This window comes from Brienomyrus brachyistius, unplaced genomic scaffold (genome assembly GCF_023856365.1).
Source record: "Brienomyrus brachyistius isolate T26 unplaced genomic scaffold, BBRACH_0.4 scaffold277, whole genome shotgun sequence".
NCBI classification, from domain to species: Eukaryota; Metazoa; Chordata; class Actinopteri; order Osteoglossiformes; family Mormyridae; genus Brienomyrus; species Brienomyrus brachyistius.
In genome coordinates, this window is record NW_026042552.1 from 3,970 (window position 1) to 146,222 (window position 142,253).

The 142,253-nt window shown below is 41.4% G+C and overlaps 12 protein-coding genes and 1 long non-coding RNA gene across 20 annotated transcripts in view; 4 read left to right on the forward strand and 9 right to left on the reverse strand.

Annotated features, from left to right (window-relative positions):
- Window positions 1–1,510: 1,510 nt before the first annotated feature.
- On the reverse strand, window positions 1,511–4,682 carry LOC125728401 (5-hydroxytryptamine receptor 7-like). Its single transcript, XM_049005406.1, has 2 exons — window positions 3,936–4,682; window positions 1,511–3,571 (listed from the first exon to the last, which is right to left on the reverse strand). The coding sequence occupies exons 1-2, from the start codon at window positions 4,451–4,453 to the stop codon at window positions 2,818–2,820; spliced, it is 1,272 nt and encodes a 423-aa protein (XP_048861363.1). The 5' UTR covers window positions 4,454–4,682; the 3' UTR covers window positions 1,511–2,817.
- Window positions 4,683–7,485: 2,803 nt separating this feature from the next.
- LOC125728398 (pantothenate kinase 1) lies at window positions 7,486–21,513 on the forward strand. 2 transcript variants are annotated; one of them, XM_049005402.1, is made up of 7 exons: window positions 7,486–8,008; window positions 12,898–13,250; window positions 13,512–13,765; window positions 15,220–15,396; window positions 15,514–15,637; window positions 16,881–17,006; window positions 18,546–21,513. In XM_049005402.1, exons 1-7 carry the CDS (start codon window positions 7,747–7,749, stop codon window positions 18,603–18,605), a joined length of 1,356 nt encoding a protein of 451 aa, XP_048861359.1. In that variant the 5' UTR covers window positions 7,486–7,746; the 3' UTR covers window positions 18,606–21,513. The 2 variants fall into 2 exon arrangements, with proteins under 2 accessions (XP_048861359.1, XP_048861360.1); XM_049005403.1 differs by lacking the exon at window positions 7,486–8,008 and adding an exon at window positions 8,324–8,868.
- A 2,099-nt stretch (window positions 21,514–23,612) lies between these two features.
- LOC125728396 (monocarboxylate transporter 12-B-like) lies at window positions 23,613–36,947 on the forward strand. 4 transcript variants are annotated; one of them, XM_049005398.1, is made up of 9 exons: window positions 23,613–23,906; window positions 24,250–26,136; window positions 26,227–26,448; window positions 28,146–28,361; window positions 30,840–30,943; window positions 32,860–33,003; window positions 33,090–33,654; window positions 34,176–34,435; window positions 35,526–36,947. In XM_049005398.1, exons 4-9 carry the CDS (start codon window positions 28,252–28,254, stop codon window positions 35,699–35,701), a joined length of 1,359 nt encoding a protein of 452 aa, XP_048861355.1. In that variant the 5' UTR covers window positions 23,613–23,906; window positions 24,250–26,136; window positions 26,227–26,448; window positions 28,146–28,251; the 3' UTR covers window positions 35,702–36,947. The 4 variants fall into 4 exon arrangements, with proteins under 4 accessions (XP_048861355.1, XP_048861356.1, XP_048861353.1 ...); XM_049005399.1 differs by having other exon boundaries at window positions 24,250–25,876; XM_049005396.1 differs by having other exon boundaries at window positions 24,250–26,448.
- A 175-nt stretch (window positions 36,948–37,122) lies between these two features.
- On the reverse strand, window positions 37,123–52,912 carry LOC125728393 (interferon-induced protein with tetratricopeptide repeats 1B-like). 2 transcript variants are annotated; one of them, XM_049005392.1, is made up of 2 exons: window positions 52,815–52,912; window positions 37,123–39,822 (listed from the first exon to the last, which is right to left on the reverse strand). In XM_049005392.1, exons 1-2 carry the CDS (start codon window positions 52,817–52,819, stop codon window positions 38,391–38,393), a joined length of 1,437 nt encoding a protein of 478 aa, XP_048861349.1. In that variant the 5' UTR covers window positions 52,820–52,912; the 3' UTR covers window positions 37,123–38,390. The 2 variants fall into 2 exon arrangements, with proteins under 2 accessions (XP_048861349.1, XP_048861348.1); XM_049005391.1 differs by lacking the exon at window positions 52,815–52,912 and adding an exon at window positions 41,029–41,560.
- LOC125728391 (interferon-induced protein with tetratricopeptide repeats 1B-like) lies at window positions 37,123–56,278 on the reverse strand. Of its 2 annotated transcripts, XM_049005389.1 has the most exons (4): window positions 56,132–56,278; window positions 55,545–55,899; window positions 49,900–51,002; window positions 37,123–38,367 (listed from the first exon to the last, which is right to left on the reverse strand). In XM_049005389.1, the coding sequence occupies exons 1-3, from the start codon at window positions 56,134–56,136 to the stop codon at window positions 49,923–49,925; spliced, it is 1,440 nt and encodes a 479-aa protein (XP_048861346.1). In that variant the 5' UTR covers window positions 56,137–56,278; the 3' UTR covers window positions 37,123–38,367; window positions 49,900–49,922. The 2 variants fall into 2 exon arrangements, with proteins under 2 accessions (XP_048861346.1, XP_048861344.1); XM_049005387.1 differs by lacking the exons at window positions 37,123–38,367; window positions 49,900–51,002 and adding an exon at window positions 42,491–44,796.
- A 4,035-nt stretch (window positions 56,279–60,313) lies between these two features.
- Window positions 60,314–62,181, reverse strand: LOC125728400 (interferon-induced protein with tetratricopeptide repeats 1B-like). The gene is made up of 2 exons (XM_049005404.1): window positions 62,074–62,181; window positions 60,314–61,748 (listed from the first exon to the last, which is right to left on the reverse strand). Exons 1-2 carry the CDS (start codon window positions 62,076–62,078, stop codon window positions 60,314–60,316), a joined length of 1,440 nt encoding a protein of 479 aa, XP_048861361.1. The 5' UTR covers window positions 62,079–62,181.
- Window positions 62,182–65,666: 3,485 nt separating this feature from the next.
- Window positions 65,667–72,875, reverse strand: LOC125728402 (interferon-induced protein with tetratricopeptide repeats 1B-like). The gene is made up of 4 exons (XM_049005407.1): window positions 72,729–72,875; window positions 72,142–72,496; window positions 67,362–67,599; window positions 65,667–65,680 (listed from the first exon to the last, which is right to left on the reverse strand). The coding sequence occupies exons 1-4, from the start codon at window positions 72,731–72,733 to the stop codon at window positions 65,667–65,669; spliced, it is 612 nt and encodes a 203-aa protein (XP_048861364.1). The 5' UTR covers window positions 72,734–72,875.
- A 10,260-nt stretch (window positions 72,876–83,135) lies between these two features.
- LOC125728394 (interferon-induced protein with tetratricopeptide repeats 1B-like) lies at window positions 83,136–95,724 on the reverse strand. Of its 2 annotated transcripts, XM_049005393.1 has the most exons (3): window positions 95,579–95,724; window positions 94,991–95,345; window positions 83,136–84,212 (listed from the first exon to the last, which is right to left on the reverse strand). In XM_049005393.1, the coding sequence occupies exons 1-3, from the start codon at window positions 95,581–95,583 to the stop codon at window positions 83,136–83,138; spliced, it is 1,437 nt and encodes a 478-aa protein (XP_048861350.1). In that variant the 5' UTR covers window positions 95,584–95,724. The 2 variants fall into 2 exon arrangements, with proteins under 2 accessions (XP_048861350.1, XP_048861351.1); XM_049005394.1 differs by lacking the exon at window positions 83,136–84,212 and having other exon boundaries at window positions 93,145–95,345; window positions 95,579–95,598.
- Window positions 84,224–100,487, forward strand: LOC125728399 (uncharacterized). The gene is made up of 3 exons (XR_007389056.1): window positions 84,224–84,433; window positions 95,212–95,251; window positions 100,421–100,487. It is a non-coding gene; the product is annotated as an uncharacterized LOC125728399 (long non-coding RNA).
- Window positions 93,084–101,790, reverse strand: LOC125728392 (interferon-induced protein with tetratricopeptide repeats 1B-like). The gene is made up of 4 exons (XM_049005390.1): window positions 101,060–101,790; window positions 100,841–100,923; window positions 99,057–100,514; window positions 93,084–93,911 (listed from the first exon to the last, which is right to left on the reverse strand). Exons 2-3 carry the CDS (start codon window positions 100,843–100,845, stop codon window positions 99,080–99,082), a joined length of 1,440 nt encoding a protein of 479 aa, XP_048861347.1. The 5' UTR covers window positions 100,846–100,923; window positions 101,060–101,790; the 3' UTR covers window positions 93,084–93,911; window positions 99,057–99,079.
- A 1,671-nt stretch (window positions 101,791–103,461) lies between these two features.
- On the reverse strand, window positions 103,462–106,018 carry LOC125728395 (interferon-induced protein with tetratricopeptide repeats 5-like). The gene is made up of 2 exons (XM_049005395.1): window positions 105,891–106,018; window positions 103,462–105,597 (listed from the first exon to the last, which is right to left on the reverse strand). The coding sequence occupies exon 2, from the start codon at window positions 105,585–105,587 to the stop codon at window positions 104,166–104,168; it is 1,422 nt and encodes a 473-aa protein (XP_048861352.1). The 5' UTR covers window positions 105,588–105,597; window positions 105,891–106,018; the 3' UTR covers window positions 103,462–104,165.
- A 1,239-nt stretch (window positions 106,019–107,257) lies between these two features.
- On the forward strand, window positions 107,258–108,362 carry LOC125728397 (cholesterol 25-hydroxylase-like protein). The gene has a single exon (XM_049005401.1). The coding sequence runs from the start codon at window positions 107,314–107,316 to the stop codon at window positions 108,064–108,066; it is 753 nt and encodes a 250-aa protein (XP_048861358.1). The 5' UTR covers window positions 107,258–107,313; the 3' UTR covers window positions 108,067–108,362.
- A 24,950-nt stretch (window positions 108,363–133,312) lies between these two features.
- LOC125728407 (tumor necrosis factor receptor superfamily member 6-like) overlaps window positions 133,313–142,253 on the reverse strand; it is an 11,062-nt gene continuing 2,121 nt past the window's right edge. The window contains exons 4-9 of the mRNA XM_049005416.1: window positions 142,081–142,192; window positions 137,654–137,721; window positions 136,735–136,839; window positions 136,596–136,618; window positions 135,544–135,562; window positions 133,313–135,320 (exon numbers count right to left, since the gene is read on the reverse strand). Of these exons, the coding sequence (XP_048861373.1) occupies window positions 134,995–135,320; window positions 135,544–135,562; window positions 136,596–136,618; window positions 136,735–136,839; window positions 137,654–137,721; window positions 142,081–142,192 (653 nt within the window). The 3' untranslated portion in view covers window positions 133,313–134,994. The remainder of the gene's footprint in view (window positions 135,321–135,543; window positions 135,563–136,595; window positions 136,619–136,734; window positions 136,840–137,653; window positions 137,722–142,080; window positions 142,193–142,253) is intronic.

The window sequence follows — 142,253 nt, forward strand, 5'->3', positions numbered from 1 at the left end:
TACATCGATACCTTTGCTGCTGTTTCTGCTGCACTCTCTGTGTCCTTGCGGCCCATTTCATTTACTCCGCCTGTCCCTATTGCCTCTCCTCATAAATCTGCAAAGCCCTCGGCTAAACGGCCGAATAAGGCTGCCCACTCCCCATATCAGACCTTCATATCGATGTAATTTTTGTCTCGATGGGCGTTTGCCATCAGGACTGTATGAAATACTTAAACACAGTGAAGTTCATGTGCAGGGGTGTGTGGCATGAATCTTGGCAATTATACTATAACTTTATGGAGACCCAGGTAGTTTGTCTGTCAGAATCGTTTCGCTAGGGGCTATCACCTTATCCTCTGCATCCCATAGGTTCTCTGAGGATTCTCTAGGTTGTCCACGGCAACACAAACTCAGACAGCCCATTATTTTTAATGCTCTTGCGAGCATGATTGGTGTGCAGTGTCATATTACTTAGCAATTTAGCTGCCACTTTTGCTGAAATGAACTTGCACTTTTGCATAGCTGTGTGTCTGCAGTGGTGCATCGTTTAGGTTATGTAGCTGGCTCACGGTGTAAAAGAGTGTATTAAATTCATCCAGGTTCACCGATGCACTCCTTGTTTTTGATGTGATGCTGTTGACAGTCTTACCTTTCCCGAACGCCACACTATTACTGTTCATTCTGCAGGACTGAACTTTGAGTATCGCTACGATAAGCACGAGGCATCGTTCCCCAAGGTCACGGAATGTGTTTGAAAAGGTTATTTAGCATGCATGCTTCACGCCTTGTTCTCTGCGTATGCTCCAGGCTGGCGTTCATCTTTCAGGTTTTGGACCCGCTGGAGGTGGTACCAATAGGCCTGGTTACGACCACCAGCAGCAACTGCTCTTGACAAATTGCAGGCCATCTGTTGGCTTGTGCTATACTGGAAAATAAAAGACACCTGGCAGCTCCCTTCCCGCGCCTCCTCCCTTCCCGCGCCTCCTCCCTTCCTGCACCTCCTCCTGTCTTCCTCACAGCTGGAAGACAGTTAATGTTCTCTTTCTAATTATAAAGCCGTTCTGCGTCCTCACTGGTCCTGTCAGTGGTGTGGATTGCCATGCCTCCTGGCGTACCGGACCATAGGTCACAGAGAAAAGACAGCACTGTCCTTCTGAATATCACCGTTACTTGATTCTGATTGCTCACCATGATGTTTGGTGCCGTTTATGTAAATTTATTTCTTATGGGCCTATTGAAGATTTGTGTTCTCATTCCCACAAAATATCAGCTGTCTGCTGGAACATTAAACCAAATATTTTGTTTGTTGCGGCTCCTAAGCTGGTGTAACATGTAATGTGCTGAAGTATTTATATCCATAACCGTTAAAAGAAGTTCACGGTTGTTGTTAATTCCAATCATTTCTCTCCGAACACCATTTGTATTGGATGACAGCTACCATAAGGGGGCGACGAGTATTAACTTCTCTTTTTGAAAAAATGCATAGGAACGACAATAAAGACACACACAAAACAGACTTCAGCTCACCTCACAGTTTATTTTGTTTAAACGTTCGTCGCGCGAATGCCAGGCAAGCGAAATACCTATTCTGGTGTCTATATACACTGACAGATAGCTGTGGCACAAACTGTAGCACTGATGCTAACCTTTTACAGTCACTTAAGCTGTGCCTTAAAATAAATGCTTATTGCCGCCTTGTGCAATTACGGCAATAAATCCTATCTGACACCACGAAAGTAAAGGGTTCTGAGAGCTGCTTGTCCTTTTCCCGCAATAATATTAACAACACTTTTTGTGATTACAGATATTATTGTTATCGGTATTACCAATAAGAACGTGAATGAAATTCAACTCGGCAACAAGAAGTTTCCAAGGAAACCGTAAAACACCCATTTAAATTCATGATCTATCCACATATACAGCACACTACATTATGATTTCTAACAACTATTATTTTTTTGAAGAATACATCCCAGTAATAATTAGATTATGTGCTTTTGAAGCAGACAGAGGAAACACTCTATATTAAAACCTCGGGACCTGTACAAATGAATCAGACTAGCTTAGACAAATTTGTTGTCCCAATTTCTACAATATACTCAATAGTTTTAAGGGTATATATACTGAATATGGTACGTATATCATGTAAACAACACATCTCCTTTGCAGAAGGTATAATATTTCCCTTCTTTTTCTAGTTGCCTTTGAGAGAATAATTCCACAGCTCAATGTTAAATTATAGTTGATATGCTATTTCAGATACTTGCGTGCTAGCAAACCATACTCATAATTAATGAGTATTAATCTACCAATATTTAAAAGGATCGTCTGGTATCTGGATATCATTGCATACTTTACAGAGGATAGCAAGAATATTTTCTAAAAATGTACAAATAGTAAATAAATTTAAGTCTGGTGCTTTAATCCGGGGAGGGTTATGTTTTACACAAATTAATTGTAGGGATACATTTCTCTTTGCAATCTATATTGATTTCTTATTGAAAATTAAACGTTAATGACCCACCAAATAGGATGTGTAAAGTTATTTAATATAGTTTAATAAGATATTTAATATTAAAAGTATTTTTTTCCGTCTGAGAATTAGATTTATTTGTTAAAAACTAAAAAAAATCACAATGTAATTATCCACGACAGCTATCTACAAATCCGTTGTCCCATATCGCCAAAAATATCCAATATACCGAGTATATAATATAATTGGTTACCAATGCGCAATTACAAATGATACAATTCAGTTCTTCCGTTGGCTGAGGTTACAGGTCTGAACAGTGTAACAGTTTCTGTACTTCGATTAGCCGCTTACAGACGCGCGACCTAAAGCATGGAGTCGTTTCGTTCTGCAAGTTTGAGGGCCTCCTGCATGCTGGCGGCGGACAGCTTGCGGTTGATGTTCCTGTACCTGCAGCGGAGCAGATTACGGTAGGTGGTCCTCAGGTCGCGGTTGAAGAAGGCATAGATGAAGGGGTTGATCAGCGAGTTGGCGTAGCCCAGCCACAGCAACGTACGTTCCACCCACAAGGGGACGCAGCTGCACCGCACCCCGCAGATAAACGGACGGGCGGTGGACAGCACGAAGAAGGGAAGCCAGCAGACGCTAAACGCCCCCACTACAATGCCCAAAGTTGTGGCAGCCTTCTGCTCCCTCTTGAAGACCGAGATGTTCCTCCGGTCGGCGCGCAGGAGCTGCGAGAAGCTTGAGCACTCCTCGGCCTCCTTGTGCAGCTTCAGGGCGGCCGAGACGCAGTCCACGCTGTCCTCTTCCTCCGGCCGAGGGAATCCGGCGATGTTGTGCTTGGCTGCGCTCACCTTGGCCGCCCTGTATATTCTGTGGTACATGATCAGCATCACCGACATGGGGATGTAGAAAGCCACGGCGGTGGAATAGATGGTGTAGCCAACGTCCTGGCTGATCAGACACACTTTGTTATCATTTACATTCTGCGCCCAGCCGAATAAAGGTGGTAGAGTGATCGAGGCGGACAAGAGCCAGACAGACAGGATTATTTTGGCCATACACCTGCCGCTCTGTCTCATTGGGTATGTTAAGGGCTTTGTTATGCCAAGGTACCTGTGATACGAAGGAGAGACAGAGAAAGAGAAAAAACATCTGGATGTCAGGTGTCCTCATATAAAGTCCTTGACTTCGAAAAAATGGTGAAATACGTACATCTTGGGGTATAACCACCAGCATTATTAATAATAGTTATAATTATCAGCGCAATTAATATTGCACGTTGCCGTTAGCATCCAAAATGCAATGTTAGTCGCCTTTAGACACGCGCATCTCCTGCCGGACGTATCCTGCCTTGTGCCCGGGGGTCCACGCGATAGGCTCCAGGCTCTCCGCTACCGTACAATGAATATGTTATGGGACATAAATGAATGGTGGTGTGGGTCGATGGATTTAGAGGAGCACGTAAAGGTGCACTTACCTGTCTATGCTTATTACACAGAGCGTCAGGATGGAGGCAGTGCAGCACATGACATCCATGGCAATGAAAACGTTGCAGAAGAACTTGCCAAAAATCCACTGTCCGCCAATAAGGTCCGTAATGCTGACAAAGGGCATCACGGCCAGCGCCACCGAGAGGTCCGCCACGGCTAAAGAGACTATCAGATAATTAGATGGCTGCCGCAGCTTTTTGACAAAACACACCGAAATAACCACCAGCAAATTCCCACAGATAGTGAGAACGGTAAGCATGGTTAGTATTACCCCAATGAGCACTTTTTCCATGTTGCCGTGGCTCAGGATCTGCTCCCCACACCTCGTGTCATTCTCCACCATGCTGGAAGTTGGCAAAGTCGCGGGTGTCGTCTGCGCAGCCGGCAGGCGCGCGTGCACCGTCCCCGAGATCATGTCGTCAGTGCGAAGTTCCTTAACTCTCTCTTCTGCCATGTACGACCTCGTGTTAACGACGAGAAAACTGCCATTGAAATCGACGAACATGGTTTTACGCCGCGGTCCATTAAGAGTAGGCTTTTGCCCTCAAGACCCAGAAATGCCAAGTTAGAATCCCCATTAAGCTTGGAATTCTTTGCATGAGGAAATAGGATAGCAGTTTCTCAGTTATCTATTTTAAAAAGCAATGCTCCAGATCAGCGGAAAGAGTAATACAGCAGAAGATGCTGAAGAGGAGCGATGCGCTGCGAAGCACTGGCGCGCTGCTGCCTCCCCAGACAAACAGCACTTGAGGCGAAGTGATCAGACCGAAGTAAAAGGAGCGTCACACACAATCTATGACGTCATGACCAGATTCAGCATAAGATCAAGTTCATAACAAATTCAAACTGAGCGCCATGGCATAAAACCATATTTAATGTTTTTTTGGATCCCCCTAAGTGTCAAGTTCAATACAAGACATATATTTTCTAGCATTCTTTACATTTTATAGTTTTCAACATTAATAATGTTTCATAACAACTAGTAACTTGAGCCTGAACGCTACAAACGAACTCATATAACGCTAACTAAGACTCATTATTTTTAGCTGTTACGTCTGTCGGGAGCTTGATAAACACTTTTTTTATAAGGCACAGCTTAACTGCTTAGTCAGTTTGACAAATGGGCAATTGGTGGCACTGACGCATTGTTGTGCGACTATAATCGAATGATGCTCTATTGCCATCTTGCGGTTACTTTGTAAAGGAAGCGTAAGAAAATGTGTTGTTCTTAGCTACTGTCATATTTTAGGAACCTATTTAAGACGGACGATTACTAATCAAATTAGTATCAAATTATATCAGGAACGTTACTAGCAGCGAAAAGCTCGTTTTGAAATCGTCAGTGAAACACTGTCGCGACGTGTCTAAGTTTTGGAATAGGCCTACCTATTCATTTCATATTTATATTATTTTAATTTGGTAATTGCGTGTTACAAGTGGGTCATGCCACTTCTTCGAAGCAATATTTAGCAATGCGAGATGTGTTCACATTAAATCAGGTTCATTCTGTGAGGTCAGGCATGCTATTTTTTTTAAATGTAGCTAGATTTCTGTGGCCAATTTATAAATCATCTTACACCACGTCTTCTTGTTGTATCAGTGCACTGTTGGCCTATGTGGGTGTTAGTATCAGTATTAATGCCGAACAAACGCTTTGAATTGTAGCGATGAATATAGAATTCCATGTCAGTACTCCAAGAAGGATGTATTTACTTGAAATACATTTTTGTGAGAAGCTGTATGGATTTATAACCCATCTTTTGATTACTGAGAACAAGCCATAAAATCCAAGCATAAAAAGTTAAACTCTACACAATTACAGTCACCGAATGAGCGCATAATCAGCACGCAGGCACCTGACCAGTGAGAAACACCTATATTGCTTGTCGTAATACCTTTACCACGAAGGACTAGAAGTGTTTTGTGCAGTGAGGTATGACCGTACTGTATGTCAGCAGACTACTTCACACGTGTGTCTGATGGCTCGCTGAACTAGATGCTTTTTCGATTATGTAAACTCTAAGAATAATCACCTATAAAGAATCTTGATTAATGATCGTGTCAGTGTGCTTGCAGTTATTCCCGCGTGTTTTTCCACTGAAGTCGACTTCAGTCTTGACAGGTCCTCTTTTTATTCAGTGTACATCTGACTTCTTTGAGATTCCATTTAGGCTTCCTATGAAGTGGAGGTTGACTCTGACTATATTCCCTGGCTCCTTCCACGAATTTCACTCGATTTACAGGCTTGACAGTTTGGAATTTCTGCACAGAACACTGACATCATGAAATTGCTATTCTTCAAACTTATGTCATTGCATATACATGCGTTAAACAACCGGAAAAGTTCATAAACACTTGATCAGTAAAGTCTGATGCAGCATAGCTGTCTACAAGAGACTGCAAAATACTAATCTATAATACAGTAGTCTATATGATAGTATGAAACAGTATGGCTTATATTTAGGACTAAACTGGCAGTAGTAGATTTGTTTATTTGACAGAAACATTCAATTCTGCCTTCATCCTGACGCTCTGTGTAATAACTTTCATTTCAGATCATGTGAGCACGGTAAATATTTTACAATGGTGAAAATAACGTTCGTCAGCACAAAAAGAGAAACGAAGCACATTTTACTCTGGCATATTTTTAGTTATTTTTCTTCAAGTTACAAATGTGCCACACCAAGATTTTAAACTTGACAACGATGTCAACTGCTAAGAAGAAAACGGTAAAGCGCCCTGGTAAAGCAACATGTTATGAAATCCCCCTTTCTTCGGGCAGATGTGCTGCAATCGGCCCCTGGTGTCATAACACACCAATTCCTATTAATTGGCGGCCCTTATGATGACTCTGTGTTTCCATTATGTTGCGCAGACTTTGAGAAATGAGGAATTCAGAACTTGAGTAATTTAGTTTTCTTATTATCAACAATAATATATTATTTATTATTAATTATTATGGCGCATCAGAAGGAGTTATACCCATATTCTCTGTAGCCTACTGCTTGTAATAGGTTCCAGTTCCGACCCTACGACCATAATGGATGGATGGATATTGGAACTATTCTTTGTCTTTAAGGATTGCCTATTGTCTATTGAAGGTTAAATTGTTCAAATACGACACCCGTCTTGTCTAATAACTTCCGAGCAGGTCTATACGGTTTACACTGTGTATTCAGGTATTTTATATTAGGCATTTAATGGTATATATGCATACATATATCAACCTATGTATATACATTTTGTAATGAAATAGATTTTGTAAATAGAAAGAGTGAAGCCGTCCTCCAGGGTTTTTTATTTTATTTTTATCATATTTGCCCATGGCAATGAGGTGCATAATTTGTTTAATGAAGAACTCCGTGACATTTCGTTTTTATTAAATGTAATATTGTATACATAGGTGTCAAGTACAAATATTAACAATTAAACAGGAAATGTTGTATTGCGCCGGGAGAGGAGCGCGTTCGTTCCTTGCTCTCCCCTTGAGTGCCGAATGGGGGTGGAGAGTCAGGAATCGTGACGTAGGGTGCCGGCTGTTTAACAGGAAAGAGTGGAGGAGTGTGAAAGGGGAAAATGACCGACAGTGACCTCAATCAAGAGCTTTAGCAATTCTCTATTCACATTTTTTTTAATGAAGCTACGACTAAGTGCGTGTTCCAGTTAGGGTGGATATACGTGTTTTGCAAGCAGCTTCCGTAGCACAGCTCGGGGGAGTTTGCGGATCATCGACAGGCAAAATCGGCTCTCCCCCTTTTTTTCTTACTGAAATAGCTCGCCTCGCTTAGACTGCCAGATATGGATCAAGGCAAGTCAGTTGCGGATCAGAAAAGCGCCGGTTTCTGTTTTACCAACGGGCTACAAAATGGGTTTTGCGCACCGCAACTAAGTAATGGGAGCGTCGGCGGTCATGGATCAAGCGGCGGCGGCGGCACCAGCGGCAACCATAGTGGCATTGAAAATTTCCACCATCTTCACCAGGATCCGCAGAATAATGGGTCCCCTGCTAAAAGGTGCAGGCTGCGAAGGAGAATGGACTCGGGGAAGAAGAACAGACCGCGTAAGTATTTCCTCCAGCTTTTATTTCCCCAAGGAAAGCGATTAAAGGCGATAACTTGCCGGGGACGGACAGGCCGTCCTTTTCAGCGGCGCACAGCTGGTCTATAATAAGATGTCCCGTCTCTTGCTCTTTGGAAGATACGCGCTGTATGTACGAAACGTGTGTTATGTTATGTTGCTGCTATTTCAACATCTTGCATGGAAATTTAAAAAGCGTCACTTGGTTTTCGTTTTGTCTAAGTGTACCACTGGTGGATCTGTCTATAAATGACTAATTCGGGCACCTCCAATCCATCCAAGTATGAACGGACGCGTAAATGCCGGCACTTTCACCAACGTGCTTTTTAAATCGCAGTGGGTGCAAATCGATGCGATCATCAAGGCGCTGGTTATTTCACTGAGTTAGATCGCACGACATTATAGCCGCTTATAAGCTGGTCGCTTTAACTGTAAGGAAAGGCACCTCCTCCTCTTGTGTTGTGATGAAATGCTGGAGGTAATTCGCAGTCCCGTTTCATTGGGCGCCTCCCAGTCAGGAGGTTGTGCCGAGAGCGCTGCTGATACGAAGGCCGGGCCTCCTCAGCCAACGACGGGCCGGCATTTGCGGGCAGGGCCGGCACATAAAACTGCGGGGAATGCGCTCCCCCCCTCGCCCCCCATGCTAAGAAGCAGAAAGTTTTCTTACACCGGCAATACAGGGAAGCTAGCATCGAGCTCCAGTAACTTCACAGCACATATAAATTTAAGGAATAAATAGTGCGTTGAATTGGCTTGAATTGAATTAATTCCAAAGACAAGTCTCGTGTCAATTTTGCATACACCTGAACATCACTATGAAGCTTAAGGGTATTAAGAAGCCAGGTAAGGGTCTTTCAGTTAAGTGTGAGCGTCTTTCTACACGTCTGTCTTTCAGGCAAAATCTGACTGTCGTATTTATTTGAGATCTTTCAGCTGTATTGTGTTTCAGACTCACAATTTTTTCTTTTATTTGTCCTTTGCCTTAGTCTACGAAATGAGTTTTCTCTGAGAAGCATGCAAGGTTTGCAGTTCACTGTTCACAGGGGTGCTCTAAATTTTTATTTTTTATTTTTTGCGTCCAGCTGTAGTCCTTCAGTCACAGTTCACGTTAAACGCTTATCAGTGTCAAAGTGCCAAAGCCCAGGGGGAGGAGTTCAGGATGTTAATCTGTATTGCTTTATTGGTTAGCTACCAGGACAAGGAAGGGCATTTCTGTTTATCGTTTTATGAATCTGCCATCCCATTTTGCGACTGTTTATAATGCAAAATATAATGTAGCAACATTGGGTGTAGTCCATTGGGGAGATTGTTCACAGCATCTATCATGGATTTCCCTTGAGTGCGTTTTGGGGGAACGATTTACCTGAGAAATGTCCAGTGGGTGCTTGGACCATAATGTTGTTGTGATACGTTAAGTACCTGTCCACATTCAGCTGAGCAAATTTGTTTAGTTTGCAAGACCATCTCTGTTAATTATTGACATTGGCTGCAAAAAGTGTTGTAAATTTCCCTATCGTATCAGTGTAGGGTATATTTTAAGTTAGAGGATATTGATCAGATTGCTCTAAGTTATACAGCTCTTTCTCCTAATCAGCTGGCTGTCCATCACAGATAAATCACGACAGCAGTAACGAAATGAACTTAATAGTGACTGAAATCTCCTCTTCAATAGGTACACAAATAATTCCCCTATAATCAAATTAGGCTCAAGTGGCATGTTAAGTGTTAAATGTCCTTCGGCCTGCAGTATCATAAAATATGGCTTTGACCTCCATAAATAATTACGTGTACAGCTACAGTGCAGACCACATTAATACAAAGATAATTATTATTAAACATTTTTGTTGTATGTCTGATAGGGTCATCGTTTATTGATATTCATCTCAAACCACAATTTAGTGTTTGTGGGTTTTAATAGCCTTATTGAATTTGGACATCAATTTCTCTTTCTATATGCCAGTATTTCCCTGCATACCCCCCTCGGTTAGTGTTTGCTTTTACATCCAATAATGGGTTAGTTTTCGAGGTAGTAGGTGTGTGTGCTCTTTCCGTGACTTACGCACTGCTCACTTGCTCCCCCTGTGGCCGCTGCGCACTTTGCGCGATGAGCCTCGTGGAAGGAAAGTAAACACACCTTTCACCTACATGAGCTGCTTGTCATGGTGTCCTTAAGGGGCATCGCAGGGTCCAGGGCAGTCAGACGGTCACATGAGGAAGCCATGTAATCTTGCTAGTGGTCCGTTGACAGGAGGTGTGCGATTCTCTCATCTCTGCTTGTTTGTCTGATATTTTTGATCTGCCAGTGTATTTGAATTCATCATGTGTCCCCACAAATATTTTGGGCTTGTAATACCCAGAGGTGGATAATGCAGGTCCAGAAAGTACAAGTCCAGACCAAAATTTTGTTTCAATCCATCAGTTGAGTATCTCTGACTGTGACTCTCTACACTGAACTGGTTGGTTGAAACAAAATTTTGGTCTGGATCTTTACTCTCAACCTCTCTTGATACCCGTGCTACTAGATATTTGGTAAATTTATTCAATATTGACTGCCTATGCTTTTCTCTTATGCCACCTGTGGAAAAAAAATCATGATTGGTTTCATTGCAACAGCTGATGTTTTAAATATTAGTTATGTAAGATTTTATGAACATGGTGTCAGTTAATGTTTAATTTCTTATGGTATGAGGCACGAAGTGTCAAATGTCACAACAAAGGACAGACAAAGATGAATGTGAGGTTCAAAGGTCAGGGGTGTCGCTTCTTACGGCAATATTCATCACGGACTGCAGATATCGCTGGCACTGCAATTTGAGGTTAGCCAAGGCTGAAGTAATAATTGAGTAAGCATACAGTTTTACATGTCTGTGTTATCCGATACCTTCACAGGTCTGCTTTGTGAGGTAGTATTTTCCTATGTTTATTTACATTTATAATTTATTTTTATTTAGCAGATGCTTCTGTCCAAAGGAATGTACCTGTGAGGCATATAGTACGTTACACACACATGGGCTGTCAAGGAAGTAATTGGGCATAAGTGCGGCTAGGCTGAGCTTCCAATGAAGCTGTTATCAGTGACTGAGATTGAATTTTGCTTCCTCTCTGCCCCCTGGACACGCCCATCCCAATTCTCGACTCCGCCCACGCTGTGGTCCTACTGTTACACTTTAAAAAAAATTTTTTTTTACACATCTGCTCTCTCCCGGACGCCACAATGCCTGCATTTTGTCTTTGTTCCTCCGACTCCTTTTGTTAACCCTGTCTCCACTGTCATCGCCCAAATTAAGTCCTTGTTCCTTCCTCCATCACCGTGTGACGTGGCTGCATTTATTGTGCAATCCAAGCGTCATGCCCACCTTCCGATAAATGACAAGACGAGGCGGTAATAGACTGCAACACTACGGGAATGCTTTAATTGTGTATAAATGGTTGTGGGAAAAAAAACATGGGGCAGGGCCCATGGACAGAGCCATGAGGTACAGAAAAATGGTGGAGACTTAGGACTCGCTGGTCTGAAATACTGCAAACAGAGCCGGAGAACGGGAGACAGGTGGAAAATATGAGCACTGATAATTCTTGTAACCCGACTCCATCCCAAGCTAGGCGATTGGCTCTAAACCTTTCTGCTGGTGGCTGTGGTTTTCTGCTTTTACATGGATGTTACGGATCAATACATGGTCTTAGGTGCTAATGATGATGAAATTTGGAATTGACACAGATGCGGTGAAAATCAGAATGCAGAGAATTAGTTTCCTCAGCATGCGGCACTGGTGTGCTGGGACTATCCTTAACCGAGGAGCTGGTTCGTAACCAAATTTAACAGTTTTATCTTGGATGTGACCAGTTTTAGTTGCTGTGTGTATAAATATATCCCGTGCAAATGCTAGGTGGTTTACGCCAATGAAGTCTGCCCTGTTCCCTGTGACGAGCTTTCTGTAATTCCTCTGTCAGGTTGGCCCTTATTCACTATGGTCCTCATTTAGGATTTTAGATATGCTGTTTTTTTTCCACTTCAGAAAAATCAAAGTAGCTTTTTTTCTGCTCTGGTGTTCTGGCTGGTTCTCCACTCGGTGTTCAGTGTGGGCTGGGCGTTCTTTATAAGGCCAATGGTGTTTGTTACACATCGCAAATAGCCACATTCCATCTAAGTGCAGCTAGACAGTTTGTGAATCTTCTGGTTTGATGGCCGACTGCCTTCATAACTATTTTTTTTATGACATGCCCCAGTTGCAGAGAACCTGCCTTTATAACAGGCGACATATCTAAAATATCACTTGGCCTGCTATACAGTAATTTGATTTTTTTTTTTCAGTCCGCATCTTTTTGTTTCATCATCTATATATCCAAATTTGTGTTACTATGTGCCGTTTGTTTATTGTCACTGTGTGAGAATTTATCAGTACATGTAGTAAGGTTTAGTTTTTTTTTTTTATTAAATTTGACTTTCTATGCAGACATTTTGCTTTACCATCGTTTCCATGACAACCACAGCCCCCAGGTGCAGAGCCGGTTCCGGCAAACGCGAGCTGATTCCTCATCATGCTCTGCTCGTCCGCTCGGTCTGCAGAACCACTGGACGTTCACTAAACCCGCCTCGTATTTAGACGTTTCTGTACGGGCAAGATGAGGACCATCGAGTGGCTTCTCCTGGCATGTTCGACGAGCGATGGGCTCCTTTTGTGGCCATCTTAATCGGGGTTCATGGATGAATGCGTGCTGATATCGCGCAGAAAATTAAATGCAGCATTATGATATTGCGAGGCGTCGTCTGGTCGGATTTTGAAAAATCAGTGGAGGGGAACGAAATAGGATTCTGCAGCATAGATTGAATTCTTCATTCGTTTGAGTGGTTAAATTGACTCTACGCTGCAGCCTTTCCATGGTTTGGGATGGACATCGGTGGGACCCTGGTCAAGCTGGTGTACTTCGAGCCCAAGGACATCACGGCGGAGGAGGAGAAGGAGGAGGTGGAGAACTTGAAGAGCATCCGGAAGTACCTGACGTACAACACAGCCTACGGCAACACGGGCATCCGCGACGTCCACCTGGAGCTGAAAGACCTGGCCATGTGTGGCCGGAAGGGCAACTTGCACTTCATCCGCTTCCCTACGCAGGCCATGCACCGCTTCATCCAGATGGGCCGGGACAAGAACTTCTCCAGCCTGCACACCACGCTGTGTGCTACCGGCGGCGGGGCCTACAAGTTCGAGGAGGACTTCAGAATGGTGCGTGCAGACGGTGGTTCTTCTGGGTGGTGCGGGTGGGAGGAAGATGGCGATTTTCTTCTGCCTACATTGTTGGGTTGGTGGTGAAGGGGCCGAGGGTTGGGTTACATGTTCCACTGGATGACTGTTGGTGTACCCCATCTCCTTGTATCACTTTAAATGTTTTAAATGAGGCAGAGTAAAGGGCAGCCCTTTGCTGAAGAGGACCCCCTTGCCTGTGTTAATATTTTTTCCCCTTTTCCCTCCTTTGTGCCTTTGCAGATGGCTGACCTGCAGCTCCTGAAACTGGATGAGCTCGACTGCCTCATCCAGGGCCTCTTGTATGTTGACTCGGTCGGGTTCAACGGCCATCCGGAGTGTTACTTCTTTGAAAACCCGTCAGACCCGGAGAACTGCGTCAAGAGGCCATGCAGCCTGGACAACCCCTTCCCTATGCTGCTGGTGAACATTGGATCTGGGGTCAGCATACTGGCGGTCTATTCCAAGGACGACTACAAACGGGTCACTGGGACCAGGCAGGTGCATCGTCCTTATTGCTCGAGTCACACGTGTTTACGCGAATTGCGTGTCACAGAAGTCTTTTAACTGAGAAAATATGATGATCCCCCTTTCATTGATAATGACTAATGGCGATATGACTGTTCCTAGGATAAAAAAAATAATAAATAGAAATACGTTTGTACAGATTGTTCGGTTGTTCAGTGCAGTTCTCAATCCTGTCTGAATCACTTGTTCTAGGGCTTTTCAAGTGGCTTAGCCAAATCTCAGCTCTAATCAGAGCTCTGTCATTTGCCAGCTGTGTTCATGAACCCCCTGGTGGCAAAACATTGGAAGTGCAAATTGCTTGGGTTGTTTTCACGGTCTGCTACAATATGGCTTAACTGACCTATCAGATGCCTGCGAGTTGGTGGTTGCCAGAGTAGAATCGCTGTGTTCCGCCAATCAGATATTAACTATTCCTCATAATGACTGGTGATTCGCTATACAGTTAAAAAATAAAACAGCAGTTACAGAGCTGTGGATTGAAGGAAAAAAATTTGTTGAAAGCACATGGGATTATGGTGCAAGAAGTGATATTTTTTAACAATTAAATCTTCACATATGTCAAACATTTGACGCATACAGTTAATTTGTATTATAATTGCTCCAGCGTTAATTGAAACCTTACTAATCAAATATAATCAATTGTAAAAAATGTAATTTCTACTATTGATTGTTCTCAATATAATTAAGCATACGTAACCCACATGGTATAATACTCTTACATAATATGATAGTCTGGTAAGGAATAGTCCATATTGCTGACTTGTTATAGCCTAGTTCTCTTCCAATCTTACTCTCACTATGTTATTTCAAGTTTGTCTAAGGTAATCACTTTCCTTTTTTCATTCACCATTGTGGCATCACTCTTCCTAGACATAGTTAAGTGGGCAAATATTTTTTATATAAAAAAATGTTTTATTTGAACTAGACTTAATAAACACACGTGCTTTCAACGCACTGACTGTGCGTGTTAACCAAGGAGGTTTGTGTAAGTTCCGCCTCCTGTTACGCAGTTAAATATATCGATCGGGAGTTTTTGGGATTGTTTGAATTTGAACTTGAATTTTTTTTACCGCATACATATAAGGATCGTCGTAATTTATTTAACTGTGTTAAACAAAACTGTGTTAAGGGACACTTGTGATAATGCAGCGTTGGTGGGAAAGCGCACAGACGTATGATAACAGTAAAGTTTAACAAATTTTTTATATATATATATATATATATATATATATTTTTTTTAGTGTGATGTCTGACCAGTTGATCTAGTCTTGAATAATAGATAATGTTTTTAATGGCAGCCAATGCTTGAGGTGGATGATGTCATTTGAGTTGAGCTTCTACCTGCAGGTCTGAACACGAACCGATATAAACGCCAAGTTAGCGGATCTCTATGGTCTGATTTTTTCCCCTCCTGCTCCGCCAGCCTGGGGGGTGGGACGTTCCTCGGCCTGTGCTGCTTGCTGACTGGCTGCGAGACGTTCGAGGAAGCCCTGGAGATGGCGGCCAAGGGGGACAGCACTAATGTGGACAAGCTGGTGAAAGACATCTACGGAGGAGACTATGAGCGCTTCGGGTTGCAAGGGTCAGCGGTGGCATCCAGGTGAGGGCCGTTCAGCCTGTTCCCCATTTCATCTCTGGTCAGCGGCTCGCATATAACTAGCCACGTAATACTCAGCATTTCTCAATCATCTTCCTGCTTTTTTTTCTTCTTCTACAGCTTTGGCCACATGATGAGCAAAGAGAAAAGAGACACCATCAGTAAAGAAGACCTTGCCAGAGCCACCCTGGTCACCATCACCAACAACATTGGCTCCATCGCTCGCATGTGTGCTGTGAATGAGGTAATGAAATGCCTTTATATGTGTGGTGAAAATCCTGCAGATGTTCTTAGAACGTCTGTGAGCTTCGACTTGTGAGAGATGGGTGATGGGCATTTTGGCTGGAGTTGGAGATATTCATTAAAAAAAAAAATAGGAAGCATATTTTGCATTTGTTTAAATGTGAGAACTGATCAATTCTGGTCAAATATCGATTTACGCAGCATCTTTGCATGCTTAAAGAATATTTTTTTTCACTTGGAAATGAAGTATTATGAACCAAAATGAATGTACATGAAGCCGACCATACCTGTCTGGAGTTCTTATAGGCTCCACTGCCGGATAGTCGATAATTTCCTGATACTTGAATGTTTGTCTTGGAAAAAATACTGAATAACAATTTCTTTCACTTATTTTAATCCTTTTATACACGCAAACTATTGTACTGCTATTTTAACATGATGCAATATTGGATATTCAATATAACACGAGAAATTGCGAGATAAACAGTAGTGGAAGATATGGAAGGACTTCTGACGCGCTGCTCCGTATTTTAGAATTCCGCTTATTACTCGAATGTCACATATGAGAGCTTATACTGTACTTTGGGTGGGGAGACGCAAGCAGCTCTGTGGTTCATCCAAATTCTGTGTGCTTTGAGCTTCTTTACAGTGTTGCCTTGTGGCATGGTGATCAAGCAGCATTGTACAGGGCTACCAGAGCGCTCAGGACGACACTTGTAAACACTTGGAAGCCGTGTTCACGTGACATTTGAGGAGGCTGCAAATGATGGCCTTGGATAAATGTTCAATGTCCGTGAATATCTTTAAAAAATTACCCTTGAAAGTGGCAACCGCTAACATCAGAACCTTTGTTCCTTGCATCGTGGTCCAGGAATTGCTTTACATTTAACAACTTAGTTTTTCCTTGGGCGAATATCATCAACTTGATGTTGGGCTGTTAGATAAACCACTTGTATAAGGCCTTAGAGCTTTTTTCCTTTCTGCTTGAAGTCTCTGTACTATTTTAGAATTAAAATTTAGATTTTGAACTGAGGAATGATTTCTTTATGACGTGAACTACCCACGTGCGTAACGCTAATCACCGATTGTGTCTCAGTTATAGATCTTTAACTTTTGATGTGTGGTCAACCAGTGCAGTTAAACACTCCACAGTTAGGTGGCAGCAGAACAGTTCTTGGCACTGAAGTGACCTGAAGGCATTCTCTGAAGGTATTCTCCGGTCACATTTTCTCCATCCCTTCTAGAAAATTGACAGGATCGTTTTCGTTGGGAACTTCCTCCGGATAAATATGGTGTCGACAAAGCTGCTGGCCTACGCCATGGACTTTTGGTCAAAAGGACAACTCAAAGCCCTGTTTTTGGAACACGAGGTAAAGATAGGGCTATATGAGTCTGTTTTTATGCATATGCTTACTGGGGTTGGACAAAATAACAGAAACACACTGTAAAAAGGCACTTTAACCTTGTAGTTGCCTTTGTAATTGTGATTGTTACTTCAAAGTGCATTATATTAGTTTGAATATCAATAAGCAGTATGTCAGTTATGAAATGCACAATAATCGGCTTCAAAGCAGAATGATACCTCCAGGCCCTGACATGGATGGATGATGCAGCTGATAACATTCCAAGAATTCCAAATAGTTACGCCAGAATTATGAAATGCATCAAGGCGAATAGTCACAAAAATGACGACATTTCATGTCAGGTGCGGAGAAACCGCATCACCGAAGGGGAGCAAGGTAGTTGCTAAGCATCATAGAAAAAATTTGGCACAACTGACTCCGGATCTCCGTGACCCAGTCTCAATAACAGTATGTTGTGAACTTCAAAACGGATGGCAGAACTTCCTTTTGGGAGCCCCATCTACCCAAAGCCAGTGTATACAGATGCGTACCCCAATGTAACGAGCGCAAAACCAGTGTTAGCCGATAAAGGACGGCCATCTCACGATAGTCATGCCAGCGATGGAATAAGGAGGCCATTTTATAGAACCAGGTGCTCCTTGTGTTGCAAACACTATTCTCTCGTGATGGTCCCATATTCCAAGAAAATAATGCCCCCATACATTCTGCTAAACACATTGTGGTTTCATGAACAAGCATGAAGTCAGACTTCCCTGTCCTCCCCATTAACCAGACCTAAACATCATTGAACCCTCGTGGAATTTATAGACACAAAGTAGATCTCCTCTAATTTCATCTCTGAAAGAACCAAAGACTTTTCTTCTCGAATATTGCCCCAACATTTCATCACATGCAGGTCAGGACATGTATGACAGCATTCCAAGAAGGACTGTGTCTTTTCTGTAGGCCGAAAGTGCCCCCGCTCACATTCTTCTTATTCTTCCTTGATATTACCATTTTTAAGGTGTTTCTGTTATTACTATCCAACCCCTATATATATATATATATATATATATATATATATATATATATATATATATATATATATAAGATGGTTCTCATACTGAGATATAACTAAAGGGCCTGATTATCTGTGTCAGGTGGTAGCTCCCCAGGAGCAGAATTGGGCAGCCCTGGTCTAGGTTAATGTTTCGGGTTAAGTGTACAATTGTTCATATAAATCACAGGTCTCAAACTGCAGTCCTGGAGGGCCGGAGTCCTGCGTAGCTTAGCTCTTTCCCTGTTCCACCACAAATGATTCAGCTGAAGAGCTGTCTAGTAATTGGCACTAGGAGTTGCAAGGAGTTGAATCAGGTGTGTTAAATGAGGGGAAACCCAAAAATGTGCAGGGCTCCGGCCCCCCAGGACTGGAGTTTGAGACTCCTGATATAAATGCATGCATATGTCATGTGAAGATGGTTATTCACCAAGACCATCACGTCTTTACATGGGTGTATGTGAGATAGTGATGTGGAACCAGTGTTTTGTGCTCTTCGTTGTCCGTAGGGGTACTTTGGGGCTGTTGGTGCCTTCCTGGAACTGCTGAAGCTGACTGATGATTTGTGAGGGAAAACGAGGAACCTGCCTCATCCGAGAAGCTGCTGCACGGCTTTGAAGAAAAGCCAGCATATGAAATTTCAAAAAGCCATTTTAATAATTTAACGAGTGTAAATAGTTTCGATTTATTTTTTTTTCCTCTCTCCTCTTGTTTCCTTGCTCCCTTAAGATTTTTATAAACTAATTTAAAAACACCGATGCAGTCAGGAGACGAGTTGGATCTCGGACATCACACTTTCCTGGTACTGTGTGTAAATATGTATTTTTAGAATGTGTGCCAAAGCCGAACTCTGACCTTCTGTTTGTTTATATTTTGGTTATATTTGATTGTGGTAGATTTAAAAACTGTGAGGACCTATATCAAGAAAATGGACCTATAGTTCCCTAGCTCTGTGACACTATTCTCCTTGCTTTTACTCTGTCCCTCAAGAGGTGTGATGAGATTAATTGATCTCCTGTTAGAGAAATGCCTCAAAAGTAGCTGTGACGAAAAGCAATAATTTAATTTCCTGTAATTTGCTCGAACGTAGTCCACATTAGTCCTTTAGTGTCTGTGCATTGTCCCCCCCCCCCAAACACCCAAGGAAGAATGTCCTGGTCATATGGAAGGTGGAACTAAACTAGACGCTTAATGTTCAGTTTTTGTTCCCTCTCAAAGTTCAGATAGTTCAGTCTCATCCCACATGCCCAGTGAGAGTAAGGTGCAGATCTTCTACCAGGGGTGTCCACATAGCGTATCACTAACTTTGCCAAAAAGGGGTCCGTTTTCTTCTTTCTTCTGAGGTGTACTTTTTAATCAAAGTGTGAATCTTTTTTTTTTTTCCCCCTTTATGATGTTGTTTTTTTTTTCCTTTGTGACAAGTACCCCCCAGGAGATTTTATTCAGACCTTTTTGGTTGATTTTCATGACATTTCATGATAGTATCTCGGTTTCAAGTGAAACTAAAAAGTTGGCTTGTGAACTACGCTCACCTGCCTTGTTCTTGTGACCTTTCCTCATCACCTGAACTAGTGAGTCCGACTGACATCCTTCACGTTACTGTACAGAGCATTTTGTTCTTTGCATAGCTGGTGGTTTCCAGCTGTAACCAAGAGGGGAAGGTCGATCGCTCGCAAATCGGCACCTTTGCCATTTTAGATGCGCCGTTGGACATTAGCCACGGGAAGGTTGTCATTTCGAGAAGAAAAACATTGACTGTATGGAGCTCGAAAGTAGGATTTGAGCAAGTGTGTTGATTAGGGGTCGGGAAGGTTTTAATGCACTGGAACTGGAGGATTCTGGTAAGGTGTTGGAAATACATGTAGTATGGAAATCGCCTGAATTAGATTGCTGGGTTTAATGTACGTTGACTTTTTTCATTAATTTCTCTTAGCGTTTATGTACACCACGGTTCAGCTGCCTTTTTTGATTCTTGGAATCCGCAACGATATATATTATTTCACACAAAAACCTCAGAATGCTGCCGATTGCCTTGATTAACAAAAAAGATGTTGCATTTTCTTCCTGACTTTAGGAATGGATGCATTAGTAATTTCACTGTCAACTGCGTTATACTTTGTGTGGCTTTACGACTTGAGTTGAATTTGTCGGTGTGTCCTCGCATAGGCACAGCGTACTTGGCCATCTGTAATACCAAACCGAGATTACGGTGAATTACAGTTTTGGTCGTGTCTGTGTAGGTGAACTGCTGTCGTCTAGCCTGACTGTAGTTCCGATACCCTCGTTTAAAGCAGTGAGTCTAAAAGGTCTGCTGCCTACACTCACTGCATTGTAAAAATATTTTGCACATAACACTAACGTCAGTGTTTTTCCAATTAAACTCTCACAAATTGCAGCTTTTAAAAGTCATCTTTTTAAAGAAGAGAGATTAGGCAAGTTTATGCAGAAAATAAAAGTATTATACTGATTGAATGGAAATTTGATCCCCCCCCCCAAGAACTATACATGGATTTGTGTTTGTAGTTTGTCGTTATATCTGTTTGCCTTGACTGCTTACAGCTTTGATGTGTGTGTTTTTGGCCTTACTCTAAGGTAAACAAAACACCTCTGGGAAGTTCAAAGAACAGTAATAAGCAGAGCTAACTGCATTATGCTTTATTTATTTTTTATTTTATATACAGCCCAGCCTTCTCTTGAGTTTTTAAACCAACGAGCAGCTACTCAGCCAGATATCTTGAAGACTTTGTATGTTACTGTCAGTGTGGCATAGACTTTTAACCCTAGTGTTCAAGCAGCCCTGGGACTAATGCATTCTATACATTTTGCAATGCGTTGGAACCTCCGCAGTGATGCTGGGGGCCCGTCCTGAGGTGGTTCATGGAAGAAACATCCAAACTGCAAGCCCATGACTTATCAATAAAACAAACTTGGGTTTGTTTAATCGTCAGAGGATAAAACACAGCATGAACTTTTTATTATTTTTTTTTTTTGTAAAGGCCGACAGCCTTGCCTGTATGCCGAGTGCCAGTACAGAGAAATTAAAAACCGCCATTCCGGAGTAGGTTTAAGCTGATTTTCCATTTTACGCAGTTGTCTTTGTCCTTATCGTTTTGAATCCCTGCACTTAGTGACGATGTCACTGTGAGCAGATGCGACCGGCATCCTCTGCATTTCTGTCTTCAAGCAGTAATCTTGCCTAGGTTACCTAAGCTATTAAGTTCTTTAGTCACGTTGTACTTCACAACACAATTGCTAATGCTCCTGGCTCACCTATTTCAAGATGCGTGGAAAATAACATGGAATACGAAGCAAAATGGCACACAACGGTCAAAGGACCAGATTAAACAAAGACCTTAAATTAAACATCATTTCCCCACTAAACCTTAACGACGTGTTTTGGGTGTGAACCGAATGGCTCTCACTTTATTTCTGTGTGAGTAGTTTTTTTTTTTTTTTATTATTATTATTATTATTATTATTCAGGTCTTTTTTTTTTGGGGGGGGGGGGGGGGGGGGGGGGGGGGGGTTGGTTTGTTGTGGTGGTGTTTTCATTCCTCGCCCTTTTGCATTTTTTAATTTAACATCTGGATGCCACCAAAAGAACGGCTAAGAAAAGTAGAGATGGAAAGAAGTAAACAGCTGATGCTGAAATAATGGCAGACATTACAAAATTGTCTTTGAAATCTCTTTGCAAACGGAGCCACTGATATGCTTGTCTGTGACATTTGTACATGGTAGTTAATTTCCTGTAAAACTGGAGAGGAAGTGAATATTATTGGCCTTTGTCTTTGGGGGACCATTGACATTCTAACTATTTTGCATAGTGTTTGTTTTTTTTTTTTGATTTTTCAGGGTTGCCTTGTTGCTTAATTTTTTTTCATGACTCGTCTGATGGAAGCGCTAACCAGTAAGGCGGCGCGTATAGCTGAATCCTACTAACAGTGTTTCATTCCTGTATTTTACGCAATGGCTTACTGGTTAATGTTAATTCGGGTACCTAAATACACTGGTGACGCTTTGTATCTTTATAGCATTGGAGTAACAGGGTGTGTTAATTTTAACAATGGACTATTCTATGTTTATAAAGTTAATATAATTGTACTTTTATGGGGGAAATGGCTGGCGGACGAGCTTAAAATGATTTCGGCGTGCTTTTGAAATTTGCTTTTGCAGTTTTCATTCCTGATTTGCTCGGGGCACAGTTGAATTGAACAGATTGAAGCTTGAACCAGTCTCTGTCCGTATCAGGACACCTCGGCTCAGTCCTGTGTCGGTTAGTAGGAGCTCCGCAGCATCCAGTATGGAAGGGATGATCGGGAACGCGGTCTAACACCACAAATTTAGCTATTCTTGCTATGCAGTTACCTTTCTAACAGATTTTCAGTGTTTTCCTATGCTGGACATTTGATTTCTTTCTGTATTAGTTGGAATTTGTAAATATTAAATGTGAATTTATGCAAAAAATGTGTTTGTTTTTCTCCCTCTGTGCACTAAATATTTAAACACTGTGACACTGTACAAGAACAGGCCTTGCAATACAGGAGTTCTTGAAACTCTCTCTCTGTCCCCCCACCCCCCCCCCCCCCCCTCAGCAGAACCCTAGTGCACTGTGCCAGTAAATTACCTCTCCCTATATATGCAGAAAGCATTACCAAGGCAGGCAAACGGCAATAGTAACAGATTAACAGCTGCTAGATTTACCAAAGTACCATTATCAGTCTCTCTGCAGATCACTTTTCGTAGTTCGAGTTGTTGTACATAAATGTGAACGTGTGTATAATTACAGGAGCAGACAATGGAGATAAGCTGTTTTCCGAATCTACGGCAATGGAGCTGGACTCGGACAGAAGCTCGGTCTGGATTCTGTCCCCATTCAAACATCTCTCTCTAATACACGACCTACGAGCTCCCTGTCAGACGGCCCAGGTTAAATGGCACACAAGCGTATCTTGTTCTTCAAGCATAATTTAAAAAATAATGTATGAAGAATTTAGGGATCCCTTTGGCAACACTTCTAATATCCGTGTAATTTACTTAATGTACAATTTTACTCTTCAACAATGTATTAGCCATAGGGTTAATGCTGTCCGAAAATAAACCCCCACTTCCTTGGCGGTGTTTGTTTTAATATTGTAGCCACTCATCCAAAGAGTGACATTTCTTTCAGGCTGTTTGACACCAGCCTGTCACTGGCTTCCCTTTCTGTCCTCAGGCTCCTGCTGTCTGGCCGGATTTCCAAACCTCTGTCTTGCTTTATGATCTCAGACGGTTAAACTGAGTAGCCAGGGTTTATAACGATGTTTTCATTCAGACTGGATCTGTGAGATTCCCAGACAAGGGAAGGGAAATTCAAGCGAAATACGCTAGGAAGTTGATGAATTAGCAGCAAAACATAAAGGGTCTCTACGTGAGTAATCCTATCATAGACGTAAATACGGAACAATTATTGGTATAAAACCCAGCCCATTGCAGCAAAGTACTAGTAGTACTTAAATGTACTGAACACAAATCTAAACAGGCCTATGCGTTTGACACAGACACACACAAATCGGTATAAACACACTGAAAATCGCTGATAGGCGACTCGAAAACTAACGTAGTCGGCATTGGAGGCAACTTCTGTTACACCACAGAACCAGCTTCCTCGTCGCTTTCGACGTCTTAAAATTGGGAGGGGTGATATACAACCGTGCATGAGGCTCCCCCTGGGACCTCTGTACTTTGTTTTACATGTTGGGCTGAAGATAATGGACTTCTGCTGAGACAGATAAATGTTTTATATATATATATATATATGTATGATCCTAATGTAAGAATACGGAATTCAAATGTCGATCGAAGGGAGGCAAAAGCCTGCTACTCCGCAAAAAGTAAGTTTCGCCGGTTTTTTTAAATGTCTTGATTTATAATCAAATTGATTTACAATTAAATTGTAATTTGCATTTTCTTCATGTACTTTCATCAGTGTAGCTTTAAAATAATTACTGATTTGCAAGAAAATAGTAAAATCACCATTCAAATAATTTAATACTTCTCCATTTTAGACAATTAAATAATGCAAAACGACACTTAGTAATATTTACCACTTATAGTTTAGTATAAATATCTTAATGTTTATTAGGTAGACCAACCTGTACTTAGCGTTTGGTTAGGGAACAAAAAAATAAATAAAAAGACAATTCTTAACAGATGTTTTTTTTTTTTTACTTTCAGAACAACACTGCACGTCGAATAACAATCCAAATTATAACATTATAACATACATTTCTACCATTATTTTCACTAAATATTTAGATTAATGAAATGTTTTTTTCATTTTGCTTTCTTGTGTGACTTGTTGACTGCAGTTTGTTTTGGGAGGAGGGGTGCAAAGAACGATGGATAAGTTGTGACGAAACTCGTGTAAAAACTGAAACATGCACATTTAAAACACTTTGACTCAGCGATTTTTACAGGACGAGCTTCGTGTGCATGTTGGTAATACATGTAGCATAAGAGGAAAACCCACATCAGAAATATCCACGTACACGTGTGCATTTGGTGTGTCTGGCCTTTTTAAGACAGCTTTTAGTAACTATTACTTAATAAATTGTTTAGAACTAACATGGTCTAACGTGAACGAGCAGCGTGCACATTTAACTCTTTAATTCATTAATTTCAAAACGCTTGCAATGCAGACTAGCTGTGTAGTGTAAAGACTGACGACGTATTTGGATGAAAGTTTAATTTTTTGCATAGAATAAAACACAACACATGGGAGAAAAAGTATTACAGTTTAGCGAACTCGAAGTACTGTTAACTATCTCATTTAGTCCGGAAATAAATGACACTTTAAATAAAGTTGAATTCTTCAGTATAAATCATACTGTGGCAATATATAGCCTCTGGAATAAATAGTTGCAGTGGGTGGTGTTTAACTGTTATAACATCAACCAAGTTTTTTTTTCTTCACGCATTCAGGTAGTCATCAGTTCCGAATGAAATAAGTGCATTTAAGTACTATTGTTTTATATCACTAGCTATTATACTGTTTTATATTGCAAGTCTTATTTTTTAAACACTAATCATTTCGTGGTCGCCATACATTTTCCATGCATTATTATCATACTATTACTTATTTCAGCAAAAAAAGTTCCTAAACTAAATGTGAACACCTGATTCTGTAAACGTTTTAAAGTGCGGTATCTTTGATGCTTCCATGAAAAAAGCGAACTCTGCTTATAAATGAAATATCTATTTTTTTTTTTTTTACCAAATATGAATAGCTGGAAAACGGTCATTCGTAGCCGGTGATGTTTTTGTTGGACTCCCAGTGTTTATCATACGGCCGGATTACGTAACGCTGTGTTTACCGAAGACGCATCAAAGACGGACTCCGGCGATTCCCGGCTCAGCTTTCCTGCCGTGAAACAATGCAGAAGTGGCCTTACTGCTCCAGGCATGTGGTGGCCGACGGTGCAGCAGCTGGATCTGAGGAATTGCCGCGTCCTGTTGCATTTCCCAACCGGATGGACAGCAGTAGTATTAGGAAACCGAATGCATTGAACTGCAGGCAAAACTCTCCCTTTTCTATATACGGGAGGTCTCTGAAAATTAAGCCATGTGCATTCAGTGTGGTGGCACTTTCGTAACAGTGTTAATATTGCATTGAAATGAAAGATGGCGCTAATCGTCGAAACTTAAACAAAATAGCTGTGTTGGGCGCACCATAAGCATGTACGGGTCGCGGAAACCTTTACCGTATTTGACTGGTCAGCGCAAGACAAGTGGTTCGACAGAAAAGAAAAAGCACACACGCGATAGGGGTTCATTTCCAGTCAAAGGCCGGGCCGGGAGAAAGGTGGGGGAAGGGCATTGTGGGAAACAGGGCACTGGGGAGGGAACGAGAAAAAAAGCCCTAGTGGTTGAACTGGTCCTTCCGCTTCCTTTGCGTTGTGACACCAAGAGGGGAGCAACTGGCCCTCTTTCGTCATTTCAGGTGGAGGAGAGGAAAGGTGGAGCCAAGAGCGGACTAATCTGAACACCAACAAAGGCATCCTCTGACCTTTTCTAAATTATGTTTTATGCCTTTGAAGTAAAAAAAAAAAAATGATGTAGACAGTTGAGTATTCGATGTTAACAATTTATTTTAATGCAACTAAAATATCTGTATTTACATTTTTTTTCTTTGTTGTTTTGTTATGATGACAGAGCATTTGTATGTGATTGGGACCTGCTGGATTTTTCATACACTTTCCCAAAAGTAAGGCTTGAATGGAGAGACACACACGTGCGTCTGTTTTTCGATGGGGTCCCAGAGGTCAAGCAAAGGAGTTAAAGTGTAACACCTGAGGTCCCTGGACACTCCTCTTAGAAACGATCTCCACCCCAAACCTCTAACATTACATTTCATCCCCTACTAAGTTATTTCAGGTAAGTCTGCCATTGTAAGAGCTCTGTTTATGATGTAGAGAAAATATGATACTTTATTTAAATAGTAACTCTACTGAACAATTTGCTCATTTTAGACATAAATTATCGTGTTTGTGTGTGTATGTATGTTTGCATATTTGTGTGTGTGTGTGTGTGTGTGTGCGCTTTAAACTTTGTATGATTGTGTTGAGAAAGATGCTGTATAATGATGAATTGAACATGACTGGAATTAATTGGACTTGCTAATCTATTATTATTCTTATCTTCAAATATTTATTTCCCTAATATTCCAGCATTCTGTTTTTCAGAACGTATACTGTGTACTTTTTAAATAGCTTGTACCAGGTTTACTTTTTTGCACTGTGTACTCTCTGTTTCGCACAATATGTTCATCAATGATCTACGCTGTATGGACAAAAGTATTGGGACACGCCTCTTAATCACTGAATTCAGGTGTTTCATTCAGATCCACTGCCATAGGTGTATAAAATCAAGCACCTCGCCATGCAGTCAGGGTTACAAATATTTGTGAAAGATTAGGTCATTCTGAAGAGCTCAGTGAACTCATGTGTGGTGCTGTCATAGGATGCCACCTTTGCATTAAGTCAGTCAGTGAAATTCCTTCTGTGCTAGATATTCCACAGTCAGCTGTAAGTGGTATTACTGCAAAGTGGAAGCGTTTGGGAACAACAGAAACTCAGCCATGAAGTGACAGACCACATACAGTAACAGAGCAGGGTCACTGAGTGCTGAGCTGCATATTATGTAAAAGTGGCCAACGCTCTGTTGACTCAATAACTGCAGGGTTCCAAACTTCCTCTGGCATTAACACCAGCATGAAAACCGTGCACCGGGGGCTTCATGGGGTGGGGGCTTCATGAAATGGGCTTCCAAGGCCCATGCAGTGGTGTAAAGCACGCCACCACTGGACACTGTAGCAGTGAAAACATGATCTGTGGAGGGAGGAATCATGTTTCTCTGTCTGGCAGTCTGATGGATGGGTCTGGGTTTGGCAGATGTGAGCAGAACTTTACCTGCCTGACTGCATTGTGCCAACTGTAAAGTTTGGTAGGGGAGGGATAATGGTGTGGGGGTGTTTTTCAGGGGGTGGGCTGGACCCCTTAGTTCCAGTGAAGGGAATTCTTAATGCTTCAGGATACTAAGATATTTTGGGCAATTCCAACTTTGTGGGCCCAGCTTGAGGAAGGTCCTTTTCTGATCCAGCATGACTGTGCCCCAGTGCACAAAACAAGGTCCATAAAGACATGGTTGGATGAGTTTGGTGTGGAAGAACCTGACTGGCCTGTACAGAGCCCTGACCTCAACCCCATCACACACCTTTGTGATGAACTAGAATGCAGATTGCAAGCCAGGCCTTCATGTCCAACATCAGTGCCTGACTTCACAAATTCGTCTACTGGACGAATGGGCAAAAATTCCCACAGACACACTCCATAATCTTGTGGAAAGTCTTCCCAGAAGAGTGGCAACTGTTATAGCTTGATGTCTATTAATTTAGAATGGAATGTCATAAAATTATCTGTGTGTGAAATGGCCTGGTGTCTCAATACTTTTCTCCATATAGTGTACCTACTTCCTTTTGTATGCCCATGAACTTCCCCTGAGTGTGAATAGAACTTACCTTAATCTCGATCTTAACCTTAAGTGATCACCCCTCTGCTCTTGTCCTGACACAGAGGAAGGTTTTTCCATGTCTGACAGTCTGCAGTGAGGGGCGTCCTACTGAGTGAAATTGAAACCCAAGGCTGGGGAGAGATTAGAGAGGCGTGTACACAGGCCCCCATGGCTCAGGGGGGTAGGGGGGCTGGAGCTGCCCCCCCCGACGGAGGTTGGGGCTGGATGATCGTGGCTGGCTGTTTCGTCGTCACCGTCTGCACCCGGGCCGTCACCAGGTAAACCGGAATGGCAGCCAGTGCTGGAGTGTTGGGAACAGCAAAGGAAAATGACCTGCTCTTTGGTCCTGTTTAGCTGGCTCAACACCCCATTTAGCAATATTTAGCTTATTTTGCCTTATTCTTAGGAAAAAGCTAATACATTAGCGCCTCGATGAAACTGGATAAAAAAAAAAAAAAGTTTTTTGGAAAATCTGCTGTAACGCATGTATTCAGTAAATGTCCTGTGTTTTTATAATGTCTTGCTCATAATCTTCTTTAAGAATTTTGTAGTATGTAGTGGAAGTGAGGCTCCAATTAACAAATCGACGAGTTCGACAAGTTCGCATTGGCCTGATCACCTTGCGGTTCAGGTTAAACCGGTAAAGAGTTAAACCTCACTGGGTGTTCCTCTTGAATACCAGTAACGCCGCCTTTCTCTCTTTCCTCTGGGTAAACTGCAATATTCATCAAAATGTGATGTGAAAAATGCAAACGAGTCACGGAATCCTTGATCATTGCCAGGCTAGGTATTGTGGTTAGTATTGGGGAAGTTACTCACAAAACACTGAGGTGGAAAGTTCAGGTCCAGAAAGTACAAATCCAGACCAAGTTTTTGTTACAACCAACCAGTTGAGGATTCTGTGACTGTGACTCTTTATGCTCAACTGGTTGGTTGTAACAAAAACTTGGTCTGGATTTGTACTTTCTGGACCTGAACTTTCCACGTCTGTCTTTAATCGATTACTGTTGTGAGTAACTTCCTGAATACTGCATGTGGTCTTAGGGAGTTGGGGGGGAGGGGAGTGTTCGCTGACGACACTGTTATCCCTTCCAGACTGGTTTTACATTCCTCCCTGTAATGTCCTTGCTGAACTGGCTCGATCAGCATTTCCTTATCTGCAAGCTCATCATTTCTTTATTATTGATTATTATAAATTATGTACATTATATATTATTATCACCCTGCGATGGGCCTGCCCCCCATCCTGGGTTGTTCCCTACCTCGTGCCCATTGCTTCCGGGATAGGCTCCAGACCCCCCGCGACCCAGTAGGATAAGCAGTTCGGAAGATGGATGGATGGATATATTATTATCATTTAGTTATATAATTATATGTATATTAACGTGTAATATTTTATTTTAATAACTCTCTTATTGGGAATGGTGGGGAGCATGTAGCTCAACAGGCTTAGCCTCTCTGCCGATGATTGGAAGGTTGCTGGTTTGAAGCTGCCCTCAGCAGAACAGTCATGTCTGCGGGCCCTTGAGCAAGGCCCTTAGCCCCCAGCTCCATGGACACCACTGCAGGGGGTCGCTCCTCACTGCCAGCCTATTTTTCACCTGTATGCATCTGTGTAACATGGAGAGCGAGATGGGGTAGGCAAAAATCTCATTTAATATTTTAAACATTTACAGAATAATTAACTTTTATATTTATATTCATTATACATCCATCCATCCATCCATTTTCCAAACCACTTATCCTACTGGGTCGCGGGGGGTCCGGAGCCTATCCCAGAAGCAATGGGCACGAGGCAGGGAACAACCCAGGATGGGGGGCCAGCCCATATAATAATCCGTGATTAATAATAAGTAATGATTCATATAGTATAGTTACCAGCTTATGTTTCACACCGTCATAGAGGTATGTGTAAATCCGTGCCTTCTATTTTTTCCATATTTAAATGACCTAATAATGCAAGTAGGTTTGGCTGTTTTGTGGTTTACACATTATACACCCTTGCCAATGTATGTCTGCTTTAGGTGTCATTATATTTGTATTAGGTTTGTAAAACTTACCCTCCGTATTAAACCACAAGCCCTAGGCGAAGCCCTCGGTGTCCGGTTGCATTCCTCGATCATCTGGCTGATGCTCTGAAAAGATCGGTTCCTTGAGTCCCCATTATCCTGCAGAAGCACTGAAGCACGCCCTGTCTTCTTGAGCACGAGGCCTTGGGCGATTACGTTGCAGAGGCCCTGGCCTGGAGAATGCCGGTTGCGTTTGCTTGGCGGGAGGTTCACAGATAACTTCTCCAGCGGCCCACGCCCATCCCTGCTGTTTGCTTTCCGGTCAGGGATTTGTAACCAAAGAGATTTGAGGGTTTGACTTGCGAACCGGGCCGCGTGACCTCGGTCGCCCCTCATGGAGATCGCTGTGTGTTTGTACAGATGCTGGCCCATTCTTTTCAAGGTTCAAGCCCCCCCACGCACACTGGCCCCTGGTAATACATAACATAGGCCTCCCTACTGTATTGCTCTTGAATGATGATGTTCCGGTCGGATTGGTGTAATCCCTCGCTGATCCCAAACCTGTGATATCACCATGTGATACTGAATCATGTCAGATGCAGTAATGCAGTCCAGGATTGGGCACCATGGCTGCACGGTTTCTGCATATCACTGAAGTGCATTCATTCGTTTTCTTTATCATTTGGGTTGAATCACGCTCCGAGCCGCAGAGAGCATGAACAAACTTGTGTCTTTCTGTTTCTTTAGATGTATCTCCATCTTTTTTGTGGAGTTTCAGATGCACTTTGGGCATGACTATGCCGGCACTGCATGGATTCATTCGCTGGTGGACTGCACCACTATGCTTTGTGGTAAGAGTTCCTTAGGCTTGCCTCATCAAATCTGCGATTTTATTACCCCTTCCATGTATCTCTCACATAAGCCGAACATAAATTAACTGTGATCTCCATGTACTCTGAAATGTAAGATCAGGGGAAGCCAGTTGGGAACCCAATGGTTTTGTGGCTGATATCAAAACATGTAGGTATTCCACTCCACGTAGTTGTATGTAGTCATGGAGTCTGCAATATAAGGACTGTTTACACATAAATAGTATCAGTTGTATCTATTGAAATTCATAAGTGGAAAGTTCAGGTTCAGAAAGTACAAATCCTAACTAAGGTTTTGTTTCAACCAATCACTTGAGTCCTCTGTGACTGTGACTCTTTATGCTCAACTGGTTGGTTGAAACAAAATCTTGGTCTGAGCCTGGACTTTCCTGTCCTGCCTAAATTTATCATGTATGTCTCCTAAATGTTCTGGGGTGGCATGTTGGGTAAGCGGGTTAGCTTTGTTGAATTTAATCTGCCGTATTATTCCTGCATATTTGCATGGGCCTATCACACAATCCAGGACTTACTGTTAATGATTAATAATTGTGTTATAATAATACTATTAATGTTAATAATTAGTGAATGAAAGTCTATTGGCTTTTCTGTCCCAGGCTTCCCTTGCCTTGTACCAAAATGGGTGTCTCCCTGTGAGTGTTGTCTTGACAGTAACTCCCTATGGGGTTAATGTTGCATAGGCTCTGAATCTTGTATAGCTTGCTGTAGATTTCCCAGGACCCCAAGTTAGGTGATTAGCGGCCTTTGCGACATCCCTGTGTCATGTGTGAGTTTTGCGCCCTGTTTAAAGCAGTGCGGGGAAATGCTATCAAGCGCTCAAACTCTGCTTTTCATTGCGTTTCTGTCAACCCTGTTTGTGTGGCAGTTTTCAGAACTCCTGTTTGTGGACCTGGTGTTGGTTTACGAATAGATTTATCCTGAAGAACACAGTTCTAGCCTTCATGGTATCCATAAAGCTGAAAGTCACAAGACGGCCTCTTCAGGCTGGGACTGACTATAGATTGAGCAGAATGTTGTGGACTTTACTTCATCTACCAGAATCCTATTGATATTTTACATCCTGGATGATGCATTAACCTTCTGTCCAAAAATGTCACTAATCTGCCTGTATTGACAGAATTCTTTCTGCAAATAAGTATAATGTTCACTGCACAACACATGCCATATGTTCTGTTTAAATTGTAGCCCATAGGTAAAGAAAGTGGATCTTTAAACTGTTTACTATGTAACTCTGAAGTGCCGAGGCCACAAAAAAATGTCAGACTAGAGAAACCAGTAAATGGTTTCAGGGGTGAGATGTAAGAATGTACTACAGTACCAAATTACGTAAGACGCATTTTGCTGAAAGATGCAAAGTTATATATAACATATAATAAGTCCAAATAATATTTAATGGGTATTTAATTATACATGACACCAAAAAGTACAGCTTATGACATTTTGTATCGTTCTTCCATAACATCTTATGTCCCAGGGGACATGGACGGGACACAGGACAGACGACACCCTGGACAGAATGCAGATTTACGACTTTCTTAAGAGAGGGGATAGATAATTAGTTTTACCATTTCAGTTACATCTCATAATTATGTTGTCATGTATGTCATATATGTTTTTAGCCATTAGTTCAAAAGTTATTATAAGTGCATTAAAAGTACTGTTATGTTTTACAAAATTTTGAATAAGATTTCCTGTTACAATATATCATAAATATGTAATATGACATACTTTAATTGCATAGCTGTGTCTTTAATATAATTGTAAATGTCCATGTAAACTGTGCTTTTATGATCATGGTTCCGACAGCTCACCTTGTATGGTCCGTGTGACAGATACATTGTATGTCCATCTCCAGTGCTTGTGATTTACTGTCCTGGCAGCTCCGCTTGGCAGCTTCATTGGGAACCGGCTGTCCTTCCGCATCACGGTGATCCTGGGAGGCTTCTTGGCTTCCACCGGGCTGGTCATGAGCTCCTTTGCCACCAGCCTCGAGTACCTTTACCTCTCCCTTGGCATCCTCACAGGTAGTACACACTACCCCTGCTTTCTTTGAGTTCCCCGATATGACCACTTGAGGTTGCCGTTAATGTGCAAAGGTTTCTGTCTGCAGGTGTTGGGTTTGCCCTCTGTTACACGCCAGCCATCGCTATGGTTGGCGTCTATTTCCACGAAAGGAAGGCGTTGGCATACGGGATCGCCATGTCCGGCAGTGGGATCGGGACTTTCATCCTGGCCCCAGCAGTACAGCTCCTGATAGAGCACTTCTCTTGGCGTGGGGCGCTCCTGATCGCCGGGGGGTTTGTCTCCAACCTGTGCGTCTGCGGGGCCTTGCTGAGACCTCTCACCTCCGCGGCGGGGGTCGAGAACGGGTCCGTGGTGGCGGAGTCCGAGGCAAGGGACAGGGCGGTGACTGCGAGATGCTGCGATGACCAGGAGCACCATCGTTGCTGCTTCCGGCCCATGCAGGAATACCGATTCCTGCTCATGCCCAGCTTTGTGGTCCTGGCCACATCTTTCCTCCTCCTCGCCAGTGGCTGTAGCCTGCCCTTCGTCTATCTGGTGCCTTATGCTCTGGATGTAGGTGTCGGCCACCAGCAGGCTGCCCTCCTGATGTCCATCCTGGGGGTCATCGACATTGTGGGCAATGTCACCTTCGGCTGGCTTACTGACAGAAGGTACCGGGGCCAGAGCTGGTGCAGCCTTGTGTAATTCTGGAACCATTTGTGGGGAATACATGCAGGACTGTGTAGTCAAAGAAAATCTTAGAAATAATCATAGAAAATTGGAATTAAGTGTATATTTGCTCAGAAACCAGTAGTTAAAGCTCAACAGTTCAGCAGGCTTGTTATCTTACAAAGGTTGTAATTCAAACTTGCACATGCACTGTCAGAAAAACGTTACAGCTGTAGTACGCTTTTGTTCCCCAAGGTACAAACAACATTACTGTTCCCCAATGGTACAAACAACATTGCTGTTCCCCAATGGTACAAAAATGCTCCTCAGAGTCCATTTCTGCACCTTTAAAGGTACATTTACCTACAGCTAAGGGTACAATTAGCAGACCTTTGAGGGTACAGCCCTAGTGATAAGTAATTGTACCCTCAGAGGAACAAATTGCAACTTTTTTCTGACAGTCTGATACCTAATGAAATCCAGCTAGCTAATTGGGTAACGTGTGTCCCCGCCCTCCACTCAGGTGCCTGAGGAAGCACCGCAGTGTGTGCTACATGCTAGCCGTCGGCTTGGAGGGCTTATGTTGCCTCTTTGCTCCTCTGTTGCGGAGCTTCCAGCTGCTAGTGCCGTTTGCGGTGCTCTACGGTTACTTCGATGGGGCTTATGTGGCCCTCATTCCAGTGGTGACGTCGGATGCCGTGGGCACGGCCCACCTCTCCTCTGCCTTGGGAGTCGTGTACTTCCTCCACGCCGTGCCATACCTGGTCAGCCCGCCCATCGGAGGTATGTTCCAACGGCCCTTCACACTCACCGGTGAAGACATGTGGCATTGCCTCTTAGCCATGGACCAGTTCTAAAAATACAACCCTGGGCTAAAGTCTCAGGCAGTCAAAGAAAATGATGCTTAAATGATCTTTCTGTAGGTACAAAGTGTGTCAGCTTAGACATTTCAAAACCTCTCACCTTAATTGGATAATCAATAATTAGTCATTTATCTAATTTTATTAATTTAATTAAGTGAGCTAGGTAGTGAAATTTAACAAATGTATGGATTGCTTGTGGTGCCCCTGAGGAGAGGTTTGGGATATCAGTAACGTTTTGGAGAACAGATGAAATCCTCTTTAATCTTTATTGGCAGTGCTAATTCGCATATGTTCAGATAAATACTTTGTAACGTTTTCCTTTGGCTACCAAAGATTTTTGCACATTGCTGTGTATTAGGGCACGATATGCAATTTAATCGCAATTCTACGGCACATGCACAATATTCACCAGGGCTATAGGTAATGGGTGTGACATTTGTTCAGATTTGTCATGTTTATTTACACCCACAATTTGGTAATCAGATTAATGTACACCTAAGATATTAATGAGATGCACATTGTGACACCGAAAAGCTAGTAATCTACATGAATTCAGGGTATCTTTATGTTTATTAAATTATGCTAGCAGAGCACGCCACATGCTACTGTTTTGGTAAATCACAGAAGCAATAAGTACTGAAGAAACGGTGAAGAAACGGACAGTTCAGCAGCCACGACATCTTTTAAAAGTAAAGATGTTTGTGGTGTGGCGGTACTTTTTGCTGTTGTGCAGTTTTTGCGTTTACTAAAGAAAAAGGCACGCCAAATACAGATTACTAATTTTTGGGTGTCATGATACACCTCTCTTTAATATTTTAGGCGCACAAATAATCTGCTTATCAAATTGTGGGCGTAAGTGAAATTCCGTGTAATCGCGATGTGATATCATGCAGCTGTACTATGTATTTTTCTAAGTCTCCCATCCTCACTTCATGAATGTGCGTTCTGTAAGACAGGCCTGCTGCTGTACAGCACGTGCCCAGCGCTGATAGCTTCTGCTTTCATGGCAGGTTGGCTCGTCGACCGCACCGGCTCTTACACGGCCACCTTCTTCCTCAGCGGCTTCGCTCTCATCTGCAGCTCCCTGCTGCTCGGCGTAGCCGCCATGGTTCACAGTTGCCGGGGACGGCGGAAGCACAGTGTCCACACCAACCCCAAGCTGCACAGCTTGGTCAACAGCCATTGATTGTTCGGACTCCCAAGGTGGAACCGAAGCTCACTCCTCTCCCTGGTTGTTCTACATTGCAGTCTTTGTGCAACACCAAAAGCCTACTGTATATGTACAATAAAAATACGAAAGACATTGCGGACCTCTCCTAATGTGTTTTTTTGGCCTGCTTTTGTGCGTGGCCTCAAAGATTCTGCCTTTCCGGCCTTTCTGTCATTTGGATTACTTTCTTTGTCACATTCCCTCACGTTATCTCGAGAACAATATTCAAACTGGCTTTCTATTTGGGAGAAATTCATTAGGGTATCTGTGCATCTGTCCATGACAGGTTACTCACCCATTCGTCTAGGTCAAAGTGATCCAGCAGATGGCAGCATTTGAGTAATTTTATGGAACATATACCAGCATATAGTAGCAAAATGAATTACGAGGTATATGTCTATTTTGTAGAGGTTTGTGGACAAATAGTGCTAATCTGTATTTAATATATGGCTTTTTTTTTTAAACAAAAATGGTTTAATAGTAATATTTTCTTGCTTACAGGTGTTTGCAGTTGCACTAAAAATTGTGGCTACTGTAAATAGAAGTCAAATCTAATAAAACACACTGTTGTCCATTTTATGTTTTTTTGTCCATGTGCTGAAAAAAATACTTTAGTATAATGATACTATATAAATAAATAAAAATACTATAATAGTCAGATTGAGAGATGATATTTTGAGACTGATGCTTTGTGTGCAATCAGGATAGCAGCAAAGATAATGTACGTAACAGTATGCTAGTTGCCGGGAGGGGTGAAATCAGTAGGAGTGTGACGTGTCGTCCCCACTCGACACAACCATCTGTTTCCCTTTTCCATGACATTTTTGCATTTATCTGGCACCAAAGGTCACCTCTTCTCGTAGATTTGTGCCCTGGGCCAATATAAGATTTAGTCTGGTAAGTTACCAAATACACAAGTTTAAAAATGTGCTATGGAAAATTGACTTGGCATGTACGCACAGAAAAAATGCCATTATTGTAATCGGTGAATAATAAATTTGGATTTTTTTTTGGTGACAGCATTACCATTTTTGTCCTGCCCCCATCGTCCGCTCCTTCCGTGTGCCACGCCCCTTCGTTCACCAGGTGTTTCCTGTTGTTCTCATTAGTTCAATGTATTTAAGCCTGCTTTTAAGTTTGTTTCCCCAGTCGGGTCATTGTAAAGTCAGTGCGTGTTTGCCTGTGTATATCTACCCTTTGATTAAACCCCGTGCCCCCCCAATTTCCTGACTGCCGCCCCTCTGTCTTCTCTCCGAAGCTGCCAGGACAGTAAATCACAAGCACTGGAGATGGACATACAATGTATCTGTCACACAGACCATACAAGGTGAGCTGTCGGAACCATGATCCTAGAAGCACAGTTTACATGGAGACTTGTTTTTACATAACCATCAGTGAACAGTTTAATGCTTTTAATGGACTTGCAGGGATTGTTCACAGCAAATACGGTACATGGTTTCATTATCATGCATTATAATGATGTACATTTATTTTGCTTATGTCATCCATGGCTAGTATAAATATTTGGATCTAACCAGAGCCTTGTCTTACTATTTTATTTAGCTATGAATGTTGTTGTTAAAATTAGCCATATAAAGTCTTCCATGCAAACAACCATCCTAAATACATATGTTAACTAGTACAAACATAAATACTGTTTTCAGACAAGAAGCTTAGGGTGTTACTTTACCTTGACAGCTGCATCTGACCCAAACAAACTGCGAAGAACACTTTCTTCTGACTTCAAGTGACAGTTATTAGCTGAGGAAAATTAGTGGACGCTTCTCCAAATAAGAGGCGGGAAATGCTTGGCTTTGATTGATGCTTCTGACATCCAATGGAGATGCAAGTTAAACAACTTCATAAAACATCCTATCATTGGTCCTGTGAAACGCTATCGGTAGACAGAGAATGGGCATATTCCATCTATTGTATAGTAAAAAATAAAATGCATATATTCAGCGATAACTACCAATAATGTAATAATATGCCAATAACAATTAATTTCTCAGTTCTTAATGTAACAAAAGGCGAGAATGTAATAAGTGACCAATATTGGAAAATGGTTATTGTGTTATATATCTCAGAAAACGTATTACATTAATGGCTAGTTGTAACATTATTGACCTTTATTATATCAAGAATAGAAACACTATTATGGTATTAGCAGTTACAGTATTGGCAGTTATTACATTACTGGCTGCTACAGGTCTGTGATATCTAATGATGAACACTCCCGGGAACATTCTTAGTTTTTACTTGATAAACGTATCACAACATTCAATTGTCTTCACTGTTGCGCTGATTTCAGGAAATGTGCAGGTTTCCCAGGCCTTGAGCACCTTTAGATTTCAGCGATCGTCTTTTTGACCTTCGACTTCAAGAGAGGCTCCTTTGCATTTAAAATTTTGCTAATTGTCACCCATATTCACTGCTGTGTAAAAACCGTTTGTGGACTTACAGTCTTAGCTTGGAGGACGGAGCCCAAGACTGGCTGTGTGAGGAACTTGAGGCTTTATTTGATGAGGTTTAACAATGCTTCAGATGACCTTGAGTGCTGTGAGATATGCAAATGAGGAGAGAATATATAATGGTGCCTAGTATGGAGGTCTTGTGCAAAGAGTTACAGAAAGTGAGCACAGGTAGTGGTAAACATGGCCAGCGACTAGTGCAGAGAAAGCCGAAGCTCACAGAGAGCTGTGAGAAACTCACCGTTCCCTGGGCTATGTAAAAGAGCTTTCTCATAGCACTCTATGGCTTGAAGCTTGTCACCCCTTAGCTTATTAACATATCCCAGAATCCCAAAAGCTTCCCCATCACTCGGATTCCTGTCAATGCGCCACTTTGCTATCATTTCCAATTTCTGAACACACTGCTCCCCTGTTCTGTTATCTTTCCGAATTTGACACCCTTTCATGAAATGCTCTATGGCCAGAGACGCTGATCTCTTGTGATACAGCTGGAAGTTACCATAACTTTTATGAACATCTTGCAGGTTGAGATTTTTCGCTCTGGCCACCTGAAATGCTTCCTGAAACAGCTCCTCTGCTTTGGTGAAATTACCCTTCTCTGCATGTAGAAGAGCTAGATCTATCATGGCAATAAGGAAGGAGGGCCTCATCTCAATGGCCATCTGAAAATGATGCATCGCAAGGAGGAGAAGGTGTTCAACCTCTTCTCTATTGTTTTTCCCTCCATTTCTGCACAAGTTGATTCTTTTATTCCTATAGCAGACTGCAATTTGATGATGAAGAAAGGCTGAATTGGGTGTTTCTTCAAGGGCAAGCTTCAAAAGGTCTATGGCCTTATCCATAGATCCATGTTCTCTGAAAAACTTTGCCACATAACGTATGATGTGGGGTTTGTCTGGTGAAATCATGAGAGCTCTTTTAATCAATTCCTCTGCTTCATTCAATCTCCCAGATTCAGCTAGTTTTAGACCCAAAAGCGCCATGATATAAGAATCCCCAGGGCTCAGCTCTAAGGCACGCCTTAGCTGTTTACCAGCTGGTGAATCTGCAGTTGTGTTGCTCTCAGATTCAACCCGGTACAGCGCTGTAGCATAACCACAGTTCCAGTCAGGATTGTCTGGATACTCTTTCAAGGCTTTCTCAAAGCACTCTTTAGCTTTCTCGTGGTATATCCTAGAATACATGAGGAAGGTCCATCCCATCTCTCCGTAGACTTCCGCATGAAAAGCAGTAGGAGACTGTGTTGGAAATCGCTGCTTAATATCTTCCACCTTCTCCAGATAACTCATAGATTTTGCATGGTCGTTCAAGTGGTAGTACAGCCATGCAAAGTTTCCATATGTTACAATGAGCATTTTCTCACATTCTTTGTTGTGTTTACGAATGTGGTCTTCAGCCTTTGCCAAGTTAGCAAGTGCTTCTTCTGGCTGGTCTTGCAAATAGTTCAGAAAAGCCAAAAAGCTGAATAAGTGTTTGTCCCCGGCTTGATCAGCTGAACTGAAACTGACATCATCCTCCAGTCTATTTTGCAAGTCACTGAGATCAGTGTCCTCTTTCCGGAGAGCCCAGGTGAAGTGGCACTGAAGCTGAATAAGTTTTCCTCTTAGTGCAGTTTCCTGGTTCAACCTACAGCAGCATTGTAAGGTAACGAGAAACAGTACTATTGTCAGTAACACTGGTTTAACAACCTAGCTGCTATATTACAGCAGTATATTTACTTAATATTTCCTGTTGAAACTACTATTAATCTATTCATATTTTTATATTTAGTCAAAACTTTCTCTTTTTTTTCTCTTAGTGCAGTTTCCTGGTTCAACCTACAGCAGCATTGTAAGGAAACGAGACACAGTATTATTTTCCGTAATGTGCAACATTATACTGAACAATGCTGTTGCTTTTTCACAGATATATCTACATAATACTATGGAAGTCCGTTTCCGCCACAAAAAGAAAAAAATAAGTCATAATAACGAGAAACTTTCTCATTATGACTTAGTATCCCATTATTATGAGAATTTTTTTTTTTTTTACAAGAATTTTTTTTTCATGACTTCTACTTAAATGACCTTCTGAGGCTTCTTCTGTTTCCACAACATCCATCCATCCATCCATACTTCTTCCATAACTGCTTATCCAGTATATGATTGCAGGAAACATGAGGCGTGAGACACACTGCATGAGGTATGAGACACTGGATGAGACATGATGCATGAGACGCACTGAATGAGGCATGAAAGGCTTCGAGCTCACTCCGGAAACGGAAGAAGGACTCAGAAAGTCATAAAAAAAAAATTCTCGTTGTAAAAAAAAAAAAAAAAAAAAAAAAAAAAAAAATTCTCCTTAAAAAAAATTCTCGTTGAAAAAAAAAGTTTCTCGTAATAATGGGATACTAATTCATAATAATCAGAAAGTTTCTCGTTATTATGAGATACTAAGTCGTAATAATGAGAAAGTTTCTCATTATTAGATACTAAGCCGTCGTAATAATTAGAAAGTTTCTCGTTTTTATGAGATACTAAGTCGTAATAATGAGAAAGTTTCTCGTTATTATGACTTTTTTTTTTCTTTTTGTGGTGGAAACGGGCTTCCATATGATACTGCTTGTCGAGGGAAACTATTAATCTAGCTACTTCTCATTTTCCATATTTAGTTATTCAAAACCTTCTGTCCAAACATTAAGGATATTATTCTCTGTAAATGTATAGCTTATACGTACGAGAAATTAATATGAAACTAACATTTATTTCATTTTGTATTGTCATTCTTATTGAAATTAATGAACGGTTGCCTATACAAGACAGAAGACAGAAAACGCTACAGCAGTATACTTACGCCATTGCAGCAAGATAAAGCTGTTAGTGTAAAACCCGACTTCGGTGTGTCGTTGATAACGTCCTTTTCGGTCTGACAAAACGCTGTCGGTCTTACTTGACGCACGAGTCAGTACGACGCTGCCGCTTTGAAAATAAAGCAAACATTGTCTTTCGCTTTCTGCAAAAACGAAAGTAACGGAACAAGTTTCGTTTCCTTTGAAGTGGGATTTATTCAACGAAATGTGCTATAAGATTTGCCGTAGCATTTGAGGAATGCTATATTTACAGCAGTCTATAAATGTACTACTTATTTTATATTCAGACCATGCAGCCTGCCAATTCAAAAGATTTTGTTTTACGAACACACTGAAGACGGACAAAGCTACTGTATATAGTTAGGTCAAAGAAATTAAGATATTGGCAGGATATATGTATATAGCTTCAAAAGCCGCGCTGAGGCTACATTATTTGCTGCTAAAACCTGAAGACGCTGATATTCAGTAAAATGTTTTTCGGGGTAGGTATTGTGGAGAAGCACCGCAGGCTCTGGGTGTTCTGGCGTCCCAGGCGAGGTTCTGCTGACGCCCGCCACTCCCTCCAGAGCAGCAGAAAACAACCCCGATCAATTCATTTATATTAAAACATTTCAGGAGGACGGACTATCTGGCTGTTAACTAGCTACCCGGCGTCTGTTTTACAATAAAAGTAGTGAGATATTATGTAATTTTATTTAGCACTTCATAACGCATAGAGAATGTAATCATTAGGACTCTGTTAAGAAGCTGATGTAAACTGTGCAGAGAGAGACCTTGTGACCTTCAGAGAATGCAGACCAATTACTGCTGTGCACAACGTGACGAAAAACAAGTATGAATTAGCACCTTGTGTTGCCTTAGAAGTTTCTGTATCTGTTAGCTATTTTGTTAGCCTTCGATGTATGGATATGTACTCTATTGGTGCTGCAGCTTATCACTATGTTGAAGGACAAATATATTATTAACCCTCTAGCCAGACGCTGTGCAACTAGCAGACGCTGCCAAGGTTTGCTACTGAAGGAAGGGATTCGCCTGAGTTCACCAAAAGTTCACGGCTGGGTATTTAAAAAAACTGAGTAGAGATGGTCAGGCCACCATTATGTTGACCCGAGGCACCAACCAGTCAAAGAGATGATTGACAAACTTTTCATCTAGGGGTGTGGACCAAGGGAGAAAACAACGACGGTGAATGGTTGAGGGAATGATGATGCTTAAGTGACGAGATATTGTTACACAATAAGAAAATGTATAAAAATTGGTGTAAAACAGTATTGGACACACTTTAAGTGTCCGGCCTTGGTTGTAACTTCATTGTTGCAATGAAGACTGAATCTGAAGATCTACACAAGCGGCTCCTGACTCCTGATTGGTGGGGAAGGAAAAAACCAGAACAACATCAAAACTGCTATAAATAACTGTAATGTCACAAGGATATTCTTATGTTTTTCACTATTTTGTGCCCCCTAACATATATTCAGTGACTTATGAAGAGTTCGTTTCCAAAGCGAGTCGTATCTATTTCTGCCAAAACGAACTGCAGTCCTCCAAGACGGCGAAAAGCGCAAGTAAGGGCCAAAGATGGAGGGAAAAGCCAGAGAAAAGCTCAGGGCAGTGATGCCCAAAATGGTCTAACAGTCAAATCTTATTGTTTACATGTGTTTGCAGTTGCACTGTTAATAAACATCGTGCCTGCTGTAAATAGAAGTTATGCATTTGAACCTAATAAGTTAAACAGTCAGTTACAGAAAATTATACATCACCAGAATATGCTATAAAAAGTATGGGTTTGTAAATTATACAATTTATTTCCCCGAATTTGGTGTGCAGTGCATTTTTTTTCATTTTACTTAAAGTTTTTTGTCTATATGCTGAAAATGTGTTTTTCCATAATAGCTACTGATTGGTTTGAACTGAAACTCTGAGACTGATTGTACACAAACCATCAAAATGATTATAAAGATAATGCATGTTATATACCTCTAACATAAAATATAATCAATGAAATAATTTCCGCCATTCAGTATAATAATTAAGATAATGGTTGCAAAATGTTAAACACTTTAAATATCAGATATTCAAATTATAAGCTCACACCAGCTTCCCAGCTCTCCATTTGCATGATCATGTAATAGAGCCACTGCATAGCATTGTACAGTTGGACCTTTCATAGTTTTTACTTGATAAATGTATCCCAGCATCCAATTGCGTTCACTAATGCATTGATTTCAGGAATTATGCAGGTTTGCTGTTTCCCAGGTCTGGAGCACCTTTAGATTTCAGCGATCGTCTTTTTGACCATCGGCTCCAAGAGAGGCTCCTTTGCATTTCAGATTTTATAACTTGTCACTCATGTTCACTGCTGTGTAAAAACTTTTTGTGGACTTACAGTCTTAGCTTGGAGGGCAGAGCCCAAGACTGGCTGTGTGAGTAATTTGAGGCTTCATTTGATGAGGTCAGCTTCTTCTAGGCCTGTAATATCAAACCTGGAACATTCTCTGGTGGCAACGCATCAGGCATCCTGCCCAAGCCTCGTTTACTGATGTTTCTGATGACCTTTAGTGTTATGAGAGATATACAAAATGAGGAGAGAGTCCATAATGGTGCCTAGTATGGAGGTCTTGTGCAAAGAGTTACAGAGAGTGAGCACAGGTAGTGGTAAACATGGCCAGCGACTAGTGCAGAGAAAGCCGAAGCTCACAGAGAGCTGTGAGAAACTCACCGTTCCCTGGGCTATGTAAAAGAGCTTTCTCATAGCACTCTATGGCTTGAAGCTTGTCACCCCTTAGCTTATTAACATATCCCAGAATCCCAAAAGCTTCCCCATCACTCGGATTCCAGTCAATGCGCCTCTTTGCTATCATTTTCAATTTCTTAACACACTTCTTACCCACTGTGTTATCTTTCTGAATTTGACACCCTTTCATGAAATGCTCTATGGCCAGAGACTCTGATCTTTTGTTAAACAGCTGGAAGTCACCATAACATTGATGGACATTTTGCAGGTTGATATTTTTCTCTCTGGCCACCTGAAATGCTTCCTGAAACAGCTCCTCTGCTTTGGGAAGATTTCTCTTCTCTACATGTAAAAAAGCTAGATCTATCACGGCAGTAACGAAGGAGGACTTTATCTCAATAGCCTTCTCACAATGACAGATGGCAAGTCGGAGAAGATATTCAACCTCTTCTCTATTAACGTTTTCCCCTCTATTTCTGCACAAGTTGATTCTTTTATTCCTATAGCAGGTTGCAATTTGATGATGAAGAAAGGCTGAATTGGGTGTTTTTTCAAGGGCAAGCCTCACAAGGTATATGGCTTTATCCATAGATCCATATCTTCTGAAAAACTTTGCCACATAACGTATGATGTGGGGTTTGTCTGGTGAAATCATGAGAGCTCTTTTAATCAATTCCTCTGCTTCATTCAATCTCCCAGATTCAGCTAGTTTTAGACCCAAAAGTGCCATGATATAAGAATCCCCAGGGCTCAGCTCTAAGGCACGCCTTAGCTGTTTACCAGCTGGTGAATTTGCAGTTGTGTTGCTCTCAAATTCAACCCGGTACAGCGCTGTAGCATAACCACAGTTCCAGTCAGGATTGTCTGGATACTCTTTCAAGGCTTTCTCAAAGCACTCTTTAGCTTTCTTGTGGTATATCCTAGAATACATGAGGAAGGTCCATCCCATCTCTCCGTAGACTTCCGCATGAAAAGCAGTAGGAGACTGTGTTGGAAATCGCTGCCTAATATCTTCCACCTTCTCCAGATAACTCATAGATTTTACATGGTCGTTCAAGTGGTAGTACAGCCATGCAAAGTTTCCATATGTTACAATGAGCATTTTCTCACATTCTTTGTTGTGTTTACGAATGTGGTCTTCAGCCTTTGCCAAGTTAGCAAGTGCTTCTTCTGGCTGGTCTTGCAAATAGTTCAGAAAAGCCAAAAAGCTGAATAAGTGTTTGTCCCCGGCTTGATCAGCTGAACTGAAATTAATATCATTTTCCAGTCTAATTTTCAGGTCACTGAGGTCAGTGCCCTCTTTCTTGAGAGCCCAGGTGAAGTGGCACTGAAGCTGAATAAGTTTTTCTCTTAGTGCAGCTTCCTGGTTCAACCTACAGCAGCATTGTAAGGTAACGAGAAACAGTACTATTGTCAGTAACACTGGTTTAACAACCCAGCTGCTATATTACAGCAGTATATTTACTTAATATTTCCTGTTGAAACTACTATTAATCTATTCACATTTTTATATTTAGTCAAAACTTTCTGTCCATACATTAAAACTAGGCCTATTATTCTCTGTACACAGACCTATATCTTATAGGTGCAAAATATGAAAAACATTTTTGTATTTTGCATTGTTATTGTTATTGAAATAATTGATCAGTCGTCTATACAAGTCCGATAACACAGAAAACTCTACCCCATTATACTTACGCCATTTCAGCAAAATAAAGCTGTTAATGCCAATCTTGACCTCGGTGTGTTGTTGATATTGTCAGTTTCGGTCTGAAAATGCTGTCGGTTTTATGTACATGAGATAAGAGTAACTATGACACATCCCTTTAAAACAGGAGTGACTATGACGCAGTGCTTTAAAAAACAAAGCAAATATTTCTGTTTATTTCTAGCAGAAACAAAACTTACAGAATACCTTTCGTTTCCCTTTTGTTTCAGTCACACATTGGCTACAATGTTTCCTCTGAAATCGTAAAAAAAAAAAATAAAAATCATGTCCTTTTAACATATTTTCAGTCAAATGTTTATTTGGGTAGATATTGTGGGAGAAATTAAATAAACCAGGCAAGTGAATAAAAATGAATCAAAGTAGCCAAAGTCACATCGAACAGTTTCCATTTACGCTTAAGTTTTCGTTTTACGCAGGTAACCAAACAGCAATCCCAAGAATGCTTTACAGACACCTTTCCTCTTTTGATACCATCATTTTGCAATGTAGCCTGTGTTACACTCCCCGGGTTCATGTGGGTTTCTGCTGGGGCCTCCGGTTTTCTCCATGGTCCAAAAGCGTGCACGGTAGGTTAATTGGCAATTCTAAGGTGGCCCTGTGGTTGTGTGCATGTGTGTGCCCTGTGGTGTTTGGCAGGTTGGTTCCCACCTGTGCCCCTTGTTCCCAGAATAAGTTCTAGTCTCCCTGCTACCCCTGTTGGGATTAAGTGGTTATGGTTATAGACAGACGGTCAATTAGATACCAACGACATCATTCATTCATTGCAAATGTGGAGACGTCACTCTCAGATTGTTTAAAGTATTGCTGTACATTCTCAAGTCCACTAGGTGTCCCCCTAGGCTTAAAATATAGGTTTGAAGCCTCCAAAGACGTTGCGGCCCAGTACGTGTGGGGAACGTCTCAAAAGCTTCATGAAGATTTATCGGCCTGTCACTAAGTCTAGGATTTAGTGAAAAATACTGTATTCACACCTTGTTTTAATATGAACTATATGAAATTTGATTTATGATTTACACTGTATTTGCCTCACATATATTATACGTGCTGATGATCAACAAGTCTGATTGATAAGGTCCCTCTGCTCCACACCCCTTGGATGTTCAAGATCACTTTTTCTCTAACAGTTATCATTATTACATTGTATCCATATTACATGCTATTGCTCCATCTCATACATATTGACAGTTAATCGATAACAATATTAACCCATAAATTAGTTGTAAGGTGTGATTTAAGCAGTCCACTGTGGGACAAAGCAAATGTACTGCCGCTGAATTGCTTGATCACGTGTTTCATCACATTTAACACATTAGCATTAAGTTTTAGTCGTTATGCGACGGAGGCAAAAAGCAAGCGGATCCCTGATTGCGGATACGTAGCAGGTTTATTAAGGACACAAGCAACAGAGCCAAATCGGGAGACAAGAATCGTGGTCGTGGGACAAGCCAGAGGTCAATCGCCGGTCGAGTCAATCCTACAGACATGGAAGGGACAGAAAGACGATCAGCAGGCCGGGTTGACGAGGACGGGACCGGAGGGATGGACGGACGAGGCAGGCAAGACGGAGCAGGATGGGAAATGGGGAGAGATGAGAGACAAGTAAGCGCTCGGTAGTGTTCCACAACATCGGCAACAATACTTTGCACCGGGAGTCGCGTCTGATCTGCTTATGACGCTGAGATAATCAACGGAAGATCGCCTTCCGTAACTAGGTCCCACCTGGATGGGCGTGACATTAGTGTGTTGCCCCAATGGCATGTAATATGCATACAATGTATTAATTAATAACTGTTAGAAAGTTGTTCTGAAAATGTAGGAGGTGTGCATTATCCCCCAGGTTCCTCTAATCAAAGCACACTTCATAGGACATGCCTGTCTCATTTGGTTTCAGAGCTGTTAACCCCTTAGGGTGTTGCCCCATTGCACTTTAAATGGATGCAGTATAATAGTTAATAACTATCCATCCATCCATCCATTTTCCAAACCGCTTATCCTACTGGGTCGCGGGAGGTCCGGAGCCTATCCCGGAAGCAATGGGCACGAGGCTGGGAACAACCCAGGATGGGGGGCCAGCCCATCGCAGGGCACACTCACACACCATGCACTCTCACATGCATTCCTATGGGCAATTTAGTAAGTCCAAGTAGCCTCAGCATGTTTTTGGACTGTGGGGGGAAACCGGAGTACCCGGAGGAAACCCCACGACGACATGGGGAGAACATGCAAACTCCACACACATGTAACCCAGGCGGAGATTCGAACCCGGGTCCCAGAGGTGTGAGGCAACAGTGCTAACCACTGCACCACCATGCCGCCCCCTTAATTAATAACTATTACAGACAAAAATAATCTAAAACTCCAAGAGGTGTGCATTGTTCCCTGTAGTCCACTGATCAAAGCACACTTCATTAGATGTGCCTGTCTTGTCTAGTTTTAAAGTTATGAACACATTCATGTATTGTCCCATTGTACATTGTACGACTCTATTAAGAAGCTGATGTAAACCGACGTCTGCTTTACAATGAAAGTAGTGAGATATTATGTAATATTATTTAGCACTTCATAACGCATAGAGAATGTAATCATTAGGACTCTGTTAAGAAGCTGATGTAAACCGTGCAGAGAGTGACCTTGTGACCTTCAGAGAATGCAGACCAATTACTGCTGTGCACAACGTGACGAAAAACAAGTATGAATTAGCACCTTGTGTCAGCTTAGAAGTTTCTGTATCTGCTAGCTATTTTGTTAGCCTTCGATGTATGGATATGTACTTTATTGGTGCTGCAGCTTATCACTATGTTGAAGGACAAATATATTATTAACCCTCTAGCCAGACGATGTGCAACAAGCAGACGCTGCCACGGTTTGCTACTGAAGGAAGGGATTCGCCTGAGTTCACCAAAAGTTCACGGCTGGGTATTTAAAAAAACTGAGCAGAGATGGTCAGGCCACCATTATGTTGACCCGAGGCACCAACCAGTCAAAGAGATGATTGACAAACTTATCATCTAGGGGTGTGGACCAAGGGAGAAAACAACGACGGTGAATGGTTGAGGGAATGATGATGCTTAAGTGACGAGATATTGTTACACAATAAGATAATGTATAAAAATTGGTGTAAAACAGTACTGGACACACTTTAAGTGTCCGGCCTTGGTTGTAACTTCATTGTTGCAATGAAGACTGAATCTGAAGATCTACACAAGCGGCTCCTGACTCCTGATTGGTGGGGAAGGAAAAAACCAGAACAACATCAAAACTGCTATAAATAACTGTAATGTCACAAGGATATTCTGATGTTTTTCACTATTTTGTGCCCCCTAACATATATTCAGTGACTTATGAAGAGTTCGTTTCCAAAGCGAGTCGTATCTATTTCTGCCAAAACGAACTGCAGTCCTCCAAGACGGCGAAAAGCGCAAGTAAGGGCCAAAGATGGAGGGAAAAGCCAGAGAAAAGCTCAGGGCAGTGATGCCCAAAATGGTCTAACAGTGAAATCTTGTTGTTTACATGTGTTTGCAGTTGCACTTTTAATAAACATCGTGCCTGCTGTAAATAGAAGTTATGCATTTGAACCTAATAAGTTAAACAGACAGTTACAGAAAATCATACATCACCAGAATATGCTATAAAAAGTATGGCTTTTTAAATTATACAATTTATTTCCCCGAATTTGGTGTGCAGTGCATTTTTTTCATTTTACTTAAAGTTTTTTGTCTATATGCTGATAATGTATTTTTCATAATAGCTACTGATTGGTTTGAACTGAAACTCTGAGACTGATTGTACACAAACCATCAAAATGATTATAAAGATAATGCATGTTATATACCTCTAACATATAATAAAATATAATCAATTGAATAATTTCTGCCATTCAGTATATTAATTAAGATAATGATTACACAATTTTAAACACTTTAAATATCAGATATTCAAATTATAAGATCACACCAGCTTCCCAGCTCTCAATTTGCAAGATCATGTAACAGAGCCATTGCATAGCATTGTACAGTTTGACCTTTGATAGTTTTTACTTGATAAATGTATCCCAGCATCCAATTGCATTCACTAATGCATTGATTTCAGGAATTATGCAGGTTTGCCGTATCCCAGGTCCATCGGCTCCAAGAGAGGCTTCTTTGCATTTCAGATTTTATAACTTGTCACTCATGTTCCCTGCTGTGTAAAAACTTTTTGTGGACTTACAGTTTTAGCTTGGAGGGCGGAGCCCAAGACTGGCTGTGTGAGTAATTTGAGGCTTTATTTGATGAGGCTTAACAATGCTTCAGATGACCTTGAGTGCTATGTGAGATATGCAAATGAGGAGAGAAACCATAATGGTGCCTAGTATGGAGGTCTTGTGCAAAGAGTTACAGAGAGTGAGCACAGGTAGTGGTAAACATGGCAAGCGACTAGTGCAGAGAAAGCCGAAGGTCACAGAGAGCTGTGAGAAACTCACCGTTCCCTGGGCTATGTAAAAGAGCTTTCTCATAGCACTCTATGGCTTGAAGCTTGTCACCCCTTAGCTTATTAACATATCCCAGAATCCCAAAAGCTTCCCCATCACTCGGATTCCTGTCAATGCGCCTCTTTGCTATCATTTCCAATTTCTTAACACACTTCTCACACACTTTGCTATCTTTCTGAATTTCACACCCTTTCATGTAATGCTTTATGGCCAGAGACTCTGATCCTTCGTTATACAGCTGGAAGTCACCATAACATTTATGGACATTTTGCAAGTTGTCATTTTTTGCTCTGGCCACCTGAAATGCTTCCTGAAACAGCTCCTCTGCTTTGGTGAGGTTTCTCTTCTCTGCATGTAAAAGAGCTAGATCTATCAAGGCATAAATGAAGGAGGACTTCATCTCAATAGCCTTCTCACAATGATGGATGGCAAGTAGGAGAAGGTGTTCAACCTCTTCTCTATTGTTGTTTTCCCCTCGATTTCTGCGCAAGTTGAATCTTCTATTCCTATAGCAGGCAGCAATTTGATGATGAAGAAAGGCTGAATTGGGTGTTTTTTCAAGGGCAAGCTTCAAAAGGTCTATGGCCTTATCCATAGATCCATGTTCTCTGAAAAACTTTGCCACATAACGTATGATGTGGGGTTTGTCTGGTGAAATCATGAGAGCTCTTTCAATCAATTCCTCTGCCTCATTCAATCTCCCAGATTCAGCTAGTTTTAGACCCAAAAGTGCCATGATATAAGAATCCCCAGGGCTCAGCTCTAAGGCATGCCTTAGCTGTTTACCAGCTGGTGAATCTGCAGTTGTGTTGCTCTCATATTCAGCCCGGTACAGCGCTGTAGCATAACCACAGTTCCAGTCAGGATTGTCTGGATACTCTTTCAAGGCTTTCTCAAAGCACTCTTTAGCTTTCTCGTGGTACATCCTAGAATACATGAGGAAGGTCCATCCCATTTCTCCGTAGACTTCCGCATGAAAAGCAGTAGGAGACTGTGTTGGAAATCGCTGCCTAATATCTTCCACCTTCTCCAGATAACTCATAGATTTTACATGGTCGTTCAAGTGGTAGTACAGCCATGCAAAGTTTCCATATGTTACAATGAGCATCTTCTCGCATTCTTCATTGTGTTTACGAATGTGGTCTTCAGCCTTTGCCAAGTTAGCGAGTGCTTCTTCTGGCTGGTCTTGCAAATAATTCACAAAAGCCAAAAAGCTAAGTAAGTGTTTGTCCCCAGCTTGATCAGGTGAACTGAAACTGACATCATCCTCCAGTCTATTTTGCAACTCACTGAGGTCAGTGTCCTCTTTCCGGAGACCCCAGGTGAAGTGGCACTGAAGCTGAATAAGTTTTCTTTTTAGTGAAGCTTCCTGGTTCAACCTACAGCAGCATTGTTGGCAAACGAGAAACAGTATTATTGTCAGTAATGTGCCAAACTCGTTTAACAACCCAGTTGCTTTATCACAGAGGTATATCCAGTCTCATAAAATGCTGTTGGTTTTAAATACATGAGACGGGAGTAACTAGGATGGATCCTTTTAAAAAACAAAGCAAATATTGCTGTTTGCTTTTAGCAAAACCAAACTAACCTTTCGTTTTCCTTTTGTTTCAAAAGTCGCACATTGGCTACATTGCTTGCTACATTGCTTGCTACATTGCTTGCTACATTGCTTGCTACATTGCTTGCTACATTGCTAGTGAAAAACCTAAATACCACTGTATGCAAAGTTAGATGTAAATCTCTAGAATATATAGCCAACTAATGAAAACAAGACTTAATGCAAATCTGAGACCTCTTTAGAATACAACCCTCTTTGTGTTATTTGCAATCAAAATGCATACATGTTGTACTCACTAAACATGTAATTTTTTATTATGAAAACATATTTAACTCTGACTATGAGTAACATACTATGAATTGAAGTAGCCGAAGTCACATTGAACAGTTTCCATTTACGCTTAAGTTTTCGTTTTACGCAGGTAACCAAACAGGAATCCCAAGAATGCTTTACAGACACCTTTCCTCTTTTGATACCATCATTTTCCAATGTAGCCGGTGTTACACCCAAATCTCACCAGATTGCCTTTGCAGGGTCTTTTCAGCTGCTGTGCATGTAAGCAGTAAACATGATATGACATTTGATATTTGTTTGACAGTCCCATAGCAACCAAAAAAAAGCACCTGATGGTGACAGACTGGGTTTGTGGAATGTTCATGAACTAAATACATGTCTTCTCTTCTGTTTCTGACACTCCAGTAGTAAAAAATATCAATGCAACCTACAATAATCACTATGTATGATAAAATTAACAAATATAGGTCTTGTCATTTTTCTCACCTCAAATATATAGTTATGCGCTGCGTAACATTTTGGTCAATAACAGACCACATATACGATGGTTGGTCACTAGATTATCATGGAGCCGAAACATTCCTATCGCCTATTGACGTTGCAAGACATTACTCGCGTGTTTGTGGTGTAAACTGTTCATTTATTGAACAGTTTCTATTTACGCTTGTTTTCTTACGCAGGCTTTCCTCTTTTTCATAGTACCATAGTTTTGCAATTCAAGCCATTAGTCACAAGTACACTTATAGAAACACTTATGCTAAATATAATCTTAAAAAAACTATAATATAATTAGATTCTGCTGTCATACCAACAACAGACCATGCATTTCAAACTCAAAACAGTTAGTCAAAACATCCTGTCAAAACATCAAAGATATTCTCTGTAAATGTTTATTTTATATGTGCAATTAATATGAAACTAATATTTTTCATTTTGTATTGTTATTCTTATTGAAATTAATGAACGGTCGCAGTATATACTTACGCCATTGCAGCAAGATAAAGCTGTTAGTGTAAAACCCGACTTCGGTGTGTCGTTGATAACGTCCTTTTCGGTCTGACAAAACGCTGTCGGTCTTACTTAAATGACACAGGAGTGACTACAACGCATCCGGTTAATTTAAATCCAAAATAAATATTTGCAAAAGCCAGATTAACAGAACAAGTTTCGTTTCCCCTGAAGTGGGAATTAACGCCGTTTAGAATATTGCATCACCCCAGTGGGATTTGAATACTGGAGAGGAAAAAAATCTGTCATGGAACAATATTTAACTTAATTTAAATGCATTTGTAATTCATAATAAATGTATACATTTTTAAATAGAAAAAGTTGGGCTGTGTTTTGGGGCACATTTTGTACGAAACAAGCTCACAACAATATGTTGTATTTAAAATGATCATTTAAAAAACGTTTTTAGATGTCATTGAAATGTTTATTTGAAGATCGTGACAATAGCAATACCAAGCCATTAAAATCAAGCAACAAGTCATTAGAATAGATTGTTTCATTCACATTGGAGTGTGATTCAAATTAATAGTGTCATACGGTATTGGTTTAGACATACATATATAAATAAATACATAAATGCTATACTTAACATAACGCTAAACTTGTCGCACAACCAATGCCATTCCCATTTTTTCATTCGCTCTTTTGTGCCCCCTAACAAATATTCAGTTACATAAGAAGAGTTAATTTCCAAAGTGAATCATATCTTTTTATTAAATCTTTTTATTTAATATAATGTGTTTCCCCTCAATTTGGAGTGGATTTTTCCCATTTTATGTAAAGTTTTTGTATGTGTGTGTGTGTGTGTGTGTGTATGATGAAAAAATCATTTTCCACAATAGCTACTGATTGGTTTAGATTATATGACACTTTGAGACTGATGGTTTGTGTACAGTAAAATAGTTACAAAGATAATGCATGTTATATGCCTGTAACATAAAATAAAACTCAAGAAATCGAATACACATTAATATACTGAATGATAAAAATTTTGATAATGATTACACAATGTTAAACACTTTAAATATCAGCTATTCAAATTATAAGCTCACACCAGCTTCCCAGCTCTCCATTTGCATGATCATGTAATAGAGCCACTGCATAGCATTGTACAGTTGGACCTTTCATAGTTTTTACTTGATAAATGTATCCCAGCATCCAATTGCGTTCACTAATGCATTGATTTCAGGAATTATGCAGGTTTGCCGTTTCCCAGGTCTGGAGCACCTTTAGATTTCAGCGATCGTCTTTTTGACCATCGGCTCCAAGAGAGGCTCCTTTGCATTTCAGATTTTATAACTTGTCACTCATGTTCACTGCTGTGTAAAAACTTTTTGTGGACTTACAGTCTTAGCTTGGAGGGCGGAGCCCAAGACTGGCTGTGTGAGTAATTTGAGGCTTCATTTGATGAGGTCAGCTTCTTCTAGGCCTGTAATATCAAACCTGGAACATTCTCTGGTGGCAACGCATCAGGCATCCTGCCCAAGCCTCGTTTACTGATGTTTCTGATGACCTTTAGTGTTATGAGAGATATACAAAATGAGGAGAGAGTCCATAATGGTGCCTAGTATGGAGGTCTTGTGCAAAGAGTTACAGAGAGTGAGCACAGGTAGTGGTAAACATGGCCAGCGACTAGTGCAGAGAAAGCCGAAGCTCACAGAGAGCTGTGAGAAACTCACCGTTCCCTGGGCTATGTAAAAGAGCTATCTCATAGCACTCTATGGCTTGAAGCTTGTCACCCCTTAGCTTATTAACATATCCCAGAATCCCAAAAGCTTCCCCATCACTCGGATTCCTGTCAATGCGCCTCTTTGCTATCATTTCCAATTTCTGAACACACTGCTCCCCTACTCTGTTATCTCTCCGAATTTGACACCCTTTCATGTAATGCTCTATGGCCAGAGACTCTGATCTCTTGTTATACAGCTGGAAGTCACCATAACATTTATGAACATCTTGCAGGTTGAGATTTATCTCTCTGGCCACCTGAAATGCTTCCTGAAACAGCTCCTCTGCTTTGGTAAGGTTTCTCTTCTCTGCATGTAGAAGTGCTAGATCTATCCTGGCAATAATGAAGGAGGGCCTCATCTCAATGGCCATCTCACAATGATGGATGGCAAGTAGGAGAAGGTGTTCAACCTCTTCTCTATTGTTGTTTTCCCCTCCATTTTTGCACAAGTTGATTCTTTTATCCCTATAGCAGGCAGCAATTTGATGATGACTAAAGGCTGAATTGGGTGATTCTTCAAGGGCTCGCTTCAAAAGGTCTATGGCCTTATCCATAGATCCATGTTTTCTGAAAAACTTTGCGATGTTTTTGGGGGGTTTGTCTGGTGAAATCATGAGAGCTCTTTCAATCAATTCCTCTGCCTCATTCAATCTCCCAGATTCAGCTAGTTTTAGACCCAAAAGCGCCATGATATAAGAATCCCCAGGGCTCAGCTCTAAGGCACGCCTTAGCCGTATACCAGCTGGTGAATCTGCAGTTGTGTTGCTCTCAGATTCAACCCGGTACAGCGCTGTAGCATAACCACAGTTCCAGTCAGGATTGTCTGGATACTCTTTCAAGGCTTCCTCAAAGCACTCTTTAGCATTCTCGTGGTATGTCCTAGAATACCTGAGGAAGGTCCATCCCATCTCTCCGTAGACTTCCGCATGAAATGCAGTAGGAGGAGGAGTTGGAAATCGCTGCTTAATATCTTCCACCTTCTCCAGATAACTCATGGATTTTACATGGTCGTTCAAGTGGTAGTACAGCCATGCAAAGTTTCCATATGTTACAATGAGCATCTTCTCGCATTCTTCGTTGTGTTTACGAATGTGGTCTTCAGCCTTTGCCAAGTTAGCGAGTGCTTTTTCTGGCTGGTCTTGCAAATAATTCACAAAAGCCAAAAAGCTAAATAAGTGCTTGCCCCCGGCTTGATCAGGTGAACTGAAATTGATATCATCCTCCAGTCTATTTTGCAGGTCACTGAGATCAGTGTCCTCTTCCCGGAGACCCCAGGTGAAGTGGCACTGAAGCTGATTAAGTTTTTCTCTTAGTGCAGCTTCCTGGTTCAACCTACAGCAGCATTGTAAGGAAACGAAAAACAGTATTATTGTCCGTTACACTGGTTAACAACCCAGCTGCTATATTACAGCAGTGTATTTACTTAATATTTCCTGTTGAAACTACTAGGTGCAAAATATGAAACTAACATTTTTGCATTTTCCATTGTTATTGTTATTGAAATAATTGATCAGTCGTCTATACAAGTCCGATAACACAGAAAACTCTACCCCATTATACTTACGCCATCGCAGCAAAATAAAGCTGTTAATGCCAATCTTGACCTCGGTGTGTTGTTGATATCATCGGTTCCGATCTGATAAAATGCTGTCGGTTTTATATACATGAGATAGGAGTGACTATGACACATCGCTTTAAAACAGGAGTGACTATGACGCAGTGCTTTAAAAAACAAAGCAAATATTTCTGTTTACTTCTAGCAGAAACGAAACTTACAGAATACTTTTCGTTTCCCTTTTGTTTCAGTCACACATTGGCTACAATGTTTCCTCTGAAATCGTAAAAAAAAAAAAAAAATCCTGTCCTTTTAACATATTTTCAGTCAAATGTTTATTTGGGTAGATATTGTGGGAGAAATGAAATAAACCAGGCAAGTGAATAAAAATGAATCGAAGTAGCCAAAGTCACATCGAACAGTTTCCATTTACGCTTAAGTTTTCGTTTTACGCAGGTAACAAACAGGAATCCCAAGAATGCTTTACAGACACCTTTCCTCTTTTGATACCATCATTTTGCAATGTAGCCTGCGTTACACTCCCCGGGTTCATGTGGGTTTCTGCTGGGGCCTCCGGTTTCCTACATGGTCCAAAAGCGTGCACGGTAGGTTAATTAGCAATTCTAAGGTGGCCCTGTGGTTGTGTGCGTGTGTGTGCCCTGTGGTGTTTGGCAGGTTGGTTCCCACCTGCGCCCCTTGTTCCCAGAATAAGTTTTAGTCTCCCTGCTACCCTTGTTGGGATTAAGTGGTTATGGTTATAGACAGACGGTCAATTAGATACCAACGACATCATTCATTCATTGCAAATGTGGAGACGTCACTCTCAGATTGTTTAAAGTATTGCGGTACATTCTCAAGTCCACTAGGTGTCTCCCTAGGCTTAAAATATAGGCTTGAAGCCTCCAAAGACGTTGCGGCCCAGTACGTGTGGGGAACGTCTCAAAAGCTTCATGAAGATTTATCGGCCTGTCACTAAGTCTAGGATTTAGTGAAAAATACCGTATTCACACCTTGTTTTAATATGAACTATAGGAAATTTGATTTATGATTTACACTGTATTTGCCTCACATATGTTATACGTGCTGATGATCAACAAGTCTGATTGATAAGGTCCCTCTGCTCCACACCCCTTGGATGTTCAAGATCACTTTTTCTCCAACAGTTATCATTATTACATTGTATCCATATTACATGCTATTGCTCCATCTCATACATTTTGACAGTTAATCAATAACAATATTAACCCATAAATTAGTTGTAAGGTGTGATTTAAGCAGTGCACTGTGGGACAAAGCAAATGTACTGCCGCTGAATTGCTTGATTACGTGTTTCATCACATTTAACACATTAGCATTAAGTTTTAGTCGTTATGCGACGGAGGCAAAAAGCAAGCGGATCCCTGATTGCGGATACGTAGCAGGTTTATTAAGGACACAAGCAACAGAGCCAAATCGGGAGACAAGAATCGTGGTCGTGGGACAAGCCAGAGGTCAATCGCCGGTCGAGTCAATCCTACAGACATGGAAGGGACAGAAAGACGATCAGCAGGCTGGGTTGACGAGGACGGGACCGGAGGGATGGACGGACGAGGCAGGCAAGACGGAGCAGGATGGGAAATGGGGAGAGATGAGAGACAAGTAAGCGCTCGGTAGTGTTCCACAACATCGGCAACAATACTTTGCACCGGGAGTCGCGTCTGATCTGCTTATGACGCTGAGATAATCAACGGAAGATCGCCTTCCGTAACTAGGTCCCGCCTGGATGGGCGTGACATTAGTGTGTTGCCCCAATGGCATGTAATATGCATACAATGTATTAATTAATAACTGTTAGAAAGTTGTTCTGAAAATGTAGGAGGTGTGCATTATCCCCCAGGTTCCTCTAATCAAAGCACACTTCATAGGACATGCCTGTCTCATTTGGTTTCAGAGCTGTTAACCCCTTAGGGTGTTGCCCCATTGCACTTTAAATGGATGCAGTATAATAATTAATAACTATTACAGACAAAAATAATCTAAAACTCCAAGAGGTCTGCATTGTTCCCTGTAGTCCACTGATCAAAGCACACTTCACTAGATGTGCCTGTCTTGTCTAGTTTTAAAGTTATGAACGCATTCATGTATTGTCCCATTGCACATTGTACGACTCTATTAAGAAGCTGATGTAAACCGACGTCTGTTTTACAATGAAAGTAGTGAGATATTATGTAATATTATTTAGCACTTCGTAACGCATAGAGAATGTAATCATTAGGACTCTGTTAAGAAGCTGATGTAAACCGTGCAGAGAGTGACCTTGTGACCTTCAGAGAATGCAGACCAATTACTGCTCTGCACAACGTGACGAAAAACAAGTATGAATTAGCACCTTGTGTCGGCTTAGGAGTTTCTGTATCTGTTAGCTATTTTGTTAGCCTTCGATGTATGGATATGTACTTTATTAGTGCTGCAGCTTATCACTATGTCGAAGGACAAATATATTATTAACCCTCTAGCCAGACGCTGTGCAACAAGCAGACGCTGCCAAGGTTTGCTACTGAAGGAAGGGATTCGCCTGAGTTCACCAAAAGTTCACGGCTGGGTATTGAAAAAAACCGAGTAGAGATGGTCACGCCACCATTATGTTGAGCCAAAGCACCAACCAGTCAAAGAGATGATTGACAAACTTATCATCTAGGGGTGTGGACCAAGGGAGAAAACAACGACGGTGAATGGTTGAGGGAATGATGATGCTTAAGTGACGAGATATTGTTACACAATAAGATAATGTATAAAAATTGGTGTAAAACAGTACTGGACACACTTTAAGTGTCCGGCCTTGGTTGTAACTTCATTGTTGCAATGAAGACTGAATCTGAAGATCTACACAAGCGGCTCCTGACTCCTGATTGGTGGGGAAGGAAAAAACCAGAACAACATCAAAACTGCTATAAATAACTGTAATGTCACAAGGATATTCTGATGTTTTTCACTATTTTGTGCCCCCTAACATATATTCAGTGACTTATGAAGAGTTCGTTTCCAAAGCGAGTCGTATCTATTTCTGCCAAAACGAACTGCAGTCCTCCAAGACGGCGAAAAGCGCAAGTAAGGGCCAAAGATGGAGGGAAAAGCCAGAGAAAAGCTCAGGGCAGTGATGCCCAAAATGGTCTAACAGTCAAATCTTGTTGTTTACATGTGTTTGCAGTTGCACTTTTAATAAACATCGTGCCTGCTGTAAATAGAAGTTATGCATTTGAACCTAATAAGTTAAACAGACAGTTACAGAAAATCATACATCACCAGAATATGCTATAAAAGTATGGGTTTGTAAATTATACAATTTATTTCCCCGAATTTGGTGTGCAGTGCATTTTTTTCATTTTATTTAAAGTTTTTTGTCTATATGCTGAAAATGTATTTTTCCATAATAGCTGCTAATTGGTTTGAACTGAAACTCTGAGACTGATTGTACACAAACCATCAAAATTATTATAAAGATAATGCATGTTATATACCTCTAACATAAAATATAATCAATGAAATAATTTCCGCCATTCAGTATAATAATTAAGATAATGGTTGCAAAATGTTAAACACTTTAAATATCAGATATTCAAATTATAAGCTCACACCAGCTTCCCAGCTCTCCATTTGCATGATCATGTAATAGAGCCACTGCATAGCATTGTACAGTTGGACCTTTCATAGTTTTTACTTGATAAATGTATCCCAGCATCCAATTGCGTTCACTAATGCATTGATTTCAGGAATTATGCAGGTTTGCTGTTTCCCAGGTCTGGAGCACCTTTAGATTTCAGCGATCGTCTTTTTGACCATCGGCTCCAAGAGAGGCTCCTTTGCATTTCAGATTTTATAACTTGTCACTCATGTTCACTGCTGTGTAAAAACTTTTTGTGGACTTACAGTCTTAGCTTGGAGGGCAGAGCCCAAGACTGGCTGTGTGAGTAATTTGAGGCTTCATTTGATGAGGTCAGCTTCTTCTAGGCCTGTAATATCAAACCTGGAACATTCTCTGGTGGCAACGCATCAGGCATCCTGCCCAAGCCTCGTTTACTGATGTTTCTGATGACCTTTAGTGTTATGTGAGATATACAAATGAGGAGAGAGTCCATAATGGTGCCTAGTATGGAGGTCTTGTGCAAAGAGTTACAGAGAGTGAGCACAGGTAGTGGTAAACATGGCCAGCGACTAGTGCAGAGAAAGCCGAAGCTCACAGAGAGCTGTGAGAAACTCACCGTTCCCTGGACTATGTAAAAGAGCTTTCTCATAGCACTCTATGGCTTGAAGCTTGTCACCCCTTAGCTTATTAACATATCCCAGAATCCCAAAAGCTTCCCCATCACTCGGATTCCAGTCAATGCGCCTCTTTGCTATCATTTTCAATTTCTTAACACACTTCTTACCCACTGTGTTATCTTTCTGAATTTGACACCCTTTCATGTAATGCTCTATGGCCAGAGACTCTGATCTTTTGTTAAACAGCTGGAAGTCACCATAACATTGATGGACATTTTGCAGGTTGATATTTTTCTCTCTGGCCACCTGAAATGCTTCCTGAAACAGCTCCTCTGCTTTGGGAAGATTTCTCTTCTCTACATGTAAAAAAGCTAGATCTATCACGGCAGTAACGAAGGAGGACTTTATCTCAATAGCCTTCTCACAATGACAGATGGCAAGTCGGAGAAGATATTCAACCTCTTCTCTATTAACGTTTTCCCCTCTATTTCTGCACAAGTTGATTCTTTTATTCCTATAGCAGGTTGCAATTTGATGATGAAGAAAGGCTGAATTGGGTGTTTTTTCAAGGGCAAGCCTCACAAGGTATATGGCTTTATCCATAGATCCATATCTTCTGAAAAACTTTGCCACATAACGTATGATGTGGGGTTTGTCTGGTGAAATCATGAGAGCTCTTTTAATCAATTCCTCTGCTTCATTCAATCTCCCAGATTCAGCTAGTTTTAGACCCAAAAGTGCCATGATATAAGAATCCCCAGGGCTCAGCTCTAAGGCACGCCTTAGCTGTTTACCAGCTGGTGAATTTGCAGTTGTGTTGCTCTCAAATTCAACCCGGTACAGCGCTGTAGCATAACCACAGTTCCAGTCAGGATTGTCTGGATACTCTTTCAAGGCTTTCTCAAAGCACTCTTTAGCTTTCTTGTGGTATATCCTAGAATACATGAGGAAGGTCCATCCCATCTCTCCGTAGACTTCCGCATGAAAAGCAGTAGGAGACTGTGTTGGAAATCGCTGCCTAATATCTTCCACCTTCTCCAGATAACTCATAGATTTTACATGGTCGTTCAAGTGGTAGTACAGCCATGCAAAGTTTCCATATGTTACAATGAGCATTTTCTCACATTCTTTGTTGTGTTTACGAATGTGGTCTTCAGCCTTTGCCAAGTTAGCAAGTGCTTCTTCTGGCTGGTCTTGCAAATAGTTCAGAAAAGCCAAAAAGCTGAATAAGTGTTTGTCCCCGGCTTGATCAGCTGAACTGAAATTAATATCATTTTCCAGTCTAATTTTCAGGTCACTGAGGTCAGTGCCCTCTTTCCCGAGAGCCCAGGTGAAGTGGCACTGAAGCTGAATAAGTTTTTCTCTTAGTGCAGCTTCCTGGTTCAACCTACAGCAGCATTGTAAGGTAACGAGAAACAGTACTATTGTCAGTAACACTGGTTTAACAACCCAGCTGCTATATTACAGCAGTATATTTACTTAATATTTCCTGTTGAAACTACTATTAATCTATTCACATTTTTATATTTAGTCAAAACTTTCTGTCCATACATTAAAACTAGGCCTATTATTCTCTGTACACAGACCTATATCTTATAGGTGCAAAATATGAAAAACATTTTTGTATTTTGCATTGTTATTGTTATTGAAATAATTGATCAGTCGTCTATACAAGTCCGATAACACAGAAAACTCTACCCCATTATACTTACGCCATTTCAGCAAAATAAAGCTGTTAATGCCAATCTTGACCTCGGTGTGTTGTTGATATTGTCAGTTTCGGTCTGAAAATGCTGTCGGTTTTATGTACATGAGATAAGAGTAACTATGACACATCCCTTTAAAACAGGAGTGACTATGACGCAGTGCTTTAAAAAACAAAGCAAATATTTCTGTTTATTTCTAGCAGAAACAAAACTTACAGAATACCTTTCGTTTCCCTTTTGTTTCAGTCACACATTGGCTACAATGTTTCCTCTGAAATCGTAAAAAAAAAAAATAAAAATCATGTCCTTTTAACATATTTTCAGTCAAATGTTTATTTGGGTAGATATTGTGGGAGAAATTAAATAAACCAGGCAAGTGAATAAAAATGAATCAAAGTAGCCAAAGTCACATCGAACAGTTTCCATTTACGCTTAAGTTTTCGTTTTACGCAGGTAACCAAACAGCAATCCCAAGAATGCTTTACAGACACCTTTCCTCTTTTGATACCATCATTTTGCAATGTAGCCTGTGTTACACTCCCCGGGTTCATGTGGGTTTCTGCTGGGGCCTCCGGTTTTCTCCATGGTCCAAAAGCGTGCACGGTAGGTTAATTGGCAATTCTAAGGTGGCCCTGTGGTTGTGTGCATGTGTGTGCCCTGTGGTGTTTGGCAGGTTGGTTCCCACCTGTGCCCCTTGTTCCCAGAATAAGTTCTAGTCTCCCTGCTACCCCTGTTGGGATTAAGTGGTTATGGTTATAGACAGACGGTCAATTAGATACCAACGACATCATTCATTCATTGCAAATGTGGAGACGTCACTCTCAGATTGTTTAAAGTATTGCTGTACATTCTCAAGTCCACTAGGTGTCCCCCTAGGCTTAAAATATAGGTTTGAAGCCTCCAAAGACGTTGCGGCCCAGTACGTGTGGGGAACGTCTCAAAAGCTTCATGAAGATTTATCGGCCTGTCACTAAGTCTAGGATTTAGTGAAAAATACTGTATTCACACCTTGTTTTAATATGAACTATATGAAATTTGATTTATGATTTACACTGTATTTGCCTCACATATATTATACGTGCTGATGATCAACAAGTCTGATTGATAAGGTCCCTCTGCTCCACACCCCTTGGATGTTCAAGATCACTTTTTCTCTAACAGTTATCATTATTACATTGTATCCATATTACATGCTATTGCTCCATCTCATACATATTGACAGTTAATCGATAACAATATTAACCCATAAATTAGTTGTAAGGTGTGATTTAAGCAGTCCACTGTGGGACAAAGCAAATGTACTGCCGCTGAATTGCTTGATCACGTGTTTCATCACATTTAACACATTAGCATTAAGTTTTAGTCGTTATGCGACGGAGGCAAAAAGCAAGCGGATCCCTGATTGCGGATACGTAGCAGGTTTATTAAGGACACAAGCAACAGAGCCAAATCGGGAGACAAGAATCGTGGTCGTGGGACAAGCCAGAGGTCAATCGCCGGTCGAGTCAATCCTACAGACATGGAAGGGACAGAAAGACGATCAGCAGGCCGGGTTGACGAGGACGGGACCGGAGGGATGGACGGACGAGGCAGGCAAGACGGAGCAGGATGGGAAATGGGGAGAGATGAGAGACAAGTAAGCGCTCGGTAGTGTTCCACAACATCGGCAACAATACTTTGCACCGGGAGTCGCGTCTGATCTGCTTATGACGCTGAGATAATCAACGGAAGATCGCCTTCCGTAACTAGGTCCCACCTGGATGGGCGTGACATTAGTGTGTTGCCCCAATGGCATGTAATATGCATACAATGTATTAATTAATAACTGTTAGAAAGTTGTTCTGAAAATGTAGGAGGTGTGCATTATCCCCCAGGTTCCTCTAATCAAAGCACACTTCATAGGACATGCCTGTCTCATTTGGTTTCAGAGCTGTTAACCCCTTAGGGTGTTGCCCCATTGCACTTTAAATGGATGCAGTATAATAATTAATAACTATCCATCCATCCATCCATTTTCCAAACCGCTTATCCTACTGGGTCGCGGGAGGTCCGGAGCCTATCCCGGAAGCAATGGGCACGAGGCTGGGAACAACCCAGGATGGGGGGCCAGCCCATCGCAGGGCACACTCACACACCATGCACTCTCACATGCATTCCTATGGGCAATTTAGTAAGTCCAAGTAGCCTCAGCATGTTTTTGGACTGTGGGGGGAAACCGGAGTACCCGGAGGAAACCCCACGACGACATGGGGAGAACATGCAAACTCCACACACATGTAACCCAGGCGGAGATTCGAACCCGGGTCCCAGAGGTGTGAGGCAACAGTGCTAACCACTGCACCACCATGCCGCCCCCTTAATTAATAACTATTACAGACAAAAATAATCTAAAACTCCAAGAGGTGTGCATTGTTCCCTGTAGTCCACTGATCAAAGCACACTTCATTAGATGTGCCTGTCTTGTCTAGTTTTAAAGTTATGAACACATTCATGTATTGTCCCATTGTACATTGTACGACTCTATTAAGAAGCTGATGTAAACCGACGTCTGCTTTACAATGAAAGTAGTGAGATATTATGTAATATTATTTAGCACTTCATAACGCATAGAGAATGTAATCATTAGGACTCTGTTAAGAAGCTGATGTAAACCGTGCAGAGAGTGACCTTGTGACCTTCAGAGAATGCAGACCAATTACTGCTGTGCACAACGTGACGAAAAACAAGTATGAATTAGCACCTTGTGTCAGCTTAGAAGTTTCTGTATCTGCTAGCTATTTTGTTAGCCTTCGATGTATGGATATGTACTTTATTGGTGCTGCAGCTTATCACTATGTTGAAGGACAAATATATTATTAACCCTCTAGCCAGACGATGTGCAACAAGCAGACGCTGCCACGGTTTGCTACTGAAGGAAGGGATTCGCCTGAGTTCACCAAAAGTTCACGGCTGGGTATTTAAAAAAACTGAGCAGAGATGGTCAGGCCACCATTATGTTGACCCGAGGCACCAACCAGTCAAAGAGATGATTGACAAACTTATCATCTAGGGGTGTGGACCAAGGGAGAAAACAACGACGGTGAATGGTTGAGGGAATGATGATGCTTAAGTGACGAGATATTGTTACACAATAAGATAATGTATAAAAATTGGTGTAAAACAGTACTGGACACACTTTAAGTGTCCGGCCTTGGTTGTAACTTCATTGTTGCAATGAAGACTGAATCTGAAGATCTACACAAGCGGCTCCTGACTCCTGATTGGTGGGGAAGGAAAAAACCAGAACAACATCAAAACTGCTATAAATAACTGTAATGTCACAAGGATATTCTGATGTTTTTCACTATTTTGTGCCCCCTAACATATATTCAGTGACTTATGAAGAGTTCGTTTCCAAAGCGAGTCGTATCTATTTCTGCGAAAACGAACTGCAGTCCTCCAAGACGGCGAAAAGCGCAAGTAAGGGCCAAAGATGGAGGGAAAAGCCAGAGAAAAGCTCAGGGCAGTGATGCCCAAAATGGTCTAACAGTGAAATCTTGTTGTTTACATGTGTTTGCAGTTGCACTTTTAATAAACATCGTGCCTGCTGTAAATAGAAGTTATGCATTTGAACCTAATAAGTTAAACAGACAGTTACAGAAAATCATACATCACCAGAATATGCTATAAAAAGTATGGCTTTTTAAATTATACAATTTATTTCCCCGAATTTGGTGTGCAGTGCATTTTTTTCATTTTACTTAAAGTTTTTTGTCTATATGCTGATAATGTATTTTTCATAATAGCTACTGATTGGTTTGAACTGAAACTCTGAGACTGATTGTACACAAACCATCAAAATGATTATAAAGATAATGCATGTTATATACCTCTAACATATAATAAAATATAATCAATTGAATAATTTCTGCCATTCAGTATATTAATTAAGATAATGATTACACAATTTTAAACACTTTAAATATCAGATATTCAAATTATAAGATCACACCAGCTTCCCAGCTCTCAATTTGCAAGATCATGTAACAGAGCCATTGCATAGCATTGTACAGTTTGACCTTTGATAGTTTTTACTTGATAAATGTATCCCAGCATCCAATTGCATTCACTAATGCATTGATTTCAGGAATTATGCAGGTTTGCCGTATCCCAGGTCCATCGGCTCCAAGAGAGGCTTCTTTGCATTTCAGATTTTATAACTTGTCACTCATGTTCCCTGCTGTGTAAAAACTTTTTGTGGACTTACAGTTTTAGCTTGGAGGGCGGAGCCCAAGACTGGCTGTGTGAGTAATTTGAGGCTTTATTTGATGAGGCTTAACAATGCTTCAGATGACCTTGAGTGCTATGTGAGATATGCAAATGAGGAGAGAAACCATAATGGTGCCTAGTATGGAGGTCTTGTGCAAAGAGTTACAGAGAGTGAGCACAGGTAGTGGTAAACATGGCAAGCGACTAGTGCAGAGAAAGCCGAAGGTCACAGAGAGCTGTGAGAAACTCACCGTTCCCTGGGCTATGTAAAAGAGCTTTCTCATAGCACTCTATGGCTTGAAGCTTGTCACCCCTTAGCTTATTAACATATCCCAGAATCCCAAAAGCTTCCCCATCACTCGGATTCCTGTCAATGCGCCTCTTTGCTATCATTTCCAATTTCTTAACACACTTCTCACACACTTTGCTATCTTTCTGAATTTCACACCCTTTCATGTAATGCTTTATGGCCAGAGACTCTGATCCTTCGTTATACAGCTGGAAGTCACCATAACATTTATGGACATTTTGCAAGTTGTCATTTTTTGCTCTGGCCACCTGAAATGCTTCCTGAAACAGCTCCTCTGCTTTGGTGAGGTTTCTCTTCTCTGCATGTAAAAGAGCTAGATCTATCAAGGCATAAATGAAGGAGGACTTCATCTCAATAGCCTTCTCACAATGATGGATGGCAAGTAGGAGAAGGTGTTCAACCTCTTCTCTATTGTTGTTTTCCCCTCGATTTCTGCGCAAGTTGAATCTTCTATTCCTATAGCAGGCAGCAATTTGATGATGAAGAAAGGCTGAATTGGGTGTTTTTTCAAGGGCAAGCTTCAAAAGGTCTATGGCCTTATCCATAGATCCATGTTCTCTGAAAAACTTTGCCACATAACGTATGATGTGGGGTTTGTCTGGTGAAATCATGAGAGCTCTTTCAATCAATTCCTCTGCCTCATTCAATCTCCCAGATTCAGCTAGTTTTAGACCCAAAAGTGCCATGATATAAGAATCCCCAGGGCTCAGCTCTAAGGCATGCCTTAGCTGTTTACCAGCTGGTGAATCTGCAGTTGTGTTGCTCTCATATTCAGCCCGGTACAGCGCTGTAGCATAACCACAGTTCCAGTCAGGATTGTCTGGATACTCTTTCAAGGCTTTCTCAAAGCACTCTTTAGCTTTCTCGTGGTACATCCTAGAATACATGAGGAAGGTCCATCCCATTTCTCCGTAGACTTCCGCATGAAAAGCAGTAGGAGACTGTGTTGGAAATCGCTGCCTAATATCTTCCACCTTCTCCAGATAACTCATAGATTTTACATGGTCGTTCAAGTGGTAGTACAGCCATGCAAAGTTTCCATATGTTACAATGAGCATCTTCTCGCATTCTTCATTGTGTTTACGAATGTGGTCTTCAGCCTTTGCCAAGTTAGCGAGTGCTTCTTCTGGCTGGTCTTGCAAATAATTCACAAAAGCCAAAAAGCTAAGTAAGTGTTTGTCCCCAGCTTGATCAGGTGAACTGAAACTGACATCATCCTCCAGTCTATTTTGCAACTCACTGAGGTCAGTGTCCTCTTTCCGGAGACCCCAGGTGAAGTGGCACTGAAGCTGAATAAGTTTTCTTTTTAGTGAAGCTTCCTGGTTCAACCTACAGCAGCATTGTTGGCAAACGAGAAACAGTATTATTGTCAGTAATGTGCCAAACTCGTTTAACAACCCAGTTGCTTTATCACAGAGGTATATCCAGTCTCATAAAATGCTGTTGGTTTTAAATACATGAGACGGGAGTAACTAGGATGGATCCTTTTAAAAAACAAAGCAAATATTGCTGTTTGCTTTTAGCAAAACCAAACTAACCTTTCGTTTTCCTTTTGTTTCAAAAGTCGCACATTGGCTACATTGCTTGCTACATTGCTTGCTACATTGCTTGCTACATTGCTTGCTACATTGCTTGCTACATTGCTAGTGAAAAACCTAAATACCACTGTATGCAAAGTTAGATGTAAATCTCTAGAATATATAGCCAACTAATGAAAACAAGACTTAATGCAAATCTGAGACCTCTTTAGAATACAACCCTCTTTGTGTTATTTGCAATCAAAATGCATACATGTTGTACTCACTAAACATGTAATTTTTTATTATGAAAACATATTTAACTCTGACTATGAGTAACATACTATGAATTGAAGTAGCCGAAGTCACATTGAACAGTTTCCATTTACGCTTAAGTTTTCGTTTTACGCAGGTAACCAAACAGGAATCCCAAGAATGCTTTACAGACACCTTTCCTCTTTTGATACCATCATTTTCCAATGTAGCCGGTGTTACACCCAAATCTCACCAGATTGCCTTTGCAGGGTCTTTTCAGCTGCTGTGCATGTAAGCAGTAAACATGATATGACATTTGATATTTGTTTGACAGTCCCATAGCAACCAAAAAAAAGCACCTGATGGTGACAGACTGGGTTTGTGGAATGTTCATGAACTAAATACATGTCTTCTCTTCTGTTTCTGACACTCCAGTAGTAAAAAATATCAATGCAACCTACAATAATCACTATGTATGATAAAATTAACAAATATAGGTCTTGTCATTTTTCTCACCTCAAATATATAGTTATGCGCTGCGTAACATTTTGGTCAATAACAGACCACATATACGATGGTTGGTCACTAGATTATCATGGAGCCGAAACATTCCTATCGCCTATTGACGTTGCAAGACATTACTCGCGTGTTTGTGGTGTAAACTGTTCATTTATTGAACAGTTTCTATTTACGCTTGTTTTCTTACGCAGGCTTTCCTCTTTTTCATAGTACCATAGTTTTGCAATTCAAGCCATTAGTCACAAGTACACTTATAGAAACACTTATGCTAAATATAATCTTAAAAAAACTATAATATAATTAGATTCTGCTGTCATACCAACAACAGACCATGCATTTCAAACTCAAAACAGTTAGTCAAAACATCCTGTCAAAACATCAAAGATATTCTCTGTAAATGTTTATTTTATATGTGCAATTAATATGAAACTAATATTTTTCATTTTGTATTGTTATTCTTATTGAAATTAATGAACGGTCGCAGTATATACTTACGCCATTGCAGCAAGATAAAGCTGTTAGTGTAAAACCCGACTTCGGTGTGTCGTTGATAACGTCCTTTTCGGTCTGACAAAACGCTGTCGGTCTTACTTAAATGACACAGGAGTGACTACAACGCATCCGGTTAATTTAAATCCAAAATAAATATTTGCAAAAGCCAGATTAACAGAACAAGTTTCGTTTCCCCTGAAGTGGGAATTAACGCCGTTTAGAATATTGCATCACCCCAGTGGGATTTGAATACTGGAGAGGAAAAAAATCTGTCATGGAACAATATTTAACTTAATTTAAATGCATTTGTAATTCATAATAAATGTATACATTTTTAAATAGAAAAAGTTGGGCTGTGTTTTGGGGCACATTTTGTACGAAACAAGCTCACAACAATATGTTGTATTTAAAATGATCATTTAAAAAACGTTTTTAGATGTCATTGAAATGTTTATTTGAAGATCGTGACAATAGCAATACCAAGCCATTAAAATCAAGCAACAAGTCATTAGAATAGATTGTTTCATTCACATTGGAGTGTGATTCAAATTAATAGTGTCATACGGTATTGGTTTAGACATACATATATAAATAAATACATAAATGCTATACTTAACATAACGCTAAACTTGTCGCACAACCAATGCCATTCCCATTTTTTCATTCGCTCTTTTGTGCCCCCTAACAAATATTCAGTTACATAAGAAGAGTTAATTTCCAAAGTGAATCATATCTTTTTATTAAATCTTTTTATTTAATATAATGTGTTTCCCCTCAATTTGGAGTGGATTTTTCCCATTTTATGTAAAGTTTTTGTATGTGTGTGTGTGTGTGTGTGTGTATGATGAAAAAATCATTTTCCACAATAGCTACTGATTGGTTTAGATTATATGACACTTTGAGACTGATGGTTTGTGTACAGTAAAATAGTTACAAAGATAATGCATGTTATATGCCTGTAACATAAAATAAAACTCAAGAAATCGAATACACATTAATATACTGAATGATAAAAATTTTGATAATGATTACACAATGTTAAACACTTTAAATATCAGCTATTCAAATTATAAGCTCACACCAGCTTCCCAGCTCTCCATTTGCATGATCATGTAATAGAGCCACTGCATAGCATTGTACAGTTGGACCTTTCATAGTTTTTACTTGATAAATGTATCCCAGCATCCAATTGCGTTCACTAATGCATTGATTTCAGGAATTATGCAGGTTTGCCGTTTCCCAGGTCTGGAGCACCTTTAGATTTCAGCGATCGTCTTTTTGACCATCGGCTCCAAGAGAGGCTCCTTTGCATTTCAGATTTTATAACTTGTCACTCATGTTCACTGCTGTGTAAAAACTTTTTGTGGACTTACAGTCTTAGCTTGGAGGGCGGAGCCCAAGACTGGCTGTGTGAGTAATTTGAGGCTTCATTTGATGAGGTCAGCTTCTTCTAGGCCTGTAATATCAAACCTGGAACATTCTCTGGTGGCAACGCATCAGGCATCCTGCCCAAGCCTCGTTTACTGATGTTTCTGATGACCTTTAGTGTTATGAGAGATATACAAAATGAGGAGAGAGTCCATAATGGTGCCTAGTATGGAGGTCTTGTGCAAAGAGTTACAGAGAGTGAGCACAGGTAGTGGTAAACATGGCCAGCGACTAGTGCAGAGAAAGCCGAAGCTCACAGAGAGCTGTGAGAAACTCACCGTTCCCTGGGCTATGTAAAAGAGCTATCTCATAGCACTCTATGGCTTGAAGCTTGTCACCCCTTAGCTTATTAACATATCCCAGAATCCCAAAAGCTTCCCCATCACTCGGATTCCTGTCAATGCGCCTCTTTGCTATCATTTCCAATTTCTGAACACACTGCTCCCCTACTCTGTTATCTCTCCGAATTTGACACCCTTTCATGTAATGCTCTATGGCCAGAGACTCTGATCTCTTGTTATACAGCTGGAAGTCACCATAACATTTATGAACATCTTGCAGGTTGAGATTTATCTCTCTGGCCACCTGAAATGCTTCCTGAAACAGCTCCTCTGCTTTGGTAAGGTTTCTCTTCTCTGCATGTAGAAGTGCTAGATCTATCCTGGCAATAATGAAGGAGGGCCTCATCTCAATGGCCATCTCACAATGATGGATGGCAAGTAGGAGAAGGTGTTCAACCTCTTCTCTATTGTTGTTTTCCCCTCCATTTTTGCACAAGTTGATTCTTTTATCCCTATAGCAGGCAGCAATTTGATGATGACTAAAGGCTGAATTGGGTGATTCTTCAAGGGCTCGCTTCAAAAGGTCTATGGCCTTATCCATAGATCCATGTTTTCTGAAAAACTTTGCGATGTTTTTGGGGGGTTTGTCTGGTGAAATCATGAGAGCTCTTTCAATCAATTCCTCTGCCTCATTCAATCTCCCAGATTCAGCTAGTTTTAGACCCAAAAGCGCCATGATATAAGAATCCCCAGGGCTCAGCTCTAAGGCACGCCTTAGCCGTATACCAGCTGGTGAATCTGCAGTTGTGTTGCTCTCAGATTCAACCCGGTACAGCGCTGTAGCATAACCACAGTTCCAGTCAGGATTGTCTGGATACTCTTTCAAGGCTTCCTCAAAGCACTCTTTAGCATTCTCGTGGTATGTCCTAGAATACCTGAGGAAGGTCCATCCCATCTCTCCGTAGACTTCCGCATGAAATGCAGTAGGAGGAGGAGTTGGAAATCGCTGCTTAATATCTTCCACCTTCTCCAGATAACTCATGGATTTTACATGGTCGTTCAAGTGGTAGTACAGCCATGCAAAGTTTCCATATGTTACAATGAGCATCTTCTCGCATTCTTCGTTGTGTTTACGAATGTGGTCTTCAGCCTTTGCCAAGTTAGCGAGTGCTTTTTCTGGCTGGTCTTGCAAATAATTCACAAAAGCCAAAAAGCTAAATAAGTGCTTGCCCCCGGCTTGATCAGGTGAACTGAAATTGATATCATCCTCCAGTCTATTTTGCAGGTCACTGAGATCAGTGTCCTCTTCCCGGAGACCCCAGGTGAAGTGGCACTGAAGCTGATTAAGTTTTTCTCTTAGTGCAGCTTCCTGGTTCAACCTACAGCAGCATTGTAAGGAAACGAAAAACAGTATTATTGTCCGTTACACTGGTTAACAACCCAGCTGCTATATTACAGCAGTGTATTTACTTAATATTTCCTGTTGAAACTACTAGGTGCAAAATATGAAACTAACATTTTTGCATTTTCCATTGTTATTGTTATTGAAATAATTGATCAGTCGTCTATACAAGTCCGATAACACAGAAAACTCTACCCCATTATACTTACGCCATCGCAGCAAAATAAAGCTGTTAATGCCAATCTTGACCTCGGTGTGTTGTTGATATCATCGGTTCCGATCTGATAAAATGCTGTCGGTTTTATATACATGAGATAGGAGTGACTATGACACATCGCTTTAAAACAGGAGTGACTATGACGCAGTGCTTTAAAAAACAAAGCAAATATTTCTGTTTACTTCTAGCAGAAACGAAACTTACAGAATACTTTTCGTTTCCCTTTTGTTTCAGTCACACATTGGCTACAATGTTTCCTCTGAAATCGTAAAAAAAAAAAAAAAATCCTGTCCTTTTAACATATTTTCAGTCAAATGTTTATTTGGGTAGATATTGTGGGAGAAATGAAATAAACCAGGCAAGTGAATAAAAATGAATCGAAGTAGCCAAAGTCACATCGAACAGTTTCCATTTACGCTTAAGTTTTCGTTTTACGCAGGTAACAAACAGGAATCCCAAGAATGCTTTACAGACACCTTTCCTCTTTTGATACCATCATTTTGCAATGTAGCCTGCGTTACACTCCCCGGGTTCATGTGGGTTTCTGCTGGGGCCTCCGGTTTCCTACATGGTCCAAAAGCGTGCACGGTAGGTTAATTAGCAATTCTAAGGTGGCCCTGTGGTTGTGTGCGTGTGTGTGCCCTGTGGTGTTTGGCAGGTTGGTTCCCACCTGCGCCCCTTGTTCCCAGAATAAGTTTTAGTCTCCCTGCTACCCTTGTTGGGATTAAGTGGTTATGGTTATAGACAGACGGTCAATTAGATACCAACGACATCATTCATTCATTGCAAATGTGGAGACGTCACTCTCAGATTGTTTAAAGTATTGCGGTACATTCTCAAGTCCACTAGGTGTCTCCCTAGGCTTAAAATATAGGCTTGAAGCCTCCAAAGACGTTGCGGCCCAGTACGTGTGGGGAACGTCTCAAAAGCTTCATGATGATTTATCGGCCTGTCACTAAGTCTAGGATTTAGTGAAAAATACCGTATTCACACCTTGTTTTAATATGAACTATAGGAAATTTGATTTATGATTTACACTGTATTTGCCTCACATATGTTATACGTGCTGATGATCAACAAGTCTGATTGATAAGGTCCCTCTGCTCCACACCCCTTGGATGTTCAAGATCACTTTTTCTCCAACAGTTATCATTATTACATTGTATCCATATTACATGCTATTGCTCCATCTCATACATTTTGACAGTTAATCAATAACAATATTAACCCATAAATTAGTTGTAAGGTGTGATTTAAGCAGTGCACTGTGGGACAAAGCAAATGTACTGCCGCTGAATTGCTTGATTACGTGTTTCATCACATTTAACACATTAGCATTAAGTTTTAGTCGTTATGCGACGGAGGCAAAAAGCAAGCGGATCCCTGATTGCGGATACGTAGCAGGTTTATTAAGGACACAAGCAACAGAGCCAAATCGGGAGACAAGAATCGTGGTCGTGGGACAAGCCAGAGGTCAATCGCCGGTCGAGTCAATCCTACAGACATGGAAGGGACAGAAAGACGATCAGCAGGCTGGGTTGACGAGGACGGGACCGGAGGGATGGACGGACGAGGCAGGCAAGACGGAGCAGGATGGGAAATGGGGAGAGATGAGAGACAAGTAAGCGCTCGGTAGTGTTCCACAACATCGGCAACAATACTTTGCACCGGGAGTCGCGTCTGATCTGCTTATGACGCTGAGATAATCAACGGAAGATCGCCTTCCGTAACTAGGTCCCGCCTGGATGGGCGTGACATTAGTGTGTTGCCCCAATGGCATGTAATATGCATACAATGTATTAATTAATAACTGTTAGAAAGTTGTTCTGAAAATGTAGGAGGTGTGCATTATCCCCCAGGTTCCTCTAATCAAAGCACACTTCATAGGACATGCCTGTCTCATTTGGTTTCAGAGCTGTTAACCCCTTAGGGTGTTGCCCCATTGCACTTTAAATGGATGCAGTATAATAATTAATAACTATTACAGACAAAAATAATCTAAAACTCCAAGAGGTCTGCATTGTTCCCTGTAGTCCACTGATCAAAGCACACTTCACTAGATGTGCCTGTCTTGTCTAGTTTTAAAGTTATGAACGCATTCATGTATTGTCCCATTGCACATTGTACGACTCTATTAAGAAGCTGATGTAAACCGACGTCTGTTTTACAATGAAAGTAGTGAGATATTATGTAATATTATTTAGCACTTCGTAACGCATAGAGAATGTAATCATTAGGACTCTGTTAAGAAGCTGATGTAAACCGTGCAGAGAGTGACCTTGTGACCTTCAGAGAATGCAGACCAATTACTGCTCTGCACAACGTGACGAAAAACAAGTATGAATTAGCACCTTGTGTCGGCTTAGGAGTTTCTGTATCTGTTAGCTATTTTGTTAGCCTTCGATGTATGGATATGTACTTTATTAGTGCTGCAGCTTATCACTATGTCGAAGGACAAATATATTATTAACCCTCTAGCCAGACGCTGTGCAACAAGCAGACGCTGCCAAGGTTTGCTACTGAAGGAAGGGATTCGCCTGAGTTCACCAAAAGTTCACGGCTGGGTATTGAAAAAAACCGAGTAGAGATGGTCACGCCACCATTATGTTGAGCCAAAGCACCAACCAGTCAAAGAGATGATTGACAAACTTATCATCTAGGGGTGTGGACCAAGGGAGAAAACAACGACGGTGAATGGTTGAGGGAATGATGATGCTTAAGTGACGAGATATTGTTACACAATAAGATAATGTATAAAAATTGGTGTAAAACAGTACTGGACACACTTTAAGTGTCCGGCCTTGGTTGTAACTTCATTGTTGCAATGAAGACTGAATCTGAAGATCTACACAAGCGGCTCCTGACTCCTGATTGGTGGGGAAGGAAAAAACCAGAACAACATCAAAACTGCTATAAATAACTGTAATGTCACAAGGATATTCTGATGTTTTTCACTATTTTGTGCCCCCTAACATATATTCAGTGACTTATGAAGAGTTCGTTTCCAAAGCGAGTCGTATCTATTTCTGCCAAAACGAACTGCAGTCCTCCAAGACGGCGAAAAGCGCAAGTAAGGGCCAAAGATGGAGGGAAAAGCCAGAGAAAAGCTCAGGGCAGTGATGCCCAAAATGGTCTAACAGTCAAATCTTGTTGTTTACATGTGTTTGCAGTTGCACTTTTAATAAACATCGTGCCTGCTGTAAATAGAAGTTATGCATTTGAACCTAATAAGTTAAACAGACAGTTACAGAAAATCATACATCACCAGAATATGCTATAAAAGTATGGGTTTGTAAATTATACAATTTATTTCCCCGAATTTGGTGTGCAGTGCATTTTTTTCATTTTATTTAAAGTTTTTTGTCTATATGCTGAAAATGTATTTTTCCATAATAGCTGCTAATTGGTTTGAACTGAAACTCTGAGACTGATTGTACACAAACCATCAAAATTATTATAAAGATAATGCATGTTATATACCTCTAACATAAAATATAATCAATGAAATAATTTCCGCCATTCAGTATAATAATTAAGATAATGGTTGCAAAATGTTAAACACTTTAAATATCAGATATTCAAATTATAAGCTCACACCAGCTTCCCAGCTCTCCATTTGCATGATCATGTAATAGAGCCACTGCATAGCATTGTACAGTTGGACCTTTCATAGTTTTTACTTGATAAATGTATCCCAGCATCCAATTGCGTTCACTAATGCATTGATTTCAGGAATTATGCAGGTTTGCTGTTTCCCAGGTCTGGAGCACCTTTAGATTTCAGCGATCGTCTTTTTGACCATCGGCTCCAAGAGAGGCTCCTTTGCATTTCAGATTTTATAACTTGTCACTCATGTTCACTGCTGTGTAAAAACTTTTTGTGGACTTACAGTCTTAGCTTGGAGGGCAGAGCCCAAGACTGGCTGTGTGAGTAATTTGAGGCTTCATTTGATGAGGTCAGCTTCTTCTAGGCCTGTAATATCAAACCTGGAACATTCTCTGGTGGCAACGCATCAGGCATCCTGCCCAAGCCTCGTTTACTGATGTTTCTGATGACCTTTAGTGTTATGTGAGATATACAAATGAGGAGAGAGTCCATAATGGTGCCTAGTATGGAGGTCTTGTGCAAAGAGTTACAGAGAGTGAGCACAGGTAGTGGTAAACATGGCCAGCGACTAGTGCAGAGAAAGCCGAAGCTCACAGAGAGCTGTGAGAAACTCACCGTTCCCTGGACTATGTAAAAGAGCTTTCTCATAGCACTCTATGGCTTGAAGCTTGTCACCCCTTAGCTTATTAACATATCCCAGAATCCCAAAAGCTTCCCCATCACTCGGATTCCAGTCAATGCGCCTCTTTGCTATCATTTTCAATTTCTTAACACACTTCTTACCCACTGTGTTATCTTTCTGAATTTGACACCCTTTCATGTAATGCTCTATGGCCAGAGACTCTGATCTTTTGTTAAACAGCTGGAAGTCACCATAACATTGATGGACATTTTGCAGGTTGATATTTTTCTCTCTGGCCACCTGAAATGCTTCCTGAAACAGCTCCTCTGCTTTGGGAAGATTTCTCTTCTCTACATGTAAAAAAGCTAGATCTATCACGGCAGTAACGAAGGAGGACTTTATCTCAATAGCCTTCTCACAATGACAGATGGCAAGTCGGAGAAGATATTCAACCTCTTCTCTATTAACGTTTTCCCCTCTATTTCTGCACAAGTTGATTCTTTTATTCCTATAGCAGGTTGCAATTTGATGATGAAGAAAGGCTGAATTGGGTGTTTTTTCAAGGGCAAGCCTCACAAGGTATATGGCTTTATCCATAGATCCATATCTTCTGAAAAACTTTGCCACATAACGTATGATGTGGGGTTTGTCTGGTGAAATCATGAGAGCTCTTTTAATCAATTCCTCTGCTTCATTCAATCTCCCAGATTCAGCTAGTTTTAGACCCAAAAGTGCCATGATATAAGAATCCCCAGGGCTCAGCTCTAAGGCACGCCTTAGCTGTTTACCAGCTGGTGAATTTGCAGTTGTGTTGCTCTCAAATTCAACCCGGTACAGCGCTGTAGCATAACCACAGTTCCAGTCAGGATTGTCTGGATACTCTTTCAAGGCTTTCTCAAAGCACTCTTTAGCTTTCTTGTGGTATATCCTAGAATACATGAGGAAGGTCCATCCCATCTCTCCGTAGACTTCCGCATGAAAAGCAGTAGGAGACTGTGTTGGAAATCGCTGCCTAATATCTTCCACCTTCTCCAGATAACTCATAGATTTTACATGGTCGTTCAAGTGGTAGTACAGCCATGCAAAGTTTCCATATGTTACAATGAGCATTTTCTCACATTCTTTGTTGTGTTTACGAATGTGGTCTTCAGCCTTTGCCAAGTTAGCAAGTGCTTCTTCTGGCTGGTCTTGCAAATAGTTCAGAAAAGCCAAAAAGCTGAATAAGTGTTTGTCCCCGGCTTGATCAGCTGAACTGAAATTAATATCATTTTCCAGTCTAATTTTCAGGTCACTGAGGTCAGTGCCCTCTTTCCCGAGAGCCCAGGTGAAGTGGCACTGAAGCTGAATAAGTTTTTCTCTTAGTGCAGCTTCCTGGTTCAACCTACAGCAGCATTGTAAGGTAACGAGAAACAGTACTATTGTCAGTAACACTGGTTTAACAACCCAGCTGCTATATTACAGCAGTATATTTACTTAATATTTCCTGTTGAAACTACTATTAATCTATTCACATTTTTATATTTAGTCAAAACTTTCTGTCCATACATTAAAACTAGGCCTATTATTCTCTGTACACAGACCTATATCTTATAGGTGCAAAATATGAAAAACATTTTTGTATTTTGCATTGTTATTGTTATTGAAATAATTGATCAGTCGTCTATACAAGTCCGATAACACAGAAAACTCTACCCCATTATACTTACGCCATTTCAGCAAAATAAAGCTGTTAATGCCAATCTTGACCTCGGTGTGTTGTTGATATTGTCAGTTTCGGTCTGAAAATGCTGTCGGTTTTATGTACATGAGATAAGAGTAACTATGACACATCCCTTTAAAACAGGAGTGACTATGACGCAGTGCTTTAAAAAACAAAGCAAATATTTCTGTTTATTTCTAGCAGAAACAAAACTTACAGAATACCTTTCGTTTCCCTTTTGTTTCAGTCACACATTGGCTACAATGTTTCCTCTGAAATCGTAAAAAAAAAAAAAAAAAATCATGTCCTTTTAACATATTTTCAGTCAAATGTTTATTTGGGTAGATATTGTGGGAGAAATTAAATAAACCAGGCAAGTGAATAAAAATGAATCAAAGTAGCCAAAGTCACATCGAACAGTTTCCATTTACGCTTAAGTTTTCGTTTTACGCAGGTAACCAAACAGCAATCCCAAGAATGCTTTACAGACACCTTTCCTCTTTTGATACCATCATTTTGCAATGTAGCCTGTGTTACACTCCCCGGGTTCATGTGGGTTTCTGCTGGGGCCTCCGGTTTTCTCCATGGTCCAAAAGCGTGCACGGTAGGTTAATTGGTAATTCTAAGGTGGCCCTGTGGTTGTGTGCATGTGTGTGCCCTGTGGTGTTTGGCAGGTTGGTTCCCACCTGTGCCCCTTGTTCCCAGAATAAGTTCTAGTCTCCCTGCTACCCCTGTTGGGATTAAGTGGTTATGGTTATAGACAGACGGTCAATTAGATACCAACGACATCATTCATTCATTGCAAATGTGGAGACGTCACTCTCAGATTGTTTAAAGTATTGCTGTACATTCTCAAGTCCACTAGGTGTCCCCCTAGGCTTAAAATATAGGTTTGAAGCCTCCAAAGACGTTGCGGCCCAGTACGTGTGGGGAACGTCTCAAAAGCTTCATGAAGATTTATCGGCCTGTCACTAAGTCTAGGATTTAGTGAAAAATACTGTATTCACACCTTGTTTTAATATGAACTATATGAAATTTGATTTATGATTTACACTGTATTTGCCTCACATATATTATACGTGCTGATGATCAACAAGTCTGATTGATAAGGTCCCTCTGCTCCACACCCCTTGGATGTTCAAGATCACTTTTTCTCTAACAGTTATCATTATTACATTGTATCCATATTACATGCTATTGCTCCATCTCATACATATTGACAGTTAATCGATAACAATATTAACCCATAAATTAGTTGTAAGGTGTGATTTAAGCAGTCCACTGTGGGACAAAGCAAATGTACTGCCGCTGAATTGCTTGATCACGTGTTTCATCACATTTAACACATTAGCATTAAGTTTTAGTCGTTATGCGACGGAGGCAAAAAGCAAGCGGATCCCTGATTGCGGATACGTAGCAGGTTTATTAAGGACACAAGCAACAGAGCCAAATCGGGAGACAAGAATCGTGGTCGTGGGACAAGCCAGAGGTCAATCGCCGGTCGAGTCAATCCTACAGACATGGAAGGGACAGAAAGACGATCAGCAGGCCGGGTTGACGAGGACGGGACCGGAGGGATGGACGGACGAGGCAGGCAAGACGGAGCAGGATGGGAAATGGGGAGAGATGAGAGACAAGTAAGCGCTCGGTAGTGTTCCACAACATCGGCAACAATACTTTGCACCGGGAGTCGCGTCTGATCTGCTTATGACGCTGAGATAATCAACGGAAGATCGCCTTCCGTAACTAGGTCCCACCTGGATGGGCGTGACATTAGTGTGTTGCCCCAATGGCATGTAATATGCATACAATGTATTAATTAATAACTGTTAGAAAGTTGTTCTGAAAATGTAGGAGGTGTGCATTATCCCCCAGGTTCCTCTAATCAAAGCACACTTCATAGGACATGCCTGTCTCATTTGGTTTCAGAGCTGTTAACCCCTTAGGGTGTTGCCCCATTGCACTTTAAATGGATGCAGTATAATAATTAATAACTATCCATCCATCCATCCATTTTCCAAACCGCTTATCCTACTGGGTCGCGGGAGGTCCGGAGCCTATCCCGGAAGCAATGGGCACGAGGCTGGGAACAACCCAGGATGGGGGGCCAGCCCATCGCAGGGCACACTCACACACCATGCACTCTCACATGCATTCCTATGGGCAATTTAGTAAGTCCAAGTAGCCTCAGCATGTTTTTGGACTGTGGGGGGAAACCGGAGTACCCGGAGGAAACCCCACGACGACATGGGGAGAACATGCAAACTCCACACACATGTAACCCAGGCGGAGATTCGAACCCGGGTCCCAGAGGTGTGAGGCAACAGTGCTAACCACTGCACCACCATGCCGCCCCCTTAATTAATAACTATTACAGACAAAAATAATCTAAAACTCCAAGAGGTGTGCATTGTTCCCTGTAGTCCACTGATCAAAGCACACTTCATTAGATGTGCCTGTCTTGTCTAGTTTTAAAGTTATGAACACATTCATGTATTGTCCCATTGCACATTGTACGACTCTATTAAGAAGCTGATGTAAACCGACGTCTGCTTTACAATGAAAGTAGTGAGATATTATGTAATATTATTTAGCACTTCATAACGCATAGAGAATGTAATCATTAGGACTCTGTTAAGAAGCTGATGTAAACCGTGCAGAGAGTGACCTTGTGACCTTCAGAGAATGCAGACCAATTACTGCTGTGCACAACGTGACGAAAAACAAGTATGAATTAGCACCTTGTGTCAGCTTAGAAGTTTCTGTATCTGCTAGCTATTTTGTTAGCCTTCGATGTATGGATATGTACTTTATTGGTGCTGCAGCTTATCACTATGTTGAAGGACAAATATATTATTAACCCTCTAGCCAGACGATGTGCAACAAGCAGACGCTGCCACGGTTTGCTACTGAAGGAAGGGATTCGCCTGAGTTCACCAAAAGTTCACGGCTGGGTATTTAAAAAAACTGAGCAGAGATGGTCAGGCCACCATTATGTTGACCCGAGGCACCAACCAGTCAAAGAGATGATTGACAAACTTATCATCTAGGGGTGTGGACCAAGGGAGAAAACAACGACGGTGAATGGTTGAGGGAATGATGATGCTTAAGTGACGAGATATTGTTACACAATAAGAAAATGTATAAAAATTGGTGTAAAACAGTATTGGACACACTTTAAGTGTCCGGCCTTGGTTGTAACTTCATTGTTGCAATGAAGACTGAATCTGAAGATCTACACAAGCGGCTCCTGACTCCTGATTGGTGGGGAAGGAAAAAACCAGAACAACATCAAAACTGCTATAAATAACTGTAATGTCACAAGGATATTCTGATGTTTTTCACTATTTTGTGCCCCCTAACATATATTCAGTGACTTATGAAGAGTTCGTTTCCAAAGCGAGTCGTATCTATTTCTGCCAAAACGAACTGCAGTCCTCCAAGACGGCGAAAAGCGCAAGTAAGGGCCAAAGATGGAGGGAAAAGCCAGAGAAAAGCTCAGGGCAGTGATGCCCAAAATGGTCTAACAGTCAAATCTTATTGTTTACATGTGTTTGCAGTTGCACTTTTAATAAACATCGTGCCTGCTGTAAATAGAAGTTATGCATTTGAACCTAATAAGTTAAACAGACAGTTACAGAAAATCATACATCACCAGAATATGCTATAAAAAGTATGGGTTTGTAAATTATACAATTTATTTCCCCGAATTTGGTGTGCAGTGCATTTTTTTCATTTTATTTAAAGTTTTTTGTCTATATGCTGAAAATTTATTTTTCCATAATAGCTGCTAATTGGTTCGAACTGAAACTCTGAGACTGATTGTACACAAACCATCAAAATGATTATAAAGATAATGCATGTTATATACCTCTAACATAAAATATAATCAATGAAATAATTTCCGCCATTCAGTATATTAATTAAGATAATGGTTGCAAAATGTTAAACACTTTAAATATCAGATATTCAAATTATAAGCTCACACCAGCTTCCCAGCTCTCCATTTGCATGATCATGTAATAGAGCCACTGCATAGCATTGTACAGTTGGACCTTTCATAGTTTTTAATTGATAAATGTATCCCAGCATCCAATTGCGTTCACTAATGCATTGATTTCAGGAATTATGCAGGTTTGCCGTTTCCCAGGTCTGGAGCACCTTTAGATTTCAGCGATCGTCTTTTTGACCAAAGGCTCCTTTGCATTTCAGATTTTATAACTTGTCACTCATGTTCACTGCTGTGTAAAAACCTTTTGTGGACTTACAGTCTTAGCTTGGAGGGCAGAGCCCAAGACTGGCTGTGTGAGTAATTTTAGGCTTTATTTGATGAGGTTTAACAATGCTTCAGATGACCTTGAGACCTGTGAGATATGCAAATGAGGAGAGAATGTATAATAGTGCCTAGTATGGAGGTCTTGTGCAAAGAGTTACAGACAGTGAGCACAGGTAGTGGTAAACATGGCCAGCGACTAGTGCAGAGAAAGCCGAAGGTCACATAGAGCTGTGAGAAACTCACCGTTCCCTGGGCTATGTAAAAGAGCTTTCTCATAGCACTCTATGGCTTGAAGCTTGTCACCCCTTAGCTTATTAACATATCCCAGAATCCCAAAAGCTTCCCCATCACTCGGATTCCTGTCAATGCGCCTCTTTGCTATCATTTCCAATTTCTTAACACACTTCTCACATACTTTGCTATCTTTCTGAATTTGACACCCTTTCATGTAATGCTCTATGGCCAGAGACTCTGATCTTTTTTTATACAGCTGGAAGTCACCATAACATTTATGGACATTTTGCAAGTTGTCATTTTTTGCTCTGGCCACCTGAAATGCTTCCTGAAACAGCTCCTCTGCTTTGGTGAAATTACCCTTCTCTGCATGTAGAAGAGCTAGATCTATCATGGCATAAATGAAGGAGGACTTCATCTCAATAGCCTTCTCACAATGATCGATGGCAAGTAGAAGAAGATATTTAATCTCTTCTCTGATGTTTTTCCCTCCATTTCCACGCAAGTTGAATGTTTTATTCCTATAGCAGACTGCAATTTGATGATGAAGAAAGGCTGAATTGGGTGTTTCTTCAAGGGCTCGCTTCAAAAGGTCTATGGCCTTATCCATAGATCCATGTTTTCTGAAAAACTTTGCCACATAACGTATGATGTGGGGTTTGTCTGGTGAAATCATGAGAGCTCTTTCAATCAATTCCTCTGCCTCATTCAATATGCCACAATCAGCTAGTTTTAGACCCAAAAGCGCCATGATATAAGAATCCCCAGGGCTCAGCTCTAAGGCACGCCTTAGCTGTCTACCAGCTGGTGAATCTTCAGTTGTGTTGCTCTCATACTCAGCCCGGTACAGCGCTGTAGCATAACCACAGTTCCAGTCAGGATTGTCCGGATACTCTTTCAAGGCTTTCTCAAAGCACTCTTTAGCTTTCTCGTGGTATTTCTTAGAATACATAAGGAATGTCCATCCCATTTCTCCGTAGACTTCTGCATAAAAAGCAGTAGGAGACTGTGCTGGAAATCGCTGCTTAATATCTTCCACCTTCTCCAGATAATGTATGGATTTTACATGGTCGTTCAAGTGGTAGTACAGCCATGCAAAGTTTCCATATGTTACAATGAGCATCTTCTCACATTCTTTGTTGTGTTTACGAATGTGGTCTTCAGCCTTTGTCAAGTTAGCGAGTGCTTCTTCTGGCTGGTCTTGCAAATAATTCACAAAAGCCAAAAAGCTGAATAAGTGTTTGTCCCCGGCTTGATCAGGTGAACTGAAATTGATATCATTCTCAAGTCTGTTTTGCAACTCACTGAGATCAGTGTCCTCTTTCCTGAGACCCCAGGTGAAGTGGCACTGAAGCTGAATTCTTTTTAGTGAAGCTTCCTGGTTCAACCTACAGCAGCATTGTAAACAAACGAGAAACAGTATTATTATAAGTAATGTGCAAAACTGGTTTAACAACCCAGTTGCTTTATCACAGAGGTATATCCAGTCTCATAAAATGCTGTTGGTTTTAAATACATGAGACGGGAGTAACGAGGATGGATCCTTTTTAAAAACAACGCAAATATTGCCGTTTACTTCTAGCAAAACCAATCTAACATAATGCCTCTCGTTTCCCTTTTGTTTCAAAGGCGCATATTGGCTACATTGCTCACTACATTGCTTGCTATGTTGCTAGTGAAAAACCTAAATACCACTGTATGCAAAGTTAGATGTAAATCTCTAGAATATATAGCCAACTAATGAAAACAAGACTTAATGCAAATCTGAAACCTCTTTAGAACATACCCCTATTTGTATTATTTGCAATCACAATACATACATGTTGTACTCATCCATCCATCCATCCATCATCTCCCGCTTAATCCGGGGTCGGGTCGCGGGGGCAGCAGCCTCAGCAGGGAGACCCAGACTTCCCTCTCCCCGGCCACTTCGTCTAGCTCCTCTGGGGGGACCCCGAGGCGTTCCCAGGCCAGCCGAGAGACATAGTCTCTCCAGCGTGTCCTGGGTCTTCCCCGGGGCCTCCTCCCAGTGGGACATGCCCGGAATACCTCCCTAGGGAGGCGTCCCGGAGGCATCCGAATCAGATGCCCGAGGCACCTCATCTGGCTCCTCTCGATGCGGAGTAGCAGCGGCTCTACTCTGAGTCCCTCCCGAATGACTGAGCTCCTCACCCTATCTCTAAGGGAGAGCCCAGCCACCCTGCGGAGGAAACTCATTTCGGCCGCTTGTACCCGCGATCTCGTTCTTTCGGTCACTACCCAAAGCTCATGACCATAGGTGAGGGTAGGAACGTAGATCGACTGGTAAATCGAGAGCTTCGCCTTTTGGCTCAGCTCTCTCTTCACCATGACAGACCGATGCAGCGCCCGCATGACTGCCGACGCCGCACCGATCCGCCTGTCGATCTCCCGCTCCATCGTTCCCCCACTCGTGAACAAGATCCCGAGATACTTAAACTCCTCCACTTGGGGGAGGACCCCATCCCCAACCCGGAGAGAGCACTCTACCCTTTTCCGGCTGAGAACCATGGTCTCGGATTTGGAGGTGCTGATTCTCATCCCAGCCGCTTCGCACTCGGCTGCGAACTGCTCCAGCGAGAGCTGAAGGTCACGGCTCGATGAGGCCAACAGAACCACATCATCTGCAAAAAGCAGAGACCTAATCCTGAGGTCACCGAACCGGACGCCCTCAACGCCCTGGCTGCGCCTAGAAATTCTGTCCATAAAAACTATGAACAGAATCGGTGACAAAGGGCAGCCCTGACGGAGTCCAACCCTCACCGGAAACGAGTCCGACTTATTGCCGCCCATGCGGACCAAACTCTGGCACCGGTCATACAGGGACCGAACCGCCCTTAAAAGGGAGCCCGGTACCCCATACTCCCGGAGCACTCCCCACAGGACCCCACGAGGGACACGGTCGAATGCCTTTTCCAAGTCCACAAAACACATGTAGACTGGTCGGGCAAACTCCCATGAACCCTCCAGAACCCTGCTGAGAGTATAGAGCTGGTCCACTGTTCCACGGCCAGGGCGAAAACCACACTGCTCCTCCTGAATCCGAGGTTCGACAATCCGGCGGACCCTCCTTTCCAGGACCCCCGAATAGACCTTACCAGGGAGGCTGAGGAGTGTGATCCCCCTGTAGTTGGAGCACACCCTCCGGTCCCCCTTCTTAAAGAGGGGGACCACCACCCCGGTCTGCCAGTCCAGAGGTACTGCCCCCGATGCCCACGCGATGCTGCAGATGCGTGTCAACCAGGACAGCCCCGCAGCATCCAGAGCCTTGAGGAACTCTGGGCGAATCTCGTCCACCCCCGGGGCCCGGCCACCGAGGAGCTTTTTGACCACCTCAGCGACCTCCACCCCCGAGATAGGCGAGTCCACCCCCAAATCCCCACACTCTGCTTCCATATTGGAAGGCGTGTCGGTGGGATTGAGGAGGTCTTCGAAGTACTCCCTCCACCGACCCAAAACGTCCCGAGCTGAGGTCAGCAGCGCACCATCCCCACCATAAATAGTGTTGATGCTGCACCGCTTTCCTGCCCGGAGCCGCCGGATGGTGGACCAGAATCTCCTCGAAGCCGTCCGGAAGTCGTTCTCCATGGCCTCACCAAACTCCTCCCACACCCGAGTTTTTGCCTCAGCGACCGCCAAAGCCGCATTCCGCTTGGCCTGCCGGTAGCCGTCAGCTGCGTCTGGAGTCCCACAGGCCAGAAAGGCCCGATAAGACTCCTTCTTCAGCTTGACGGCATCCCTTACCACCGGTGTCCACCAGCGGGTTCGGGGATTACCGCCGCGACAGGCACCGACCACCTTGCGGCCGCAGCTCCGGTCAGCCGCCTCCACAATGGAGGCACGGAACATGGCCCATTCGGACTCAATGTCCCCCGCCTCCCCCGGGATATGGGAGAAGTTCTGCTGGAGGTAGGAGTTGAAACTCTCCCTGACAGGGGATTCCGCCAGACGTTCCCAGCAGACCCTCACTATACGCTTGGGCCTGCCAGGCCTGGCCGGCTTCCTCCCCCACCAGCGGAGCCAACCCACCACCAGGTAGTGATCGGTTGACAGCTCCGCCCCTCTCTTCACCCGAGTGTCCAAAACATGCGGCCGCAAGTCCGACGACACGACTACAAAGTCGATCATCGAACTGCGGCCTAGGGTGTCCTGGTGCCAAGTGCACATATGGACACCCTTATGCTTGAACATGGTGTTCATTATGGACAGTCCGTGACGAGCACAGAAGTCCAATAACAAAACACCGCTCGGGTTCAGATCGGGGGGGCCGTTCCTCCCAATCACGCCCCTCCAGGTCTCACTGTCGCTGCCCACGTGAGCATTGAAGTCCCCCAGCAGAACAAGGGAGTCCCCAGGAGGAGCGCTCTCCAACACCCCTTCCAAGGACTCCAAAAAGGGTGGGTATTCCGAACTGCTGTTTGGCGCATAAGCGCAAACAACAGTCAGGACCCGTCTCCCCACCCGAAGGCGGAGGGAGGCTACCCTCTCGTCCACTGCGGTAAACCCCAATGTACAGGCGCCCAGCCTGGGGGCAATAAGTATGCCCACGCCCGCTCGGCGCCTCTCCCCGCGGGCAACTCCAGAGTGGAAAAGGGTCCAACCCCCCTCAAGGAGACTGGTTCCAGAGCCCAAGCCGTGCGTCGAGGTGAGTCCGACTATATCTAGCCGGAACTTCACAACCTCGCGCACCAGCTCAGGCTCCTTCCCCATCAGAGAGGTGACATTCCATGTCCCTAGAGCTAGCTTCTGCAGCCGAGGATCGGACCGCCAAGGTCCCCACCTTTGGCCGCCGCCCAGATCACTTCGCACCCGACCCCTATGGCCCCTCCCATGGGTGGTGAGCCCATTGGAGGGGGGACCCACGTGCCTTGTTCGGGCTGCGCCCGACCAGGCCCCATGGGTGTAGGCCTGGCCGCCAGGCACTCGCCATCGAGCCCCACCCCCAGGCCTGGCTCCAGGGGGGGGCCCCGGTGACCCGCGTCCGGGCAAGGGAAAACGTGAATCCAGGATTTTTCTCATCATAAGGGGTTTTTGAGCCGTGCTTCGTCTGGTTCCTCACCCAGGACCTGTTTGCCTTGGGTGACCCTACCAGGGGCATAAAGCCCCAGACAACATAGCTCCTGGGATCATTGTAACACGCAAACCCCTCCACCACGATAAGGTGTTGGCTCCAGGAGGGGATGTTGTACTCATGAAACATGTAATTTTTTATTATGAAAACATATTTAACTCTGACTATGAGTAACATACTATGAATTGAAGCAGCCAAAGTCACATTGAACAGTTTCCATTTATGCTTAAGTTTTCGTTTTACGCAGGTAACCAAACACAAATTCTTAGAATGCTTTACAGACACCTTTCCTCTTTTGATACCATCATTTTTTAATGTAGCCGGTGTTACACCCAAATCTCACCAGACTGCCATTGCAGGGTCTTTTCAGCTGCTGTGCATGTAAGCAGTAAGCATGGTATGACATTTGATATTTGTTTGAGTCCCATAGCAACCAAACCAACGCACCTGATGGTGACAGACTGGGTTTGTGGAACGTTCATGAACTAAATACATGTCTTCTCTTCTGTTTCCGACACCCCAGTAGTAAAAAGAAAATCAATGCAACCTACAATAATCACTATGTATGATAAAATTAACAAATACAGGTCTTGTCATTTTTCTCACCTCAAATATATAGTTATGCGCTGCGTAACATTTTGGTCAATAACAGACCACATATACGATGGTTGGTCACTAGATTATTATGGAGTCGAAACATTCCTATCGCCTATTGACGTTACGAGACATTACTCGCGTGTTTGTGGTGATACTGGGGTAAAAAAAAAAAGACTGCGCTGCCAGTTGTATAAACATATAGCACATAATTATGTACAGTACATAATACTTGATAATGGTAACTATGTTACTGATTTATGTATTTACTATACTGTACTATTCATCGTTATTTTAGAGTGTACTCTTGCCAGCTTACTGTAGCCCAGGAGTGTAGTAGGCTATGCCATCTAGGTTTGTGTAAGGACACTATATGACGTTCACACAGCAATGATGTTGTATGATGTTTGCAGAATGTATCCTCCTCATTAAGTGAGGCATGACTGCATATATGTTTGTGTGTGTATATATATATATTATATATATTTATACACACACACACACTTAACAACTCATGTACTCCCCTTTGTGTAAATTGTACATTAAGGATTCAATGTGTAAATATTTATGATTATTAATTTTAATGTTAGGTGTGATTAATCACAATATGATCAAGTAGTTAAATTAGGGCTATGAAACCATTTTTTTTTATTAAATACAATTGTAAGTAACGCAGGTGATTATATATAATAATGACTGTATAAAGCACACCTTACAGTCAAATGTAGCCTAATGAAAACACTTAATGCGAAATTCACTACTTAAAAATACCCTTCTTTCTGTTGTTTACAATCAAAATACACACGTTTTACTCATTAAACATGTATTTTTTTATTATGAAAACAAAATATACTGTTTGTGTGAGTAATATGCTGTGAATTGAAGTAGCAGTTTCTATTTACGCTTGTTTTCTTTTTACGCAGGCTTAACTCTTTTCGTAGTAGGCCTACCATAATTTTGCAATTCAAGCCATTAGTCACAAGTATACTTATAGAAACACTGATAGTATTTTTAAGGTTATATTTAGCATAATATAATTAGATTCTGCGGTCATATACCAACAATAGACCATGCATTTCAAACTCAAAACAGTTAGTCAAAACATCCTGTTAAAACATCAGATATTCTTTGTAAATGTTTATTTTATATGTGCAATTAATATGAAACTAATATTTTTCATTTTGTATTGTTATTCTTATTGAAATTAATGAACGGTCGCAGTATATACTTACGCCATTGCAGCAAGATAAAGCTGTTAGTGTAAAACCCGACTTCGGTGTGTCGTTGATAACGTCCTTTTCGGTCTGACGAAACGCTGTCGGTCTTACTTAAATGACACAGGAGTGACTACGACGCATCCGGTTAATTTAAATACAAAATAAATATTTGCAAAAACCAAATTAACAGAACAAGTTTCGTTTCCCCTGAAGTGGGAATTAACGCCTTTTAGAATATTGCATCACCCCAGTGGGATTTGAATACTGGAGAGGAAAAAAATCTGTCATGCAACAATATTTAACTTAATTTAAATGCATTTGTAATTCATAATAAATGTATACATTTTAAAATAGGAAAAGTCGGGCTGTGTTTTGGGGCACATTTTGTACGAAATAAGCTCACAACAATATGTTGTATTTAAAATTATCATTTAAAAAAAGTATTTAGATGTCATCCATCCATCCATCCATTTTCCAAACCGCTTATCCTACTGGGTCGCGGGGGGTCCGGAGCCTGTCCCGGAAGCAATGGGCACGAGGCAGGGAACAACCCAGGATGGGGGGCCAGCCCATCGCAGGGCACACTCACACACCATTCACTCACACATTCACACCTATATATAGATGCCATTGAAATGTTTATTTGAAGATCGTGACAATAAAAATACCAAGCCATTAAAATCAAGCAACAAGTCATTAGAATAGATTGTTTCATTCACATTGGAGTGTGATTCAAATTAATAGTGTCATACGGTATTGGTTTAGACATACATATATAAATAAATACATAAATGCTATACTTAACATAACGCTAAACTTGTCGCACAACCAATGCCATTCCCATTTTTTCATTCGCTCTTTTGTGCCCCCTAACAAATATTCAGTTACATAATAAGAGTTAATTTCCAAAGTGAATCATATCTTTTTATTAAATCTTTTTATTTAATATAATGTGTTTCCCCTCAATTTGGAGTGGATTTTTCCCATTTTATGTAAAGTTTTTGCATGTGTGTGTGTGTGTGTGTGATGAAAAAATCATTTTCCACAATAGCTACTGATTGGTTTAGATTATATGACACTTTGAGACTGATGGTTTGTATACAGTAAAATAGTTACAAAGATAATGCATGTTATATGCCTGTAACATAAAATAAAACTCAAGAAATCGAATATACATTAATATACTGAATGATAAAAATTTAGATAATGATTACACAATGTTAAACACTTTAAATATCAGCTATTCAAATTATAAGCTCACACCAGCTTCCCAGCTCTCCATTTGCATGATCATGTAATAGAGCCACTGCATAAATACAACTGTAAGTAACGCAGGTGATTATATATAACAATGACTGTATAAAGCACACCTTACAGTCAAATGTAACCTAATGAAAACACTTAATGTGAAATTCAGAGTCCTACTTAAAAATACCCCTCTTTCTGTTATTTACAATCACAATACACACGTTGTACTCATTAAACATGTATTTTTTTATTATGAAAACAAGATATACTATCTGTGTGAGTCAGGGACGGATTATGGGTTGTGTGAGCCCCCGGGCAAAACGTTCGCGAGGGTCCCCCCCCACCACCACCACCACAATTCAAGGGCCCTTGGCAGCCAAACGCCCTCCCTATAGGGTCAGGGGCCCTTGTAGGCAGAGGATCAAAGAATGTAGGCCCTCTAAAATAGACAAACGAAAATACATTGTTGATAAGCGTTGCAAATTGTTTTGGGCTAGGGGCCCCACGGGCCCCCTGCACCCCAAGGGCCCCTGGGCAGCGGCCCCGCTGGCCCTGTCCGTAATCCGTCCCAGGTGTGAGTAATATGCTGTGAATTGAAGTAGCCGAAGTCACATTGAACAGTTTCTATTTACGCTTGATTTCTTTTTACGTGGGCTTTCCTCTTTTCGTAGTACCATAATTTTGCAATTCAAGCCATTAGTCACAAATATACTTATAGAAACACTGATAGTATTTTTAAGGTTATATTTAGCATAATATAATTAGATTCTGCTGTCATACCAACAATAGACCATGCATTTCAAACTCAAAACAGTTTGTCAAAACATCCTGTCAAAACATCAAAGATATTCTCTGTAAATGTTTATTTTATATGTGCAATTAATATGAAACTTATATTTTTCATTTTGTATTGTTGTTGTTATTGAAATTAATGAACGGTCGCAGTATATACTTACGCCATTGCAGCAAGATAAAGCTGTTAGTGTAAAACCCGACTTCGGTGTGTCGTTGATAACGTCCTTTTCGGTCTGACAAGACATTGTCGGTCTTATTTAAATGACACAGGAGGGACTACGATGCATCCGGTTAAATAAAATCCAAAATAAATATTGGCTTTTACTTTCTGCAAAAGCCAGATTAACAGAACAAGTTTCGTTTCCCCTTAAGTGGGAATTAACGCCTTTTAGAATATTGCATCACCCCAGTGGGATTTGAATACTGGAGAGGAAAAAAATCTGTCATGCAACAATATTTAACTTAATTTAAATGCGTTTGAAATTCATAATAAATGTATACATTTTTAAATAGAAAAAGTCGGGCTGTGTTTTGGGGCACATTTTGTACGAAATAAGCTCACATTTAAAATTATCATTTAAAAAACGTTTTTAGATGTTATTGAAATGTTTATTTGAAGATCGTGACAATAGCAATACCAAGCCATTAAAATCAAGCAACAAGTCATTAGAATAGATTGTTTCATTCACATTGGAGTGTGATTCAAATTAATAGTGTCATACGGTATTGGTTTAGACATACATATATAAATAAATACATAAATGCTATACTTAACATAACGCTAAACTTGTCGCACAACCAAGGCCATTCCCATTTTTTCATTCGCTCTTTTGTGCCCCCTAACAAATATTCAGTTACATAAGAAGAGTTAATTTCCAAAGTGAATCATATCTTTTTATTAAATCTTTTTATTTAATATAATGTGTTTCCCCTCAATTTGGAGTGGATTTTTCCCATTTTATGTAAAGTTTTTGTATGTGTGTGTGTGTGTGTGTGTGTATGATGAAAAAATCATTTTCCACAATAGCTACTGATTGGTTTAGATTATATGACACTTTGAGACTGATGGTTTGTGTACAGTAAAATAGTTACAAAGATAATGCATGTTATATGCCTGTAACATAAAATAAAACTCAAGAAATCGAATACACATTAATATACTGAATGATAAAAATTTAGATAATGATTACACAATGTTAAACACTTTAAATATCAGCTATTCAAATTATAAGCTCACACCAGCTTCCCAGTTCTCCATTTGCATGATCATGTAATAGAGCCACTGCATAGCATTGTACAGTTGGACCTTTCATAGTTTTTACTTGATAAATGTATCCCAGCATCCAATTGCATTCACTAATGCATTGATTTCAGGAATTATGCAGGTTTGCTGTTTCCCAGGTCTGGAGCACCTTTAGATTTCAGCGATCGTCTTTTTGACCATCGGCTCCAAGAGAGGCTCCTTTGCATTTCAGATTTTATAACTTGTCACTCATGTTCACTGCTGTGTAACAAACTTTTTGTGGACTTACAGTCTTAGCTTGGAGGGCGGAGCCCAAGACTGGCTGTGTGAGTAATTTGAGGCTTCATTTGATGAGGTCAGCTTCTTCTAGGCCTGTAATATCAAACCTGGAACATTCTCTGGTGGCAACGCATCAGGCATCCTGCCCAAGCCTCGTTTACTGATGTTTCTGATGACCTTTAGTGTTATGAGAGATATACAAAATGAGGAGAGAGTCCATAATGGTGCCTAGTATGGAGGTCTTGTGCAAAGAGTTACAGACAGTGAGCACAGGTAGTGGTAAACATGGCCAGCGACTAGTGCAGAGAAAGCCGAAGGTCACAGAGAGCTGTGAGAAACTCACCGTTCCCTGGGCTATGTAAAAGAGCTTTCTCATAGCACTCTATGGCTTGAAGCTTGTCACCCCTTAGCTTATTAACATATCCCAGAATCCCAAAAGCTTCCCCATCACTCGGATTCCTGTCAATGCGCCTCTTTGCTATCATTTCCAATTTCTGAACACACTGCTCCCCTGCTCTGTTATCTTTCCGAATTTGACACCCTTTCATGTAATGCTCTATGGCCAGAGACACTGATCTCTTGTGATACAGCTGGAAGTTACCATAACTTTTATGAACATCTTGCAGGTTGAGATTTTTCTCTCTGGCCACCTGAAATGCTTCCTGAAACAGCTCCTCTGCTTTGGTGAAATTACCCTTCTCTGCATGTAGAAGAGCTAGATCTATCCTGGCAATAATGAAGGAGGGCCTCATCTCAATGGCCGTCTCAAGATGTTCAAACTCTTCTCTATTGATTTTTTTCCCTCCATTGCTGTGCAAGTTGGGTCTTTTACTCCGATAGCAGATTGCAATTTGATGATGAAGAAAGGCTGAATTTGGTGTTTCTTCAAGGGCAAGCTTCAAAAGGTCTATGGCCTTATCCATAGATCCATGTTTTCTGAAAAACTTTGCCACATAACGTATGATGTGGGGTTTGTCTGGTGAAATCATGAGAGCTCTTTCAATCAATTCCTCTGCCTCATTCAATCTCCCAGATTCAGCTAGTTTTAGACCCAAAAGTGCTATGATATAAGAATCCCCAGGGCTCAGCTCTAAGGCACGCCTTAGCTGTTTAGTAGCTGGTGAATCTGCAGTTGTGTTGCTGTCATATTCAGCCCGGTACAGCGCTGTAGCATAACCACAGTTCCAGTCAGGATTGTCCGGATACTCTTTCAAGGCTTTCTCAAAGCACTCTTTAGCTTTCTTGTGGTATGTCCTAGAATACATGAGGAAGGTCCATCCCATCTCTCCGTAGACCTCTGCATGAAAAGCAGTAGGAGACTGTGTTGGAAATCGCTGCCTAATATCTTCCACCTTCTCCAGATAACTCATAGATTTTGCATGGTCGTTCAAGTGGTAGTACAGCCATGCAAAGTTTCCATATGTTACAATGAGCATTTTCTCACATTCTTTGTTGTGTTTACGAATGTGGTCTTCAGCCTTTGTCAAGTTAGCAAGTGCTTCTTCTGGCTGGTCTTGCAAATAGTTCACAAAAGCCAAAAAGCTGAATAAGTGTTTGTCCCCGGCTTGATCAGCTGAACTGAAACTGACATCATCCTCCAGTCTATTTTGCAAGTCACTGAGATCAGTGTCCTCTTTCCGGAGAGCCCAGGTGAAGTGGCACTGAAGCTGAATAAGTTTTTCTCTTAGTGCAGTTTCCTGGTTCAACCTACAGCAGCATTGTAAGGTAACGAGAAACAGTACTATTGTCAGTAACACTGGTTTAACAACCCAGCTGCTATATTACAGCAGTATATTTACTTAATATTTCCTGTTGAAACTACTAGGTGCAAAATATGAAACTAACATTTTTGCATTTTGCATTGTAATTGTTATTTAAATAATTGATCAGTCGTCTATACAAGTCCGATAACACAGAAAACTCTACCCCATTATACTTACGCCATCGCAGCAATATAAAGCTGTTAATGCCAATCTTGACCTCGGTGTGTTGTTGATATCATCGGTTCCGATCTGATAAAATGCTGTCGGTTTTATATACATGAGATAGGAGTAACTATGACACATCGCTTTAAAACACGAGTGACTATGACGCAGTGCTTTAAAAAACAAAGCAAATATTTCTGTTTACTTCTAGCAGAAACGAAACTTACAGAATACTTTTCGTTTCCCTTTTGTTTCAGTCACACATTAGCTACAATGTTTCCTCTGAAATCGTAAAAAAAACAATAATAAATCCTGTCCTTTTAACAGATATTCAGTCAAATGTTTATTTGGGTAGATATTGTGGGAGAAATTAAATAAACCAGGCAAGTGAATAAAAATGAATCGAAGTAGCCAAAGTCACATCGAACAGTTTCCATTTACGCTTAAGTTTTCGTTTTACGCAGGTAACCAAACAGGAATCCCAAGAATGCTTTACAGACACCTTTCCTCTTTTGATACCATCATTTTGCAATGTAGCCGGTGTTACACTCCCCGGGTTCATGTGGATTTCTGCTGGGGCCTCCGGTTTTCTCCATGGTCCAAAAGCGTGCACGGTAGGTTAATTGGTAATTCTAAGGTGGCCCTGTGGTTGTGTGCGTGTGTGTGCCCTGTGGTGTTTGAGAGGTTGGTTCCCACCTGCGCCCCTTGTTCCCAGAATAAGTTCTAGTCTCCCTGCTACCCCTGTTGGGATTAAGTGGTTATGGTTATAGACAGACGGTCAATTAGATACCAACGACATCATTCATTCATTGCAAATGTGGAGACGTCACTCTCAGATTGTTTAAAGTATTGCTGTACATTCTCAAGTCCACTAGGTGTCTCCCTAGGCTTAAAATATAGGTTTGAAGCCTCCAAAGACGTTGCGGCCCAGTACGTGTGGGGAACGTCTCAAAAGCTTCATGAAGATTTATCGGCCTGTCACTAAGTCTAGGATTTAGTGAAAAATACCGTATTCACACCTTGTTTTAATATGAACTATAGGACATTTGATTTATGATTTACACTGTATTTGCCTCACATATATTATACGTGCTGATGATCAACAAATCTGATTGATAAGGTCCCTCTGCTCCACACCCCTTGGATGTTCAGGATCACTTTTTCTCTAACAGTTATCATTATTACATTGTATCCATATTACATGTCCTGTTGGTCTTACTTAAATGACACAGGACTGACTACGACATCCAGTTAATTTACATCCAAAATAAATATTGTCTTTTATTTTCTGCAAAAGCCAGATTAACAGAATCAGTTTCGTTTCCCCTAAAGTGGGAATTAACGCCTTTTAGAATATTGCATCGCCCCAGTGGGATTTGAATACTGGAGAGAAAAGAAATCGGTGGTTGAAAAACACATTACGAGATCTCACTAAGCTGGGATGGACTTTTGCGAGATCCCGCAAAAACATTTCAATTACCAGTAATAACTGCTCTGTGTCTGTTTAAACTGCAAAAGGAAATTTATCTATTGACGAATAAGTATCAACCTAAGTGATACAGACATGTCCTGTACGGTGTGCTTTAAGCTATAAACTATGGGGTACAATGCACACTATGTAGGCCAACTTCAATAGTGTGATTTTGTGTGCATCTATTTATTAATAATTGCACTGTGTCCATTCACCGCTGGTGATTTTAAGCAACACAGCTGGACTGTTGAACGTGAAATACGCACACAAGCAATGAAATATATGAAAAATATTACAGCCGGAAACTGCATACAAAGCTAACTATACCGTGGTGTTGGAGTTAAGGTTTAAATTCCTTTTTTAGGGTATTTCAGTATAGATCCGCATATCCTCAGATATATCATGAAGCGTGAATACCAGGTAGGTATCCCTGAGAGTGGTTTCAGGTTTAAACCTTAACTCAGGCAGGTAAAGTTAGCTTAATTCAGTTTTTTGACTGTAATATCTTTCAACAAATTGATTTTTCATATTTCTTTATGGGCGAATTTGAATGCATATTTCAATGTTTGTGTATACACTTCATAATGTGCTTGCAGTCACTGGCGGTAAATCGACGCCTTACAATCATTAATAAATACGTATAAACGCACATAACACGAAAGTTACACGGCGTGCATAGTCCGCATATTTTAGCTATTTGGTTGGGGAACAATAAACGCCACTGTAGTTATACGGCAAGGAAGCAGCTGCTTTGTATGCTCGGCTAATCTGTCATGCAACAATATTTAACTTAATTTAAATGTGTTTGTCGGGCGGCATGGTGGTGCGGTGGTTAGCACTTTCGCCTCACACCTCTGGGACCCAAGTTCAAGTCTTCGCCTGGGTCACATGTGTGTGGAGTTTGCATGTTCTCCCCATGTCGTCGTGGGGTTTCCTCCGGGTTCTCTGGTTTCCCCCCACAATCCAAAAACATGTTGATTGGAGTTGCTAAATTACCCGTAGGTGTGGATGCGTGAGTGAATGGTGTGTGAGTGTGCACTGTGATGGGTTGGCCCCCCATCCAGAGGTTGTTCCTTGCCTCGTGCCCATTACTCCCGACCCCCCGCCAACCCAGTAGGATAAGAGGTTTGGAAAATGGATGGATGGGTAAATGCATTTGTAATTCATAATAAAGGTATACATTTTTAAATAGAAGGCTGTGCTTTGCGGCACATTTTGTACGCCTTAACAGCCCTGTTCCAAACAAGCTCACAACAATATGTTGTATCTAAAATGATAATTAAAAAAAATGTATTTAGATTGAAATGAAATGATCATTGAAATGTTTATTTGAAGATCGTGACAATAGCAATACACAGCCATTTAAAATCAAACAAGAAGTCATTAGAATAGATTGTTTCATTCACAGTGGAGTGTGATTTAAGTTAATAGTGTCATATGGTACTTATTATGAAATATTTAAATAAACAAATGAATAAATAAATACTATACTTTAAATAGTGTCAAACTTACCACACAACCAATGGCATTCAGATTTTTTCATTTACTCCTTTGTGCCCCTTAGCAAATATTCAGTTACATAAGAAGAGTTAATTTCCAAAGTGAATCATATCCTAGAGATGTGAGACAACAGTGTTAACCACTGCACCACCATGCCGCCCTTGGCAAAATCATCAATTTTTTTTTATTATACAATGTGTTTCCCCTCGATTCGGTGTGCAGTGGATTTTCTTTTTCATTTTATTTAATTTTTTTTATGTAAATCATGAAAAAAATACTTTCTCATAATAAATATTGATTGGTTTAGATTAGGAGATGAAATTCTGAAACTGATGGTTTGTGTGCAGTCAAAATAGTTGCAAATATAATGCATGTTATATGCCTATAAGATGATGAAACACAAGAAGTCAAATAAACATTAATATACTGAACGATAAAAATTAAGATAATCATTAAAAAAAATGTTAACCACTTTCAATATCAACTATTCAAATTTCAAAGAGTTACAGACAGTGAGCACAGGTAGTGGTAAACATGGCCAGCGACTAGTGCAGAGAAAGCCGAAGGTCACAGAGAGCTGTGAGAAACTCACCGTTCCCTGGACTATGTAAAAGAGCTTTCTCATAGCACTCTATGGCTTGAAGCTTGTCACCCCTTAGCTTATTAACATATCCCAGAATCCCAAAAGCTTCCCCATCACTCGGATTCCTGTCAATGTGCCTCTTTGCTATCATTTCCAATTTCTTAACACACTTCTCACACATTTTGCTATCTTTCTGAAGTTGACACCCTTTCATGTAATGCTCTATGGCCAGAGACTCTGATCTTTTGGTATACAGCTGGAAGTCACCATAACATTTATGGACATTTTGCAAGTTGTCATTTTTTGCTCTGGCCACCTGAAATGCTTCCTGAAACAGCTCCTCGGCTTTGGTGAGGTTTCTCTTCTCTGCATGTAAAAGAGCTAGATCTATCAAGGCATAAATGAAGGAGGACTTCATCTCAATAGCCTTCTCACAATGATGGATGGCAAGTAGGAGAAGGTGTTCAACCTCTTCTCTATTGTTGTTTTTCCCTCCATTTCTGCACAAGTTGAATCTTTTATTCCTATAGCAGGCAGCAATTTGATGATGAAGAAAGGCTGAATTGGGTGTTTCTTCAAGGGCTCGCTTCAAAAGGTCTATGGCCTTATCCATAGATCCATGTCTTCTGAAAAACTTTGCAACATACCGCATGACATGAGGGTTGTCTGGTGAAATCATGAGAGCTCTTTCAATCAATTCCTCTGCCTCATTCAATCTCCCAGATTCAGCTAGTTTTAGACCCAAAAGCGCCATGATATAAGAATCCCCAGGGCTCAGCTCTAAGGCACGCCTTAGCTGTTTACCAGCTGGTGAATCTGCAGTTGTGTTGCTCTCAGATTCAACCCGGTACAGCGCTGTAGCATAACCACAGTTCCAGTCAGGATTGTCTGGATACTCTTTCAAGGCTTTCTCAAAGCACTCTTTAGCTTTCTCGTGGTATATCCTAGAATACTTGAGGAAGGTCCATCCCATCTCTCCGTAGACCTCCGCATGAAAAGCAGTAGGAGACTGTGTTGGAAATCGCTGCTTAATATCTTCCACCTTCTCCAGATAACTCATAGATTTTGCATGGTCGTTCAAGTGGTAGTACAGCCATGCAAAGTTTCCATATGTTACAATGAGCATTTTCTCACATTCTTTGTTGTGTTTACGAATGTGGTCTTCAGCCTTTGCCAAGTTAGCGAGTGCTTCTTCTGGCTGGTCTTGCAAATAATTCACAAAAGCCAAATAGCTAAATAAGTGCTTGCCCCCGGCTTGATCAGGTGAACTGAAATTGATATCATCCTCCAGTCTATTTTGCAGGTCACTGAGGTCAGTGTCCTCTTTCCTGAGACCCCAGGTGAAGTGGCACTGAAGTTGAATAAGTTTTATTTTAAGTGAAGTTTCCTGGTTCAACCTACAGCAGCATTGTAGACAAATGAGAAACAGTATTAATGTCAGTAACACTGGTTAACAACCCAGCTGCTATATTACAGCAGTATATTTACTTAATATTTCCTGTTGAAACTACTATTAATCTATTCACATTTTTATATTTAGTCAAAACTTTCTGTCCATACATTAAAACTAGGCCTATTATTCTCTGTAAACATACCTATATCTTACAGGTGCAAAATATGAAACTAACATTTTTGTATTTTGCATTGTTATTGTTATTGAAATAATTGATCAGTCGTCTATACAAGTCCGATAACACAGAAAACTCTACCCAATTATACTCACGCCATCGCAGCAAAATAAAGCTGTTAATGCCAATCTTGACCTCGGTGTGTTGTTGATATCATCGGTTCCGGTCTGATAAAATGCTGTCGGTTTTATATACATGAGATAGGAGTGACTATGACACATCGCTTTAAAACAGGAGTGACTATGACGCAGGGCTTTAAAAAACAAAGCAAATATTTCTGTTTACTTCTAGCGGAAACAAAACTTGCAGAATACCTTTTGTTTCTCTTTTGTTTCAAAAGCTGTCCATTGGCTACATTTCTTGCTCTGAAATAGTAAAAACCTAAATACCACTGTACACAAAGTTAGATGTAAATCTCTAGAATATATAATCTACTGATGAAAATAACATTTAAAATAATGAATAAATAAATAATTATTTAAAACAATGTTGTACTCATTAAACTTGTTACTTTTTAAATTTTGAACAGATAATTAACTCTCTGTATGAGTAATATGGAGGTAAGTGAAGTAACCAAAGTCACGTCGAACAGTTTCTATTCATGCTTAAGTTTTGTTTTACGCAGGTAGCTAAACAGAAATTCCTAGAATGCTTCACAGACACATTTCCTCTTTTTCATAGTACCATAATTTTGCAATTCAAGCTATTAGTCACAAGTACACTTATAGAAACACTTGTAGTATTTTTAAGGTTATATTTAGCGTAATACAATTAGATGCTGGTGTCATACCGACCAACATTATTCGTGCATTTCAAACACGGAGACGTCACCCTCAGATTGTTTAAAGCGTTGCTATACGTTCTGACATCCACTAGGTGTCTCCTTAGGCTAAAAATATTGGTTCGAAACCTCGAATCACGTTCTGGCACAACACGTGCGATTAACGCTTCAAAAGCTTCATTGATAAAGTCAATTTACTGAAAACACACCATATTCAAACCTTGTTTTAATATGAACTGTAGACATTTATGATTTACGGTGTATTTGCCTCACGTGACAATGATAAATAAATTTGCTGTCAATTTTTCATTTAATGGCGATTATTGCTCCATGCCACTCGTTTTTTTTCAGTCTTGCCTGCTAGACACATGTAGGAACCCATCTTTTGGGTTTTAATATATAAAATAAGTAGCATCGCTCATTGTCACATACTCTTTAAACAGCATACTTGCCATTTTGGTAGGAAAATTAACCTATGAACAGAGCTGTATACATATATATCATATATGTGTGTCAATGTGATAACTGAGTAAGTGTTACATAGATTTAGTGTGTAATGCTGTTTTGAAAAGCATCCAGTTATTAAGAGATCGGCAGTATGTGCGTTACTGTGTGGAGAGAGTTCCTGCAGGCTGGTTTGGTGTTTCCTTGCTCTATCCTTATCTGGGAAGCAGTATCCTTTTTTATGTCTGTCCACTGGAGCAAATATTTCTGCTGCATCGCCGGTGCTTTTGTAGTTGCCCAGTTGGTGGCTTCTACACCTTGTTAACCAAATAGTCAGTAGCAAGCCCATACGTTTGTGAGAAACCAGATTGTAATGCATAGTAATCCAGGGGAAATGTGTGTATGAAGGGTGTATTCAGTAATAGAATGTGCAGTGTGTTACATTTGTTATAAGTCAGTCGTAATGCTGATAAATATAATTCATCCATCCATCCATTTTCCAAACTGCTTATCCTACTGGGTCACAGGGGGTCCAGAGCCTATCCCGGAAGCAATGGGCACGAGGCAGGGAATAACCCAGGATGGGGGGGCCAGCCCATCACAGGGCACACTCACACACCATTCACTCACGCATGCACTCCTATGGGCAATTTAGCAACTCCAATTAGCCTCAGCATGTTTTTGGGCTGTGGGGGGAAACCGGAGTACCCGGAGGAAACCCCACAACGACATGGGGAGAACATGCAAACTCCACACACATGTGACCCAGACGGAGACTGGAACCCAGGTCCCAGAGGTGTGAGGAAACAGTGCTAACCACTGCACCACCATGCCACCCCCATAAATATTATCATTTTTACTTAATATATTTCTTTAACAACCATTGGCCAATATTTCAAGCAGGTTTTGTGCAAAATACAATTCTTTTGTGTGTGTTTAGATAAAACGTGAGGAGTAATAATCACAGAAGGCCAAAGAAGATCTCACTAAACAAACGACACGTCATGTGCGACACCGGTCACACACGCAGGCCTGTGGTACGCTGCCTGACTTCTCTGAAGCATACAAACATACTTCTGCAAGGTCTTTTGGCTTCTTGGTGTGCCCTGGCTAGGGTGCCTTGGGTTCCCAACTGTTTTGGGATGCTCGGACCTCAGAATATCTGCTATGCAAATCTAGTTTTACTTGTACTTCTATAATAACTGTATTGCAGAGAAGACTGCACCTGTTGAAAACGGATAAAAGCACAATTACGGTCCGCATCACATTCTAAGCATCAGCTCACCCAGTTAATATCTACACAATCGAAGGCTGAGAAAACAGACTAAATAGGGCTACAGTCAGTCTAGAGTTTCATCACTGAAACTTTTGGTCAACAGCCACCACTCTCATCACTGCATATTGCCAAATGCTGTACAAATCTGTACAGCAATGTATTTGAATATTTTTCTGAAATAGTTAGTCTATCTTTAAAAACAAGGATACGTAGACTTTTAATTACATCATGAGAATGATTTATTGATGAAAGACTCATCAAAACAGAACCACATAATATGCATAGAATAAAAAGAAACAGCACTTAAGAAGACTGATGCTGTAAGATTGCTAAAACATTATTTGATTGATTTAACGTTAAATTATCAAGGTAGAGTTCAATGCATAATCTAAAATATACCAGTTCTGCTTTATTCAAGAAGCAAAGTTTTACATGCGACAGAATTCATTAGTATCCCATTAATTACCCCATTAACATTGTAGCACATAGCATATAGCTAATTGTAGCTAATGCTGCGTTCCATTTACCTTGGGGGTTGGAAGCCAGTGCTGGGAATAACGTCACCGAGTTAACAGCATTGCAGTACAAGTCAGAAATCATTAGCAATACCAGTTATAGCCACGTTCATTGTTAGCTATTGTTAACAATACCAGTAGATTACAGCACATGCAAAAACCATAGCAATATGTCCACAGATAGTGGTTTGTTAGACTGTACTGTGTGTACAACCAATTTAATGAGACACAAATATGTAAGTGCTAATAAACAGTATATAAACTACAGCTTTCACTTCTGTTGATGAAGGGCGCAGCCATCTTGAATTCTGCGGTCGGGGTTGTAGAGGATCCTCTGGCTTTCCGAGTCGGAACTCCGACTTCAGGGGGCGCTGCAGTTGAAATTCTCGACTCAGTGTTGGTTTTCATTTGAGTTTCATTTTTTCCGCAAAGGCAGCTGTGAGGTCATCGGATTCAGAAGAGGAATCACTTGACTTCTTCGCATAATCCCCCACTTGCATCTGCCTATCCATGGCAGACAGAAAAGCCAGAATTTCAGAGGCCTCCCTAACCCTCCGCCGGCCATGAGTCCACCTCTCTGCTATCTGCCTGAGCTTCTTTCCTGCTTGCATCCTGTCGGAGCTTTTTATCTGCATCTGGTAAGCGATCCTGAATTGAGCCACAGCCTGATCTTCAGCTTTCATCTTGTACAGGAGAAACACACCATACCTGGTGTGACAGTGCTGCTTGTCTGGTTCCTGCAGAGAGTCGTCCTTCAGTAAATCAGTGAAGATCTTCTCTGCTTCAAGCAGCTCACGGTTTTCAGCGTATGCCTCAGCCAAGCTGACCTGGGCATGTATGTTAGAAGGCTTTAATTCCACTGCCTTTCTGAAATAGTAGATGCATTCTTCAGTTTTATCCCTCTTCCGAGCCACAGGAATATACTTGGTCGCCTTGTCTGTTTGCAACATCTGGATTAGCTGTTGTCTGTGGCACAGTCCAATCTGATGGTACAGGAAGGAGGAATTTGGTGCCATTTTTACCGCCTTTCTGAGAATCTCCAGGGATTCCTCAGTGGATCCTTCTGCCCGTAAATATTTAGCAACATACCTTGTCACCTGGGGGACAGCGGGAGACAGCCTGAGGGCATCTTCAATAAGTCTTAAAGATTCTTGCTTACTGCTACTCTGAAGTTTCAGGGCCAGTAGCACCTTTATTTCAGAATCATCGGGTTCTAAGAGTAACAACCTCCTAAGCTGAGAAACGGCCTCACTGCTCTCTGGCTTCATCGTTGTGTCTCGGTTCATTCCTTCAATGCGGTAGAGGGCCACCGCATATCCTGTGCTGTAGGACACATTGTCTGGGTCCCCTTGGAGGGCTTTCTGAAAACTTTTCCTTGCCCGGTCATAAAACGAGGCCGCAAGCTTTAAGAGGGTCCAGCCTTTCTCACCATCAATTACGGGCAAACTGCAGGAATACTGTGAGGAGCCAGGAACACCCTTGCAGATTTCTTCCACTTTGCTAAGGTAGGCCGCGGAATCCTTCAGATTCCCAGAATGATAATAAACCCATGACAAGTTAGCGAAGTTTACCAGAAACTCCGTGTCGGCCTTTCTGTCCTCCGTTAAGACATCCTGGCCTTTAAGGAGAAACTCCAAGGCGCGCTCATTGTCCCCTTGCAGATGACTCACAAAACCTAGTATGTTCAGGTATGTCGCATGGTATCTGCGTGGGCCAAATTTCACTCGATCCAGAAGCTTTTCTCGGATGTCGCAAAGGTCTTTAATGTCAGATTCATTGATGTTCCAAGTAAAAGGGCATTCCAATCTTTTCAGCTTTGCTTCCATGTCACCGGCACTGGAGAACCCAAAAAAAAAACCAGTCATCCTAAGCAATGCAATGATGTTGCAAATGCTAAGAGCTAGCTTTACCAATGTCAAATGTCACTTTTAATTTAGGGATCATATATGGCAGACATGATGCAGCTAGATGTTAAAGTCTCTTAAAATTAGCATCAGACGGGTGAAGCATTAGGCTCTCAGAACACATTTCAGAATATATTTAATTGATTGAATATCAGACGTGCAGCAAAGGGTTTCAGCAAAATAATAAAACAAAGTAGAACAGGGTTATGAAATATCAGATTTTACCTTATCCTTTCAACGTTAGACGGAATTAATGCTGTCGAGCGTTGGTTGCGACAAGGATGTTCAGTTTCTCCAGAAACGAAACCGAAAACTAAACACTTTATAGTTTGTTGATGGGCGGCGCTGAATAACCCGGTTACTCAATATTACACCAGACTTATTGTAAAACGTAAGCTAGCTTATTATTCACTAGAGATAATTGTTATATATTTTCCATTGTTTTATCTTTCATAAAAGACGTATAAGACTGTACTGAAATATGTTGCATTATTTTATTGCAGCGCCGTTGAGTATGTGAGAAATCATTAATTTTCAACGTTAGATGGCGCCATTCGAAAAAGAAACGAACCGAAAATTGCTGATTTCTGAAATCGGGACACCGAGAAAACTCGGATCTGAATTCACATGTATGCCTACAGGGGGTACTCAATACACGTTGTAGCTACGTTCCATTTACGTAAATGGAAAAGAAATTTATTGATTTCCATTGAACTAATGCGTGACGTACGTTCCAGACCAACTAATAAAAGTGCAATTTATTTGTAAGTTTATGGGCATATAAATAGGAAATGCTGTGGAATTATTAATAAAACAAAATATATGTTTCATTATTCTTCCTATTACAGTTGCCCCTCCTCAGCACTTCAGTGTGTGGCAACTACAGCAGAAGTTCGATCATCTTCTATGACTGACTATCTGCGTCCTACCTCGAATGTCTGCGCCACAAATCTCAGGATAGGAAGTTATATGTATACAGCCAACAGAATTCAATCTTTTGGGAAAAAAAAAAACTACGCAAATGTAAATATATTCTATGTGTTTTGAGTGTATCGTCCCTAATTAATTAACGACGTGTATGTGAAACTTCTATCGGCGCAACGTATAATAGACTCCTGTATGATATATAGACTATTTATACTGTATATAAATATATATATTATCTATAACGCGCAATAATATCCAGTTACCAGTGCAAGTTTTGCTTTAATTGAATTGCAAGATGATGTTAAATAAGCTGAATTTAAGCGTCCCCACACTTTGTTAAAATATTTTAATATCTTAATAACTTCATTCACTAACTTTATCAAATGCTTTTATCCAAAACGACGTAAAAGTAAAGTAAATAGAACGCGTGACAAAATAACTTTTATGGTTCACACACCAACGTACATCTTCGTTTTTAAGCTTTGCTCTTCAAACCTTTTTTACCGCCCCCTACATGTGTGGGTACCCTCATAATCACCCATGCTTTCCAGGACTACCTATGAATTCTGAGAATTAATTATATGAAGTGGATACCACGAGCTCGGAATGAGTTAAAGTTCTCCACCAGGTTGAGGTGGGAGGGGCTTTTATGTGTTTAAGTAGGAGTAGCTCTGAACTAAAAAGACAGACTAACTCATTCCTCCCTACAAGGCATATCACAATGGCATTGCAGAACTTGTGGGATTTCATTCAACAATACCATCAATGCCTCAGATCCCCTTTCTTCCCAGTGCTCTTCTCGCTCTCCGTTTACCTTGGCTTCTGCCTGCCATTTGTCATCTTAGATCTTCTCGCTCCCAGGGTGGCTTTGGTGCGAAGGTACAGGATACAGCAGAAGAACGACATCTCCTGGAGCATGATGTGGAACTGCGTGGCACAGTGCCTCTACAACCACGTGATTTTCATCTTCCCACTGTCTGTGATTCACTGGTATTACAGGCCGACGTACTTTCCGTCAGATGCTCCTGAGCTTCATCGTGTGATCCTGGAGATCATCGCCTGTCTCCTGATCTTCGATTTCCAGTACTTCGTCTGGCACCTTCTCCACCACAAAGTGCCCTGGCTCTACCGTACCTTTCACAAGGTCCACCACAAGTACACCACCACGTTCGCCCTCACCACGGAGTACTCAGGCGCATGGGAGACTTTATCCCTCGGCTTTTTCGCCTCCATCAATCCGCGGCTGCTGGGCTGCCATCCCATGACAGAGATGCTCTTCTTTGTGCTGAACATCTGGCTTTCGGTGGAGGACCACTGTGGTTATGACTTCCCCTGGTCCACGCATAGACTGGTTCCATTTGGCCTGTTTGGGGGAGCCCCCCATCATGACCTGCATCACCTGAGGTTCAAGTCCAACTACGCCCCATACTTCACGCACTGGGACCGACTCTTTGGAACTTTGCACGTGGAGTGAAGTTCTGCCTTGACGCAGATATGGACTGCAGGTTCAACGAGGGTCACGCCAAATTCCGGGCCAACTTTAGCGTATTTCAAAGAGAACTGATTGCACTGATAAAAGATGAGATGAAGAGCTTTACACAACAGTATTAATTTATTTAACCATTTCAATTTTTTTTTTAAATTTATATTTGTTCCTTGGGAGGCACTGGCATCCCATATAGGTTGTCACCCTGCTGGCTGGGAGATGAATGGATGCATGTGTGTGTCATATTTAGTACAATTAAATATTTATTATTTATTTTTCTGTAATTGTGGCGTGAGCTTCATTTATAATGCAAAAGCAAACTGAACACCTGCTGACACAAGAAGACACATTTCTTAATAAATCATAAATCACAGAAAAGACGCTAGTTGCTAGAATGGTTCAGTGAATTCCAATTGAGGGCTTGTCTGAATAGCAGCCTTGCTGATTTATTCCTTCCCAAATTTCCACTATACTTTTGCAACAGGTTCCACGCATGATACAAGAAGAAACATGAAAATGTACAAACCTCAAGGCTTGGCCCCAATTTATGTGTCTAGGCCAGTAGGTATTAGGCTGTAAACATAATCTAGAATAACTTCATCTACAGAAAAAATGTGTATGAAATTGAATTCTCTACTGGATATACACCTCTGTAGAACCGCTGCAGTAAACTAATCTAAACGTGTAAAACTTTCACTGGGGCTGCACCCTTGTAAATGTAATTTATGAACTGGCTTCTGTAGGGAGAGCAGTGGTCACATGCCCAAAGTACAGTTAAGACGTGGCCTTTTTGCGTGCGGTCCTGGAGTGGAAGAATCGAAAGTGAAAAGCACAGGAAACAGCTCCTCTCTCTGTTTGTATCATACTTTCATGTCTTTCCTTCCTACCATTTTTCGGGAATAACCAAAAGCGCTATTTTTTTTATGGTCCCAAAATAATACATTTTCTGTAATCATAAAGTGTCCAGGGAGCATGTTTGAATGTGTTTATTTTAGAATAGATTCATTTCACTGATAAAGTCATGTAAACGTTTGAACCTGGATGACTCACTTCCTTTCTGGGAAATTCCATTGTTTGCCCAGATATGCAAAGTGTCAAATGATTGCCTATCCTTTTAAGGATGAATTTATCCTACTTTATAGCTAGGATTTAATGTCAAAAACTCCAGACTGGAAAGCCCCTTTGAAAAACCCCATTATTCCCTCATTTGCTGCTTGTTCCTGCCATGCATGGGGATTTTATTTAGTAAACACATGCTCTGGTTTCCTTTATATGTTATATATAATGTAGTTTGAAAGTATTTGTTATTGGTCTATGTATGCACAATTCCTTGAAATTACATTTGTGTGCAGGATTATTAAAAGAACACAAAATAGCAAAAGAAACTCATGGCTTATATGGGTGAAGATGTCAGTTCACAAATCTTACGAAGTGCAATTTCCCAGATCTTCACAAGCCTGTCATATTGCTGCAAATGGATTGGGCTCAGCCTTGTGTATCCAGCTACCTCTTATGATATAATAATCGGTTGTGATGATGTCACATTTCAACATTTAGAAACTTTGTCACAAATTACAAAGGCTCTGCCGTACCAATGACAAATGAGCCTCCCTGCAGATTATTGGCAGATATAAACAGGCTGCAATGTACTATAGCTTATAACCCTAATCTGCTGATGCATTGTTGCAGAAGCAGGCATCACCATTCAGGCTGATGTAAGCATCCATCCATCCATCCATCTAGACTGAGAATCCTTAACGTGTGTCAGAGCAGCACAGCATACACAGTAATGTATACGTAGAAAAACTCTCGAGACAGTGGAACTTCTCAGAATGTTTGCCACTTCCGCACTAGTGAAATGTTTCATTTCCCTACTTGTTATAAATTAGATGTCCTTGACTTATTTTGCCACATATTACAAACTTTCACTTCTGCTCTTCATATAAAGTCAGACTCAGATTACGAAACACTTGCCAGGTATGTCAGGAGTACTGGTATTTTTTTTCTGGGGGGGTCACGCAACACATGTGGCACAGAACAGCCACACGGCAACATAAATATACATAAAATATACATAGAAAATGCAACAAATGCTATTGGCTATGCTGATTTATAAGAGATACTGTTCCATCCATCCATCCATCCATCCATCTGTCATCTGTCTTTTAACTATTTATGCTCGTCAGGATCATGGAGGGGCGGGGGGGGGGTGATAAAGCTCCTACTGGGTAACACAGGGCACCAGTAAGGTGGGGGCAATTGTACAACAGTACAATAACACTCTGTTATCCAAAGCAACACGTCTTCCTCTTCCATGCCCACTTGCAGGGTCACAAGAATCTGAAGCTGCATCTGAATCCCGAAGGCTATGGGCCCAAGGCAGGGAATAACCCAAGAAGCGGCAGACACCCCTTATTCAAACGCCTATGGACAATTCGGAAATGTCGACACCCCTCCATTCAGCATGTTTTTAGACTGTGTGGGTAACCGGAGTACTTGGGGAAACCCTACAATGACACATAAAGCTGGGGTGGAAACCCAGACCTGGTCTCAGAGATGGGAGGCTGGCACCCAACCCCCCAAAGCAAACTGTTCTGTCCTGTCCGTCAAGACTTATCTGGGTTAACTTCAGCTAGAAGTAATGATTGTACAGTTTAGGTAAGGCGCATTCCTGCTGGACAGTGTTGGTTAGCTTAAGTTAACCCAGCTAACTGAAGTCCTGCTCCATGGAACACCCCCACTGGTCACAACGGCCTTAGAATTTGCGTTTGGACTCCATGCCAGTGATCAGATGGCTGCCTGTTGAAACCTTGTGGCTGGCAGACTGATGTCATCTCTGGACCCTTCAGCAAGGCCCTGAACCCCCAGTTTCCCCGGCGGTGCCAGACACAGGCCGACCTTGCGCTGTGACCCCCAAGCTTCACTTGTATTTGTGTCTGTGATAAAAACCCATTTCCTGCATAAATACAGTATCACTGCTGCATTTTACTGCCTGTTTTCTGAAGATGACTTCTTGCTTGCTAGTTTCTTTACTTGTCCCCTATTTCACCGCGATTACCTTACCTTGATTGTCATTCCTGATTGTGAATCATTAAATGGGCTTGGATCTTGCTACTCTTTCATTACACTCCTGGAAAACATCCGTCAAAACCCGACATTGTTGACCTTCCGCGTGTGTGAGATTCCATTTACATCTTACCTTTATTCAGCCGATGCTTTTGTGAGGCAAATGGCACATTGCCCACATATGTGACCCATCACCACGAAATGAGTCTTATGGGTGCAGTTCTACCAGTGCGACATAAGACTCATTTCGTGGCGACGGGTCACATATTAGCTATCAAGGCGTAAGCTTGGCCAGGCTGAGCTTCTAATACATGGCCAGGTACATGCATAATCCTTCGCTGGCTATTGCACAAGTACAGTTACATAGGACTTTGTCTCTTAACCTACCCCATATTTCTCTTATTAGCTCGGGGGGGGGGGGGGGGGTGTCGCACCGCAGGATCAACCATCATGCAGCAACCCTGGAGCTGGAGGTTAAGGGCCTACAGACATGCGGTTGTTCTGTCAAGGCCGGAGGTTCAAACCAATGACCTTCTGATCATGGGTACGGAGCCCCAGCCTGTAGAGCCACTCACCGTACAAGCAGTGCAAGCAGTACTGGAGAAAGAGCTGCATGTAGCAAATGGTCCAACAAAGAATGACAGTCAAAATCGCCCCAAAATACATTATTCCGGAATCCAGAGTCTTATTATTGCAATTAGTCGATAATTTGGGGGTATTCCACTACGCCATCGACCAGACATATCCTGTTTTGGCACCCCTTCGGTTCTCACTTCCTCCAGACGCAGTGAGGGAAACGAAAGTTTTTCCCTTGCTTTTTTGGGTTTCCTTCTGCAGACTGCGCGATAATATCACAAGGCAATGTTTCCTAACCCAGTCTTCGGGGATTCCCACACCATATTTTTGTTCTCTCCCAGCTTCAAACACACCCATGCAAGGTATTTGGAGTTATTGATTGGCTAGAAGCTGGGAAGAAGAGGAATTGTGGGTTGTTTGGGGGTTCCCGAAGACTGGGTTGAGAAACAGGCCAAATTAAAAAAATATTATATATCAAAAACAGATGCAACGACTGGTTTAATATGCTGCGATAAATGCAAGTGCTTAAATTTGTCATTTAACTGATGTGGTTAATGAATTACTTAATTCAATCAGAGTATTTCATTCATCTCTGTGGAGATGCTTTCATATACCTCATGTTGTTCTCCAAGTGAGACACACAAATACAGTTTACTTCACTGTGTCAAAGAAAATGATGTTTAAATTATCTTTATGTTTTATAAAACTATGATTTTATACCTGGCGAAGTATGTTAGTTCAGCCATTTCAAAACCTATTCTTAAGCCACTCCAGTATTTGCAGGAGTCGTCCAATATACAGTTCGTGTATTTGACCACCAGAATTCCTTAGACCACCAGAATTCCTTCTATAGCTAATGAATACCTCTCAAATTAAGTTACTTAATTAAGCGAGCTGGTGATGAAATTTAATGAATACATGGAACGGCTGAGGTGCCCTGAGGAGAGGTTTGGGAACTGAAGCAGTTCATCTAGCAGATATTTTAGATTTTTTTTTCATTGTTTATTGTGTTAATGTTCATTTGCATATATTGTAATGTATAATTGTGATTCTTTTCTTGAGCAAATATGAATTACTACCCAAATAAATAGCCTTAAACAATATCTGACAACCCAAAAATTTTGTGTCATACTTTAAGTGAGAAATACTTTTGCACACTGCAGGGTCAACCAGCATCCAGCATCCCAGAAGCAACCGGGGTTAAGACCTTGTTCATATGATGATGCTCTTAATTTGCTTTGTCAGCCACTGGATTTGTACCCAGCAATACAGATCGTTAACATGCCGAGCTACACACTAGACACTGCTCCCAACGTAATAGTAAAAAGGAAAGACATATTTAAGAACCTCGACACCACCTTGAATTCTAAGGCCCACAAAGGTTAATATTATCAGCCTTTTCAATTGCAGAATGTAATAAGATATACTGCTACTTATACAATGCTAGTAACACAACAAGTGGTGTAATGGTGAAGTGACATCATGCCTCCAGGGCTGTGGGTTGTTTCCCGCCCCACCTATTTTCCCGCCCATGTTTGTGGCAATAGCCTACGTGCATTGGGTTAGGTGAATTGGTGCGTCTGCATCGCCCTTTGGGTAGAATGGTCCGAGCCTGAGGCTTGTGTTTCTCGCAACATGGTTAAGTAGTTACAGAAAATGGGTGGAACAGCAAGAGCAGGAGGAGCTGTGGTGGAAAAGTAATCCATTGTGTACAACATATTCGCCTATTAAGGTCCATAAAGTACAAGTCCAGACTTAAGTTTTTGTTTCAACCAGCCAGTTGAGTATAAAGTGTAGGGGGTAATGGTACATAAAATCATGGTTCGGTAAGTATCTCGGTTTCGAAGGCACGGTTCGGTACGTTTTTGGTACAGCAGGGCTGAAACAAACAAAACATACATTGCTTCGTTTTTTCCTCATTAAACAGTGGTTTACTGAACAAAGTATGACTTTAATTCTTAAATAAAAAGTCTCCGTCGATACTGTTGCAACCCACTAATAAAAAACTAAAATGTACTTAATCAATATAAATCAATATAAATATTCTCTAAAATAAACATCCATGAAGATGCACATTTAGAAATGTAACTGTACCTTATCTGTACTGTATTCATATTAGCAGCTTTCAGCTTCATATTAGAACTGTGCAACACAAATATTGTCTGAAACATTCAAAGCGTAACAAAATTTTTTTATATCTATTATGATTTCAAAAATTCACATCTGCTGTGCTTGTATTCACATTAACAGCTTCCAGATAAAACGTCAGGAGGTACACGCGCATGCGTAGTGGCGCGGCTTCGTCCGCCCCTTTCCGAATGTTGCTCGGGGGAAATGCAGAAACACACAAAGGTTCCACATTTGCTGCATTCGTTCGGTACATAATTATGCGTAACGACCCGAAAGAACCGTGAAGAAAAATTTCGGTCCGAATACGTGTACTGCTGCATTCCTAAAAGAGTCACAGTCACAGAGCATTCAACAGGCGGGGCGAAACAAAACCGTGGTCTAGACCTAAACTTTCTATACTGTCTGTAATGGATTATTTTTCTGAGTAACTTTCCCAACACTGTGGAGGATGAAACGTAACGTTAAAATAAACAAGCAAACGATTAAATAAAGAGAATATTTTTTGGGTATAAACAAATTAAATATTTGTCATGGATAAACTAACAAACGAATACACACCAAAGATGCATTATTTATTTATTTGATTAGATGAGAAGAAATGCTAGCTGGCCTTCTTGTTGGCTAATGACTGCTGGTAGAAAAACTGAAACAACTTATGGACTCCATCAAAGACACTGACATCGCTGTTAGACAAAAATGAACGAGTCAGCATGACATTGGTAGGTTAGCAACATATTCGTCTATAAAACCGCTATTTAAGTGCACCAATAATAATATTATTTTAGCTCTCATTATACCAAAACTAATTAGTATACAAGTGAAGAAAATAAAATCAAACACATCAATAAGAACAATCTGCATTATTTGATCTATGACAATACAGCAGACCCACATACAGAGTGCAAATAAACGTATCGTGGCAAATGGCAATGAAGATGATAAGACGTTTAAAATGGAAGTTGCTCTATTTATTAACATCTACTACTGGTCAATTTATTAATAAGATTTATTTTTTTTTGATTGATTGATTTGTTTTTAAGTTACGTTTCATCCTCCATAACAGTATACTTGGCACATTAGGAATAACAACACTGTACAATATCTAACAGCGTATAGGAATTTCTTAAACTTGAAACGTTTTGCTCATGAATGCAGCTGCGTATATGAAAAGGTTCATTCTGAATTACACTAATGGTGTAAGAAAGTTGAAAAGCCCTTGCTACAGCAGCATTGAGCAATAGCTTCATCAAGATATAAACACAGTTCAGCAGTCAGAGTGTAACAGCTGTGGCGTAACACTATTATTCTGGTGAAATGGCTTCATTCTGTCAGCACCTGCTTAGGGCTGGGTAATGTAAACAATATATCGACTTACAGTGATATAACATTTAAAGGATAAGGAAATGATAAACTTCGAAAAAGTGACGATAAGGAACATTGCTTGATAGCATGCACCAGCCTATCACATTACAGAAATGAATGCAAGTCCAACCAATTATATAGTTGTCTTTTAAGAACAGACCGCCTGGCTGTAACTGAATTCAGGTGCTTTATCCTTCGAAGGACGTGGTCTACGAAGGCACACAAAACGCATTATCAAATTGGACGGTCTGGCTTACAGATAATTTCCTATTTGCTTCGCCAGCTGTCCCCAACCTAACCCTTGAGCCATGAAGGGTTGAGTTATCGCCTAGCTGGGACACGCCCACTTTACCTCTGCGCAATGAACCTTGGGATATGTTGAGCTGCAAAGGATCCAGAAGGATCCATCTAGTGCATCCTTCACAGAGTGGGAAAAGAAGGACTCATTTCTAGACCACACTAGGTCTTCAAATGCAGGCTTAAAGGACACCGCTCCTATGACAAGCGCACAATAAGGTTGACTGAGTTAGCACAGCACGCCGCATGCTACCGTTTTGGCAACAGGCCAGTACGTGATTCATGGGAGAGGTTATGGCTCACGCAGAGGGAACTTCAGGTGTCGGTGAAGAGAACAACAGCTCAGCAGCTACTACGTATTTTTTAAAAAGATATATTGTGAGTAACAAGATAAAAAGACGGTGCATTGGCATTTTAAAGTCAGAAATGCAACAAAGCGTTAGCGAATTGTAAACTGATGAAAACTTGTGCCAACGAAAACTGAAAATAATACGAATGTGTTTCTTCACTTGAAGCATCGCATTCAAGTAGCACATACAAAATGCAAGCTGTCATAGTCACAGACTCCAGCAATTAGGGTATCAACTTTCAGACACCACCCTAACCCCAGGCCCCTGGACAATATAATTTCTGGAGGGGAGGGGGGGGAGCGAAATACGAGACAAATCACATCCTGTATTGGTTCAAAGCAGAACACAGCATTTTATTTTTCAATACAGGACTGATGGCAACTAAACCATATCAAACTTATTACTTGGAATGAGCAGCGAATCAAGCAGAGAAAAAAAACAGCAAAGCAAATTGTCGGCGTTTTCTGGTGTTACGTCCTACAAGGGTAATACATAACGAAAACTAAAAGTACAAGAATACATCTTCATAAACTGAAATAAAATATGACATAAAAATAAAATAATAAAACTACAGATAAACAATAACTATAAATATTGTATAAATAAACTAACTGAAAAAAACAAATGAAAAATACTTTTTGTTAGCATTTTTAAATTCCAATTTGATAAAGTAATGATTTGCTCATCCATCCATTTTCCAAACCATTTATCCTACTGGGTTGTGGGGGGTCCGGAGCCTATCCTGGAAGTAATGGGCACGAGGCAGGGAACAACCCAGGATGGGGGGCCAGCCCAACGCAGGACACACTCACACACCATTCACTCACACATGCATTCCTACGGGCAATTTAGCAACTCCAAGTAGCCTCAGCATGTTTTTGGACTATGGGGGGGGGGGGAACCGGAGTACCCGGAGGAAACCCCACGATGACATGGGGAGAACATGCCAACTCCACACACATGTAACCCAGGCGGAGACTCGAACTCGGGTCCTAGGGGTGTGAAGCAACAGTGCTAACCACTGCACCACCATGCCGCCCCTAATTTGTTCATTATTTTGAAAATTGAAAATGAAATGAAATAAAAACTAAGCAACAATAATCAAAACTATAACACTGTGCTCTATTACCAAAACAAAATTTTGTTTGATATATTTATTAAAATTAGACTTCACTTTGCAGTTAATTCAATTTGTCTTGTTCTGAATCTGTTTAAGGGGGATGCTAAGGGAATTTTAAGCAAAAATGGATCCTTAAATTAAAGAAATAATGACTTGAATTATATTGTGATAATTATCAACTGATATGGAAAAAATATATTGTGATTAAATATTTTGTTACATCGTTCAGCCCTAGCCCTGTTTAATTCAGCCTCCATTCCTCCACACCATCCAGCCCATAGTCATGTGGTGCCCATGCAAGTAATCATCATAAAAAACAATTTACCTCCAATGCCCTTTCAAGATAAATGGGATGTCGGTCATTTGGCTGGTTTCTTAAAATAAATCTTTAGAGCAAAACTTGGCAGAAAGTCCCAGAAAATCTAAAAACATCCAAGTAGACGTTAGGAAGCAGATGTTTCCTGAGTTATGCAATCAAGACGAGCAATTTTATATAGTCATTTTGTGAAGTAATACATCACTTTCCTTCACGATCTGCAATAAAGTAATAAAAAGACATTGTAGCATATAGTTCTCCTATGGAGTTGGATGGTGCAATGAAAAGGCCAGAGGCATTATGATTCAATGGCAAGGTAGCATTTATTGCACCCGAACATTCACTCCAACAACTCTCACACACTGCCTACCATGCGGTCACCCTGACTACCCACTCCACACGGTGGACCCATGCACACTACTATTTTCACCACTTAACATTAAAGGCAATACATGACATTACTTTTCAACACAGTGAGAGCTTTGGTTGTGACGCTGCACCAAATCCCAGAATTCACAGATAAAACCAATCAAGTTGTGCACATCATTAGTGGGACAAAACTCTCTTCCCGCCCCCTTGATCCATTACCCCCCAGCTCTGGTTAAGGCCTGATAACTTCAATTACTAATCTCTCCCTCCGGACAGGAAACATTCCACCTGCTTTAAAAACTGCAATTATCATCTATGACTTTCTGATGTCATTGAAGGTTCCTGAGCATCATTGAAAGGGCAGCGCTGGTACCCTGATATCCTGGCTAAAATTGGCACTTTCAGATCTGGCCTCCTAATCGCCCTTTGTCACAATATTCACATTTTTTGAGATATTGAATATTGGGTTTTCGTTATCTGCAAGCCATAATCATCAAAATGAGAATAATAAACACTTGAAATATATCACTCGATGTATAATAAATCTATGTAATATATAGGTTTCACTTTGCGAATTGAGTTACTGAAATAAAGTAGCTTTCTGATGATATTCCAATTTGCTGAAATGCACCGGTATAATTATGGTAACTCATTATTAACTTTATGAGTAAGTTGAGGGTCTGCTCAGATTTGACTTGCTATTTACTGTGCGCCTGGTTTTCCAGTTCAACAGGATAGTTTTCTTGCCAAAAATTAAGGCGACCAGTATGGGTTGTGCATCTTCGATTGGTGGGGTTATGTTTGAGGGATCTCCAAGTAGACAAATGGAAATGGACGCTGCAGCTTAGGGTAGTGGAGATTCTGTTAGTCATTTATTTCCAGAAACTTTGAATTGATGATCAGAGCCAGAGGGAGTGAAAGTAGGTGTCTGGTGTTCATAGTGCACGCTGTGAGCATGTGTCTGTTTCCTGAATGCCCATTTATACACTGTGCTGGGTGATGTCTGCCCTGTCAAATATCTTATATTGAATTAGCTGCAGGTTAGTGTACTTAGCCATCGCGAAGGTGTTCTTGCATTCTTGAGGTCAGAATTCAGTGTTTGTAGTAGATGAAAGGATGTACAGTGCATATTAGTGCAATATTTTTTAAATTTCTTCTACTGTACAAGTGGACATTGTAATGAATTGTTGTTTAATATATTGATTTTAGATTAACATACTTTAATGGGAGGTGCTGAAGGTTTTCTTCTTTCTCAGTGTCATTCTTTTGGACTAATTGTTGGAAAGTAATAATGTGATGTTGGTGTTGAGGATTTAGGTTCCTCTGATAGTATCATTTTGGTGTATTGCAGTGGCGAGAGGTTCGTTGAACAGGGCAAAAAGTGATGCGGAGAGTGGACACCCTTACCTGGTTGCTCTTTGTAGTGTCAACCTCTGTTAATCCGTTAGTAGCCGCTGTGGCCATTGGTGAGCTGTATAATATTCTCATCCAATGAATAAACGACTCTCCAAAACCAAATTTAAGAAGTGTTTCATGCAGGAATGTCCAATTTACTCTATCTAGCCTTTTCTGCATCTAGAGATACAATTATTGTTTCCAATTTGTTTTGTTTTGAGGCAAGGATTAAATTAAATTATCCATACTATTTGATGAATGTCTACCTTTCATGAATCCAGTTTGATCTGGATGTATTAATGACCGGTTTAATGCTTTAATCCATTGACAATTCTGAGATCTGCGCTGATGAGTGATAGAGGGCGGTAACTGGAACAAAGGGGTGAGTCTTTGCTGGGTTTTATTTATGTGATGACAGCTGTATTCATCTGCTGAGGGATTTTGGAACTGTGCTTAATGTCAAGTACCATTCTGAGAAACAGTGATGGGATTGTATTCTGATAATATTTGCAGAATTCGACAGAAAGGCCATCAGATCCTGGAAGCTTATTATTTGGCATTTTATTGAGTAATATATGGAGCTCTATGACTGGAGTGGTGGCTCTGAGGTTAGGGCTCTGTGCTAGTAACTGGAAGGTTGCTGGTTTGAATCCCGTGAATGCCCGGAGTGATTCTACTCTGTTGGGCCCTTGAGCAAGGTCCTTAACCTGCAATTGCATCATGCTGGGTATGACGTTAATCTACATCCAGCCCTATAAGGAGGTCCTCCAACTTACCGGGAATAAGTTGGGGGTTAGTGGCAGGATTGGCAGTCCAGCCACTGGGAAAAACCTCACCCAGGTCCATCTGGACTAGTGTGGTGCTGAGGTATCACCTGCCACATGGCTGCACTCAGGTTCTCAAACAGGTGGTTTGTCAAGTGGTGGGTGTGGCAACGTTCTGTAATCAGTGCACGCTCCTTACCTATATGGAACTCCTTAGCTGTTAAGGGTGTGTTTAATTCATCTACTTGGTCCTTATTAAGTTACAGTTAATCTATGGTATTAAGGAAGGTGGTGATATCTGATTGATTGGGCTTTTTATCAGAGGTGTATAATTTTGTGCAAAATTCCCAAAATACTGTACAGGAAGTGTGGTTTATTTCTTTGTCTGAATACATGGTCAGCCCAGATCTGTTCTTCATTGCTGGTATAATTGATTTTGCCTCGTTTTGTTTGAGTTGGTTGGCCAGATATTTCCCTGATTTGTTATTGTGTTCAAAATGTTAATGTCTAAGAATTTAATGTCTAAAATTGTGTTTTATTAATAATATTGTTGCACTGTTATTTGGTGTCTGTAGATTCCTTTTGCACTCTGTTTTAGCATAAGTGCCATTCAGTTTTTTGATTTTTTGTTCGAGATTTTTTTCCAGGTTCCTGTTAATTTTTTTGCATGATGACAACGATATGACCTTTCCTCTCACCACTGCCTTCGCTGTTTCTGCATTGAATTTACCTTGGAAAATGGCCATCAATAATAAAACGTTTGGTTTCAATTCACTACAAACTTAATTTACCATGTTTACCTCAATATACGTAAGTGGGTGTTTCCCGACAAAATGCGTCTGGAAAAAGTGGTGTCCTCTTATATTTGGGGTCTAGACAAAAAAAGGGAATAGATGGTGCCACAAAGGCCTATGATGTTTTGTAACGAGTGTTTTGACTTAATGTAATATAGTTTTGATGTATCATTTCCTGCGTGTGCATGAGAGTGAGCCCTGACAATGCGTGTGTTTAGCGGGTATCTCTGAATGTCGCGTAAATTGTTGGCTTCTTTGTCTGTGCCGCTGCTAGTATTAAAATGATAGCGGATGTGTCCTGCCAAACAAGACGGACGGAAGTGGATCCAGGCAATCAAGTTTATTTGAGATTAAACAAGGGGTGGTCGTGAGCCGGGTCCAAGTCGTTGTCCAATAGCCATCCGATCGTATTGCCAAAAGCCAAACCTGGGACGTAGACGACGAACACGGGGAAATAGACAAGGGGCTTCGCAGGAGGGCAGACAGGAAGCGCGGGGGGCTCAGGAAGGGCAAGAAAGACAGAACGCAACTGGGCAAAAAATACAGAGTTAAATCGCTTAGCACAGGCATAGCAACAGTACCTCACACTCTGCTGTTGCCAGTGTGAGGTTTAAGTACCGGCTGTCAATTGGTGGTAGTTGGCGTCAGCTGCTTTCGCAGTGTGGGCGTGACAGGATGCTAATAAAGATAGTAACGTTCATCTTAAAATGTCATGTCATTTATTAAAATGGCTCAGTCTTTTTCCGCAGTATGTTTTTTTCCGTCTTCATGATGGTCTGCTGCATCGAAAGTATTCTGTGCCCTCAAGGGTTGTGGAGTCTGTAATATTCATTATCTACTCCCAACTCCCAAATAATACATTTTAATACACTTATTGTAATCTAATTTCTGGTTAGCTTAATATATATGTTCTTGTAAAATAAAATTACTTTTCTTTATAAAGGTAAGATAAGCTATTCCATAAATTTCTAAACTAAGTTATAGCTACACTGTCTTTACTGCTCGGACTATAGAGTACACATGTAATCTCCAGTTTCACCTTTAATAACATGCAGTTGGAAAATGGTTAAGTAATATTTCAATTTGAATGATTTCAGTATGGCTATCAAAAGATCTTTTAATGTCGGTATTTGCTGAGAAATGCTTACCGCCCGAGTGAAATATAGGTGCCTCTCAGAATCTCTAGATGAGGCGTCGCAGAGACCAGCCGTGAGACGCTTGTCTCATGCAGGTAGTTTGGCAGCTGCGATGCTCACGCCATGCATCCAGTGTGTTCCAGGCCATAGCCTCAGAGATGCACAAGATACCGGTCAACATGTCGGTATCGGCCGATTTTCATCAGGATACCGATGTGTCGATCTTAGCTGATATTGAAATTTTATCAGTATTCAAAATTAGCAGCACCAGAACTAAAGACACCACTACTAAAATAATGGAGACGATTCCATTGGAGGGGGTGGCATGGTGGTGCAGTGGTTACCCCCATCCTGGGTTGTTCCCTGCCTCATGCCCATTACTTCCGGGATAGGCTCCGGGCCCCCCGCGACCCAGTAGGATAAGCGGTTTGGAAAATGGATGGATGGAAAATAACTGATGATCAAATTGTAACAGAAATTTTTGCTCACTGAATAATCGCAGTTCAATCGAATCACCCAGGGGCCAGTGATTCACACTCCCAAAGCCTATAGTGCATCTTGTAACACTGACATTTAGCAGCTCGATTTTAGTCTTTGGGTCTCTAGAATATTTTGTTGAATAGTTTTGGGAAAGGCAGTCATCTGTGATTGTGTTATAGTTGAGCAAGAACCTGGATTGACATGATTATATAAAAGTACAAACAAAAGCAGGTCTTACATAAACAAAAAGTGGAAAGTAGAGAATACTGGATTTCGTTTCAGCCAAGCATTTGAGTCGACTGTGACACTTTACATTTAACTAGTTGGTTGAAACAAAATCTTGGTCTGGATTATTTCTTTCTGGACCTGAACTTTCCCCCTTTGCTTGAACTAGTACTAATAGATTTCTGGCATCTGATTATTTATTTTCTTTTACGTTTCCCAAGACAAAATGGGCTTGTAAAGTAGGTTTTAGTCATCATCATAAGCCTACTTCCATTCTTATTCCTTGCTAGTTTCTTTCACTGAATGGCAGAGGCGGACATTTCAGAAAGTAAAAATCCAAACCAGGATTTTGTTTCAACCAATCGGCTGAGTACTCTGTGACTATGACTCTCTATGCTCAACTGAATGGTAAGTATTGTCCCTTGGTTCTTTGGTTCATCTAAGGATTCTGCAAGAGTCTGTAGTTAATGAATTGCGACATATAATGTGTCACTAACAAAATAATGGCGTACATTCCCACAGTATTACTGCGAGTGAAAATATGTGTGATCAACTTCTTGTTCAGGGTGAAGGCCAGTTGATATCTTATTCATCACGCATGTGATTCATTGGTTTTTTTCATTTGGCACCATTGGAAGTGTGTGGTCGGTGGCAGGCTGGTACAGGTGTGGGCTTGAAATAATACTCCAACTACAACTCTCACATATATACAAAACACTCTGGAGGATCAAGGCACTGACATTGTACATACAGACTCTTCACATGCCACTGTTATAGCCCTTATTTTACAGTATGTATCTAATTTTATAATCTTATTATGGTGGGAGTCAAAACAAAAAAACGGTACTATATTTAAAACAATTTTGCACTGTAATAGTTGTAATATTTTGTAGTCGAACTATATTGCCGAGGCATGTATTTAATGAAAAAAGTATGTTTGTCTAATCTGCTAACTACTGCAATGCATGATGGGATGTTGGATATGACATTGGGCGGCTGTTTAACTGCTGCATCTGGTGTAGACTGGCTTTAGGTGTGAAAATTTAAGATAGTGGGGGGGGGGGGGGGGGGGCGTGGTTCATTTTAGCCCCAGGGTCCAGTGTATAATTGTCCTGCCACTGTGTGTGTCACAAGTATTCTGGAGGATTTAATACCTTTAATACCTTGCTATTACAAACCTTCATTGCCTTTCCCTCTTGTAAAACACTCAGCTGCAAAGAAATGTTTTATTAATGTCCTGATAGTCCATTGAGGCAGGTTGTTTAACAGGAAAGTCAATTTTCATGACAATGAAAATGACAATGTCTCATTTCTGTGTATTAAGAGAGTAATAAGGTATCTCTTGTTTGTTAGCAAATAGTAGCTGTATTTATTTATTCCTTATTCCTGGTATCTCTTAAAATTTCTGAGTCACTACAAGCCTGTACTAGGTGGGCAGATAAATACTTTATACCTATCTTTCATTTTGCTCCACCGCTTGAGTAATTCGGGGCACATGAGTTTCATTCTGCCCGACAATGCATGCTATGAAGCAGTGTTTCTGAAACCTTCCCGCTAACTGCGCTTCTGCTCATTGATGCATTACGAAAGCAGTCCTGCCTGTGCACGAACTCAGAGTAAACGCCATGCATGTGGCAGAAAAGCATGAGGGGCTTGTTAAAGCACGCAGCAACCAGCTGAAAGAGGCAACGCTTTACTCGACGGGGTACACTTAGTAATAACTCAGTTACAACTGAATTACAAGTTATGAACAAATAATGAACAAATATACAGTGGAGATCAAAATTCCTGAACAAGAGATGTTTTTGTAATATACACAGTGACAGCTTATCTGACTTCAAAGTTATTCTAACATGAATAGAAGAGATTCATTTTAATCATATTTCATCAGTGAACACTATTTCCACATCACAAAATAAATTCTATTCGTGTTAGAATATGTTTGAATTTGGATAAGCTGTGACTTTGAATATTACAAGAACTTCTCTTGTTCTCTGATTTTGATCACCACTGTAGTTGCTACTTGACAAAAAAAATGCATCGGGATTCATTAATGACGAACAAACATGTGATCAACAACCTGTGTTATTCCTTAGTAGTTCCTTCAGTAGTTAAAAAGGTTTACATAATTAACAGACATTAAGCAATTTCCCTATGGGATCAATAAAGTTTTTTATGATTCTGATATAGTAACAAATATCATAACTCCGTCAGGTAACACATGCATCACAAATCATTAATGATGAATTTACAAGAGGTCAGTATGTAACTAAGACTTAGTTTGTGGTTAATCAATACATAAGAAATAGTACAATGCAACATTACAAGGCCATAGCCATGGAGTCAAAGGTGGATCAGGGCTGTAATTATATTGTGATATATCATAATTTACTGAGGGCGACATTGTGAGCACATCTGAATATTGGGAGGTCATGTCCCTCCCGATATATATTATAATTACACCCTTCTTATATTATTTGTGCCCTGTCAAGTAAAGTCTTACCCTAAAAGCAGGAACTAATTGGAGACACAATACAGTGTTTTAAATTTTGCTGTTTATTATCTGACAGATTTGGTTTTGTAGTTTCAAGGAACCCATCTAGTACCATAACAGCATCTAACTCGGTATCTTTCCTGCACATCGGCTGACAGCAAAGCCTGGAGAGCTGAGGGAGAACCATTTACAGAAATCATAACATGGAATCCATCAAAAGCTAGAGAGAAATTGTTTACTGGAATCAGCAGCAATGCCTGACTGCTGTATAAACAGAATAGCATTGTTTACAGTGGACGGGAAAACTTAGTTTAGACAAAAACACTCTGACATTATTCCCATCCAGGGAATAAAAAAAAAAGAAACTGACAAGTAACAACAAGAAGTAAATGAACACCACCTATCACAATATAATTAATTGTCCTTTATATATTATAATGATCTTTTTTAACATAGTGCAAGTCTACATTTAATTAAATGACTAATACAGAAACAAAACACGGAAACAAAAAAGGATAAAGTGCCTACTAGCAACATAATTTAGTTATTAAATTTCTATCACAGCCAAGATGGCAATGAGTTGTAACCAGCTTGCATCCATATTTCTATGATGATGTAAAGAGAAAATTATAGGGAACACTTTGAACTCCGGAAACCGTGAGCGGTTCTGGGCAGTCAAGCTCGGATTGGGGAGGGTTTATCGAACATGCAAGACCGGATTACAGAGGCAGGATGGAGTCACTGTGTGGAGATGTTGAGATGTTGACACAAGACATCTGTGGACGGGCCTGCAAGCCATTACTAGCCACAAAGGGTAAAGTCAGATTACCATTTCTGATGTCACTCTACTGAATACTGAACTGAATAGGTTTTATGGATGGTTTGTGGTAGAGGGTGACACAAGCGTGAGTTTTCACTGCTGTCCTGTCCCATTCCCACAAGAAAATTCCAGTCCCATCCCAATCCGGGAAGAATGAATCCCAGTCCCATCCGGATCTCGGGGAGAGGGAAGGGGGGGTGGGGATGATTTTAAGACAAACTTGTTGTATTTTATAAATATTTTGCACATCTTACATACAGCACACATTGTTTTATTACCGTAACTCTTGACTCTAAGAAACATCCTCAAAATATCTGATGTGCCTGACAGCTCTGAAAGTGAGATATTAGGAACGTTGTTATCTTGTCTGGCCCTGAGTTCATTTTTTTATGACTGCGCCGAGCAAATCCGAAGCCTACATCATGCATTGCACTAGTAAGGTGGTACTGGCTACCTGCAACCAACCAGCCCCCAGCCACTAGTAGACGCAAGAGTTTTTGAAAACTTAAAAAGTTAATGACACAGCATTGCGTTCAAAATACAGAAAACATTGTTCATTTACATTAGGAGAGAGAGGCAAGGGGCATGCACTCAGTACCAAGAGGAACCCTATCTGGGCTGGCACCAGTGGAACACTCTGTGCTCGGGGGCAGGCTGGTACAGGTGTGGGCCCATCTGGCATGCCTGGCAATTTCCCGGTGAGCTGGTGGGCAAAATTCATCATACGACACCCCCTGTCTTACCTTATCTGAACACTTTAGTGTCAGGGTCGGTGCCTGTCCATCGCTGTCCTATGTGTTCGATCCCCCTTCGGCCAGCAGCCCGCTCCTTCTGTCTTAGTTCTAAGCCCCTCGTGTGTTTTACATTCGCCCTGGACTGCTGCATAGCTCAATAGAGTGTACAGTACCGAGGCAGTAACCCTCTGGTCATGGGTTTGAGGCCAGCTTCACCTGCTTTGTTTGTTTATTGATTTTCGTTTATTGTTTACTAGTTATCTTTGCTTCCTGTTTTGGTTTATCCTACTCCTGTCTGGTTCTGCTCTGTTCTGCTCGTGTTCGGGTTCCTAGTCCTTCCTAGTGTTTGCCCTCAGCATTCGACAATGTTCTCTAGTTCCTGTGTTTGTAATTTATTCCACCTGTTGTCTTGTGCCGTAATCGATTGGATCGTCCTCACCTGATCCCCGTTGCCCCTGGTCCTGTGTAGCCACACCTGGCCCTTGTTAGGCCCTGCTTTTGTCCTGCTCTTGAATCAGTCACTGCATGATGTGCTGGTGTGCTGTGATTATGATACTGTGTATCAGTTGTTTTGTTCCTTAACCTATTTTTGCTCCTGGTGCTGCCTTGTTCCCTAATTTTGTTTCCTTTTGGTTAGTTAGTCCTTAATAGTTCTGTTTCCTGGTTGTGTCAGTATTAGTTTATCAACTTACTGTTTTTCCCTGTTTCTTTATGACCTTGTCCTTTTGATTTTGCAGTGTGATTCATTTTGTTAATAAGCCCCTTGTGATCTCAGAGCCGCCAGTGGATGGTCACTCTCTTCCTGTCCACACCATGTCCCACCGTGACATTTAGTAGTATTGGTTCAGATATAACAATTATCTGGAATATCCTGGAAAAAAAAATCAGAAACAGATTAAAAACAATTACGTTCAGCTAAAGAATGAAACTCAAAATACCAAGTGGGATGACATTACATGACCGCAATCTAAGATGTGACTTCGGATCTATTTCCGAATACTTATCCCTTTAGCTTTGTAATGTCCAAACTTGATTACCCCAACATATTGCCCTGAAATGCTTATTTAATCCCTAAATTTGTCTGGGCATGTGTTCTGTGGGGGCGGCATGGTGGTTCAGTGGTTTGCACTGTTGCCTCACACCTCTGGGACCCGGGTTCGAGTCTCCTCATGCGTGCGGAGTTTGCATGTTCTCCCCATGTCTTTGTGGGGTTTCCTCCGGGTACTCCGGGTTCCCCCCACAGTCCAAAAACATGCTGAGGCTAATTGGAGTTCCTAAATTGCCCCTCGGTGTGCATGTGTGAGTGAATGGTGTGTGAGTGTGCCCTGCGATGGGCTGGCCCCCCATCCTGGGTTATTCCCTGCCTCGTGCCCATTGCTTCCGGGATAGTCTCCTGACCCCCCACGACCCAGTAGGATAAGCGGTTTAGAAAATGGATGGATGTGTTCTGTGTAAAGTGAGTTCATTTGTTGGTTTGCCCACATCAAAATAAGCACTTTCGATTGGCATCAGTCTCTACTGAAAAAGGGGGCTTTTCTCTTGCGACAAAACTACCATATATGGGCTGGACGTTACATCCGGTTCCTTTTCCCAAATATGTACAAAGGGAACAGGGGGCAGAAGTTCATTTAAACTTTTTAGCAGACATTTGTGTGTAGTACAACAAAAATCCAAAATTAAGAAACCTTATCACCAGCGATTTCGCTAATGGGATTTAGAGAAAACTGACTGAATTTGCTCCCTTAATACTGTCAAAGCAGGGACATCGTAGGGTCGCTATGCAATGGAAATTCCCAGAGCGGAAATAACAGTGATTAATACTGTAAAGCGTGCCCTCCCCATGTCTCTGTCGGAAATAACAATTTCATATATTGCAGAAAAGTGCACTTTCATATCCACTGCAAGAAATAACACCGGAAAGTGGTTAGGAAACAAAACGGGGAGAGTTGTGCCGTCACACTGTTAAAAAAACGGTGACGTTCACCCACACTACAGTAAAGACAGTATACATCACGACATATATTTCACGGAATAACTTACTTTTATTTATTTATTTATTTTAATGTCGCTTATTAAAGAAATTATTTCTGGAAATATAACCGAATTCAGACACCTTACTTCAGCATTGATTTGTTATAACCTCTATTAATATATTATCATTCTATGACCTTTGCAAGCGCATAGCGTCAGTGCTCGTGTGTGTACTTTACCATTCTGCTGTTTATATTAAGTTCAGATCAGTATTTGTCTTTGGATAAACTTCAGTATTGGAAGTTAACCACAGATCCCGTCACTGACCACCCTTTCCTGTGAAATCACATTGAAAGTGTTTTAGTGTTTTAATGATAAAACATTATCACGCCCATTGCTTCCAGGAAAGGCTCCGGACCCTCCGCGAGCCAGTAGGATAAGCGGTTTAGAAAATGGATGGATGGATGATATTAATCACGATGACGTGTTTCATCTAACGAAATTTGGGTGTTATTTTAGATAACCAGACTGTGTCCATAAAAATTAGATCGTTGGCGCCCCCACCCGTTCGCTTTGCGAATTGCCAGTTTTTTATATACCAGCCAACCGCAGGGAAGCAGACCAAATTCCCCTACCCAAAATTCCCAAATTCCCATGCAGCATAGTCAGGGAGGGCGCGCAGGCGGCACATCATCCTGTAAGACAAAATAATGATCACTACGTGTAAGAAACGTTCCAAAACAGCGACCTGGTATAGGGTTTGGAGTGAAGATAATTGTATGATACATGTTAAATATAAGCATTAGGCTAGGCCACCCTGACCATGTTAAAGGTTGGGTTTCTGTTACATTGCGATAAATGGGCTAGATCACGCTAACTAACGTTTCACATCACGTCATCAATAAAATAATAAATATTTTATGAAGGGTGTGCTATCAGTAATGGTGTCCATAGAAACATTTCAAAGCCAAATTTGGATATCAGGTGTATTTGATGTTGGCTTGTATCCATCCATCCATCCATCCATCCATGTTCTGACGATTATCCGGGGTGGGGTCACAGAGGCAGCAGTCAAAGCAGGGATGCCCAGACCTCCCTCTCACTGGGGGAATACCAAGGCGTTCCAAGGCCAGCTGAGAGATATAATGCCAAAATCTATGCCATCACCACACAACCAGTTAATAGGATGTCAGACATGCACTGTTACATATTCTTTCCATGTTATAGTGGAAATTTGTTTTATTTGACTTATATTTTCATTTATAGATGTTTATTCATCATTCCAATGCTTAACGAGAATAAAAAAAAATCTGCAGTTTATGAAATAAATGGAAATGTGATTAAAAAAAGTATAAACACTGACCATAAAAAGAAAGGTATTGAGGTATTCAGTGGGGTAGTGTGCAATTTCTGTGATGTGACGTAATGTATATTATACTGTACTATAGTATCTAAGGTAAGGACCTATTGAGCCAATCACCTGACCATGGTTGACTGAGTTTGTAGAAACTAATTTGCAAACAAGGTGAGCAGGTATAGGCTGGAAGTCAGATTCAGGATGTGTCGTGGGTCTCCTTGCTGTCATTATGCCGTGGCGAGAAGAACGGAAAAACTGAAGAAGTTAGAGAAGCCACAGCTGATCCTGGAGCAGCACCTTCAGGCAGCAGGAACGTTGTCAGCGGGAGAGAATCAGAGATGAGTTGCTACATGTCTAGGGTGTTCAGAGGCTGCAAAATCACACTGTATGCAGGCACTGGGACACCGATCACTTCAGACTTGGCAGGCCTTGGGTTGGAATCCCTGACCAAGAGAGACGTGTTGTCCTGTATCCTGAAACTCCTGCGCGGCAATAATACAGTGAGCTTCTTCACTGCATGATCGGCTGCTCTGTACAGGAAGACGTCTGCGATGTCTTATCCTGTCTTATCTGCAGTGATGCCAAAGGCATTTACGTCGGACATGTGAGGAGCGGACCTAAATGACGAATCACGCTCTTGTGTAGACTGTCCTGACTGAAGAGGACGTGTCTGTTGATGACCTAGTGAAAGGTATGCCCGATGTGCCGTATGAGAGTGTAATCGCTGGGGATTACCTAACGTAATGGTGCAGGCTGGAATCCCCAGCAGGTACTGGACCACTCTTGTGACACTGGATGACACACTCACTGCTCACGATACATAGGCCAAATCCTTGAGCCCCTTCCTGCAACAGCACCAAAACATCACTGTGTTTCAACATGATAATACTTCTCCTCATGCAGCTTGGTTTATACAAGAGTAGCAGCAACAGAATTCCCAAAAAATGCCCTGGGTACCATTCCCACTGGGCCTGAATCCTACTGACCTATGCGATGTTCTCAGCTACAGGGCACTACAGGAAGAGAGGGACACAATGCCCCAGGCCGTCCTAGGTAACCTTACACAGAGCATGAGATCAAGGGACACTGCCTGCATAGCTGCACATGGAGGTACCAGATACCAAGTACAGTAGTGATGCTTTTTTTAAGTCCAGACTCAGCTGTGTGTTTACAGGAGCAGACTAACTCCTCCTGGAACCCTAGGCTAATATGGCCACTTGAGCTATTTAGTGGAGCTGACAACATTGAATTAAAAGTGATGCAACATCAATAATCAACGTCAGCTCTGACGTCGAATAAAGGTCAGCGCTGTCATCGATCAATATCGCAGGGTGCTGGTGTTACAACTTCCCCAGGAGGGGCATTGTAGCAGAGGATAGATTTACCAGATTCAATATATTAAACCGTCCCATTTTCCTGAAGGTGGGGCGGGGCTCCTGATTTTGCCAGGGCCCTAGGCTGTAGCCTTAGATAACCTACATATTAATCCACCCCTTTACATGCTGCACCTTCATTTGGGTTGGGTTCTTTTCACAATGAGGTCATCATGTATGTGAGCGTAGGCCAAAATCCCTACTTCGTCTTCTCAGAGGTTGTGTCACACTCTCTTAAACACACAGTTGTCCTTCTCACCAGGACCACTGGCAGGAGGGAACTGGATCAGTTGTCCCTGGGCCAACAGCGGTCCAAAAGGGACATCTAACGTTTAAATAATCTGCTGGAATAATTAGCCAAAATGATCCCCCGCTTATCGCCGAAGTTACGTTCCAGACCCATCGGCGATAGGTGAAAATCCGCGATATAGAAAGACCATATAAATAAACATTTTTTATAGTTTAAGCCTTAAAATACCCCTCCCACACGCTTTAAACACATGTAAACTTATTAAAACACACTTTGTAAACACATATGATATGTGGATGTCGGGCTAAGGATATGAGTGACATAATAATAATAATAATATGTAATGTGTATATATATATATATATATATATATATATATATATATATATATATATATATATATATATATATATATATACACACACACACACACACACACACACATCGCAAAGAACTGTGATGTGTCAGGGAAAAATCTGCGATATAGCGGGGGAGCCATAGCTGAACCGCGATATAGCAGGGGATCACTGTATTTGGGTAAACTTTTTGTTTGCTATTTGTTGGCTATTGGGAGGATCGACTCTGATCAAAATGGGGCAGAGCCATTTATTTTATTTATATGACCCAAGACATGTTTATAATTCATTAGTAAATCTGGAAAACAGATTGAACTCTCATTTTCCAAAAAATACAAAACAATGTAACAATATTTCGCTAATAAGCGCTGGTAAGCTTCACCACTGGCACTGGCGATATTAGACAAAGGTATATCAGTTATCGATCAATTTCCTGAGGCAGATATATGGAGATGCAGGCAAAATGCATTGAATGTAACAGAAGTACAAAAAGAATTCCATCTGCTCAGTTTTCGCTCCACTACTTTCACAGTATGTCCTTTCCCCACACTTCTGAGTAATTTCCAAGTTAGCGTCTGTGCTTGTAGTCAATCAATCACCAAGATATCGTTGTATGCTCCTCCCCAGTACTTCGTATTTGAACGAAAAGTATGGAGTCAGTAGTAGGAACTAAAAAGGAGTTCTGGAATAGCCTCCAAGGAACCACAATGGGGTCAAGTTCTTGTGATGCTAGCTTGGCAAAAGTACCTAGTTCCGGAAAACGGTTCTGGTTCCAGAAAAAAGTTCCTTGCAGTGTACAAATGGAACATGCATTATATGTGAATGATAACCAGTTGAACTGTATGCAGATGGGAAATAGATGTGCGGGGGTGGGGGGGGGGGGGGGGGGGACTAGGGGAGGGGGCTTACAGCAGTCCTGCTTCTCACACACATTTTCAAACTCTCTCATACACAGTATTGTAGCAAGGTTTAGAGTCATTCTAAATAAAGTAGACATCTCTTTTAAAACAGCTTTTAATGACGGCCCACTGCCAACGTTCAAACTAACAGCGGCACTGGGGAGGCTGAAATTTACAGGACATTCAAACTCAAGGCAGACGCTAACAAAAACATAGGATATGCACACGTCAGTAAAACATTACACAGGCGTAATACTGTACTTACTATTTATGACATAAATGCATGAACAAATTCATAGAGTTCAAAGATTAACTTACAATAGTGGTCATAAAGGGCATTTTCTAATATGGGTATTTATCATTGGAGACCCCCCCATGTAAAATTAATTCCCCCCCCCCAAAAAAAATATAGTGTAAGGTCACGGGGCACCCAGAAGTCATACAAGATATTGTCAGTCCCATTAGTTACTGTTTGCTGACTGCATTTATCACAGTATCATCTCTCTCTCTCTCGAACATCCCTGTACACTCACATCACATTCACATGTATTATCACTGTGTGCAATAGCTTGTGTGAGAAAAATGAAATCAATCAGGGGCCATTGTCTGTAACTTTATTACAGTAACTTTCGTCCTCTTTACTGAGGCTCTCAGTGGAAAAACAGCTATTGAAAACATACAAATCATTTTTATCCTGTCCAAAACTGGTCATCAAAGCGTCTCTATGCTGGATAGTACTAGGTGATTCAAAGCAAGAAATTATGCTTTATTATACAAATACTGTTGAATCATAAGTTTACATTGCATCACAAAAATTACAATAAGATTTGTATAAATCATCCAAAGGTAAAGGTACGAAGTGTGGTACTATATTGCTAAGGGCACTTTTCCACCGCACCGGGTACTTTTTTGAAGAACCACCAGAACTACAGTACTTCTTCTGTTTTCCACTGGCATGAGAACTGGTACCGGTGCTGAATGACATCATCACAACAAGGTGGAGTATTTTTAAATAAATTTAAAAAACATGCAGTTCTCGCATCGTAAAGACCGCGATAGTCAGCTGATGTGAGATCAGGCTTCATCATCCTGTCCAGACATCATAGTGCAGGGGGTTTAAGTTTCGCTAAAACATTTTATTCAGTTGTAGGAAACGAAACTTATCAAGCTTTGCAGTTTTAATGACTGTTCGTTTCCAAGATTATCTAGTGTATGTTTAAAAAGTTTACTCCTACTGCTTTTGCATGAGCTCTGCATTTGCTCTCCAAGACAATCACAATCATTTTCATCCTTAGTGTTTAACTCATTCTTAGATGGGTTAGCAAGAAATGTATTTTGCAGTCCTTTTTTGCTTTATAAATACCCCAGAAAAGAATAATCTGTTCTTCTGACCAGTTGTCAATTAAAATTTGAGTCTCTTCTTTTGTCCTTGTGTCCATTATTACTTTTTTTCTTTTACTTAATTTATCGTTGTTTTCTGTATCGTTTACTTCTTCAGGACAGCAGATGTTTTGTTTTTTTGTTTGCTAGAATGGTTATTTGCACAACCAAACTGACAATAAACACATTTCAAAGTCCCGCCCCAAAGTACTGAAAAAGTACCCCAGCTGGTTTGGTACTTTGCCTACTGCTACTTTTGGGTACCTGACTGGAACCCGGTAAGTACCAAATTTTTACTACCAAAATAACTGTACCTGGAGCGGTGGAAAAGCAGCCTAATTTGTTTAAATTGACCATTTTCTTAGTTTTGGGACTTATTTTATAAGTACAAAACTTTCTGTGCTTATTGAACTTTTCCACAAAAATATTCAGATGAGTAACACTGTAAGTTGCTTTGAATAAAAATATCTGCAGTTAAGCAGCTAAATGTAAACATCAAGGCCTAAACAAACACTTTATGTAACACGATAATAAAATAACCATTTCATTCATCACATCTCATGTCACTGCTAATCTAAAAATAACATCAATTGCACAAAAAAACACCTTATACTTGATATGACACATATCATTCAAATAATTCAGGAAATTTAAATGACACTGGAATTTTTGAGAAACGAAAAAGCAAAGGCAGACCCATTGGTACAAACTGTACACCTTTCCGTAAACATTTATTTCAATTTTGACCACACAAGATGCTGTTTTCCCCATAAAAGTAGATTGTAGCAAGGAAAACTGGCATCTGCAATCATCAAAAGGTCACCCAAAGTTTTCTAATAATGTTACATTTGTAACATGTATTAAATGTATAATAAACAGAAGTTTAAAAATGTATGGAAGTGCTAGGCAGGGTGCTCAGGATTGTCCATATTTACAGATGCAGTTTCTCTGGGATTCGGGTTAATTAACTTCTTAAGTCTTTCTGCATTATCTTTTTTGCCTTTTCTTTGCAGGAACCTGATGAGCTCTGGAAACGCTTGGTTCAGCCCTTTTCTTTCGTACCAGTCCCTCAGTATGCTGTAACACTGCTCCTTAATGTTCTGTGGGTGTTCAGTGATGCGCATCTCTATCTGGGTCTCCCTCACGCCCGACCCGATTGCCAGCTGTTTAACCAGCTGCGGTCCTAGTTCTTCCACGATGTCGTACAAGTGGTTCGAGAGGTCGACACCTACAGAAGGTCAGGAGATTCCAGGTTAACAGCAGACCACTCCGTAAAACAATAAATCACCTTTGTTAGAGTTTAAGCAAATCTGGGATTGTGAACTGAGGTTATATTGGCTTAGTCTGCAAGCAATAATATTATGCAATATTTAATGCTAATAGTCATAAATTGTAGTAAACTAAGTAAAAACAAGTAGAAAAGAAAAAAATATGTAGAATAGTGTACTAACCTGGCACTAAGGGGACTTCCTAGAAAAGACAAATAAATTGCACTAGTTACATTTAAATTTTTGCATTTTTTAGATTAGATTTATTATCTATTATCTAATATTTATTTTGAAAAAACAGGCATACAGACACCACTAAATATTCTATATCAATGTTTCTTAAACTTGTTGGACCAAGTAGCACTTTGGATCAAGCGATAGCAGACTAATACCAGATGGTTGAAAATTGCCATGATTGTCGTATACCACCTGGGAGCGCTCCGAGTACATTCATTCATTCATTAACCTTTATTTTAGCGAACAAAGCATTAAGAGCAGTTTCTTATTTACGATCACAATGAGTACCACTATTTGAGAACCACTGGTTGAGTTTAGCGTAGATTAAGCTACTTAGGGTGCTTGTTTATCGTTTTACTATTTTCTGTACTTGCTGGTATTAACAGTGAGAAGAATATAGAAAGGAAACGTGCCAAGATACTCCCATTACTGAAATATGAGTATTGAGGACTAATTTGCGTACACATCACAATTATTGTTGTATTAGTAAAAATTTAATTCCTAAAAAAGAGTGTAAAAAAAGCAGTGGGATAGTCTGATCAGAGTGGAGATATAAGTTGCAGGTTTTCATGAGCTACTTTAAGATCTGAAAACTATATATAGTTTATTAGATAAGTAGCATAATAAAGAAAATATCAAAATGTAATTTAATTAATCATGGCCGGCATGATGGTGCTGGGAACCTGGATTCCGTGTGTGTGGAGTTTGCATGCTCTCCGCGTACTCCGGTTTCCCCCCACAGTCCAAAATCATAACTGCCCATATGTATGACTGATTGGTGTGTGAGTGTGTCCTGCAATGGGTTGGTGCCCATTCCTGGGTTATTTAATTAAACTAATTTTTTAACAATTATACTAAATTAGCTTAATAAGGATGTGGCATGCGTGTAAATTCCCTCACACAATTTTCTAAATATTCAACCATACACATATTCAGTTCCACTAGACATTTTTACTAAATATTCAACCATATACATGCAAGCATGAAATGTTACCTACCTCTGGATTACTCCTGCCAGCTCCTATTTACAAAAATGAAGCAAATTAGATCTATGTATATCTAAAATTAGATTTTTTTTAATTACACTTTGACGGTCATTATGCACTTATGGCACTTGCTGTTGCTAATGGTACTTACCGCTTCTCTTCCAGAAAAATTCAAGTACAAGTACAAGTACAAGTACAAGTACAAGAAAAAGCAGTATCACTATGACTGGAACAATCCATTTATGATGGATGTCACCTAAAACAGACAGAAACTATTCAACATCACAATAAAAAATAATAATCAATGAATACAACAAAGTTAACACTGGACTAAAACAGGGGTAGGCAACTCCAATCCTGGAGTGCCGGTATCCAGTAGGTTTTCTATCCTACGTGGATGAGTTACTGTCTGCCTGAGATCAGATGTGGTTCATCAGAGACCAGGTGGGATGGAAAACCTGCTGGGTACCGGTGCTCCAGGATCAGGGTTGCTACCCCTGAACTAAAACAAGCATAACGACACATCATTGCTCCAGAAAACAATGTCCAAATAGAGGAATGTGTTTTGACCAGTGTTTCCCAACCCGATCCTCGGGAACCCCCTGACGACCCCTGCTTTTCTTCCCTCTCAGCACTCGGCCAGACACTCCACATTTTTGCTCCCTCCTACAGCAAAACGTAGACTGTCTGTGGTTCACCGAGAACCGGATTGGGAAATATTGGTTTAGACGGAAAGGTCAGAGGAGAGAACCTCGGTTACATCATCTGTGACAATTAATATTATAGCTGATATGCAGGAAGATAGTCTTGACTGACTGATCGCTATTTGGCCATGTATATAAACGCATGTTGTGTGCTGTCATTTGATCGACATTAAAGCATTCTCACTATATAGATGGCTATCAAACATTGGGATTATAGTGGAAAAATATTAGTGGTGTTTCCACTTGTCACCCAGTACCTGTGCCTGATTATTATTATTTTTCAAATTACAGCCGTATAGAGAAGCATGCAGGAACAACGCATCAGCAGTGTGTGCGTGTGTGTTTACAGAAAGATCTGGTGTTTACCGAAGGGTTCTCCGCACACGGTGTTGTTTGTGCCTGTGCAGGGTGCAAGGATATCATGGCCCTCGCATCTTCAAGCAGAAGAAAAAAGTTATTTTTCAGACCAAGACAGTAATACGATTTCAAACATTCTGAAACTGCTGACAGAACAAGAAGGAGGGACTCTCTGAATGAGGAAGGAAACCCATGAACAAACTCAAACTTCTGACGCATGCACATCTGGGGCTGGGAGTTGAAGCCCCAACTTTGGAGATCAGTAGCATCCACTGAGCTGCGTCACCAGCACTTAATAGGTGCCAGAGCTCAGCCCCTGAACCACTGGCTCAGTGCACTCGGCAATCTTGCACCTCTCAGGCCCCCTCCATCACCTCTAACACTACACCCGACATCATTAATTAATTTGAGTTAAACTGGAACAAATGCAAACTGAACTTTCGAAATGTATAAGAAATGTATATATTTAAAATCATTTGTGTTGATATACATTGGCCTAAATTACGTTTTGCCTGTTTGACTTTTGATCTGAAAGGGAAAAATACATTTTACATCCACAATAAATGCCAGAGTTACTGTAAAATACTTAAAGCGAAATATAGACATAACACAATAGAGCAATAAAGCCATTGGAATCCAATGAGAGCGGAAATGAACCGGAAAACCTGACAGAAGAACAAGCAGAGACAGCGAGGAGAGGAGCAGCGTTTGTGGACGCTAATGCTAATGGGAGCAAGCAGAGACAGCGGGGAGAGGAACAGCGTTTGTGGATGCTAATGCTAATGGGAGCAAGCAGAGACAGCGAGGAGAGGAGCAGCGTTTGTGGATGTTAATGCTAATGGGGGCAAGCAGAGACAGCGAGGAGAGGAGCAGCGTTTGTGGATGTTAATGCTAATGGGAGCAAGCAGAGACAGCGAGGAGAGGAGCAGCGTTTGTGGATGTTAATGCTAATGGGGGCAAGCAGAGACAGCGAGGAGAGGAGCAGCGTTTGTGGACGCTAATGCTAATGGGAGCAAGCAGAGACAGCGAGGAGAGGAGCAGCGTTTGTGGACGCTAATGCTAATGGGAGCAAGCAGAGACAGCGAGGAGAGGAGCAGCGTTTGTGGATGTTAATGCTAATGGGGGCAAGCAGAGACAGCGAGGAGAGGAGCAGCGTTTGTGGACGCTAATGCTAATGGGAGCAAGCAGAGACAGCGAGGAGAGGAGCAGCGTTTGTGGACGCTAATGCTAATGGGAGCAAGCAGAGACAGCGAGGAGAGGAGCAGCGTTTGTGGATGTTAATGCTAATGGGAGCAAGCAGAGACAGCGAGGAGAGGAGCAGCGTTTGTGGACGCTAATGCTAATGGGAGCAAGCAGAGACAGCGAGGAGAGGAGCAGCGTTTGTGGACGCTAATGCTAATGGGAGCAAGCAGAGACAGCGAGGAGAGGAGCAGCGTTTGTGGACGCTAATGCTAATGGGAGCAAGCAGAGACAGCGAGGAGAGGAGCAGCATTTGTGGACGCTAATGCTAATGGGAGCAAGCAGAGACAGCGAGGAGAGGAGCAGCGTTTGTGGATGTTAATGCTAATGGGAGCCAGCAGAGACAGCGGGGAGAGGAACAGCGTTTGTGGACGCTAATGCTAATGGGAGCAAGCAGAGACAGCGAGGAGAGGAGCAGCATTTGTGGACGCTAATGCTAATGGGAGCAAGCAGAGACAGCGAGGAGAGGAGCAGCGTTTGTGGATGCTAATGCTAATGGAAGCAAGCAGAGACAGCGAGGGGAGGAACAGCGTTTGTGGACGCTAATGCTAATGGGAGCAAGCAGAGACAGCGAGGGGAGGAGCAGCGTTTGTGGATGCTAATGGGAGCAAGCAGAGACAGCGAGGAGAGGAGCAGCGTTTGTGGATGCTAATGCTAATGGGAGCCAGCAGAGACAGCGAGGAGAGAAGCAGCGTTTGTGGATGCTAATGCTAATGGGAGTAAGCAAAGACAGCGGGGAGAGGAACAGCGTTTATGGATGCTAATGCTAATGGGAGCAAGCAAAGACAGCGGGGAGAGGAACAGCGTTTGTGGATGCTAATGCTAATGGGAGCAAGCAGAGACAGTGAGGAGAGGAACAGCGTTTGTGGATGCTAATGCTAATGGGAGCAAGCAGAGACAGCGAGGAGAGGAGCAGCGTTTGTGGATGCTAATGCTAATGGGGGCAAGCAGAGACAGCGAGGAGAGGAGCAGCGTTTGTGGACGCTAATGCTAATGGGGGCAAGCAGAGACAGCGAGGAGAGGAGCAGCGTTTGTGGACGCTAATGCTAATGGGGGCAAGCAGAGACAGCGAGGGGAGGAGCAGCGTTTGTGGATGCTAATGGGAGCAAGCAGAGACAGCGAGGAGAGGAGCAGCGTTTGTGGATGCTAATGCTAATGGGAGCAAGCAGAGACAGCGAGGAGAGGAACAGCGTTTGTGGATGCTAATGCTAATGGGAGCAAGCAGAGACAGCGAGGGGAGGAGCAGCGTTTGTGGATGCTAATGCTAATGGGAGCAAGCAGAGACAGCGAGGGGAGGAACAGCGTTTGTGGATGCTAATGGGAGCAAGCAGAGACAGCGAGGAGAGGAGCAGCGTTTGTGGATGCTAATGCTAATGGGAGCCAGCAGAGACAGCGAGGGGAGGAACAGCGTTTGTGGATGCTAATGGGAGCAAGCAGAGACAGCGAGGAGAGGAGCAGCGTTTGTGGATGCTAATGCTAATGGGAGCAAGCAGAGACAGCGAGGAGAGGAGCAGCGTTTGTGGATGCTAATGCTAATGGGGGCAAGCAGAGACAGCGAGGAGAGGAACAGCGTTTGTGGATGCTAATGCTAATGGGAGCAAGCAGAGACAGCGAGGGGAGGAGCAGCGTTTGTGGATGCTAATGCTAATGGGAGCAAGCAGAGACAGCGAGGAGAGGAGCAGCGTTTGTGGATGCTAATGCTAATGGGAGCCAGCAGAGACAGCGGGGAGAGGAGCAGCGTTTGTGGATGTTAATGCTAATGGGAGCCAGCAGAGACAGCGGGGAGAGGAACAGCGTTTGTGGATGCTAATGCTAATGGGAGCAAGCAGAGACAGCGAGGAGAGGAGCAGCGTTTGTGGATGCTAATGCTAATGGGAGCAAGCAGAGACAGCGAGGAGAGGAGCAGCGTTTGTGGATGCTAATGCTAATGGGGGCAAGCAGAGACAGCGAGGAGAGGAGCAGCGTTTGTGGATGCTAATGCTAATGGGAGCAAGCAGAGACAGCGAGGAGAGGAGCAGCGTTTGTGGATGCTAATGCTAATGGGAGCAAGCAGAGACAGCGAGGAGAGGAGCAGCGTTTGTGGATGCTAATGCTAATGGGAGCAAGCAGAGACAGCGAGGAGAGGAGCAGCGTTTGTGGATGCTAATGCTAATGGGAGCCAGCAGAGACAGCGGGGAGAGGAACAGCGTTTGTGGATGCTAATGCTAATGGGAGCAAGCAGAGACAGCGAGGAGAGGAGCAGCGTTTGTGGATGCTAATGCTAATGGGAGCAAGCAGAGACAGCGAGGAGAGGAGCAGCGTTTGTGGATGCTAATGCTAATGGGAGCAAGCAGAGACAGCGAGGGGAGGAACAGCGTTTGTGGATGCTAATGCTAATGGGAGCAAGCAGAGACAGCGAGGAGAGGAGCAGCGTTTGTGGATGCTAATGCTAATGGGAGCAAGCAGAGACAGCGGGGAGAGGAACAGCGTTTGTGGATGCTAATGCTAATGGGAGCAAGCAGAGACAGCGAGGAGAGGAGCAGCGTTTGTGGATGCTAATGCTAATGGGAGCCAGCAGAGACAGCGAGGAGAGGAGCAGCGTTTGTGGATGCTAATGCTAATGGGAGCAAGCAGAGACAGCGAGGAGAGGAGCAGCGTTTGTGGATGCTAATGCTAATGGGAGCCAGCAGAGACAGCGGGGAGAGGAACAGCGTTTGTGGATGCTAATGCTAATGGGAGCAAGCAGAGACAGCGAGGAGAGGAGCAGCATTTGTGGATGCTAATGCTAATGGGAGCAAGCAGAGACAGCGAGGGGAGGAACAGCGTTTGTGGATGCTAATGCTAATGGGAGCAAGCAGAGACAGCGAGGAGAGGAGCAGCGTTTGTGGATGCTAATGCTAATGGGAGCAAGCAGAGACAGCGAGGGGAGGAACAGCGTTTGTGGATGCTAATGCTAATGGGAGCAAGCAGAGACAGCGAGGAGAGGAGCAGCGTTTGTGGATGCTAATGCTAATGGGAGCAAGCAGAGACAGCGAGGAGAGGAGCAGCGTTTGTGGATGCTAATGCTAATGGGAGCAAGCAGAGACAGCGAGGAGAGGAGCAGCGTTTGTGGACGCTAATGCTAATGGGAGCCAGCAGAGACAGTGAGGAGAGGAGCAGCGTTTGTGGATGCTAATGCTAATGGGAGCAAGCAGAGACAGCTGAATGTCTGAACTTACTTGTCACAAGAATGGCACTGACAGTTATCCTGACAGACCCCCCAATATCCTTCCATACACCTGCATTTTGTATTCTGGAGTTTTGTACATTTCTTTTCTGTTTCCTGATGCACTGGAAGAAAAATTGAATAAAGATCTTATCAGCTGATACAGAGCACCAACACTCGAATAAC

What these genes read in the sequence shown, in the direction of transcription:
- LOC125728391 (XM_049005389.1), bottom strand. An exon ending in CCATGAGTTATCTGGAGAAG is followed by an intron (nt 51,003 to 55,544) that starts GTGGAAGATATT and finishes TATCTGGAGAAG; the next exon opens with GTGGAAGATATTAGGCAGCG.
- LOC125728401 (XM_049005406.1), bottom strand. Translation starts at nt 4,453, where the DNA reads ATGTTCGTCGATTTCAATGGCAGTTTTCTCGTCGTTAACACGAGGTCG. An exon ending in TGTGTAATAAGCATAGACAG is followed by an intron (nt 3,572 to 3,935) that starts GTAAGTGCACCT and finishes TTCGTATCACAG; the next exon opens with GTACCTTGGCATAACAAAGC.
- LOC125728394 (XM_049005393.1), bottom strand. An exon ending in CTATGAGTTATCTGGAGAAG is followed by an intron (nt 84,213 to 94,990) that starts GTGGAAGATATT and finishes TATCTGGAGAAG; the next exon opens with GTGGAAGATATTAAGCAGCG.
- LOC125728402 (XM_049005407.1), bottom strand. An exon ending in CCATGAGTTATCTGGAGAAG is followed by an intron (nt 67,600 to 72,141) that starts GTGGAAGATATT and finishes TATCTGGAGAAG; the next exon opens with GTGGAAGATATTAGGCAGCG.
- LOC125728398 (XM_049005402.1), top strand. Translation starts at nt 7,747, where the DNA reads ATGGATCAAGGCAAGTCAGTTGCGGATCAGAAAAGCGCCGGTTTCTGT. An exon ending in AAACGGGTCACTGGGACCAG is followed by an intron (nt 13,766 to 15,219) that starts GCAGGTGCATCG and finishes CTGCTCCGCCAG; the next exon opens with CCTGGGGGGTGGGACGTTCC. An exon ending in CCCTGTTTTTGGAACACGAG is followed by an intron (nt 17,007 to 18,545) that starts GTAAAGATAGGG and finishes CGTTGTCCGTAG; the next exon opens with GGGTACTTTGGGGCTGTTGG.
- LOC125728395 (XM_049005395.1), bottom strand. Translation starts at nt 105,587, where the DNA reads ATGGAAGCAAAGCTGAAAAGATTGGAATGCCCTTTTACTTGGAACATC.
- LOC125728397 (XM_049005401.1), top strand. Translation starts at nt 107,314, where the DNA reads ATGGCATTGCAGAACTTGTGGGATTTCATTCAACAATACCATCAATGC.
- LOC125728396 (XM_049005396.1), top strand. Translation starts at nt 28,252, where the DNA reads ATGGCTCAGGGGGGTAGGGGGGCTGGAGCTGCCCCCCCCGACGGAGGT. An exon ending in CTGCACCACTATGCTTTGTG is followed by an intron (nt 30,944 to 32,859) that starts GTAAGAGTTCCT and finishes CTGTCCTGGCAG; the next exon opens with CTCCGCTTGGCAGCTTCATT. An exon ending in CTCCCTTGGCATCCTCACAG is followed by an intron (nt 33,004 to 33,089) that starts GTAGTACACACT and finishes TTCTGTCTGCAG; the next exon opens with GTGTTGGGTTTGCCCTCTGT.